Source organism: Taudactylus pleione, unplaced genomic scaffold (assembly GCF_031769625.1).
Source record: "Taudactylus pleione unplaced genomic scaffold, aTauple2 ptg000174l, whole genome shotgun sequence".
NCBI lineage: Eukaryota > Metazoa > Chordata > Amphibia > Anura > Myobatrachidae > Taudactylus > Taudactylus pleione.
In genome coordinates this window covers 6999404-7143582 of record NW_028284576.1, presented here as the reverse complement: position 1 = coordinate 7143582, position 144179 = coordinate 6999404, and the positions used below count along the sequence as shown (strand labels likewise).

The 144179-nt window shown below is 47.2% G+C and overlaps 2 protein-coding genes and 4 non-coding genes across 8 annotated transcripts; 4 read left to right on the top strand and 2 right to left on the bottom strand.

Moving 5' to 3' along the window:
- The first annotated feature begins 604 nt into the window (after window positions 1–604).
- On the top strand, window positions 605–678 carry TRNAN-GUU (transfer RNA asparagine (anticodon GUU)). Its single transcript has one exon. It is a non-coding gene; the product is annotated as a tRNA-Asn (tRNA).
- A 6659-nt stretch (window positions 679–7337) lies between these two features.
- On the top strand, window positions 7338–7411 carry TRNAN-GUU (transfer RNA asparagine (anticodon GUU)). Its single transcript has one exon. It is a non-coding gene; the product is annotated as a tRNA-Asn (tRNA).
- Window positions 7412–8012: 601 nt separating this feature from the next.
- On the bottom strand, window positions 8013–8085 carry TRNAA-AGC (transfer RNA alanine (anticodon AGC)). Its single transcript has one exon. It is a non-coding gene; the product is annotated as a tRNA-Ala (tRNA).
- A 23449-nt stretch (window positions 8086–31534) lies between these two features.
- Window positions 31535–58838, top strand: TSPAN6 (tetraspanin 6). Of its 2 annotated transcripts, none has more exons than XM_088475590.1 (8): window positions 31535–31798; window positions 48397–48585; window positions 49520–49594; window positions 50156–50254; window positions 54997–55152; window positions 55748–55831; window positions 57938–58047; window positions 58167–58838. In XM_088475590.1, exons 1-7 carry the CDS (start codon window positions 31712–31714, stop codon window positions 58004–58006), a joined length of 759 nt encoding a protein of 252 aa, XP_088331716.1. In that variant the 5' UTR covers window positions 31535–31711; the 3' UTR covers window positions 58007–58047; window positions 58167–58838. The 2 variants fall into 2 exon arrangements, with proteins under 2 accessions (XP_088331716.1, XP_088331715.1); XM_088475589.1 differs by having other exon boundaries at window positions 31536–31798; window positions 57938–58033.
- Window positions 58839–87993: 29155 nt separating this feature from the next.
- Window positions 87994–98579, top strand: LOC148520788 (mid1-interacting protein 1-B-like). 2 transcript variants are annotated; one of them, XM_088475588.1, is made up of 2 exons: window positions 87994–88137; window positions 97524–98579. In XM_088475588.1, the coding sequence occupies exon 2, from the start codon at window positions 97556–97558 to the stop codon at window positions 98018–98020; it is 465 nt and encodes a 154-aa protein (XP_088331714.1). In that variant the 5' UTR covers window positions 87994–88137; window positions 97524–97555; the 3' UTR covers window positions 98021–98579. The 2 variants fall into 2 exon arrangements, with proteins under 2 accessions (XP_088331714.1, XP_088331713.1); XM_088475587.1 differs by lacking the exon at window positions 87994–88137 and adding an exon at window positions 88230–88363.
- Window positions 98580–141680: 43101 nt separating this feature from the next.
- On the bottom strand, window positions 141681–141754 carry TRNAN-GUU (transfer RNA asparagine (anticodon GUU)). Its single transcript has one exon. It is a non-coding gene; the product is annotated as a tRNA-Asn (tRNA).
- Between the last annotated feature and the right edge of the window lie 2425 nt (window positions 141755–144179).

The window sequence follows — 144179 nt, the reverse complement described above, 5'->3', positions numbered from 1 at the left end:
ATTTATTGTGAGTTATTACATTTTTTGAAACTTCACGTGTGTCTTGATCGCTGCATCTCCCTCTAGCGACAAAATGCAGCTATTCTCGCGTTAATTGGAGGGAGCGGAGCCAAATGATGAGATTCTAATGGAATCACAGAATTTTGACTCCGCCTCCTCCCAAATGACCCATGAGGCACCTTGCCGCTAGAGGCGGGGCTTAAAAATATGGAGCCTGTTCTCCAGAAACCCCCCCTGCATGCGCTAGTGATACCATTGTGTTTTCTTTATATATTATATTATATATTTATTGCGAGTTATTAAATATTTTTAAACTTCACATGTGTCTTGATTGATGTTTCTCTTTCATGACAGATTCATAATTTATATGATCAAACATGACCCCTTGGGTGTACTAGAGGCCCAGATTTGAGACAGGAATCTCTGGAGGGATATGTAGTAAATGATGCCAATAACTGCACTAAAGGAAGCATAGTATAAATCCTTCATTTCTCCAGGTGTTATAGACAAAACTACAGCTACGTTTTCCTAATAGAAATTTATACGTTTAAAGGTTGAATGTTGCCTTCTCCTGTTAGCTATAACGTGCAGGCATAGCTCACCAGTCTCTGTGGCGCAATCGGTTAGCGCGTTCGGCTGTTAACCGAAAGGTTGGTGGTTCAAGCCCACCCAGGGACGTTAATATTTTTCTCAAGGATTGTCTGTATCATACTGTACAATAATTATACAAGAATACAGTATAACTGATAACATCTGCGATAGTGATTTCTCAATACACAAACTTACACCGCAATTCACACAATGTCTATTTACTGACTCCAACATAACTTTGCAACCAGCAATCAGTCCCGAGAGCGTGACGTACTGCTGACAATTCACAGTAACGCCTAGGGCGTGATTCAGGGACGTGTGCTGACGCCATCGTGGCTGTGATTCCGTATGCAGCTATGCAAAAATATGCAAATGACGCAGACGTCGAGGAACGCATTGTGACGCTCACCAGCGGCTTTGCAAATCCCAGCATCTGCGTACATACCCCGTAGATCATTCGATTATCGTAGTTCTGAGAACTCCTATGGCTTCCCAGAATGGGCGCGACAAACGAGACATCGGAGACATTTTTATTGCTTACGGGATCGCAGACGCAGGCTGTGACGTGCCCAAATAACAGTTGCGACACGTCTGCATTTTATTCCCCGTTACCTCCCCTAAACGCTCATTGACTGTCAATCATCCTGCGATTAAAGTGGCTGCGAACCGCTACGATAATGTACCGTGACGCATGCGCAGTGCAACTTAGAAACGTACGCGGTTTACCGACAACCAATCAACTGCATAAATATCGTCAGTGGACATCTGTGAATAAGGCCCAGAGACGGGGACGGACTGCGGCGATTTTGGATGAGGCTTTCTAAATAACCATAAACATTTTTGGGGCGTTTTCTGAAGGAAATCCAGAAACAATGAAATGATATCAGGATTCATGGCTATGAGCCTCAGCAACACATTGCAGTAAATGATATATAAAAAATAAACATTGCGATGGCTGTAAAAAACAGGAAAAAAATATATTATTAGATAATGCGGATATCGATCCCGCTACCTCTCACATGCTAAGCGAGCGCGCTACCATTTGAGCTAATTCCCTTTGATGTTAAAACCATTTACACCACTTACACCAAGAGGACTGGATTATATTTAGAGATAACATCTCAAAAACATCCATTAGCCTCAAGTTTAGTGAAATCCCATTATCGTTGGTATTTAGTACCTTAATGATTTCATAAAATGTTTCCTTCTTTATCACCATTGTGTTGGAGACTTTGTGGGGCTGAGGAAACTGTCCCACATCTGGTGGCACTGTCCCAACTTACTTCCATTGTGGACAGAGATACATTGTCTTGCTTTCCTTCTCATAGGAATTTTAATGCCCAACTCCCTGTCATATTCCCTTTTATCACATTATATTTCTGATATTCCTAAGTACACCCACAAATTTATAACGCATATTTTGAGTGCTACCAAATGCCATATAGCTTTATATTGAAAAAACTCAGTTCCACCATTCTCTATCTTTATTATAAATACAATTTGGCACATCTATCATTGTGAATACATCACCAGAATTTTTCATAACACTGCAAATAAGTTCTCATATACTTGGATCCTTGGACTAACTGAAATCCCCCTATTTCAACCCTTTCATAACTGGATTGATTCGTCCCCATCATGACTAAGATATTTTCACACCCTGACAAAATTCTCAATTCACAGGGTATAATCCTGTTATTTCTTACTTTGCACAAGTTCATATTATAAAATAAAAACAGTGAAGAATTTTGGTCAGGAATGTTATTCTTCACTTGATATATTGCAGCAAATTTTGGTTCCAAAAGTTTATCTGGAGAATGCGGGCATCGATCCCGCTACCTCTCACATGCTAAGCGAGCGCTCTACCATTTGAGCTAATTCCCCCGTGCTCAGTCTGCCCATTACACGATGTGTAGCAGGAAAGTGTGTGGAGGTCAGGAAAGCCATATGGGTGAGATGGACCATTGAGAAGACATTAGAGTGTGATAATTAAGGTCACACATCTCAGGACACCAAACACGATGGGAGTGAAATAAATCACCCGGAGCGGATGTCACTATACATCAATGCTTATGCTGTTCCCCTTACAGATGGCCACACACAGGCTAATAATCGTGCAAACCAGCAAAACCAATGTCAGTGTATGCTATCACAGGATAATCGGGCAAACGCTATAAAATGGTAATCATTAACTGGTTTGGTTCCATGTCATGTTTGGTTTGGCCAACTTCTAACCAGAGGATTTAGTTAAAATTGATTAACTGTACGGAAAGCAGCCACACAATTCTGATGTCATATCTGTAGGCGGACACTGCGCGCCTACTTCTGGTGTAAAAAAAAAGAAAATAACTAAAAAAGAAAAAAATGTATGGGGATCAGCCCAATTCATAACCAGCACTGGTGTTTTCAGCCTATTACCCCCATAGGTATGCAGTAAGGATGCCGACAGTCTAATCCCAGCAAGGGTCTCATGACAGGCATCGAAATCCCGACACCTGTCATTTTACCTACGCCGGAAGCCCGATGCCCGACATCCCAATCGAAGGTAAGCTGGGCGCCTGGTGCGGACAGCCGCGGGGGGGGAGGGTTAGGTTAGGGGCTCCGAGGGGGGGGACTTATGGTTAGGCCAGGGTTATGGTTAGGCCAGGGGATGGGGGGTTAGGGTTAGCACCCAAGGGTTAGGGTTAGGCACTCCCCCCCCCGGGAGGGTTAGGTTTTGGCAGTGGGGAAGAGGGGGTTAGGTTTAGGCACATATAGGGGGGTTAGGGTTAGGCACTAGGGAGGGAGGTTAGGGTTAGGCACCCCTAAAGGAGGGTTACGTTAGGTTAGTTAGTACTTACCTTTAGCGCAGTTGGCTCTTCACTGGTGCCGTTCCTGCGGCATCGGGATGTGAACCATAAATCATACCGATCCCCCCCATATGGGGTCTCCCTGGTCTGGTAAAACCATTGATGGAAGAGAAAGGAGGTATGGGTACATACACACACATACATATAAATACACACACTTACATGTTACATACCGTACACACACACACCTACTGTATGTCACACATACATTACACACACACTTACCTTGCCGCGAGGGGCTTAAAAATATGGTGCCTGTTCTCCAGAAACCCCCCCTGCATGCGCTAGTGATACCATTGTGTTTTCTTTGATTATATATTTATTGCGAGTCATTAAATATTTTGAAACTTCACATGTGTCTTGATCGCTGCATCATAATTTATATGATCAAACATGACCCCTTGGGTGTACTAGAGGCCCAGATTTGAGACAGGAACCTTTGGAGGGATATGTAGTAAATGATGCCAATAACTGCACTAAAGGAAGCATAGTATAAATCCTTCATGTCTCCAGGTGTTATAGACAAAACTACAGCTACGTTTTCCTAATAGAAGTTAATAGGTTCAAAGGTTGAATGTTGCCTTCTCCTGTTAGCTATAACGTGCAAACACAACTCACCAGTCTCTGTGGTGCAATCGGTTAGCGCATTTGGCTGTTAACCGAAATGTTGCTGGTTCAAGCCCACCCAGGGACATTAATCTTTTTCTCAAGGATTGTCTGTATCATACTGTACAATAATTATACAAGAATACAGTATAACTGATAACATCTGCGATAGTGATTTCTCAATACACAAACTTACACTGCATTTCACACGATGTCTATTTACTGACTCCGCATAACTTGGAAACCAGCAATCAGTCCCGAGAGCGTGACGTACTGCTGACAATTCACAGTAACGCCTAGGGAGTGATTCAGAGACTTGTGCTGACGCCATCGCGGCTGTGATCCCGGATGCAGCTATGCAAAAATATGCAAATGACGCAGACGTCGAGGAACGCATTGTGACGCTCACCAGCGGCTTTGCAAATCCCAGCATCTGCGTACATCCCCCGTAGATCATTCGATTATCGTAGTTCTGAGAACCCCTATGGCTTCCCAGAATGGGCGCGACAAACGAGACATCGGAGACATTTTTATTGCTTACGGGATCGCAGACGCAGGTTGTGACGTGCCCAAATAACAGTTGCGACACATCTGCATTTTATTCCCCGTTACCTCCCCTAAACGCTCATTGACTGTCAGTTATCCTGCGATTAAAAAGTGGCTGCGAACCGCTACGATAATGTACCGTGACGCATGCGCAGTGCAACTTAGAAGCTTATGCGGTTTACCAACAACCAATCAACTGCATAAATATCATCAGTGGACATCTGTGAATAAGGCCCAGAGACGGGGACTGACTGCGGCGATTTGGATGAGTCTTTCTAAATAAACATTTGGTCAGGTTTTTCTGAACGAAATCTTAAAACAATTAAATGATATCAGGATTCATGGCTATGAGCCTCAGCAACACATTGCAGTAAATTAAAAAAATAAATAAATAAACATTGCAGTAAATAATAATAAAAAAAAAATAAACATTGCAGTAAACAAAAATAAATAAATAAATGAACATTGCAGTAAATAAAAAAAAATAAATGAACATTGCAGTAAATAATAAAAAATAAAAAAATAAACATTGCAGTAAACAAAAATAAATAAATAAATGAACATTGCAGTAAATAAAAAAAAAATAAAAAAATAAACATTGCTTGCAAAACATTGTGATGGCTGTAAAAACAGGGGGAAAAAAGTATAACTGGAGAATGCGGACATCGATCCCGCTACCTCTCGCATGCTAAGCGAGCGCTCTACCATTTGAGCTAATTCCCCTGTACTCAAGCTTGCCATTCCACGATGTGAAGCTGGAAAGTGTCTGGAGGTCAGGAAAGCCATGTGGGTGAGATAAAGCTTTGAGAAGACATCAGCGTGTGATAAGCAGGGTCACACATCTCAGGACACCCAATACTGACCTAGCCGAGAAATATGGGAGTCAAATAAATCACCCAGAGCGGATGTCACTATACAGCAATGCTTATGCTGCTCCCCTTACAGAAAACATGTCTACTTGCATCACTGGCTGTTAGTCTATAAGATGCAATGTAAGGAACACAGCAGGCTGATACATGGCATGGTAAATTAGTCAGTAATAAGTGCTGGTTTCTTTGCAGGTAATTGCAGAAAGTCAGTGGTATGCAGAGGACAAGCAAATCCAAAACACCACCAAATGATCGCAGACTAGGCTCATAGCAAGTCCGATAAACGGAATCGGTATGAGATCCCGGCACTCGGGATGCCTGCTGTCAATTTACCGACAGTGACATCACAATGCTCAGGATCCTGACAAGGGTGCGGTAAGTATGTTAACTGTCCCCCCTTCTTCCTCTAAACCTCTGTTCCTACATCATAACACTAACCCCCCCCACCCCCCACCTTAACCCACCGTTAGTTCCTAAACCTAACCCTCCCCCCTTAGTGCCTAAATCTAACCCTCCCCCCTTAGTGCCTAAATCTAACCCTCCCCCCTTAGTGCCTAAATCTAACCCTCCCCCCTTAGTGCCTAAATCTAACCCTCCCCCCTTAGTGCCTAAATCTAACCCTCCTCCCTTAGTGCCTAAACCTGACATAAAATATTGCAGGATCACAGTTAGGTGGGTGAGGGATCTGCAGATATATCTGTAGATGATGGTGATTCATTTAGACTGAACGACCATCATCTTCCTGGCAGCCGTGGGTCCCTCTGCCCGGGGGTCCGCCCCCCTCCCCGTGGCTGCATGTGACTGACCGCCCGTACACACTTGCCGATGGGCAGATATATCTGCCATCGCCTGTGCAGCAGAGGCGATGTGATATGTCTATGAATGACGTAATTCACAGACATATCGCTGGTACACACTGACCGACAGGTGCACGATATATTGACCGATCAATTGATCGGCCAATATATCTGTCAGTGTGTACCCAGCTTTAGAGTCTTGGTGGAGCTGTGCAGCGTTCAATAAGTGTTCTCTAGATCCCCCCTTCCCAGACACTTTCCAGTTTCAAACCATTAAACTATTAAAAACCTGCAGAGGGGAATTAGCTCAAATGGTAGAGCGCTCGCTTAGCATGTGAGAGGTAGCGGGATCGATGCCCGCATTCTCCAGATAAACTTTTTTAAAAATGTATTTACAGCCATCACAATGATTTGCAAGTCATATTTCTTTGAATCCTGCTGGAATATAACACTGAGGTTAATATGAATGACCACTGCAAAACTCACCCCATATACAACTTCAAAGTCCTATTGGTAAAATGTACTCTTTGATCTAGAAAAGTCTCAAACACGACCTGCAGGGGGTGCTAGAGCTCCAGTTTTAAGACAGAAACCTCTGGAGATAAATGCAAGAAAATGACGCTAATAACCGCACTAAAGGAATAATAGCAAAACCATACACCCTTCATTTCTCCAGGTATTATAGACGAACTTTATAACAGTTTAGGGCAGTGGTTCACAATCTTTGTTGAATCACGGCGCCCTAGTGCATTGCTTTCACGGCACCCCTAAGCCAAAAGTCTGGTATTGGGAAATTCAGAAAAAAATGCAGTGAAGTAGTAAAGTGAAGTAAATTGCGCTCCCCTGTCATCCTTAGGTTTGGTTATATAGTGCTGGACAGGTTTGTGCACATATTTACATTACATTGACCATAAAGAATTTGATTTGGTGCTGGACCACCAACCTGAGGCACCCCTGCAAGTGTTCCGAGGCACCCCAGGGTGTTGCAGTGCACAGTCTGGGAACCACCGGTTTAGGGGCTGAGTGTTGAAGTGTTTCCTTCCCTTGTCAGCTATAGAAAGCACAAAAACTGACCACAGGTCTCTGTGGCGCAATCGGTTAGCGCGTTCGGCTGTTAACCGAAAGGTTGGTGGTTCAAGCCCACCCAGGGACGTCAACATTTTTCTTTTCCTCTGGCTGCAGCATTGTCTTTAGCATACTGTACATCAGGCGTGTCAAACTCGCGGCCCAAATGCATATATGATGCGGCCGCGATCAGCTGCGATCGGACAGTGTTTACTGTATTTAAAACTGTAAACGTTGATCTCCGAAGCGATCAGAGACTAAAGAAGCAATTACACAAACATTCAGTATATCTGACAACATCTACCATAATCTTCATTAATGATTCCGCAATACACAAACTTACACTGTAATTCACAAGATGTCTGTTTACTGACTCTGCATTACTTGACAACCAGCAATCAGTTCTGAGAATAACAGTAACGCCTTACCAGAAGGAGGAATAAATATCCGTCAGCGTCGGGGACTGACTGGGGGGACTTGGATTCTTGCGTCAAACTTTGTAAATAACCAAAAACACTAGTTCGGCTTTTCCGAAGGAAATCTGAAGACAATTAAATATGGTGGCCAAGATTCAAGATTATAAGCCGCAGCATAATATTGCAGTAGATATAAAAATGAAAACAACCAAGCAAACATATTGCTTGCAAAATACTGTGATGGCTGTAAAAACAGAATAAAAAAAAAATATTTGGAGAATGCGGGCATCGATCCCGCTACCTCTCGCATGCTAAGCGAGCGCTCTACCATTTGAGCTAATTCCCCCGTGCTCACACTGCCCGTTACACAATGTGAAGCTGGAAAGTGTCTGGAAGGTCAGGAAATCCCTATGGGTGAGATGAAGCATTGAGAAGACATCAGCGTGTGATAATCAGGGTCACACGTCTCAGGACACCAAACTTCATGATCGTTTAGTTGGTCAAACAGTCGTTCAGTTGGTCTGTTCTGATGATATAGTTGGCAGTGTATGGCCAGGTACAGTATGTCACAATATGGTTGTATATTTACTAAAGTGTGGGTTTAGAAAAGTGGAGATGTTGCCTATAGCAACCAATAAGATTCTAGCTATTATTGTCTAGAAGGTACTGGATAAATGATAAGTAGAATCTGATTGGTTGCTATGGGTAACATCTCCACTTCTATAAACCCGCATGTTAGTAAATATACCCCTATGTATTTTTCGGACTAACAGTGTTCACATGCTACAAAGTGAAAAAACAATAACAGAATGTGTGTTTTCCCTTTAAGATAAAAAGAACCACAGGACAAGTCGCTGCTTGGGAGGAATGTAAAAACCATACAGGGGAGAGTTGCTACCAGTGGAAAAGGTGGATTGTGATGCTAAAGGCTATTTAGGGTATGTGTGTAACTACAGGGGGAAGAGGGGCATTGCTACATGGTGGGGAATGTGTTTGTATGGAAAGGGTTATTCTGTTGCTATGGGGAGTGGGATGTGTTACCATGTGGGAGAAGGGAAATTTGTTCTACAGAGGTGATGGAAGTAGATTGTGTTGCTACAGTAATGAGTGATGCAAAATGTCAAACCGATGAGGGGCATGGTGAGAGACCACACCCACCACATCAGATAGTTACTCCCCAGCAAATTCAGAAGCCACCACTATCATTCCTCTGATGAAATCTGTCTCCAATGAAACGCGTCAGGAATTATAAAGATCTCATATCAGGCACTCAATTATACCACTTTTACACCTAAATTCCGGGTCTGACCCAGAGTTGGAACATGGTTCCAATCTGGATCAGACCCGGAATTTAGCCGGCACTGACCCAGGACATTCCAAGTCAGCGCCGTTCAAACTGGATCTGTATAGACCCGGCTTTTCCGGTGTTGAAGTGGACGCTTGGAGATGATGTCACCTCCAAGCGCCACTGAAGCTGGACCAATCGGCTGGCATGCGGCGCGCTCCAGGTCATCATGACCCGGAGTGCAGCGTTCACACTGCAGGGTTTCACGGGTTACTCCCGTGTTAAGCCCTGCAAGTTACCTGGGTTGGATTGCCGGTCACTCGACCCGGCGATCCAACCCTCTCCCCTTTTACACCAAGGAGCTACCCGGGTTAACCCTGCAATAACCCGGGTTTTAGCTCCGGTGTAAAAGGGGTATAACAGTACTCAGGGAATAAACAGGTGTCCAGACACTGCTCCATATAAATATCAGACATGAGGCAACACTGAGATTGATCTATCGATTTGCCATCCATTCCACCTCCCTCCGTGTCCTGCATGTTTATATGGCTAACCCTATCCTAAGGACTTCATAACTCCAACTAACACTCTGTTATAATAAATAATAGTGCAATATATGATTTGTTATTAAGTGTATTAATTTAATACACTACATACATTTGTTATAACTCTTTGGATTCCCAAACGCCGCTGTTACAGATCACATTTTAGGGGTATCTATGCTTGAGCACAGGTGGTTTAATTAGTAAAACAGTCAATTTGATTTAACCACCTGGACCCAAGCATGGATATCCTTAAAACCTGGAGTGTAATGGCAGAGTTTGGGAACCTCTAGTCTATAGATACTAAATAAGAGTATTTGCCAAGCGCAGCCAGTTTCTCCATATTGTTACAGCTAATCATTTGGGGATACAGATGGCAAAGCAGGATTATGTCCAGATTATATCCAGTTCAATTCAATGCAACATAACATACATTAGTACATAGCAGAGGGTTATTTCTCTATTTTGGATTGTTCTTTACAGTTGTGAATAGACAATAATAAACCAAGAGAGTATCACATCAGACAGAAGAGTAAATAGGGAGAACAATCATTTTGGCCCAGCAATCAGATTGACCTGTGATTGGTAACTGTACTCAGACAGGCCGTCACACTGAGCAGAGACATGGAGAGGGGTTGATTAGAGCAATAGAGATTACATTGGTAACAGGTTAAGACCCCCATACATCAGAGATTGATTGCAGCAATTCTGCTATCGATTGAAATAGGGAAAGATTTTTATACACAATCGATTGCAAATTACACGATTGCTGCAATCAATCTCTGATGTATGGGGGACTTGTTAAGTATTTGCACCATAAATCCCATCATTGCTGGAGGCCTTCAGGGTGTCGCCCCAATCAGATAACAATACTGGAGCCTACTAATCAAAGGGAACCGCTGTCAGGAAAATCCATTAACAACCCAAAGGAGGACAGTGTTTATATTCACACTGCAAATAGGCTTTGTATACAGACCTGTGCGCATGGGATCGCTCTCTCTCCATAGGTAAAGAAAAAAAAAATAACAGTTTGTAAAACACAGAAACAAAGAGAATCATAAGTTTTTAGAAACTTTCTTTTTATTCTATTGAAAATATTTGTGAAATAATTGCAGTATGAGGAAATAGATAACGTACAGATAGACAGACAATTTTGTTTATTGAAATAAATAAATAGATAGAGCATTTCTCAATATGATTATCTACTGTGATCGCCAATAACAATAATGCTGGGTATACACTGGCCGATCAATTGATCGGTCAATATATCTGCTGCCTGTCGGCCAGTGTGTACAGACGATATGTCTGTGAAGCACGTCGGTCACAGACATATCGCATTGGCTGCGCTGCTCAGCCGATGGAGAGATATGTCTGTCAATAGGCATGTGTGTACGGGCGGTCTGCACACGTACAGCGGCAGCCGCGGGGAGGGAGCAGCCCCGACCCACCTCCCTGCTAATGGGATCCGCGGCTGCCGGATAGATGATGGCCATTCAGTGTGTATGAACGACCATCATCTAAGGATATATCTGCAGATATAACTTTCAGCAGAGCCTCCAACTATACCGATTTCACCGGTACGGTACCGTTTTTTAATGATTTGTACCGGCAAAACAGGGGCTGTACCGATTGTACCGGAGGAGTACAATCTCCTGACTTCTATAGCAGCGTTGCTGAGTGACAGGTAGCTCCGTCCTCCGTAGTTCTTGGCAGTAGGCACCGACACTGACATAATTACCAACCAGGGCCAGCTGCCTCCAGTCTTCAGTACCCGTGGACACGCCCCCTTTATATATGACCACACCCCCTTTGAAAGTGGCCACGCCCCTGTACCGGTTTTCAGCTGAGAGATGTTGGAGGGTATGCTTTCACATGTGTACCCACCTTAAGATGATTGCGGCGTTACAAGTGTCCTTCTTAAATAGGCTTCGCAAGCGAGCTGTCAGCGGACTAAAGGTGTGTACACACCTAGCAGATATATCTGCAGATGATGGTCGTTCATACACACTGAACGACCATCATCTTCCCGGCAGCCGAGGGTCCCGCTGGCCGGGGACGTGTCCGCCCCCCTTCACGCGGCTGCACTGCATGTGTTGTACACACTTGCCGATGGACAGATATGTCTGCAGATCAGGCTTGCCTACCCTCCCGAGTTGGTCGGGAGCCTCTCCCGACCCCCTGTAAAGGCAGGCAAGCCCCCCGGCTGCCGCCTGACCCCGTTAATTACCGAAACCCCGCAGCGGAGGGGGCCAGTGACGCGATTCGCACAGAATCGCGTCATCGTGGCCCCGCCCCCTGCTTCACAATGCCAATATTTTTGGCATTGTGAAGAGGGGGCGGAGCTACGATGAAGCAATCATAACCCGGCCACGCCCCCCCCGCTGTGCTCAGACATTCAGCTCCCTCCTGGAAGGAGGGAGCTGAACGTAGGCAAGTATGCTGCAGATATATCTGTTCATCAGCTCTGCAGCACAGCCGACGTGATGTCAGTGAACAACATCGTTTACAGACATATCGCTGGTACAGACTGGCAGACAGACAGCAATATACTGGAAGATGATGGTCATTCAGAACACAGGGGCAAAACTCCCGTTAGTGTGGACTGCTGTCTGGGAGCCGCCCCCATACGCCAGCAGCATGCCAATCATACTGCTGCTTTTGGTGCGCGGCGAGTGACATCGCATCCCCAGATCCGCACATGAGCAGTGCGGTTCCTGTGCATGCGCATATCCACAACCATTGGTCAACTGCGCAAATAATGGGGATAGCGTCCACTTCTGAATTAGCCCCATAGCTATACAGTAAATAAAGCCATGCCTAATGGCCTGTAGAAAGCAGGCCAACTATTAAACAGATTAAGGGCCACATTCAGAGGTGCACACAGTTGGTGTTGCAGCAGCGATAATATGCAAGTACTAATTTCAGTCTCCCCCTTGTGTACTAGCGTGTGCTGGAATGTGCATGCCCTGAGATGCCCGCTTAGAATGCTGGTGCACACTACCACACCACCATCGGTGCACCATCGACACTTGCATCAGCCTATGGCAGGCGCGGTGGCTCTGTCTGAACATGGCCTCTGTTCACTAACGCGCCCACAGGACAAATTTGTGTTCTCTTCAGGCCTCCTCCTAGTCACCAGCCAGGAACACCCATGGTTTTCTCTCGCCAGTGTTGATACCAGCGGCCCCATATGCAGCAACGTATTTGTACGTACACACAGGGTAACACATGAGTTGTAGGGATCTGCAGATGATTTTGCGCGTGCGCAGTAGCAAATAATTGTTGAACTACATGAACATCGGCATTGTCAGGGGCGCTACTACGGGGAAAGGGAGGGGGAGGCAGGGGGCACGTGCCCCAGGTTACGGATTTGAGGGGATGCCAAGACGTGGGAAACCCGTGATGAGTCAGAATTCCGTGGTGGGAGTAGGCTTCAGAGGTTGAGACAGGGCCAGATTAAGGGGGCACAGGGGGCGAGTACCATCAGGCCCTCCTCTCTCCTAGGGCCCGCCCCACTGGAGCTCTCGCGGTCCATCTTTAGCTGATGTCTAGTCCGGTGATTGTGACTGGGCTATGTGTCTGCGCCGCTGGACTAATACAGCAACGCATAGGGGAATCGCCTAGCACAATAAAGTTTTATTCCCCTTATCTGCACAGTGCTCGTGACGTCATGTAGCTAAAGAACAGTGGGTCTCATTCAGACCCAGTCGCAAGCGCTGAGCGCTTGCAACCGGGTCTACGTTAAGGCCCTGCGCATGCACAGCGGCCGCACTGCGCGTGCGCAAGCCCCGGAGCTCACTACAAAAGGGGCGGCTGTCGATGTTGGTCGACAGTTCGCCCCGTTTTGTAGGCGGGGCGGGGGGGTGGCTAAACAAACGGAGGCGTTCCGTGCCGTTTTGTGGGCGGCCGCACTATCAGCAGTGATGTCAGTGGGGAGCTTCCTTCTCGATCAGAGCAGGATGCTCCCTGGGGCTTGCAGTTGCCGAGACCCAACCTTAGAGTCTCGTCGCAAGCCCCGATGGTCGCGATGGTCTTGACCATCGCGACCATCAACCTGGTCGGTCACTAAAGCTGTGGGTGGTAACCCACAGCTTAGCTAGCGACCAGGAGGCCGCACTAGAAAAGTAAAGCGGCCGCCCTCATTCAGAGCGAGCGCTCGCTTCTTGCGACCGCCTCTGAATGAGGGCCAGAGTCTATAGTTATGGCCGGGAGGGGAAGCCAACTTACTGCCTTGCTTCGGCTGACTAAAAACAGTAGTTGCAGCCCTGGCATTGTGCACAGTTAGCATAACCCTTTGAATCAGGCCCTAAGTGGATGAGCTTCAGAGATCTCTCCTCAGCAGCTGGTGAATGGGAAGACGGTGGAAGGGGGAGGGCAGTTTAAAAGTACAGAGCGTTCTATTATCATCTGTATTACCACAGATAACATGGAAGCATGAATCAGCATTGCAGACACTGCTAAAAGGAGGTTATACCCAGGCCACTGGCCGCTCATCACTTTATGTCCTGGTCAACTTACTAGAATTCTGACTTTTGATACACAAAGATTAAAAGGACTATGGGGTATGTTCACTTTAACTGGACCCCTCATCTGCACTCAGTGAAGGCAGACATTTTATGGGCAACCTGTCATTTCACAAAGCTTGTTTCAGCCCACAAAATGGCTGCTGACACGGCATATTGGTGACACAACGTCGTCCTCCTCTCCCACCCTCCGCCATGACATAACCATTTAAATAACATGGGCTGATCCTGAGCTCTCAGAATATATACTTTCCACAAGGTAAACAAGATTAAAATAAAATGTTTATCTTAACAGATTGTATATTTCTAATGCACAATGTTTAAGCTACATACAGTATATTGTGCTGTTATTGAACCAGGGCTTCTAAATATGGCTTCTAGTGTTGGTGTTGGGAGACCCAATACAAGTTGATATCCCGCTGGTATAGTTCTCCGGATGTCCTTTCAAAAATCTGATTAGGCGTGCCGAATACATGCTGGCGGTGCTCAAATGCCCCTGGCAACCCGTTCCACGTATGGTGGCAATGCTCTCTCCTTCGCCCGTTTTGGTCAGAAGTCCTTAAACTTTCTGCAATTATAATTGGGGAACCGGTTCCATCTGATCAGTTGTTCTGGCTGTCTCACCTATCCCCCGCCCCCATTTCGAGATATAAGAAGTCCCTGTTGTGCCATTTAAATAACGCGGCTAAGTCAGTTATCCCGGTAAAGTGGCGCTCCTCCTCTCCTCCAACAGTAAGGGACTGGGTTCATAGAGTTGACCTCTACATGGAGATGGAAGATATGTTGTTTTCTATAGAAGATAACTACACAGCTTTTAAGGATACATGGTATCGTTGGCTAGATTTTAAGGACTCGTCCACCTTTAAGAACATTATTGCAGCACACCCTTCCTAAGCCTTTTAATAGTTTGAAGCACCCTCGGGGTTCAAAACTTGACTGACCCTTAGATTTAAATAGGGGGGAGCTGCTTTTCCTGTGTTTGCTTTTGTTGAGCCCGGAGTTGTATTTATTTATAATGGTGCATACACACGTAACGATTTTTTTAACGATTATCGTTAATGATGTCGTTTATCATTCAATCGTTGAAAAAATCGTTCAGTTTCTGAGTTGTAACGATGAACGATTATCGTTCATGCGCGTTCCCGTTTGTAGTCCATTCTGACTGGCCAACTGAACGATTTTCATTAAGGGAAGTTCCAAAAATCGTTTGTAGTTCAAAAAATCGTTCATTACACTTTAAAAACTCTGATAGATAATCTGACAGAAAATCGTTCATAAAATTGTTGGTAACAAAACCGTTGTGTGTGTATAAACCTTAATTATTTCTTTATTTTATTTTCATATTTTATAATCATTTTGGTTTGTTTTATTTGTTTTTGTGTTATATTTTACTTGTATGTAACTGGCGAAATGTATGTGATCTCTATGTTTGTTTCCTATTATAAGCAAATGAATCAATAAAAAACAATTTGCACTAAAAAATTAATTCAAAAATTGTGTTAGTAAATGTGTGATTTTGCCCCAGGAACACAACATCGATGTGGATTGATTTTAAATCGATCAAAATCGTCCTTTAGTAAATACTATTACTACTCTGCTCTTGTCAGGAGAAGGGCTCCAATAAGAGACCATCAGCGGGGGCCAACGGAGAGGGATCCTCTTCGTAAAAATTTGCAAAATAGTAGTTTATAGCCAATTTGTCCTGAAACCGAACTATAGGGTTCTCTAATTCAGATGCTAGAAATGTGACACTCACGAGAAGGAAGAGAAGAATGTAATATGTGGTTAAACTTCGATGTTTCAATATTCCAAAGCAAAGGTAAAAACTATCTTACATTTATCATACATTTATTAGTAGTACAGGGATAGTGGTATGTCAATGCTTGTTCCCTTTGGGAATAGACTCACCTGGGTACAGGTATACACATTGCTCAAATGGTTTCTTTATACATCCACATACTCGTGGTCATAACTTCATGCAGGTAAGTGAACACCATCTTAGCCAAACAGGAACAGTTTCCATTAAATTTATTCCAAAAATAAAATAAAATAACACAGCAGTATGAAGTCCCTCACATAGGCCCTGAAAAGTGCATGAATTCACCCCCAAAAACCGATCCCCCTCACCCGGAATGAGTAAGGATAAGTCAGTCCATAAGATGACCAAAATGTACAAGTGAATCCCAAAGTCTCATGAATAGTTCTTACATGCCAGTCTGACGCTGCTCCCACTAATGCATTCATTGTGACAGGGGGAGGTCACTGCTATTCTTCCTCTAAGTGCTTCAATCACATCAAATTAATGAAATGGCAGTGGGCAATCTACCAAACTCTCACTGTAGCATCCTGTAATGTTCTATAATGCCTTGTAATGCCCCGTAACATCCAATAATGTGCCATAGAGCCCTATATTGCCCTGTAACATCCTATAACACCCTATAATGTCCTGTAACATTCTCTAACATGTTAGAACTGCCTATAACGCCCTGTAACATCCTATAACGTGCTATAATGCCCTGTAGCATCCTATAATACCCTGTAACACCCTATATCATCTTATAATACGCTATAATGCCCTGTAACATCCTATAACGTGCTATAATGCCCTATAACGCCCTGTAGCATCCTATAATACGCTATAATGCCCTGTAACATCCTATAACATGCTATAATGCCCTATAACATCCAATAATGCCCTGTAGCATCCTATAATACGCTATAATGCCCTGTAACATCCTATAACATGCTATAATGCCCTATAACATCCAATAATGCCCTGTAGCATCCTATAATATGCTATAATGCCCTGTAACTTCCTACAACGCCGAATAGCGCCCTGTAATGTCATATAACAAGCGTTCCCTGAAAACTCACCTCTTCAGACAAGCTTATCAGATTCCAGAACCGACCACATAACCTTCATAGCTTCCATGTCTTATTACATCCCCTCTCACAGTCCACACATAACCTCACATATTGTCTTTCTGTCACATACTCCTGACATTTTGCCGACATTCCTGTGTGACTGGATCATGCAGCCACCAAGAAACTCTGCATTCTGGCCGGACCACGATGCAATATATATAGCACCTATCCTTGTGTATCAAAGCCTATTTCCCTATAGATTGTAAGCTTGCGAGCAGGGCCCTCTTACCTCTATGTCTGTCTGTTATTACCCTGTTTTGTTCGATCAATGTTTCCAATTGTAAAGCGCAACGGAATATGCTGCGCTATATAAGAAACTGTTAATAAATAAAAAATGATAAATAACATGCTATAACGCCCTAGAAAGCATTGTAATCTTTGTAATGTTCTATAACGTAATGTAACGTCCTATAACGCCATGTTATGATCCTATAATGCCTGCCTTGTAATGTCCCATAATGTCTTATAATGCCTTGTAATATCCTATAACGCCCTCTGATTAACATGGTACAATGCCCTATTACGCAATGTAATGGCCTGTATTGTACTATAAAGCCCTGTAATGTGCTGTAACACCCTATAACATGCTGTATTTATTTATTATTTATTACCAGTCATTTATATAGCGCACATATTCCGCAGTGCTTTACAGAGAATATTTGCCCATTAATGTCCAATAACACCCTGTAACATACTCTAATGCCCTGTTATGCTGTAACACCATAAAACACACTATAATTTGCTGTAAGATCCTATAACACCCTATAACATATTATAATGCCCTGTGACACCCTATAACACACTATAATGTGCTGTAACATCCTATAACGCCCTGTAACATATTATAATGCCCTGTGACACCCTATAACACACTATAATGTGCTGTAACATCCTATGACGCCCTGTTATGCTGTAACACCATAAAACACACTATAATTTGCTGTAACATCCTATAACACCCTATAATGTGCTGTAACATTCTATAAGGTGCTGTAACATCCTATAACGACCGGTAACATATTATAATGCCCTGTGACACCCTATAACACACTATAATGTGCTGTAACATCCTATGACGCCCTGTTGTGCTGTAACACCATAAAACACACTATAATTTGCTGTAAGATCCTATAACACCCTATAATGTGCTGTAACATTCTATAAGGTGCTGTAACATCCTATAACATTCTATAATGTGCTGTAACATTCTATAACATTCTATAAGGTGCTGTAACATTCTATAACATCCTATAATGTGCTGTAACATTCTATAAGGTGCTGTAACATCCTATAACGACCGGTAACATATTATAATGCCCTGTGACACCCTATAACACACTATAATGTGCTGTAACATCCTATGACGCCCTGTTATGCTGTAACACCATAAAACACACTATAATTTGCTGTAACATCCTATAACACCCTATAATGTGCTGTAACATTCTATAAGGTGCTGTAACATCCTATAACGCCCTGTAACACCCTATAATGTGCTGTAACATTCTATAATGTGCTAAAACATCCTATAACGCCCTGTAACATATTATAATGCCCTGTGACACCCTATAACACACTATAATGTGCTGTAACATCCTATAACGCCCTGTAACATATTATAATGCCCTGTGACACCCTATAACACACTATAATGTGCTGTAACATCCTATGACGCCCTGTTGTGCTGTAACACCATAAAACACACTATAATTTGCTGTAAGATCCTATAACACCCTATAATGTGCTGTAACATTCTATAACATTCTATAAGGTGCTGTAACATTCTATAACATCCTATAATGTGCTGTAACATTCTATAAGGTGCTGTAACATCCTATAACGACCGGTAACATATTATAATGCCCTGTGACACCCTATAACACACTATAATGTGCTGTAACATCCTATGACGCCCTGTTATGCTGTAACACCATAAAACACACTATAATTTGCTGTAAGATCCTATAACACCCTATAACATATTATAATGCCCTGTGACACCCTATAACACACTATAATGTGCTGTAACATCCTATAACGCCCTGTAACATATTATAATGCCCTGTGACACCCTATAACACACTATAATGTGCTGTAACATCCTATGACGCCCTGTTATGCTGTAACACCATAAAACACACTATAATTTGCTGTAACATCCTATAACACCCTATAATGTGCTGTAACATTCTATAAGGTGCTGTAACATCCTATAACGACCGGTAACATATTATAATGCCCTGTGACACCCTATAACACACTATAATGTGCTGTAACATCCTATGACGCCCTGTTGTGCTGTAACACCATAAAACACACTATAATTTGCTGTAAGATCCTATAACACCCTATAATGTGCTGTAACATTCTATAAGGTGCTGTAACATCCTATAACATTCTATAATGTGCTGTAACATTCTATAACATTCTATAAGGTGCTGTAACATTCTATAACATCCTATAATGTGCTGTAACATTCTATAAGGTGCTGTAACATCCTATAACGACCGGTAACATATTATAATGCCCTGTGACACCCTATAACACACTATAATGTGCTGTAACATCCTATGACGCCCTGTTATGCTGTAACACCATAAAACACACTATAATTTGCTGTAACATCCTATAACACCCTATAATGTGCTGTAACATTCTATAAGGTGCTGTAACATCCTATAACGCCCTGTAACACCCTATAATGTGCTGTAACATTCTATAATGTGCTAAAACATCCTATAACGCCCTGTAACATATTATAATGCCCTGTGACACCCTATAACACACTATAATGTGCTGTAACATCCTATAACGCCCTGTAACATATTATAATGCCCTGTGACACCCTATAACACACTATAATGTGCTGTAACATCCTATGACGCCCTGTTGTGCTGTAACACCATAAAACACACTATAATTTGCTGTAAGATCCTATAACACCCTATAATGTGCTGTAACATTCTATAACATTCTATAAGGTGCTGTAACATTCTATAACATCCTATAATGTGCTGTAACATTCTATAAGGTGCTGTAACATCCTATAACGACCGGTAACATATTATAATGCCCTGTGACACCCTATAACACACTATAATGTGCTGTAACATCCTATGACGCCCTGTTATGCTGTAACACCATAAAACACACTATAATTTGCTGTAACATCCTATAACACCCTATAATGTGCTGTAACATTCTATAAGGTGCTGTAACATCCTATAACGCCCTGTAACACCCTATAATGTGCTGTAACATTCTATAATGTGCTAAAACATCCTATAACGCCCTGTAACATATTATAATGCCCTGTGACACCCTATAACACACTATAATGTGCTGTAACATCCTATAACGCCCTGTAACATATTATAATGCCCTGTGACACCCTATAACACACTATAATGTGCTGTAACATCCTATGACGCCCTGTTGTGCTGTAACACCATAAAACACACTATAATTTGCTGTAAGATCCTATAACACCCTATAATGTGCTGTAACATTCTATAAGGTGCTGTAACATCCTATAACGACCGGTAACATATTATAATGCCCTGTGACACCCTATAACACACTATAATGTGCTGTAACATCCTATAACGCCCTGTAACATATTATAATGCCCTGTGACACCCTATAACACACTATAATGTGCTGTAACATCCTATGACGCCCTGTTATGCTGTAACACCATAAAACACACTATAATTTGCTGTAACATCCTATAACACCCTATAATGTGCTGTAACATTCTATAAGGTGCTGTAACATCCTATAACGACCGGTAACATATTATAATGCCCTGTGACACCCTATAACACACTATAATGTGCTGTAACATCCTATGACGCCCTGTTGTGCTGTAACACCATAAAACACACTATAATTTGCTGTAAGATCCTATAACACCCTATAATGTGCTGTAACATTCTATAAGGTGCTGTAACATCCTATAACATTCTATAATGTGCTGTAACATTCTATAACATTCTATAAGGTGCTGTAACATTCTATAACATCCTATAATGTGCTGTAACATTCTATAAGGTGCTGTAACATCCTATAACGACCGGTAACATATTATAATGCCCTGTGACACCCTATAACACACTATAATGTGCTGTAACATCCTATGACGCCCTGTTATGCTGTAACACCATAAAACACACTATAATTTGCTGTAACATCCTATAACACCCTATAATGTGCTGTAACATTCTATAAGGTGCTGTAACATCCTATAACGCCCTGTAACACCCTATAATGTGCTGTAACATTCTATAATGTGCTAAAACATCCTATAACGCCCTGTAACATATTATAATGCCCTGTGACACCCTATAACACACTATAATGTGCTGTAACATCCTATAACGCCCTGTAACATATTATAATGCCCTGTGACACCCTATAACACACTATAATGTGCTGTAACATCCTATGACGCCCTGTTGTGCTGTAACACCATAAAACACACTATAATTTGCTGTAAGATCCTATAACACCCTATAATGTGCTGTAACATTCTATAACATTCTATAAGGTGCTGTAACATTCTATAACATCCTATAATGTGCTGTAACATTCTATAAGGTGCTGTAACATCCTATAACGACCGGTAACATATTATAATGCCCTGTGACACCCTATAACACACTATAATGTGCTGTAACATCCTATGACGCCCTGTTATGCTGTAACACCATAAAACACACTATAATTTGCTGTAACATCCTATAACACCCTATAATGTGCTGTAACATTCTATAAGGTGCTGTAACATCCTATAACGCCCTGTAACACCCTATAATGTGCTGTAACATTCTATAATGTGCTAAAACATCCTATAACGCCCTGTAACATATTATAATGCCCTGTGACACCCTATAACACACTATAATGTGCTGTAACATCCTATAACGCCCTGTAACATATTATAATGCCCTGTGACACCCTATAACACACTATAATGTGCTGTAACATCCTATGACGCCCTGTTGTGCTGTAACACCATAAAACACACTATAATTTGCTGTAAGATCCTATAACACCCTATAATGTGCTGTAACATTCTATAAGGTGCTGTAACATCCTATAACGACCGGTAACATATTATAATGCCCTGTGACACCCTATAACACACTATAATGTGCTGTAACATCCTATGACGCCCTGTTATGCTGTAACACCATAAAACACACTATAATTTGCTGTAAGATCCTATAACACCCTATAATGTGCTGTAACATTCTATAACATCCTATAATGTGCTGTAACATTCTATAAGGTGCTGTAACATCCTATAACGACCGGTAACATATTATAATGCCCTGTGACACCCTATAACACACTATAATGTGCTGTAACATCCTATGACGCCCTGTTATGCTGTAACACCATAAAACACACTATAATTTGCTGTAACATCCTATAACACCCTATAATGTGCTGTAACATTCTATAAGGTGCTGTAACATCCTATAACGCCCTGTAACACCCTATAATGTGCTGTAACATTCTATAATGTGCTAAAACATCCTATAACGCCCTGTAACATATTATAATGCCCTGTGACACCCTATAACACACTATAATGTGCTGTAACATCCTATAACGCCCTGTAACATATTATAATGCCCTGTGACACCCTATAACACACTATAATGTGCTGTAACATCCTATGACGCCCTGTTGTGCTGTAACACCATAAAACACACTATAATTTGCTGTAAGATCCTATAACACCCTATAATGTGCTGTAACATTCTATAAGGTGCTGTAACATCCTATAACGACCGGTAACATATTATAATGCCCTGTGACACCCTATAACACACTATAATGTGCTGTAACATCCTATGACGCCCTGTTATGCTGTAACACCATAAAACACACTATAATTTGCTGTAACATCCTATAACACCCTATAATGTGCTGTAACATTCTATAAGGTGCTGTAACATCCTATAACGCCCTGTAACACCCTATAATGTGCTGTAACATTCTATAATGTGCTAAAACATCCTATAACGCCCTGTAACATATTATAATGCCCTGTGACACCCTATAACACACTATAATGTGCTGTAACATCCTATAACGCCCTGTAACATATTATAATGCCCTGTGACACCCTATAACACACTATAATGTGCTGTAACATCCTATGACGCCCTGTTGTGCTGTAACACCATAAAACACACTATAATTTGCTGTAAGATCCTATAACACCCTATAATGTGCTGTAACATTCTATAAGGTGCTGTAACATCCTATAACGACCGGTAACATATTATAATGCCCTGTGACACCCTATAACACACTATAATGTGCTGTAACATCCTATGACGCCCTGTTATGCTGTAACACCATAAAACACACTATAATTTGCTGTAACATCCTATAACACCCTATAATGTGCTGTAACATTCTATAAGGTGCTGTAACATCCTATAACGCCCTGTAACACCCTATAATGTGCTGTAACATTCTATAATGTGCTAAAACATCCTATAACGCCCTGTAACATATTATAATGCCCTGTGACACCCTATAACACACTATAATGTGCTGTAACATCCTATAACGCCCTGTAACATATTATAATGCCCTGTGACACCCTATAACACACTATAATGTGCTGTAACATCCTATGACGCCCTGTTGTGCTGTAACACCATAAAACACACTATAATTTGCTGTAAGATCCTATAACACCCTATAATGTGCTGTAACATTCTATAAGGTGCTGTAACATCCTATAACGACCGGTAACATATTATAATGCCCTGTGACACCCTATAACACACTATAATGTGCTGTAACATCCTATGACGCCCTGTTATGCTGTAACACCATAAAACACACTATAATTTGCTGTAACATCCTATAACACCCTATAATGTGCTGTAACATTCTATAAGGTGCTGTAACATCCTATAACGCCCTGTAACACCCTATAATGTGCTGTAACATTCTATAATGTGCTAAAACATCCTATAACGCCCTGTAACATATTATAATGCCCTGTGACACCCTATAACACACTATAATGTGCTGTAACATCCTATAACGCCCTGTAACATATTATAATGCCCTGTGACACCCTATAACACACTATAATGTGCTGTAACATCCTATGACGCCCTGTTGTGCTGTAACACCATAAAACACACTATAATTTGCTGTAAGATCCTATAACACCCTATAATGTGCTGTAACATTCTATAAGGTGCTGTAACATCCTATAACGACCGGTAACATATTATAATGCCCTGTGACACCCTATAACACACTATAATGTGCTGTAACATCCTATGACGCCCTGTTATGCTGTAACACCATAAAACACACTATAATTTGCTGTAACATCCTATAACACCCTATAATGTGCTGTAACATTCTATAAGGTGCTGTAACATCCTATAACGCCCTGTAACACCCTATAATGTGCTGTAACATTCTATAATGTGCTAAAACATCCTATAACGCCCTGTAACATATTATAATGCCCTGTGACACCCTATAACACACTATAATGTGCTGTAACATCCTATAACGCCCTGTAACATATTATAATGCCCTGTGACACCCTATAACACACTATAATGTGCTGTAACATCCTATGACGCCCTGTTGTGCTGTAACACCATAAAACACACTATAATTTGCTGTAACATCCTATAACACCCTATAATGTGCTGTAACATTCTATAAGGTGCTGTAATATCCTATAACACCCTATAATGTGCTGTAACACCCTATAATGTGCTGTAACATCCTATAACACCCTATAATGTGCTGTAACATTCTATAAGGTGCTGTAACATCCTATAACACCCTATAATGTGCTGTAACATTCTATAAGGTGCTGTAACATCCTATAACACCCTATAATGTGCTGTAACACCCTATAATGTGCTGTAACATCCTATAACACCCTATAATGTGCTGTAACATTCTATAAGGTGCTGTAACATCCTATAACGCCCTGTAATGTGCTGTAACATCCTATAACGCCCTGTAATGTGCTGTAACATTCTATAAGGTGCTGTAACATCCTATAACGCCCTGTAATGTGCTGTAACATTCTATAAGGTGCTGTAACATCCTATAACGCCCTGTAATGTGCTGTAACATTCTATAAGGTGCTGTAACATCCTATAATGTGCTGTAACATTCTATAATGTGCTGTAACATCCTATAAAGGTGCTGTAACATTCTATAATGTGCTGTAACATCCTATAAAGGTGCTGTAACATCCTATATCACCCTATAACGCCCTGTAATGTGCTGTAACATTCTATAAGGAAATCAATATACAAGAAAAAACTGAAGAAAATAGCGCTTCCTAGGTGATCTGAAGTGTGAAGAGAGACTGCTGCCAAACAGAAGAATTTGTGCAATTACTTCAAAAGCTAATAGGAACAAAATTGGCTACGCTCAATTAATCACACTTAATATGTATATTATAAACCATGCTTGAGTATAAAATGTAAAAATATTTTAATCAGACAATCTCATACAAATATATAGTTTTCGGTACCTATGTGGAACATATATTTGTTCCTACTATAAAATTACAAATATACATATACAAAACATATAATCAGTATCAGAAAAAAGGGAGGTTTGATAGATGTAATCAATTTTCCTGGTTAGGTTGTTATCAGGTAAAAAACAAATATATCTCTTATATATAGATAAGTTGTTTCTGTGGCAATTATAAAGTTAAGGCAACGGTTTAGGCAACGGTTGCCTTAAGTGTGATTAACTGAGCGCAGCCAATAACATTCTATAACACCCTATAATGTGCTGTAACATCCTATAATGTGCTGTAACATCCTATAATGTGTTGTAACATCCTATAACACCCTATAATGTGCTGTAACATTCTATAAGGTGCTGTAACATCCTATAACGCCCTGTAACACCCTATAATGTGCTGTAACATTGTATAATGTGCTTTAACATCCTATAACACCCTATAATGTGCTGTAACACCCTATAATGTGCTGTAACATCCTATAATGTGCTGTAACATCCTATAATGTGCTGTAACATTCTATAAGGTGCTGTAACATTCTATAAGGTGCTGTAACATCCTATAACGCCCTGTAACACCCTATAATGTGCTGTAACATCCTATAACACCCTATAATGTGCTGTAACATCCTATAATGTGCTGTAACATCCTATAACACCCTATAATGTGCTGTAACATTCTATAAGGTGCTGTAACATCCTATAACGCCCTATAATGTGCTGTAACATTGTATAATGTGCTGTAACATTCTATAAGGTGCTGTAACATCCTATAACACCCTATAATGTGCTGTAACATTCTATAAGGTGCTGTAACATCCTATAACGCCCTGTAACACCCTATAATGTGCTGTAACATTCTATAAGGTGCTGTAATATCTTATAAAGCCCTATAACACCCTTTAATGTGCTGTAACATTCTATAAGATGCTGTAGCATCCTACAACACCCTGTAACACCCTATAATGTGCTGTAGCATCCTATAACACCCTATAATGTGCTGTAACATTCTATAAGGTGCTGTAACATCCTATAACGCCCTGTAACACCCTATAATGTGCTGTAACATTGTATAATGTGCTGTAACATTCTATAAGGTGCTGTAACATCCTATAACACCCTATAATGTGCTGTAACATCCTATAACGCCCTGTAACACCCTATAATGTGCTGTAATATCTTATAAAGCCCTATAACACCCTTTAATGTGCTGTAACATTCTATAAGATGCTGTAGCATCCTACAACACCCTGTAACACCCTATAATGTGCTGTAGCATCCTGTAACACCCTATAATGTGCTATAACATTCTATAATGTGCTGTAACATCCTATAAAGCCCTGTAACACCCTATAACACACGATAATGTGCTGTAACATTCTATAAAGTGCTGTAAAATCCTATAAAGCCCTATGTGCTGTAACATCCTATATTGCCCTGTAACAGCCTATAATGTGCTATAACATTCTATAATGTGCTGTAACATCCTATAAAGCCCTGTAACACCCTATAACACACGATAATGTGCTGTAACATTCTATAAAGTGCTGTAAAATCCTATAAAGCCCTGTAACACCCTATAATGTGCTGTAACATCCGATAACGCCCTGTAACACCCTATAATGTACTGTAACATCCTATAATGTGCTGTAACATCCTATAACGCCCTATTATGTACTTTAACATTCTATAAGGTGCTGTAACATCCTATAACGCCCTGTAACATTCTATAAGGTGCTGTAACATCCTATAATGTGCTGTAACATCCTATAACGCCCTATTATGTGCTTTAACATTCTATAAGGTGCTGTAACATCCTATAACGCCCTGTAACACCCTATAATGTGCTGTAACATTGTATAATGTGCTTTAACATCCTATAACACCCTATAATGTGCTGTAACACCCTATAATGTGCTGTAACATCCTATAATGTGCTGTAACATCCTATAATGTGCTGTAACATCCTATAATGTGCTGTAACATTCTATAAGGTGCTGTAACATTCTATAAGGTGCTGTAACATCCTATAACGCCCTGTAACACCCTATAATGTGCTGTAACATCCTATAACACCCTATAATGTGCTGTAACATCCTATAATGTGCTGTAACATCCTATAACACCCTATAATGTGCTGTAACATTCTATAAGGTGCTGTAACATCCTATAACGCCCTGTAACACCCTATAATGTGCTGTAACATTGTATAATGTGCTGTAACATTCTATAAGGTGCTGTAACATCCTATAACACCCTATAATGTGCTGTAACATTCTATAAGGTGCTGTAACATCCTATAACGCCCTGTAACACCCTATAATGTGCTGTAACATTCTATAAGGTGCTGTAATATCTTATAAAGCCCTATAACACCCTTTAATGTGCTGTAACATTCTATAAGATGCTGTAGCATCCTACAACACCCTGTAACACCCTATAATGTGCTGTAGCATCCTATAACACCCTATAATGTGCTGTAACATTCTATAAGGTGCTGTAACATCCTATAACGCCCTGTAACACCCTATAATGTGCTGTAACATTGTATAATGTGCTGTAACATTCTATAAGGTGCTGTAACATCCTATAACACCCTATAATGTGCTGTAACATCCTATAACGCCCTGTAACACCCTATAATGTGCTGTAACATTCTATAAGGTGCTGTAATATCTTATAAAGCCCTATAACACCCTTTAATGTGCTGTAACATTCTATAAGATGCTGTAGCATCCTACAACACCCTGTAACACCCTATAATGTGCTGTAGCATCCTGTAACACCCTATAATGTGCTATAACATTCTATAATGTGCTGTAACATCCTATAAAGCCCTGTAACACCCTATAACACACGATAATGTGCTGTAACATTCTATAAAGTGCTGTAAAATCCTATAAAGCCCTATGTGCTGTAACATCCTATATTGCCCTGTAACAGCCTATAATGTGCTATAACATTCTATAATGTGCTGTAACATCCTATAAAGCCCTGTAACACCCTATAACACACGATAATGTGCTGTAACATTCTATAAAGTGCTGTAAAATCCTATAAAGCCCTGTAACACCCTATAATGTGCTGTAACATCCGATAACGCCCTGTAACACCCTATAATGTACTGTAACATCCTATAATGTGCTGTAACATCCTATAACGCCCTATTATGTACTTTAACATTCTATAAGGTGCTGTAACATCCTATAACGCCCTGTAACATTCTATAAGGTGCTGTAACATCCTATAATGTGCTGTAACATCCTATAACGCCCTATTATGTGCTTTAACATTCTATAAGGTGCTGTAACATCCTATAACGCCCTATAACACCCTATAATGTGCTGTAACATTCTATAAAGTGCTGTAACATCCTATAAAGCCCTGTAATGTGCTGTAACACCATATAATACACTATAATGTGCTGTAACATCCTATAAAGTCCTGTAACACCCTATAATGTGCTGTAACATCCTATATCGCCCTGTAACAGCCTATAATGTGCTATAAAATTCTATAATGTGCTGTAACATCCTATAAAGCCCTGTAACACCCTATAACACACGATAATGTGCTGTAACATTCTATAAAGTGCTGTAAAATCCTATAAAGCCCTGTAACACCCTATAATGTGCTGTAACATCCTATAACGCCCTGTAACACCCTATAATGTGCTGTAACATTCTATAAGGTGCTGTAACATCCTATAATGTGCTGTAACATCCTATAACGCCCTATTATGTGCTTTAACATTCTATAAGGTGCTGTAACATCCTATAACGCCCTGTAACACCGTATAATGTGCTGTAACATTCTATAAAGTGCTGTAACATCCTATAAAGCCCTGTAATGTGCTACCATATAATACACTATAATGTGCTGTAACACCCTATAATGTGCTGTAACACCATATAATACACTACAAGGTGCTGTAACATCCTATAAAGCCCTGCAATGTGCTGTAACACCATATAATACACTATAATGTGCTTTAACACCCTATAATGTGCTGTAACACCCTATAATGTGCTGTAACACCATATAATACACTATAATGTACTGTAACATCCTATAAGCCCTGTAACACCTTATAACGCCCTGAGATCTATCCTGTTATCTGCCCAACTCTATTCCTGAGCAACAATCTTTTAACAAACTGTGTAAGAAATACATGAAAAACAAATTTATACAGTATCAGAAAAACAAATACCAACACATTAAGGTAAGAATGTCACTTTGGGGGCCAATACACTGCGATCTCTCCAAAAATTTTGCAAAATGGGTCGTCACCATTGCTCAAACTTTCCCGCCACATAAATTCACACAGGTACGAATCCAACATGCTCCTATGAGTGCCCCAATGGGTTTTGTTCTTAAATTTAACCATTCCCCAAATAGATTCCGCTGTTTGCTTGTGGGCGCCTATGTTTGGATTCACAAAGTTCAGTGAATGGTTATACCTGCAAATGTAAATAATCTTCATCAGATAGGCAGCTGTACGCTCGCCAGGTCAAATATATTGTTTAATAATATGTATTAAAATACGTCTCTCAAGGAAGCTCAGAGACTCTGCCCTGACCAGCTGCCACTCACTTCCAACTGTCACCGGCCTCACCCACCGACACTGCTTCATGTTACCTACTCAGGAAGAATAGTGGCGTACGCATGCACGCGGCATCCATTCTTGTATCCCAGGGGCCGGCAGTGTCCAACATCCCGACCACTTCGTCCCGCAGATGGAACAGCGGAGCAGTGCCTGAAAAACGGGACTGTCCCGCTGAAATCGGGAATGTCTGGGAGGACTGTGGCCTCTATGGGGTGCTGCCCCTGTTTGACCGCACTGGTCGAACATGCCTCGAGCCGGCCCTGAGTAGCGGGCAGGTAACAGGAAATATCAAACACCCTATAACACCCAGTAACACCCTATTAGGTGCTGCAACACTCTACAATGCACTGTAACACCTTATAACGCACTGCAATATCCTATATGGTGCTGTAACACCCTATACCACCATGTAACACCCTATAAGGTACTGTAACACCCTATACCGCCATGTAACACCCTATAAGGTACTGTAACACCCTATAACGCCATGTAACACCCTATAAGGTACTGTAACACCCTATACCGTCATGTAACACCCTATACTGCATTGTCTGTACTGTTAATTGTTGTCTTGTGTGCTCATTTGTTTCTGTACTTTGTAAGGCGCTGCGGAACCGTTGTGGCGCCATATAAATAAAGGATAATAATACTGCCATGTAACACCCTATAAGGGACTGTAACACCCTATACCGCCATGTAACACCCTACAGTGCCATGTAACACCCTATAAGGGACTGTAACACCCTATACCGCCATGTAACACCCTACAGTGCCATGTAACACCCTATAAGGGACTGTAACACCCTATACCGCCATGTAACACCCTACAGTGCCATGTAACACCCTATAAGGGACTGTAACACCCTATACCGCCATGTAACACCCTACAGTGCCATGTAACACCCTATAAGGGACTGTAACACCCTATACCGCCATGTAACACCCTACAGTGCCATGTAACACCCTATAAGGGACTGTAACACCCTATACCGCCATGTAACACCCTACAGTGCCATGTAACACCCTATACCGCCATGTAACACCCTACAGTGCCAGTGCTATGCCCGGGAGAGGCGCCGGCAGCCGCGCACACAGCGCTGTGTAACCCCGTCTCCCTGTCACAGCTGTAACTGGACGCAGGTTGCCCTCAGAGTGTTGATGACCCGGAGAGAGGCGGAGCCCAGTGTTATCCGCAGCAGCAGCCGCCGCGTCTGTGCCTTCGGGTGTTTCCGGAGACTGATCGATAATCTTCGTAACAGCCGCGTTCCCCGGACGGCAATCTCATCTGCTCGTGTCAGTTATCTCCGCGATATCTCCGGCCGCTTGTTGTGATACACAGCACTATCCCGACATCGCCCGATCATCGTCACACAGCGATCGGTCACCGCTCTTTGGATTCGGGTAACGCACGAGCCCCTTCGGCTGTTTCCGGCAGAGGCTCGGTATTTTCCGGCAGAGACTCGGCTGTTTCCGGCAGAGACTCGGCTGTTTCCGCCCGGGGAATCGCAGAGCCGCCTGGCTGGCAGAGGATCGGTGCAGCGATGGCGTCCCCGTCCCGCAGGCTGCAGACAAAGCCAGTTATCACTTGTCTAAAGAGCGTCCTGCTCATCTACACCTTCATCTTCTGGGTGAGAGGGGCGGGTGCTCCGGGGCGTATAATAATGTAACCTTAGGGATTGCAGTGTAACAATGGAGGTCGGTGTAACTGTGGTGGCTGCAGTGTAACAATGTCAGTGGTGGGGTCGGTGTAACAATGTAACAGTGTTGTCTGCAGTGTAACAGTGGGGGTTGGTGCGTGTAGCAATGTAACAGTGGTGGCTGCAGTGTAACAGTGGTGGCTGCAGTGTAACAGTGGTGGCTGCAGTGTAGCAATGTAACAGTGGTGGCTGCAGTGTAACAGTGGTGGCTGCAGTGTAACAGTGGTGGCTGCAGTGTAGCAATGTAACAGTGGTGGCTGCAGTGTAGCAATGTAACAGTGGTGGCTGCAGTGTAACAGTGGGGGTCGGTGTAGCAATGTAACAGTGGTGGCTGCAGTGTAACAGTGGTGGCTGCAGTGTAACAGTGGTGGCTGCAGTGTAACAGTGGTGGCTGCGGTGTAACAGTGGTGGCTGCAATGTAACAGTGGTGGCTGCAGTGTAACAGTGGTGGCTGCAGTGTAGCAATGTAACAGTGGTGGCTGCAGTGTAGCAATGTAACAGTGGTGGCTGCAGTGTAACAGTGGTGGCTGCAGTGTAGCAATGTAACAGTGGTGGCTGCGGTGTAGCAATGTAACAGTGGTGTCTGCAGTTTAACATCGGGGATTGGTGTAACAGTGGGGTTTGGTGCATGTAGCAATGTAACAGTGGTGGCTGCAGTGTAACATTGGGGGGCGGTGTAACAATGTAACAGTTGATGCTGCAGTGTAACAGTGGGGGTCGGTGTAGCAATGTAACAGTGGGGGTTGGTGCGTGTAACAGTGGGGGTCGGTGTAGCAATGTAACAGTGGGGGTTGGTGCGTGTAACAGTGGAGGCTGCAGTGTAACATTGGGGGGCGGTGTAGCAATGTGACAGTGGGGGTCGGTGCGTGTAACAGTGGTGGCTGCAGTGTAACAGTGGGGGTTGGTGCGTGTAGCAATGTAACAGTGGAGGCTGCAGTGTAACATTGGGGGGCGTTGTAACAGTGGTGGCTGCAGTGTAACAGTGGGGATTGGTGCGTGTAGCAATGTGACAGTGGGGGTCGGTGTAGCAATGTAACAGTGGGGGTTGGTGCATGTAACAGTGGAGGCTGCAGTGTAACATTGGGGGGCGGTGTAGCAATGTGACAGTGGGGGTCGGTGTAGCAATGTAACAGTGGTGGCTGCAGTGTAACATTGGGGGTTGGTGCGTGTAGCAATGTGACAGTGGGGGGCGGTGTAGCAATGTGACAGTGGGGGTTGATGCGTGTAGCAATGTAACAGTTGAGGCTGCAGTGTAACAGTGGGGGTCGGTGTAACAATGTAACAGTGGTGACTGCAGTGTAACAGTGGGGGTCGGTGTAACTGTGGTGGCTGCAGTGTAACAATGTCAGTGGTGGGGTCGGTGTAACAATGTAACAGTGTTGTCTGCAGTGTAACAGTGGGGGTTGGTGCGTGTAGCAATGTAACAGTGGTGGCTGCAGTGTAGCAGTGGTGGCTGCAGTGTAACAGTGGTGGCTGCAGTGTAGCAATGTAACAGTGGTGGCTGCAGTGTAACAGTGGTGGCTGCAGTGTAGCAATGTAACAGTGGTGTCTGCAGTTTAACATCGGGGATTGGTGTAACAGTGGTGGCTGCAGTGTAACAGTGGTGGCTGCAGTGTAACAGTGGTGGCTGCAGTGTAACAGTGGTGGCTGCAGTGTAACAGTGGTGGCTGCAGTGTAACAGTGGTGGCTGCAGTGTAGCAATGTAACAGTGGTGGCTGCAGTGTAACAGTGGTGGCTGCAGTGTAACAGTGGTGGCTGCAGTGTAGCAATGTAACAGTGGTGGCTGCAGTGTAACAGTGGGGGTCGGTGTAGCAATGTAACAGTGGTGGCTGCAGTGTAGCAATGTAACAGTGGTGGCTGCAGTGTAACAGTGGTGGCTGCAGTGTAACAGTGGTGGCTGCAGTGTAACAGTGGTGGCTGCAGTGTAACAGTGGTGGCTGCAATGTAACAGTGGTGGCTGCAGTGTAGCAATGTAACAGTGGTGGCTGCAGTGTAGCAATGTAACAGTGGTGGCTGCAGTGTAACAGTGGTGGCTGCAGTGTAGCAATGTAACAGTGGTGGCTGCGGTGTAGCAATGTAACAGTGGTGTCTGCAGTTTAACATCGGGGATTGGTGTAACAGTGGGGTTTGGTGCATGTAGCAATGTAACAGTGGTGGCTGCAGTGTAACATTGGGGGGCGGTGTAACAATGTAACAGTTGATGCTGCAGTGTAACAGTGGGGGTCGGTGTAGCAATGTAACAGTGGGGGTTGGTGCGTGTAACAGTGGGGGTCGGTGTAGCAATGTAACAGTGGGGGTTGGTGCGTGTAACAGTGGAGGCTGCAGTGTAACATTGGGGGGCGGTGTAGCAATGTGACAGTGGGGGTCGGTGCGTGTAACAGTGGTGGCTGCAGTGTAACAGTGGGGGTTGGTGCGTGTAGCAATGTAACAGTGGAGGCTGCAGTGTAACATTGGGGGGCGTTGTAACAGTGGTGGCTGCAGTGTAACAGTGGGGATTGGTGCGTGTAGCAATGTGACAGTGGGGGTCGGTGTAGCAATGTAACAGTGGGGGTTGGTGCATGTAACAGTGGAGGCTGCAGTGTAACATTGGGGGGCGGTGTAGCAATGTGACAGTGGGGGTCGGTGTAGCAATGTAACAGTGGTGGCTGCAGTGTAACATTGGGGGTTGGTGCGTGTAGCAATGTGACAGTGGGGGGCGGTGTAGCAATGTGACAGTGGGGGTTGATGCGTGTAGCAATGTAACAGTTGAGGCTGCAGTGTAACAGTGGGGGTCGGTGTAACAATGTAACAGTGGTGACTGCAGTGTAACAGTGGGGGTCGGTGTAACAATGTAACAGTGGTGGCTGCAGTGTAACATTGGGGGTCGGTGTAGCAATGTAACAGTGGGGGTTGGTGCGTGTAACATATAACAGTTGAGGCTGCAGTGTAACAGTGGGGGTTGGTGCGTGTAGCAATGTAACAGTGGAGGCTGCAGTGTAACAGTGGGGGTTGGTGCGTGTAGCAATGTAACAGTGGAGGCTGCAGTGTAACAGTGGGGGTCGGTGTAGCAATGTAACAGTGGGGGTTGGTGCGTGTAACAATGTAACAGTGGTGGCTGCAATGTGACAGTGAGGGTTGGTGCGTGTAGCAATGTAACAGTGGAGGCTGCAGTGTAACATTGGGGGGCGGTGTAGCAATGTGACAGTGGTGGTTGCAGTGTAACAGTGGAGGCTGCAGTGTAACATTGAGGGGCTGTGTAGCAATGTGACAGTGGGGGTTGGTGCGTGTAGTAATGTAACAGTGGTGGCTGCAGTGTAACAGTGGGGGTTGGTGCGTGTAGCAATGTAACAGTTGAGGCTGCAGTGTAACAGTGGGGGTCGGTGTAGCAATGTAACAGTGGAGGCTGCAGTGTAACAGTGGGGGTCGGTGTAGCAATGTAACAGTGGAGGCTGCAGTGTAACAGTGGGGGTCGGTGTAGCAATGTAACAGTGGTGGCTGCAGTGTAACAGTGGGGGTCGGTGTAGCAATGTAACAGTGGGGGTTGGTGCGTGTAACAATGTAACAGTGGAGGCTGCAGTGTAACAGTGGGGGTCGGTGTAGCAATGTGACTGGGGGCTGGCGGGTAACACTGTGACAGTGGGGGCTGGTGGGTGACATTGGGAGCTGCCGAGTATCATAACAGGGATTGTGGTGGCTGCAGTGTAACAGTGGGGGTTGGTGCGTGTAGCAATGTAACAGTGGAGGCTGCAGTGTAAAATTGTGGGGCGGTGTAGCAGTGTAACAGTGGAGGATGCAGTGTAGCAATGTAACAGTGGTGGCTGCAGTGTAACAGTGGTGGCTGCAGTGTAACGGTGGGGGTCTGTGTAGCAATGTAACAGTGGAGGCTGCAGTGTAACATTGGGGGGCGGTGTAGCAATGTAACATTGGGGGTTGGTGCATGTAGCAATGTAACAGTGGTAGCTGCAGTGTAATGATGTAACAGTGGGGGTTTATGTGATAATGTGACAGTGGGGGCTGGCGGGTAACACTGTGACTGTGGGGGTTTCAGCGTATAGCAATGTAACAGTGGGGGTTGGTGCATGTAGCAATGTAACAGTGGGGGTCGGTGTAGCAATGTAACATTGGGGGTTGGTGTAGCAATGTAACATTGGGGGTCGGTGTAACAGTGGTGGCTGCAGTGTAACAGTGGGGGTTGGTGCGTGTAGCAATGTAACAGTTGAGGCTGCAGTGTAACAGTGGGGGTCGGTGTAACAATGTAACAGTGGTGGCTGCAGTGTAGCAGTGGGGGTCGGTGTAACAATGTAACAGTGGAGGCTGCAGTGTAACGGGGGTCGGTGTAACAATGTAACAGTGGAGGCTGCAGTGTAACATTGGGGGTCGGTGTAGCAATGTAACAGTGGGGGTTGGTGCGTGTAACATATAACAGTTGATGCTGCAGTGTAACAGTGGGGGTTGGTGCGTGTAACATTGTAACAGTGGAGGCTGCAGTGTAACATTGGGGGCGGTGTAGCAATGTGACAGTGGGAGTCGGTGCGTGTAACAGTGGTGGCCGCAGTGTAACAGTGGCGGTTGGTGCGTGTAGCAATGTAACAGTGGTGGCTGCAGTGTAACATTGGGGGTTGGTGCGTGTAGCAATGTGACAGTGGGGGTCGGTGTAACAATGTAACAGTGGTGGCTGCAGTGTAACAGTGGAGGCTGCAGTGTAACATTGGGGGTCGGTGTAGCAATGTAACAGTGGAGGCTGCAGTGTAACATTGGGGGTCGGTGTAGCAATGTAACAGTGGGGTTTGGTGCGTGTAACATATAACAGTTGAGGCTGCAGTGTAACAGTGGGGGTCGGTGTAACAATGTAACAGTGGTGGCTGCAGTGTAACAGTGGGGGTCGGTGTAACAATGTAACAGTGGTGGCTGCAATGTAACAGTGGTGGCTGCAGTGTAACAGTTGAGGCTGCAGTGTAACAGTGGGGGTCGGTGTAACAATGTAACAGTGGTGGCTGCAGTGTAACAGTGGTGGCTGCAGTGTAACAGTGGAGGCTGCAGTGTAACATTGGGGGTCGGTGAAGCAATGTAACAGTGGGGGTTGGTGCGTGTAGCAGTGTAACAGTGGGGGTTGGTGCGTGTAGCAATGTAACAGTGGAGGCTGCAGTGTAACAGTGGGGGTCGGTGTAGCAATGTAACAGTGGGGGTAGGTGCGTGTAACAGTGGTGGCTGCAGTGTAACAGTGGGGGTTGGTGCGTGTAGCAATGTAACAGTGGGGGGTCGGTGTAGCAATGTAACAGTGGTGGCTGCAGTGTAACATTGGGGGTTGGTGCGTGTAACAATGTAACGGTGGAGGCTGCAGTGTAACATTGGGGGGCATTGTAACAATGTAACAGTGGTGGCTGCAGTGTAACATTGGGGGTTGGTGCGTGTAGCAATGTGACAGTGGGGGTCGGTGTAGCAATGTGACAGTGGTGGCTGCAGTGTAACATTGGGGGGCTGTGTTGCAATGTGACAGTGGGGGTTGGTGCGTGTAGCAATGTAACAGTTGAGGCTGCAGTGTAACAGTGGGGGTCGGTGTAGCAATGTAACAGTGGAGGCTGCAGTGTAACAGTGGGGGTCGGTGTAGCAATGTAACAGTGGAGGCTGCAGTGTAACAGTGGGGGTCGGTGTAGCAATGTAACAGTGGTGGCTGCAGTGTAACAGTGGGGGTCGGTGTTGCAATGTAACAGTGGTGGCTGCAGTGTAACAGTGGGGGTCTGTGTAGCAATGTAACAGTGGAGGCTGCAGTGTAACATTGGGGGGCGGTGTAGCAATGTAACATTGGGGGCTGGTGCATGTAGCAATGTAACAGTGGTAGCTGCAGTGTAATGATGTAACAGTGGGGGTTTATGTGACAATGTGACAGTGGGGGCTGGCGGGTAACACTGTGACAGTGGGGGTTTCAGCGTATAGCAATGTAACAGTGGGGGTTGGTGCATGTAGCAATGTAACAGTGGAGGTCGGTGTAGCAATGTAACATTGGGGGTCGGTGTAACAGTGGTGGCTGCAGTGTAACAGTGGTGGTTGGTGCGTGTAGCAATGTAACAGTTGAGGCTGCAGTGTAACAGTGGGGGTCGGTGTAACAATGTAACAGTGGTGGCTGCAGTGTAACATTTGGGGCCGGTGTAGCAATGTAACAGTGGGGGTTGGTGCGTGTAACATATAACAGTTGATGCTGCAGTGTAACAGTGGGGGTTGGTGCGTGTAACAGTGGTGGCTGCAGTGTAACAGTGGGGGTCGGTGTAGCAATGTAACAGTGGGGGTTGGTGCGTGTAACAATGTAACAGTGGAGGCTGCAGTGGAACAGTGGGGGTCCGTGTAGCAATGTGACAGTGGTGGCTGCAGTGTAATGATGTGACAGTGGGGGTTTATGTGACAATGTAACAGTGGGGGTCGGTGTAGCAATGTGACTGGGGGCTGGCGGGTAACACTGTGACAGTGGGGGCTGGTGGGTGACATTGGGAGCTGCCGTGTATCATAACAGGGATTGTAGTGTAACAGTGAGGGTTGCGTATAACAATGTGATAGTAGGGATTGCAATGTAACAATACAACAGAAGGGATTTCAGTGTGTCAGTGGGGACTGCAGTGTAATAATGTGTCAGTGGGGACTGCAGTGTAGCAATGTGACAGTGGGGACTGCAGTGTAATAATGTGACAGTGGGGACTGCAGTGTAATAATGTGTCAGTGGGGACTGCAGTGTAATAATGTGTCAGTGGGGACTGCAGTGTAATAATGTGTCAGTGGGGACTGCAGTGTAGCAATGTGTCAGTGGGGACTGCAGTGTAGCAATGTGTCAGTGGGGACTGCAGTGTAGCAATGTGACAGTGGGGACTGCAGTGTAATAATGTGACAGTGGGGACTGCAGTGTAATAATGTGTCAGTGGGGACTGCAGTGTAATAATGTGTCAGTGGGGACTGCAGTGTAATAATGTGTCAGTGGGGACTGCAGTGTAATAATGTAGCTTGGCCTGTAGGGAGGGGTGAGCCAGAGAGCAGTTCCGGCACCATAACTGCCCATGGTGGAGCTTGGATCGGCCCCTGTGGCCAGTGAGCGCTGCTGTTGTGTTTCTTGGAGCATCCTTATGAAGCTCTGATCACGCATGCGGGCAGCCCTACACTTTCTCTAGCCTGCAGACCCAAACCCCACCCTCTCATGCATGTTACGGGCGCAGGGCTGGCACAGGGCGGTCGTTAGCCCTTCTTAAGCTGTGAATGTAACTGTAGGGATTGCAGTATAACAATGTAACTGTGTAGGGCTGGAGGCAGTGCATTGCCCCTTTCTGCTGAGACTGAAGTGTCAAACTCATGGCCATCCAGCTGCTGTGGGACTACATATCCCAGCATGCCCTGCCATAGTTTTAGCATGCCCTAATAGCAAAACTGTAGCAGTGCATGCTGGGATGTGTAGTTCCACTGCAGCTGGAGGGCCGCAAGTTTGACACCACTGGTTTAAGGTATGCTGGAACTAGTAGTTCCCTGGTTACTGCAGTGCTAGTATTTGCTGTGGCTCATCAGATATTTTGATGGATAAATGCTGCGTATTCCTCTCATTTGTTAAAGTTAGTATATAATGCCACTTTCAGACAGAAAAACAAACAAAATTCCGGCACTTGCGTGCCAGGTCGTTTTGCCGGTCCCAGCCTAAACCCCCCTTCAGACAGAAAGGTACTAATGACAAGTGTCGAACGAACACCCAACGCCTGTCATTAGACCTACGCTGTGAGCCCGACGCCCGGCATACCGAACGAAGGTAAGCCGGGCACGGACAGCCGCGGGGGGGGTTAGGGTTAGGCACCCCCCCCCCGGAGGGTTAGGTGTAGGGTAGGAGGGGGGGTTAGGTTTAGGCTAGAGGAAGGGGGGGGGGGGTTAGGCACCCTTGGGGGGAGGTTAGGGACCCCCTGGGAGACTTAGGTTTAGGTTGCGGAGACGGGGGGGTTAGGTTTAGGCACTAGGGGGGAGGCTAGGGTTAGACACCCCTAAGGGAGGGGTAGGGGGGGAAATAGGGTTAGTTATACTTACCTTATTAGCGATCGGGATCTTATCCCCTGCCGGGCCTCCGCTGTCGGGATTAGAATACATACTACACCCGACAGAAGAGCAAATTACCAGGTTCTACCTGGTCATTTGATGATTAACACGGGTATTTCTTCTGTCTGAAAGGGTCATCCCAGGTCTAAATTCCCGGTTCTCCGACCCTGGTAAAAACCTGGGTCGAAGTCCCGGGAATTTCAATCCGGGTTGTCCCCTTCAGACAGAAAAAGGACCCGTGTTAATCAGCAAATTACCGGGTAGAAATGTTTGACCCGGTAATTTGGTTTTCTCTCTGAAAGGGGTATTAGTGGCAGGGCTATAAGGAGGGATAACATATAGATACATAAGACCTGCCACTGGAGGTAAATTAATGTTGGCTCGTGCGGTGAGCTGCTCCTGTAATGTGTAATGCTTGTAATACATGTCTGAGTAGGGATTACTCATCCCTACGTGTGGGTGGTCACACAGAATGACATTATGAGACTGTCCGGGTTCATCCAATTACAAAAAGTGTTTTGTGAAACCTTTATAATATCACAAACTAATTAGACCCCAAGTTCTCTATAACCCATAAAGGGCTGCTTATTTATATGTGTGAGCTACATACAGGATCTCTGAGTCACGTATCCAGGCATGAGGGAATGCAAATAAATACATACACGCCAAAAGAGGCAGCAGGGCGTCACATACCCGAGCCTTTCACATACCCGCACTGTGTACTAGGATGTGTGTGATACACAACAGACTGTTCCCCAAGCCGAGATGTCCTGCAGGATTTATCTCCATTTATCTGCATAAAATAATAACCTATTAATAGGATCAGGTGCAAGAAAAAAAAATTGTGTGTGTGTATATATATACACACACACATCACACACATCAGCTGCTCCCTATTAAACAACTCTGCATTGTTACAATAGACATATATACAAATAGAATGATTAATAAATAATTCAAAGAGAGTGCATATATCATAAACAATGTATACAAATGTATTTGTTAATTAAAAAAAATGTACTGTGAAAAAACATTAATAATAATTATTCTTATTATTATTTATTAAAACCCTCTGAGGAAACAGCCGTCGGTAGTGGCTGAGAAACCGGTTAGGGTGTCCTTATTTTTCCCTCTGGGACCCAACTTTAAAGACTGCAAAAGACTTTTTCTGGCTGCCGGTTGGAACAAGGAGAACTGGTGCACTCCCTACTGCCAGTGCCAGATCCCGGCTACATCTGCAGTTACTAAGGATGGCCGCGCTCTCCCTCACGAATGCCGCTTTGCCGGCCCCCAGCTGGGGTAAGAGATCAGCCGGCCCCCAGCTGGGGTAAGAGATCAGCCGGCCATATAGTCACACAGTCTCTATCCAACGGGATGTAGTTAGCAGACGGGATGCCGCCAGACTAAATCCCGAAGTCGCAAGCCCACACACGGGGTTTAAGATAGGTGTCGAAATACCGACAGACGCCATCCCGAACGAGGTAAGTTGGGACATCTGTCAGCCGCGGGTGGAGTGTTAGGTTTAGGCAGCATAGCGGGGTTAGGCTTTGGGGGTGGAGGTTAGGTTTAGGTACCCCTAGGGGGCGGCTTAGGATTAAGCACCACTGGGGAGGTGGGGTTAGGGTTAAGCACGAAGGGGGGAGACTTTAGGCACTAACTGGGAGGGTTAGTATACTTGCCCGACCCATGACGGGATACTGACCATCGGGATGTCGCTGTCTGTATTTTGACAGGAGGCATCCCTACTGCCGGTATGTCATACCCATTCCGTATCCAACTACAGGGAAGGTGGAGCATAGCGCTGGCTGGACTATTATATTGAGTCCGGATAACGTAAAGGACCGTGCACAAAGATATACTGGGTGAGATTTGGCACTACTGATTAACAGTCTTCAAAACGGGGTGTATTGATGTCCCGCACTCCTCCAAGGGATTACTAAATAGAGAAACAATATTTCCCATGTAGTAGTGACTATTCTATATGACTAATATCAGATCTCTGCTGGGACTCCAGTCTTCTCAGAGGGTATTTAAGAATAATAATTGTGTTTTTCACTTTACATTTTTATATGGTTTTTATTAACAAACATGTATACATTGTTTATGATATGTTATGCACTGTCTTTGAATGATTAATTTACCATTCTATTTGTATATACATTTATTTACATAGCACCAGTATAGTATCTTGCACTTTACAATTGGGATACGGTATTAAAAGAACTGGGAAGCAACAGACAGAGAGGTAAGAGGTCCCTGCTTGCAGGCCTAAGGTGGGTACACATTAGACAAATATGTCACCTAATCCGGATTGGGCCGACATATCATCGACATTGGCAAATGTGTACCCACTACGTCGGACCATGCGCCCTCCTGCAGGTTGTCTATCGGGGGTTGTTCCGTCGGCCGATGGAACAACCCAGATGCCGACACTGGCATAGTGGATGGAGCCGGTGCCCGATTTATGATCGTGTAATGTGTGCCCGCCGCCCGATATGTCGGCCGTCGCGTCGCTGGGTACACACATTGGTAAAGTGTGTACTCAGCTTAACACTCTATAGGGAATAGGCATTTGATGCAGGAGGATAAATGCTACATATTGTAAATGCCTCACAAATTCCAAAACACTATTAACTAGAGTTGTGCGGTTCCGTTTTTAAGAAAACGGAACGCACAAAAAATTAGAGTCCTTGAGTCGAGCCAAGACCCAGTTCGGAATCACTTTAGGGTACTGACCAAGTCCTGACTCGTTCGGAATTCAGATTTAAAAAACTGATCGCGCAGACTTTTGGATTGTAGTTCGGTCCCTCCCTCGTGATTTCAGGTGCTGTGAGGTGGTCAAAATTGACTGGAAATTAATGTTGTTGATGTTAATAGTAGGGATGTGCAGGCTCGGATTTGCATGCCGAGTTTGGATTTTTCCCTCCAAAAATCGGGTCTCAGAGGCAAAATGTCATCTTTCACGGACAAACGTCATCTTTCATGGACAAACATCATCTTGCATGGACTTTTGTCCAGGAATGATGATGTTTGTCCATGAAAGATGACGTTTTGCCTCTTTCTGAGACCCGATTATTGGAGGGAAAATCGGCATGCAAATTCAACCTATCCAAGCCTGCACATCCCTAGTTAATAGTAGAGGAACAAAAAAAAGGGCCAAGTTAAGTGATTTTTAGCTGTTTTCGGAGACTTTTAAAGAAAAATCGGAAACCAAAATGAACCAAAATTAACTTTGTGGGTGGTTCTGCCAAAACCAAAACTCTGGGTCCGCGCACAGCTCAAGTATTAATGTCACCTATGTTTTTGTTTTTTTATACTCATGCTTAACTGTTAAAAATAAAATAGAAATAGCCCCATAATATGTAGTAAAGATGAGGCCTGGTCACACTGGAGTGACAATTACTGCTATAGTGTAATTCAGCACATGCCAGATGTTGGTTTGTTAGTTTAAGGCTTTGTTTGAACGCTAAGCAGATGATATCTTCACTCCTAGAATTGTCTGTATGATCTGTGACCAGGGGCATCCTATAGATCTGTCTATAGTACGTGCCTCTGTTGTCAGACGCTGGTCATGCAAACCGACTTCTGACCATAGAACGCCGGACTGCGCATCGCTACGTATAAGCGCCCTGCAGCTGAGCCCCAGCACAGATATTCAGTTATAGCATTCAGCACCTTATAACCTCAGTAGCACTGTATAAGGGATCGGCTGCATTTTAATCATTACTCTGTCTGATCAGCCCATATGCCCCAATTGTAGGATGCTCCCGCATATGCTGGCTCTATATAAATGCTGGTAAATAATCACACCAGATCTAATTGGGATCTTGTCCTTTGTTTTTAGTACTGGACAAAAACTCACAAACGCCTCTAACCTGAGTGATCGGCCTTTTTTATTTTATATGTATATATTAAACAATTGATCTCTTGACAAGAATCCGCACAGGCAGCAGAATCTGCTCAGCTTGGTCATTATGTGTTTTAGCTATTTATTTGATTGTCCTGTAAACTTTGGCTTATTCGTATGTCCTGTGTGTCTGTAGTAATCTTGTTATTGCTCAGTACATACTGTAGGCGACTATTGTAGGTCAGAGTGTTAATGAAACCTCGCTATCTAAGGGCAACATTTTAAACTAAATACAATATTCTAGTGTTTTATGTTTCTGTCATGCAGACACCTAGACAAGACCCTATGGCGCTGATTATGTTATGAGCCTCAATACAATATGTCTAGGGAATAGTGTTGGCGTGAGGCTGTGCTGGTGGGAGTAGGGTTGGTGTGAGGATGTGCTGGTGGGAGTAGGGTTGGCGTGAGGGTGTGCTGGTGGGAGTAGGGTTGGCGTGAGGCTGTGCTGGTGGGAGTAGGGTTGGTGTGAGGCTGTGCTGGTGGGAGTAGGGTTGGCGTGAGGGTGTGCTGGTGGGAGTAGGGTTGCTGTGAGGGTGTGCTGGTGGGAGTAGGATTGGCGTGAGGGTGTGCTGGTGGGAGTAGGGTTGGTGTGAGGGTGTGCTGGTGGGAGTAGGGTTGGCGTGAGGGTGTGCCGGTGGGAGTAGGGTTGGCGTGAGGCTGTGCCGGTGGGAGTCGGGTTGGCGTGAGGGTGTGCCGGTGGGAGTCGGGTTGGCGTGAGGGTGTGCCAGTGGGAGTAGGGTTGGCGTGAGGCTGTGCTGGTGGGAGTAGGGTAGGAGTAGGATAGTTGGAGTTAGGTACTAGATGCCAGCGCTTGAGATCCCGGCGGTCACAATCCAGATGCCAGCATCCTGACAGGGTTAGAATACTGACAGCTGTTGGTCAGTATCCTTACCCTCCCCCCCCTCTCCCTAACCCTCAACTGTAGTGCCTAACCCTAACCCTCCTCCCCCTAGTGAATAACTCTAACCCTCCCCCTAAGCACAGTACTTACCGTCAGGATGCAGACGCCAGGGTACTGTCAGGATTCCGGGGCCGGCATTCTAAGCTCCGGCATCCCAACTGTCGGGATTATGACCGGATCCTGAATAGTTGATGTAGGATACCGGTGACGCAGGGGGAGTAGAGAAAGATCTAACAAGGAACAGGATTTTCAAAAGTGTGTAAAGACTTGAAGCTGGGGAAGGGGATGCTGGGCATGGTATGGAGTCAGCAGCACGGGTGTGAGAGGCGGATATTGGAGATGGGGGGTGAGAGGCGGATATTGGAGTTGGGGTGCGTCAGAGGTTTATATTAGTGCAGGTGATGCATGTAGATGGTGTACATTGCTTGTGTGAAGTAGATGCCTATGAGCATTTTGCTCTACGTGGGTCAGTCTGGGGGGGGGGGGGGTAATAATTGGCACAGTAATACCTGGCATTCTTCCTTTGTGATTCCCCCTCTTGTCAGTGTGAACTAATTGTATGACAGTAGATAACGGCTGTTTTTCTCTTTTGTGCTTGCCCGGGACACTATCAGATGGGTAAGTGCTGTACCGGTCATTGTACTTTACTTTTCCTGTATATTATCCCTGACTACCCCGGACTATTGCCTTTGCTATGTGTACATAAGTGTCCAATTGTCATTATTTAAGGGTGTTTGATTTTTTTGTTTGTTTGCTTTTAAATCAAAATATTGTTTACTAATTACTGAATTGTGTTACAGGTTATAAACCAATGAGTAACTGACAAATAAACCAAATATAAAACAGGATAGGCAAATCCAGTCCCTCTGACATAGGTCTCGTGTTTGTATTATCGCCATACAGGTTGAGGCTCCTATATCCAAATATTCCGAAATATGGAATATATCGAAATACGGAATTATTTTTGCATGACTGAGATAATGAAACCTTTGATTTTTGATGGGTCAATGTACACAAACTTTGTCTAAGGCACAAATTATTAAAAATATTGTATACAATTACCTTCAGGCTGTGTGTATAAGGTATATGAAACATAAATGAATTTCATGTATGTACACAAACTTTGCTTGAACCACAAAATTATTGAAAATATTGTATAAAATGACCTGCAGGCTGTGTGTATAAGGTATATATAACACTTAAATGCATTCTGTGTGTATATTGGGGTCCTATTTCAAAGATATTTCATTATGAAATGCATATATTCCAAAATACGGAATATTCCATTATCGAAAATATCCTTGTTCCCTAGCATTTTGGATATGGGAGACTCAACCTGTATTACTGAAGAGCTCGGAGCCCATCTATAATCATATGAGGGGTTTATTGGATGTTTTGATACGTTTGCAGACGAGTGTCGTTATACCCTGTTATCAGCTTGTCACCTGTACCAGGGATTGGCAACCTGTGGCGCTCCAGCTGCTGTGGAACTACACCTCCCAGCATGCCCTGCCACAGTTATGCTTTAAGGACATGCTAAAACTGTGACAGGGCATCCTGGGATGTGTAGTTCCCCAGCAGCTGGAGTAACACAGGTTGGTTGCCTACCCCTTATACAATTGCAGTAATGGTCCGGCTAAGCTGCGGACTGCCCAAGCTGGTTCCCAGCACTGTAAGAGGACGGGGGATGATAAAACGGGTACAGTATTATACGTACATGCTTCCTTATCTCAGGCAGATTGTGACCGTCCAAAGACTTTCCTATAAACAGCATGAACGTTGGAGCAATGCAATAAATCATCTATTATTGGCGTTCCTGGCCGCCTGCGGGTAAATGGGCCAATCTGATTCTGCCAAGAATGAATTAGAGTTCAAAACAGAGTGATATTGACCAGGATACCTGGCAGCTATAAATATTTGTGCCTGGCGAAGGGGGGCATAGTCCACTGGCCCCGCTGGTCATATCCTGGCAGAGCGTCAGAGAGGATGATAATGGGGGGGTGCTGGGAATTAGCAGCGATATTGCGATGAGGAGTAATCTGTTATACTGGGGATCCTGAGCTGATCACTCAGCGTGTGCATTATGGTGCGTACACACGGTCAGATCTGTCAGATGAACGATTTTACCAACGATATGAACGATTTCAGACCGTATTAAAATGAATGACATCGTCACAATCTGACTGCAAACACAGACGATGTCCGATATCTGACATGCGGGAACGCGCATGGTTCATCGTTGCAGTCGCACGTGTCAGATTTTCTTTCAGATATGAACGTATGAGCGATTTTTTAAAATCGTTATTCATATCTGACAACAAATCTGACCGTGTGTAGGCACCATTAGTGTGCGTTAGATCTGTCCTAACCAAGGTTACAGAGTGTATTGTAATTACTATTACAGACAATCTGTTATAATGTTGTGTGATCGGAGTGACCTTTGGAATGTAAAGTGGTTATACAGCTGATTTCATGCAAACCTTGCAGCAGTCTTATCCTATGATGTATTTTAATATATAATACATACATACATACATACATACATACATACATACATACATACATACATATACAATTGCAAGTTTCCTAAGAAGCAAACAGGAGACCAGCACACCACCGTAATAATAAATGGAACATTTTTTTAGCGAATGAATTTCATTATAACAGCATCATCTTCAATAAGAAAAAAACATGTTCAATGGTGACATTTGTAGCAAAGGCATGTATACATAGCAACATCTCTGTGACACCGTGCATACGGGCAGGGGCTATTGCTATATACGATGCACGGTGTCACAGGGCTGTTGTTAAGTATACCCTTGATGAAGTCCCAGGAGGAACCGCGGTGGGAGTGGCTATACTTTGCCTCATGAACTTTTGACAAACAACTTCTTTTCCACTTACTCAGATAAGCTGCTATTTATTTCAACATCATTTTTATTGTATTTAAATACTGACAGCTGTAGAAACTTTCTCTTGATTTTATCCATATGTTCTTACCTTTTTGAAAAAACCGACCAACTTTTTTGTATTCCTTATTAACTGTTTTTAAATTTTTATTTTTTAATTTTATATTTTTTTTTTACTATGTGTCTCTGAATAAATTGTCTAATATTTTTTATATATTTATTGGCACCAGCACTTTATTTTATTTTTTAGGAGTCCACTCAGGTTACACTTAGATCATTTGTGCACTTTAGCAAACTAGTCGCTCTGCAGTCAATCAATTTCATATATATATATATCTTTTGAATATTACATCATACACGTGAGAGCCGAATAGCCAATAAGATCTGAACATAACTGGGTAAAACCAAACTGCTTATCTCTCTCTATCTCGGCCAATCACTGTATAGTATACCAATTCTTTAATATAATTTTTTTCAAACAAGTTTATATGTTCTTACGTAAAATGCTTCGCTCGTGCCCCAGCCGCAGATGACGGTACTGTCCGGGGCAGGAGACATGTTCTCTGCAGTTGTTTTTTTTTTTGTAACAAACATTGTGGTTGTCTAAGCCCCTCCCCTTGAGGTTTCCATCTGCTGTTAGTGAGAGAATCTCCTGCACTGGAGCCCAGAAGCCAGAAATGATGGAGAAACCTTTGGACCTTTTATTTATCATTTTTATTTTCTGTTTGTTGCTGCGTTACTGGTGTAATTATAGTGTTATTATCGCCCTCTCACCCCCTAGATCACAGGTGTCATACTGCTGACAGTGGGTGTCTGGGGGAAAGTCAGCTTGGACGTCTACTTTTCCCTACTCAACGAAAATGCCACCAACGTGCCCTACGTACTGATCGGCACTGGCGCAGTCATCATCCTCCTGGGCACCTTCGGCTGCTTCGCCACCTGTCGGGCGAGCACCTGGATGCTGAAGCTGGTGAGGATGCACAAACGTGAAATCTCCTAATACTCTTGGTATACGGATATCAAATGCGCTTAATGTAGAATTGTTGTGATTTATACATTCTGCAAGAGCACCGTCGTGGTCTGGTACCATTTCCTATGTAGTGTTCATTCTAGCACCCTGCACCCATGCAATTCCTCTTACCTGCCTGGGGTGTCACTGTCTGCTCTGGTGCTTCTAGCACACTCAGCTAATGCAACAAACTGCTGAGCAGGGCCGGCTCCAGGGGTAGCCGCGTCTTGTGCCGGCGTGGCCTAAGTACCATAGGCCATGCCCCTAAGTGAATTTTTTTTTGGGGGGGGGGCATTCCCGCACGGCACACCTCCAGTGTAACGTCAGGCTGGGGGGACAGCCCAGCACTCCGTCACTAGCTGGGCTTCCCCCCGTCCGCGCGCAGCATCCGTTCAGCTACTCCGGGGTTCGGCACCCAACCTCCCGATTTGACCACCCGCGGGGCACTTTTGTCCCACGGGTGGAACAGTGGGAGAGACAGTGCTGTCCAGCTGAAGTTGGGAGGGTTGCGCCCTCTATGGGGTGGCACCCCTGTTCGACCGCTCTGGTCGAACACCCCAAGAGCCGGCCCTGCTGCTGAGATACAGAACAGAGTGTGCTAGAAGTACCAGAGCAGAGATCGACACCCCAGGCAGGACAGAGGAGCTGCACAGGGTGTGACAGGTGCAGGGTGCTAGAATGAACACTACTTTGTCTGTATTTATCTACGCCTCCTATTTTGTGTCCTTACCCCTCTTCCATAAAGTATGCGATGATCCCGGCCGTACCAGCCAATGTCATGGTGACCTTGTGTAATGTATCTGGCTGCACTAGCCGTCCGCTGGGTTTTACTCCTCACTACAAGCCAAGTTCACCTTAATAATGCATTTATTCTTTGTGTATCTCTCTCTCTAAGTACGCCATGTTCCTGTCCCTGATATTCCTGATTGAACTGGTCGCTGCCATTGTCGGTCTGGTTTTCAGGCACGAGGTGAGAACCCATCCTCTAATCACCTGGCTTATTATCTGCATATATCGTACTGATTGCCGCCTGCCCTGAGGTTTATAATGGGCTTTAATGGATCAGATCCTGAAGGCAAACTGCGTTAGTTATGTCTGAGTTTTGTTATCACAAAAAAAAACCTGCATAAATGACAATAGTTATTTCTTTACACCAGATGTTTTTAGTTTTCAGTCTGACCTGATTGGCACAATGAGCTAAGTGTGTAAATATAAGCTCCAGCCTACCTGGTAACCTTGGTTAGATACATTCTCTAGCACCGTGTATCGGACACCAAGGACAATGAAAACGTCTCCTTAGGGGGAGGGGGCCGGTATGCAGTGACCCGAGTTCTCTATATCACACTAATGCATTATCAGCCCAAATCATCACCGTGGATAATGTTTACACTTGTGATTTAAGAGCTAGTTCCCTCAGTCAGGTGGTATTAGGGCAATGAGGGGTATGCAGGTGATATCTAGATACAGAGAAGGTTAGACTACACCGTATTCCTAAACAGAAGCAATCACCATATTCTCCTTCTCCTGCCAGATTAAGAACAGCTTTGAGAAAGGTTACATGCAAGCGTTGAACCAGTATAACGCCACCGGGGAGCCCAGGAGCCATGCAGTGGACACCATTCAGAGGACTGTGAGTAGCTTGGAGCGCTCGGATTGATCGATCACTTACACATATGTAACGGCTGAATGTTATGTATTATCGCTGGGTGTAAGCTATTGTTAGGCGCTGCAGAACCCTTGTGACGCCATATAAAAGTCGCTAAGTGGAATGCATTGACTGACGTCAGTCTAAAGTGTCAGCACACGGAACAATGTCATCATTCCTGGCCCTACATATAACATAGCACAGGGGTAGGCGATGTGCGGCCCTCCAGCTGCTGCGGAACTACACATCCCAGCATGCCACTGATTTGCTATTAGAATCCTTAGAAAACTCTGACAGGGCATGCTGGGATGTGTAGTGACACAGGTTGCAAACCCCTGGCATAGCACAGCATCCCCATTACTTTATTTGAATTGAAGAGCTGGCTCTGTGCTTTACGCGCAGCAGGGAACGCTCTACATCAGTTGCAGATGTTTTATTTGTCAGGAAACAGTGTGTTTTTGAGTTTTCAACAATCTATTTCAGGCAGGAGGCTTATTGCGGTAATAGCATGCAGTGATTTTATTGAGGCAAGATCATTCTTCAGTGGAATCTCCTTTTTCTACTGGAGTAATTGTCCCATTAGTAGGGATTATAACCTGTTATTTTCTCTTGGCAACGGGCAGCATAACTGATGACCTCACTATAAACCATCACTTTGCATTCCGGAACTTGGTAAATCCGACGGCATCGAATCCCATTATTATTATTATTAATATTATCCTTTATATAAGGCCACAAGTGTTCCGCAGCGCCTTACATAGAACTAATAAGTGAACAAGAAATAAGTAAGTTACAGTACATTACAGTGCAGGACAAGGACACGAATTATATACATTGCTGCAATAGCGATTATAGCACTCACAATAAGCAGCCGGGAATTACCAGTCACGTGTTAGGTGCCCTGATGGGGAGTAAGGAGTAGAAGAAAATGTAAAGAGAAGCACATGATGGAAGAGGTCCCTGCTCGTGAGAGCTTACATTCTAAGGGGAGGGGCAGACAGACAGGCATGACACAGAAGGGGAGGGGCAGACAGACAGGCATGACACAGAAGGGGAGGGCAGACAGACAGGCATGACACAGAAGGGGAGGGGCAGACAGACAGGCATGACACAGAAGGGGAGGGGCAGACAGACAGGCGTGACACAGAAGGGGAGGGGCAGACAGACAGGCGTGACACAGAAGGGGAGGGGCAGACAGACAGGCGTGACACAGAAGGGGAGGGGCAGACAGACAGGCGTGACACAGAAGGGGAGGGGCAGACAGACAGGCGTGACACAGAAGGGGAGGGGCAGACTGACAGGCGTGACACAGAAGGGGAGGAGCAGACAGACAGGCGTGACACAGAAGGGGAAACCATATGGGGTTAGCAATGCTGGAAGAAATGAAGGGTCCGCAGCAGATGTTGGAGATATTTGCTGGGATCCCTCCATAATACATCTGGGGGATATTTCATATGTGTAGGTTCCCCTAATAATAGATAAACCCACTACTCCAAACCCTTTGATGTTCATACTTTCAGTAAGCAGATCGGATTTCCCATGGTTGTAAATTTACCAAAGTTGACTTGTAAAAAAAATATCGGGGGGGTTGGGGGGAAATCTATAATGATAATGCCACGTCGCCACCTGGAGATGGCGTTAAACAGGATTGTGGTAAACAGGGCCCTTAAACATGAGCTTATGTAAATGATCGTATATGAGGCCTGATTCAGTAAGGATGGCTATTGCGATCGCAGCTCTGTAATTACACGCAGGTCTACTGCGAAATATGCTAATGACTGCTATCACACTGCCAGCATAGAGCCGCCCACTACCTCCCCCTCCCCCTACCACTATCTCACATCTGTAATACCTCGTAGTCCTTCACTAACATTGGTAACATTGAGTACCATCTGTCCCTCACACAGCATTACAGCGGCCCTGACCTGTCTCAGAAATTGCTAACCTCGTTGCACGCAGTACGTACTGAAGCTGCGTATTCAATCGCAATGGCTAATTTTATGCACGCCCATGCAAAGGCGTTCCAACGGACAGACACGCCTGCGTTTCGCCGACCACCCTCCCGTCACCACCCCCCAAACGCTCACTGCCTGTCAATCACACTGCAATGGCTCTGCATGATCTGCTTGATCGCAGTTTGATTGCAGTGGTGCCATCACACATGCGCACTGCGATGCATGCGCGGTACGCAACAATCGGCCGTCTGCATACACTTTAGCAATAACAATCTTTGCATACGCGCATGCAGGGGGTGTTTCCGAGTACCTAGAAACCACCCCTGGCCGCCGCTCCATTGCTGCCCGGCTGAATTATTTATTTTTTTTCTAAACAGAAGGAGCAGCCGCCAGCCGGGCCCGGAGTTCAGTGTACAACTGGCTGGGGCTTGGCTGCTGGCTGAACGTAGGGGGAGCTGCAGCGGCAGCTCGTAGCTCCTCCCAGGCAGTTCCGATTGGGCACTGTGAGAGGCGCCTGAGAAGCTGAGCTGCCGCCGGGCGCTGACTATTCCCGGCGCTCTCTCCTGGAGCCGCAGGTGAAGGGGGGAGTGGGTGCCAGGGGGTAGGGGTTGCCGGCGGGGGGGGTCTATATTAAACGATGCAGTAATTGTTTGCCTGCTTTCATGTTTGTAAGTGAAAGGATTGTGTGTTGTGTGTCTGTGTCAGTGTGTGTGTTTGTGTAGTCTGTGTGTGTAGTCTTTGTGTCTATCAGTGTGTCAGTGTGTGTGTCTGTAGTCTGTGTCAGTTTGTGTGTGTAGTCTTTGAGTGCCCTATCAGTGTATCTGTATCAGTGTGTGTGTGTGTGTGTGTGTGTGTGTAGTCTGTATCAGTGTGTGTGTATGTGTGTAGTCTGTATCAGTGTGTGTGTGTGTAGTCTGTATCAGTGTGTGTGTGTAGTCTGTATCAGTGTGTGTGTAGTCTTTGTGTGTCTGTCAGTGTGTGTGTGTGTGTGTGTAGTCTTTGTGTGTCTGTCAGTGTGTGTGTGTGTGTAGTCTTTGTGTGTCTGTCAGTGTGTGTGTAGCCTTTGTGTGTCTGTCAGTGTGTGTGTGTGTGTAGTCTGTATCAGTGTGTGTGTATGTGTGTGTAGTCTGTATCAGTGTATGTGTGTGTAGTCTGTATCAGTGTATGTGTGTGTAGTCTGTATCAGTGTGTGTGTGTGTAGTCTGTATCAGTGTGTGTGTGTAGTCTGTATCAGTGTGTGTGTAGTCTTTGTGTGTCAGTGTGTGTGTGTAGTCTTTGTGTCTCAGTGTGTGTGTGTGTGTGTAGTCTTTGTGTGTCAGTGTGTGTGTGTAGTCTTTGTGTCTCAGTGTGTGTGTGTGTGTGTAGTCTTTGTGTCTCAGTGTGTGTGTGTGTGTGTAGTCTTTGTGTCTCAGTGTGTGTGTGTAGTCTTTGTGTCTCAGTGTGTGTGTGTGTAGTCTTTGTGTGTGTGTCTGTCAGTGTGTGTGTAGCCTTTGTGTGTCTGTCAGTGTGTGTGTGTGTGTAGTCTGTGTGTCTGTCAGTGTGTGTGTGTGTAGTCTGTGTGTCTGTCAGTGTGTGTGTGTGTGTGTAGTCTGTGTGTCTGTCAGTGTGTGTGTGTGTGTGTGTGTGTGTAGTCTGTGTGTCTGTCAGTGTGTGTGTGTGTGTGTAGTCTGTGTGTCAGTGTGTGTGTGTGTGTGTAGTCTGTGTGTCTGTCAGTGTGTGTGTGTGTGTGTGTGTGTGTAGTCTGTGTGTCTGTCAGTGTGTGTGTGTGTGTGTAGTCTGTGTGTCAGTGTGTGTGTGTGTAGTCTTTGAGTGTCTATCAATGTGTGTAGTCTTTGTGAGTGTGTCTGTCAGTGTGTGTGTAATGCTGAACAGTCCATCAAATATATATATATATTATATAACACACACACTTGAAACAACAAGTGCTGCTGCTTGCTTACATCTGGTTTTATATCAAATCGGCAAAGTTGGACATGTGGGAGTGTCGGGCTAGTGGTGTGTGTGTGTATGTGTGTGTGTGTGTGTGTGTGTGTGTGTGTATATATATATATATATATATATATATATATATATATATATATATATATATATAGATTTTTTTCAATTGGCTCTGTATTCGGAAATTGGAAACCCCCCTTTCAAAATCTTGCGTTTGCCACTGCCTTGCTGAATCAGCCCCATAGCTCAGTGTTGCAACAGTGATATAGTGAAAAGGTTTTCGTACATAAATTGAGCAACAGCGCCACCATGTGGTCTAAAAGGAGTTACAGTAAGCACCTTCTGAATTTATTGTTACAGTTGAATTTATATTTTTCTCATGTATGTTCATATATCTGCATGTGTACATTTGGGCAGAGATAAATATCTGACACCTTAACGATTTATTTTTATTTTTTAAATATATATATTTATTTATTTATTTAATACTTTATCCAAAAATGCATACGACCCATAACCTGACCGATTATGAATAATTTGGTTTACCCCCCAGACTGATTACACTATTTATTGCTACGTGACTGGGTTTTAGGTGATCACATGATGCTCACATCCAATCACGGCCTGCCTTCTATGGCCAGGAACAGCCGCGGTTTCAGTCTCTCTTGTCTGATAATGATGGAGTGATCGGCTGGTGTTAGTCCCTTTAAAAGCTTCTGCATCTTCTGTATTGGCTGGTGGGTCATGCTGAAATATGTAGTCCGGCCATCCCTCCCCTCCAGTTTGAAAGCCTTCGCCTGGTATTGGGAATAATGTGTCTTCTGTGCTGTACAGTTGAAGTGCTGCGGAGTGAAGTCCTACACTGACTGGGGCCCGACCGCGTACTATAAAACCAGCGGGATCCCGCAGAGCTGCTGCGCGCACCCGGGGAACTGTTCGGACACGGCCATGAAGGACATGGTGAAGGCCAAGGATGTAGTGTACACAGAAGTAAGTCATGGCTGCAGCTGATTGCCGGGATGCTTACGTATCTCTGCTCTCCCTTGTGGCCGCTGTGCAGCGTCGCTCCTGTCCGTGAGTCAGGCGGGATTTCACATTGGCTGTAGTGTCGTCACTCAGCCAATCAGGAGCTACCAGGAAGTGCGCCAACGCCACAAGAGATAAGATATATATATATATATATATATATATATATATGAGAAAGAGATCATTTAATTATTTTTTTTTAATAGTTTGTTATAATCTCTATTGACATCCGAAATGTAAACATTTTATTTTTTTCCAATAAGTGCTGCTTTGTACATCCTAATATGGTTTTGCTCTGTGCGACTCTCATTTAAGACTCGAAGCCTTTAACGATGATATATATTTGTTTTTCATTTTGTTTTTTTATGGGTTTTCTAAATCTAAGCATCTAAAAGTTTGAAGCAAAAAAAAAAAAAACTATTTCCGTGTAGATAACAAAAAATTCTCCAATCCTTTAGGGTAAGATGTCCTGTAAGAACACGTTAGCATTACTTGGGATGAGCTGTTTGTGCCATTCCGGCCGGCCGGTGTCTGATCTCTTCTGTGTGTTCTGTTGCAGGGCTGTATCTCCAAGGTGACCTACGTCATGGAGTCCCGGATGGGAGTTGTGGCCGGGATTTCCTTCGGAATCGCGTGTTTCCAGGTGGGGAATTGTTTCTGTGGTGTTTATGCCAGATTCTGGTAAATATCGTATGAATGGCGATTCTACTTCAGTAAAGATTGAAGGATAGTAATATAGACTCATTAAATGACACCCGGCGCTGGCCGCATTTAGCGATACACATGGGGTCGTGGCTCCACGATGTCAGATTTTCCCAGTGAATGGAGAGGCTCATGAATATTGGATATATTACATCAGCTCCGCTCTGTATAGATTATCAATATTCTGACGTGTATATATATATCTGTAAAAGTTACTATATCATGGCAGCGATAGGACTTAGACCCTGCACATACGTATATTTTTATCAATCTATAAATGGTGATACAATTGCTAATTCTCTATATACAGTGCATTCGGAAAGTATTCACAGCGCTTCACTTTTTCCACATTTTGTTATGTTACAGCCTTATTCCAAAATGGAATAAATTAACTTTTGGCCTCAAAATTCTACACACAATACCCCATAATGACAACATGTAAAAAGTTTTTTTTTTTTTTTTTTTAGATTTTTTCAAATTTAATTAAAAAAAAACACACTAAGAAATCACATGTACATAAGTATTCACAGCCTTTGCCATGAAGGTCAAAATTGAACTCGGGTGCATCCTGTTTCCACTGATCATCCATGAGATGTTCCTACAGCTTAACTGGAGTCCACCTGTGGTAAATTCGGTTGATTGGACATGATTTTGAAAGACATACACCTGTCTATATAAGGTCCCACACTTGACAGTGCATGTCAGAGCACAAACCAAGGATAAGTCCAAGGAATTGTCTGTAGACCTCCGAGATAGGATTATCTCGAGGCACAAGGGTACAAGGGAGGGGTACAGAAAAATATCTGCTGCTTTGAAGGTCCTAATGAGCACAGTGGCCTCCATCATCCATAAATGGAAGAAGTTCGGAACCACCAGGACTCTTCCTAGAGTTGGCCAGCCATCTAAACTGAGCGATCGAGGTAGAAGGGCCCTAGTCAGGGAGGTGACCAAGAACCCGATGGTCACTCTGTCAGAGCTACAGCATTCCTCTGTGGAGAGATCAGAACCTTCCAGAAGGACATCCATCTCTGCAGCAATCCACCAATCAGGCCTGTATGGTAGAGTGGCCAGACGGAAGCCACTCCTTAGTAAAAAGCACATGGCAGCCCGCCTGGAGTTTGCCAAAATGCACCTGAAGGACTCTCAGACCATGATGAGACAAAGATTGAACTCTTTGGCGTGAATTCCAGGCGTTCTGTTTGGAGGAAACCAGGCACCGCTCATCACCAGGCCAATACCATCCCTACAGTGAAGAATGGTGGTGGCAGCATCATGCTGTGGGGATGTTTTTCAGCAGCAGGAACTGGGAGACTAGTCAGGATAAAGGGAAAGATAAATGCAGCAATGTACAGAGACATCCTGGATGAAAACCTGCTCCAGAGCGCTCTTGACCTCAGACTGGGGCGACGGTTCATCTTTCAGCAGGACCCTAACCACACAGCCAAGATATCAAAGGAGTGGCTTCAGGACAACTCTGTGAATGTCCTTGAGTGGCCCAGCCAGAGCCCAGACTTGAATCCAATTGAACATCTCTGGAGAGATCTGAAAATGGCTGTGCACCGACGCTTCCCATCCAACCTGACAGAGCTTGAAAGGTGCTGCGAAGAGGAATGGGCGAAACTGCCCAAAGCTAGGTGTGCCAAGTTTGTGGCATCATATTCAAAAAGACTTGAGGCTGTAATTGCTGCCAAAGGTGCATCAACGAAGTATTGAGTAAAGGTTGTGAATACTTATGTACTTGTGATTTCTTAGTTTTTTATTTTAAATTACATTTTCAAAAATTGCAAAAATACTTTTTACACGTTGTCATTATGAGGTCTTGTGTGTAGAATTCTGAGGACAAAAATGAATTTATTCCACTTTGGAATAAGGCTGTAACATAACAAAATGTGGAAAAAGTGAAGCATTGTGAATACTTTCCGGATGCACTGTATATAAAAAAATTATATTTATTTAGTTCATAAAGCTGTAATAACAAATTAGATAATGGTATAAATAACTTTGTTTTATTTATTAATACATCCCCATGTTATTATTTTGTTTGTAGCTGGTGGGGATGTTCCTGTCCTGCTGTCTGTCTCGTTACATCACAAACAACCAGTATGAGATGGTGTAATTGGTACCTGGCCGTGGAGGAGTAAAGGTACGGAATACCCGGTATGTCTCTGTGATGCCGTGCCATCGCCAGAGAACGATTTGTCCGTCTCATGAAAGCTTCAGATACTGACTGCACCTCATATGTAATAATCTAATGTATTCTTTGTTTTTCATTTTAGGGAATTCTGGTTGTGTGGTCCCTCGGATTCTGTTCTCGTTCCTCGCCTGGTTATTTAGGAGAGGCTTTTCTTTAGCTTTACCTATTACCTCGTTTGTTGATGGGCGACTCTTATTCCTGCCCTAATCTTTTAGCATCAAGACTATTTTTTTAAAGGATGTTTAAAATTTATATGAAATATTGTGTTTTTATAATCACAGATAAAGAGGCTATAAAGCCCTGATAGGCGGCCTGCGTCTCTACAAAGGCTGGCAGGGCATGCTGGGACATGTGGTTCCTTAACTGTTAGTGACCGTTTCTGTTGGATTCAGCCTCATATAAAAAATATGTATTGTAGTTAGTACACGTTCCCCAGATTTACAGTCTGTGCTCCTGTTTTTCTGCTGTTGGGTTACGTATGCAATAGGAGCACATTGTGGTAGAAGATTTGGGCATTTATTGTGCCCTCATTGTAGCAGAGGTTTCTTTGGTAAAATGCTGATATCGGCACAGTGCAAAAGTGTCCAAGACACACAATACAAACACTATCCGGATTACATGTAAACTACATTCAAGGGGACCCCATTACATAGAGCTCATTTTAAGCTGTGATGTTTCAACGAGGGATGTGCTGGCTCGGATTTGTTCGAATTTTCCCGCCAAATTCTGATTTATTTTTTTCCCCGCCAAAAATCGTGTCTCAGAAAGAGGCAAAACGTCATCTTTCATGGACAAACCTCATCTTGCATGGCCTTTTGTCCAGGAATGATGATGTTTGTCCATGAAAGATGACGTTTTGCCTCTTTCTGAGACCCGATTTTTGGCGGGAAAAAAAAAATTTGGCGGGAAAATTCGAACTAATCCGAGCCAGCACATCCCTAATTTCAACCACTTTTCCAGTGGTAATAAAACACTAAAAAACTAGACATTTGTGCTTCTGAAGCTGTAACACACACACACACACACACACTTTCTTAGCAGCAATTTATGTTCCTGCTCCTATCAACACTACTTAGGGGTCTATGTACTAAGCCGTGGATGGAGATATAAAGTACCAACCATTCAGCTCTTAACAGTCACTTTACAGGCTGTGTTTTAAAAATGACAGGAGCTGATTGGTTGGTACTTTATCTCCATCCACTTTAGCTCTCTCCAAGGCTTAGTAAATAGACCACTTAATCCTAAAGAGAGAGGTGAGAGTTCAGTCGTCCCACGATTGTGGCCGCGCCAGAGTCTCTTTTGGCGATTTTGTCTAGTGACAGCCCCTGCCTCACACTACAACTCCCAGCACTATACCTCTGAATGGGAAGAAGTATAATAATAATTACATGTTGTGCATAAGTAACGCATTAATCGATTACACGAGACATGGGTCATGTGTCTGGGCGATCCAGGAATGACGGGACGCCTACGCCGGCCGCCAATGTGTGGCCTGGACCAAACTTATGAGAGTGCAGCTCTTCTCCATAGGTTATCATGTAATAACACTGTAATATCAGAATTGGAGGGAAGGGGGGCTGGTTTGAATATTGTTACCCTGAGCGGTCCCATCATTCAGCGTCAGTCTGACTTCTACACTGTAAATGGCTGAACACCTCATGCTTCTGTTTAGCGATCCTGAACAGCAGACAACTGCTGGACAATCGCTCAGAAAAGCTGCAGCCGTACAATCGCCTGTGTGCTGCAACGTACTGTACCTCAGAGCTGGTCGGGTGCAGTGTACATAGCTGTGTCTGTGGATAAGGGCTACAGTAGTGTTGTACACGACGCAGTACTACATTGTTTTATATCTCTTACATAGATCAGTAGAACGTGGATGGAAACCATACAATAAGCTTTAGTAAGTCACTTTGTCATTTAATCAGCCAATCACCGTTTTAAAGTGCGCTGACATAAAGTGCTCCGTTATCAAGGACCCCTAACCTCAAAAATAAATGTTATACTTAATCGTACAATGCCTGTCTTATAGGTCTTCCCAATTATTCACCCTCCCCACCACCACCAAAAAAAATAAAATACTCTCTGGGGCAAATAAAGCATACTCCAAGTACTCCCTAGGGCAGTGTTGGCTAACCTTGACACTCCAGCTGTTGTGGAACTATATATCCCAGCATGCCCTGCCACAGTTTTAGCATGCCCTAATAGCAAAACTGTAGCAGTGCATACTGGGTTATGTAGTTCCATAACAGCTGGAGTGTCAAGGTTAGCCAACACTGCCCTAGGGCAAAATAAAGTATACACCATTTTTAGAAGGCAGTGACAGCCTTTCACCGAGAATATTGCATAGCCATTTATTAAAATTGGTATGATTCACCGCCCGGCCTAAGCCCGGCAGATGAAATACCGACGCTGGAAGGCCGGCAGTGCTGAAGATCCTGGCTGAGGTAAGTAACACCCCTAACCCTCCTCTCCCCCCCCCCCTAACCCTCCCTTAGGGGTGTCTAAACCTAACCCTCCCGAGGGGGGCGCCTAAACCTAACCGCCCCCCTGGTGGTGCCTGACCCTAACACACACCCCCTCTTCCCCTAGCCTAAACCTAGCCCTCCAAGGGGGGGGGCTAACCCTAAGTCCCCCCCCCCCCCCCGGGAGTCCCTAATACTAACACTCAGCGTGGGGCTGATGATAGGTCTTCTGTATTTAGACGCCAATCATTAGTCCCGTGACGGGATTTCACAGTCGGGAAGCCGGCGATCGCCATTTCGACCTCCAGCTTCCAAACTACATCCCTTTTATTAATAGCCCTACGAGCCAAATACAAAGGGACTTCATGCTTTGAATTAAGTTATGTTACTGGTCCTAGTTGCATACTAACCATATGTTTTGGGTGCTTACACAGTAATGAGTGGTTCACGTCTTTAGAAACAAATAAAATGTGGTAAAAATTTAAATATTGTGAAGCAATTTGGTTCCTGTTTTCCCTGACATCACGCTAGCTCAGCAAACAGGGCAGGCTAAACCAGTCTAATATATTATTTTACTATCGTTTCTGTTGTTTCCATTTCCTATTGATGTGACTAGGATAAAGGAATAATGCCGGACGCCAGGCAGCTAAGCAAGCGATACGCGTGTGGCACTGGGTGTGAATGTATGTAGCAGAATCATACATGCTCTCCCATCATAGTATTTCCGTTGCGTATGCCTCTAGCCCATAACTTAATGGGTGTTACCCCTATATTGTGAATGTCTAAGCCCAAACTGCAGGGCTCTGTAGTGTTAATTCTAGCACCCTTCGTCTGTCACAACCCGTGCAGTTCCTCTTTTCCCGTCTGGGGTGTCACTCTCTGCTCTGGTGCTTCTATCACACTCTGGTCTGTATCTCAGCGGTTTGTTGAATCAGCTGTTTGTGTGCTAGAAGCACCAGTGCAGAGAGCGACACCTCAGGCAGGAAAGAGGAACTGCACGGGTTGTGACAGGTGCAGGGTGCTAGAATGAACACTCATTTGGGCTGCAGTGGCTTTAGCCTACCTGTGGCGGAGCAGAGTGTGGAAGCGAGATTCATTCAGTACTGCAGTGGAGATGACCTTGGCACGTCCCGCATCGTTCCAGGGCTGCCGTATAACATTGAGAGTTACTTTATTAGAACTATATTCCATCATTCCTTTATAAGCGTAGCAAGAAAAATATAAATTTCAGTAGGACTTAAATTCTTTCGGTGAATAACCCTTGTGCAGATCATTGCTAGCAGATGTATCTTGTACTTATTTGTTTTACAATAACTTTTTGTTTTTATGGCTGCTTAGATTTTGGCCGCTGCAAAAAAATAAAATAAAAATTATATAATTTTTTTTTTTTTTTTTTTTGTGACTTCTTTTGTTTTTAAGTTTTATTGTGTGAACATGTATTTTTCTTTTTATAAAACTGAAAAGAAATACACAGTTTACTTAGGCGTGCATTAATCTTCCTACGACTAGCACGTCAAATTGATTATCAGTATTATATGCTGCTGTAATGTGAGACTTTCTTATCATGTTAAGGATAATCTTGAAAATGTTTGTCTTTCATATGCAATAAAGTTGTAATTTCTTCTACTCTGTTTGTTTTATGGTGATATTTATAAACCGGTAAACCTACAGAAGATATTCTCTCTCCCCTCCTCCTCCTCCTCGATATGTCTGTTGAATTCAACACTGTGGAAGACCCTCTCCTTCTCCACACTCTCCAATCCATCGGCCTCCGTGACTCTGTCCTTTCTTTGTTCACCTCCTTTCTCACCAACCTCTCCTTTTCTGTCTCCACATCACCTTCTCTTCTTCTACCTGTTGGTGTTCTCTAAGGGTTCTCTGCCCCTCCTCTTCTCCCTCTATACCTCCTCCCTTGGAAACCTCATCAGCTCCTTTGGCCTTTCACACCATCTATAAGTTGATGACACACAAATCTCTTTTCCTTCATCCTCTCAGGTGTTTCCAATTCCTTGCCTAGTCCCAGTGCTTTCGAAAGCTTAACATGGCCAAGACCTTATTGTTTTCGCCTCTTCAAGGGTCCTTTCCTCTCAAACCTTCTGCCCTCATCTATTGATAACATCACCCTCTCTTCTGTCACCAAAAATCCGCTGCCTCTGTGTCATCCCCGACTCTCTACTGTCTCCTTTAATCCCCACCTTTGGTCCATCTATCAATCTTACCGCTTCCAGCTCGGGAGCGTCACTAGAATCCAATCCCAAAGAAGTAAGTAAAGAACCCCCAATGCCACCAAAACTTTCAGGCATGCTCTCGTCATTTCCTGCTTAGACTACTGTAAGATCTTTAGTCTCCCTCTGTCTCGCCTCTCCCTAATTCTCAGCACTGCTGCTGGTCTCATTTTTCCTCTCACGCCCTAAGGTGTCCGCCTCTGCTGCCTGCTTCAGGGGCTCCTAATCCTGTGTAGAGTCCAGTTCAAACTACTCACCATCATGTACAAAGACTTAAACCACTTAGTCCCTCCCTACGTCTCTGACCTCCTCTCTGTGCACTCTCTATTCCACGCGCTCCGCTTCTCCTTTGACCAACGCCTCTCCTCCACCCTGGTCCCTTCCTCTCATGCTCATGTCCAAGATGTCACTGAAGGTGACCCCATCGTATGTAACTCACTCCCTCACCCAGTCAGACTCTCATCCAGTCTCCCCAGCTTTAAATGTGCCCTCAAAACTTTTTATCAAAGTGTTCCAGCCCTCCTGATAATTTTTCACAATTCTCCTCTACCCTTCCACCATATACCATTCCCAGTTCTACCTCCACCTGTTCACCCCTTCCCCTTAGTATGTAAGCATTTACAGGCAGGGCCCTCCTCCCCAGCACCCTCTATGTCACCAGTGCTCCTCTCCATTGTGTATCATTCTCCTCAGTGACTCTGGCGCTGTCCGCTCACCCATACGTTGGGTACAGGATCAGGGTACTGAATTGACTCCCAACCATGACCCGCCACTGTATGTTCCTTGCAGCTACAGTGAGTTGCCCTATCCTTGCCCCTGTCCTGCTCAATCTGTAGTGTAATATTCACAAAGGTAGGTTTATTCTGCGCTTTGCTGAGATTTCTATTCGGGTTCTGTTTTAAACTTGTATAGAAATCTTAAAATTCCTATGGGAGTCCTATTATTTCCATATTGCATTGAATACTTCTATTTCGTGATCAGAGTATCTGTCTAAATATGATTAATAGGCCTTTATAGTAGGATCTAACTGTGTTGATATCACTATTCTTATACAATGGACACACATGCTTTATGAAAAATATGCATAATTCAGTATTACGTAACCGTTTTGCAAAGGCAGCCTCAGTTTATAGTAATATCATTGGCAATGTCAATGTACTGCCAGCCGGGAGTGCCTATAACTAGGTGGGTATAAGATGGGAAGTGGTCAGGAGTTTACTGAGAGCAGCGTCCCACGTCTCTGTAATGATTCCTTCTGCTGGTTTCAGAGAGTCCTTCCAGTTCTGTTCATCCCACGCTCTCTACTGGGTCCTCGGAAGTGCTGGTCAGAGCCGTAACTAGACTTTTTGGTGCCCTGTGCCAGAAATAGCAATTGGCGCCCCCCTCTTTTTTCAAAGGGTCATGATGCACCCAAAAAAGGGGAATTGCCTCATAGGGAAGAGATATGGGAGGCCAGGAGATGCTGGGGATGAAGTAAGAGGAAATTATAAGTGAGAATGATAATAAACAGAAATTTGACAGACCCAAACAGCGCCACCTGCCCTGTGGTGCCCTGTGCCATGGCACCGGCCGCACTACCCTAGCTACGGCCCTGGTGCTGGTAGGAAGTCATTAGGAACTTTTCCAGTCCCCGACTCCTGGTAACAACCCCGGCACCTGTACTCCAATGTGTGGGGATGCAACACCAGCGTGGTACTGTGGTGTCCTTAGCGTGTGCGAGACTAAGGGAAATTACGTTTTCAGACCATTCATCAAAAAGGTAATGCAGGAAATATCACAGATATCTCCTACTTACCTTCCTCTCCCGGAATATCCCGCTTTCCCCATACACTAGTATCACAGATATCCCTCTGCTTACCTTCCTCTCCCGGAATATCCCGCTGTCCCCATACACTAGTATCACAGATATCCCTCTGCTTACCTTCCTCTGCCGGAATATCCCGCTGTCCCCATACACTAGTATCACAGATATCTCCTGCTTACCTTTCTCTCCCGGAATGGCCCACTGTTCCCATACACTAGTATCACAGATATCTCCTGCTTACCTTCCTCTCCCGGAATGGCCCGCTGTCCCCATACACTAGTATCACAGATATATCCTGCTTACTTTCCTCTGCCGGAATGGCCCACTGTTCCCATACACTAGTTTCACAGATATCTCCTGCTTACCTTCCTCTCCTGGAATGGCCCACTGTTCCCATACACTAGTTTCACAGATATCTCCTGCTTACCTTCCTCTCCCGGAATGGCCCGCTGTCCCCATACACTAGTATCACAGATATATCCTGCTTACTTTCCTCTGCCGGAATGGCCCACTGTTCCCATACACTAGTTTCACAGATATCTCCTGCTTACCTTCCTCTCCTGGAATGGCCCGCTGTCCCCATACATTAGTATCACAGATATCTCCTGCTTACCTTTCTCTCACTGAATGGCCCGCTGTCCCCATACACTAGTATCACAGATATCTCCTGCTTACCTTCCTCTCCCGGAATGGCCCACTGTCCCCATACACTAGTATCACAGATATCTCCTCCTTACCTTCCTCTCCTGGAATGGCCCGCTGTCCCCATACACTGGTATCACAGATATCTCCTGCTTACCTTTCTCTCCCGCAATGGCCCGCTGTCCCCATACACTAGTATGGGGACAGGAATTCATCAAGCTCCGCAAATACAATATTTTCATAGCTTGACTGTAGGAACGTTCGCCATCTTCAGGGAGTGAGAGGGCATGACGTGGCATAGGTGGGGGGTGTGCCAGCATGATCGTGTCATCGTGGCCATGCTCCCCGCTATACAATATTGGGGCATTGTAAAGTGGGGGCGTAGCTACGATGACGCAATTCAGCACGAATCTCATTAACGTCCGTTGGTCCCATCCACTTAACTCAGGGCAGTGGTGGTGCCATTTGGATTTGGAAGGTGGGCACTGCGGGATACTTGTTTGACTTCATGGGCGGCTAGAAGCAGCACCTGATTTTCGGGAACCTCCTGGCTGTTCCGGGAGGGCAGGCAAGTGTACCTTGAAAGGAATCCCGGTTGCCATGGCGATGTCTTTGCTCTGAGTTAGGACATGGAGGCTCTTAACTCTCTCATTGCTGGTGTCTGTGCCTTTATAGTGGAATTTAAACAGCAGTCAGTATGTATTTTTAATTTCTTTAATGATCCTACATTGGGCCCGATTCATCAAGGATTGCTGAAGCGTACGCAGACGGGCAATTGTTGCGTACTGCATATGTGTACGAATCGCAATGCGTGTGCGCAAAGGCACCACTGCGATCACAGACCACGCAGAGCCATCGCAGAGTGATTGACAGGCAGTGAGCATTTGGGGGTGGTGACGGAGAGACGCAGGTGTGCCTGACCGTTTGAACGCCGTTGCATGGGCGTGCATAAATTAGCCATTGCGATGGCATACGCAGCTTGTGTGCTCACAGCGTGCAACGAAGTTAGTAATTCTTAGTAAGGTCAGGGCTGCTGTAATTCTGCATGAGGCGCCGATGGTACTCAATGTTACCGATGTTAGTGGAGGATTGCAAGGTATTACGGATGTGAGATGGCGGTAGTGGGAGGCAGTGGCCGTCTCCATGCTGGCAGTGCGACGGCATTGCGAGTGCATTCAAAGCGCATATTTTCGCAGTAGGCCGATCCTTGATGAATGAGGCCCATTGTTATTAATGAGATCTGCATGGTGCTCTGGTTGTTTATAAGTTGATACTGTCTTAATAAATCCTAAATTTGCTTTCTGTAAATGAATATTATATAATGAAATGAGCGCACCAATCCAATGGTGCTGCAGGAAGTGCTTGGGTGGCCACTTACACCCTATAAACTACAATCAGTACAGTACTTGCAATTCCCGCAGGGAGGGTCACAATCACTCTCACTACACCATACAGGAGCAGCCAGTGGTGGTGGCATGAAGAACCACCATCTTCTGGACCATCTATAAGGCTTCCGAGGTCTCCTTTAGAACCACAGGTGACTTTGGTTCAATCACAAAGGTCCCATGGGCGATGTAGCCCTCCTTCTGCCCAGGCATTCGGCGTCCTCCAAACCATGTGATCTCCCTCGTGAAAACTGAATACCGACTGCAGTCCTAGGGAGGAACAACTTCTTCAAAGTTTCCCCATTGCAGAGAAAACACATACAGGAATTTTGGCAATCGTTTGAAAAGGAGCAGCGTAGGAATCCATTCCGAGGAAACTTTCTCATTTATTAACTTTTCCTGAATCTGACTTTTACTCCAGAGGAGCGCGGGAATTGCAAGTACTGTACTGATTGCTTTCTGTAAATGTCTGAGTCATTGACTCTTTATTTCTACTTTGACATCTAAGGATCCCAACGTGCTCATACTGTTCTCATATCTGCAACTAATAGTCCCCTCCAACACATTTCCAAGGACATTTATCTTCACCTCGTTAGTAGTGATTGTAGAGGAACGTGGTAGTGATTGCAGAAGTGCTGCTGTTCTATTGATTCCCAGGGTGTGTGATTCTGACTGTTTGCTCACCCACACGTTAGCTACAGGATCACAATACTGAATTGATACCCACTCAGAGCCGGCCCTAGGCATAGGCAAACTAAGCAAGTGCCTAGGGCATTTGGAATGCCATGGGGCATCTAAGCCTGCCTGGGGCTGGTGGTTGAGGGAGATTTGGGGCAGGCACTGAGGCATGGCATGCTTCCCGCAAGCACCTTATCACTTTTTACTCTGTCTCCTAACACTGCTTAGTAAATAGACCCCAAAGTCGCGCAGTTACATCCTCCAGCCCCGGGCATGCCCGCATCATGTCCGGACTCGCGCTGCCTATGCGCAGTCTGGATTGTCAACTGTACAGTCAGGAAACCAGGGGGTTTCTCTTCACTTTCCGGAGTAGTGGGACTCTCGACCTTAGAGCGGGAGGGTAGGCAAGTGTGATATTATGGTCTTTAGTACAACTTGGCATCACCCTTGTTAGACAGGATCAACCGATCAATTATTTTGTAGGGAAGCAGACCCCTAAAAGGTGTGCACTCGTTTCTATATGTTTTGCTTCGGAGAATCCTTTTCACTTTTATGAGAGTCATTTAGGACGAAACTGTGTCAGGATTTCTAGATGATGTGCAACTACTGGACTTTCAGGACTGCCTGGTTCATTTGCCCCTTGGATGGCAGCAGGTGGAATTGGATTGGAATCCTACCTACCTGTATCCAGTTATTGTGTCAGATAAGCCCAAAATCTATTTATTTTTACGAGTCAGTTACTTTTATCTTCAATAAAGAGCCTGTTAGAACAGTATTATGCTACGTGTTATATCTTTGTTTAACAGGTCCTTGTTAATATCAATGCTGAAGAAGATTTCTGGTGGGTCATAGAGTGAGTTTCATCTCACATGCTGCCCATACACCTGCACGATTTCGGGCCGATTGCCCGATTTTCGATGAGTCATATGATGGATCTTGTGAAAATCGTGTATTTTTTTTAGTAAGATAAGATCCGATGCGCGCTCCCGCAGCTCCTATAATCGGATCGTATGATCAGATGTGCAGCCCATATGTTGCATCGTATCATGTGCAAATCGTGCCGTGTATTTTGTGCATGCGATGCATCGGGCGTCCGTTCAAGTAATTTCAATGACTGTTTCCCTGATGAGCGCGTGAGGCACAGGATCGATTATACGACAGATCCCCCCTGGGATGCGAAGAGAAATCCGACCAAAGTGCAGGGTGCGCGGCTGTTTTTCTGTATAGTGCGGCGCTAACAGCCGCGCGCCTGGCACTTTGGTCAGAGAATGCCGGTTACCGAGCCTTAACACCCTTGTTAAGACGCGATAACCGGCATTCTCTGACCACACCGCGCACTGAATTGAATAGCTCCGGGAGCTCATTCCCGGCGCTATTCAATTCGCGTTGAATTGAATCGCCCCCACAGTGATTAAAATTTCCATAAGCTGAATGGTGATTTGAGTGAAATAGTAATCGGGCCGCTCTTAGGCCCTCATTTATTAATGATCGCTATTGCAATGTGATCGGAGCATGACATTACCGCCCTTGATCGTATTGCAATATGCAATCATAGCTCCCGGATGTATCATCCGGCACATGCAGGGAGAGGGGCTCCAAAAGGAGACTATCCCTGCAATGTGCTCGGACATCTGTCCCGGCTGCTGCACATGCACAACCGCCATTGCCGGGGAGGGTTCAGCTGGCTAATTATATGCGGTGTGGCCCATAGGCTACAGCGGCTTATGCCATCCTCAGATGGCGTTACCTGCTGGGGCCAATATCTGTAATGCATCGCATTTCGGATGTTGGTAAATTTGACAGCATTGCTCCCCCATACAAACCTAGGGGGGGGGGGGACGCAGCTGCCTGCAGGAATGGAGGGATCACAGCAGGTACAGAGATACCTGCTGCAATCCATCCTTCATACATCCGGGGGGGGGGAGGGGGGGGTGTAATCAGCAAAGTGCAATGGTGCATACACACGGGACGACCATCAGCGATAACTATATCGCTGAATGATCTCCCGGGTGTGCTGGATGATTGATATCGATCATCCAGCACACCAACAACCCACCAACGACAGCCAGAGACCGCAATCAATGATCGCGGGTCCCTGAATGCACGGTCGATGGACGATGTCTTTATTGTCTATACGTGCCCGCGCATCGCAGGTCGTTGGTGGGATGGAGGCACTGAAAAATGCAAGATATGAATGGTAACGATACGATCAATATCATTATCGTTCATATCGTGCATTTTAATCGTACCGTGTGTACGCACCATAAATCATCAATGCTGTGTGCTTATAAATGCTTATCACGCTCTGCTTCCCTATACGGGTGCAGTGATACCGGGAGTCCTTCGTCGTCCAAGGAGATGGATCCAATTATCATGTATAAAGTGCAAAGTAATATGTTGGCTCAACAATTGTTAATAATAATAATAATATAACACATATATAGGTGATCAAAGTACTCTCCTCTAATGTTATGTAACTGTATACTGTAAGATGATATTATATGCTTTATGGTATAATAATTTAGCCCCCAAAACATCTTTAAAGCTGGGTACACACTATATGATGTATTGTACAATATATCCTTCTGACGCGGATCGGAACGATATAACATACACATCATATAGTCTGTATGCCCGATCCATCGTTCACGACATCATCCCATCTGCTGTTCTGCACGGCACCCGGGACGATGTAATGAATAACGCGGAGCTGTTACATGCGGCATGTAATGAGATATAGCGCCATCGTACACCAGATCGTGCAGTCTGCACGGCGCGCGTGATGTATCATTACATCACATCATTACAGCCATGGGTCACACCATGGTTTAGGTATATCCTTTTTTTTTATATTAAAATCATGTCCAGGGTAAGAACACTGCTGCCTGAGGCCTTTCTGTACATCTTCTCTAAACTGAAAATAACAATTATTTCACTACCTTTAGATTGTAAGCTGCTGACAACAAGGCTGTGTCCTGTTCGTCTGTGACAGTAAGGCGCTGTACGCGCTACGTCAGTCCTGTATATAAATAACAGGTCATTGTTAATAATTTCCCATAACCCCCCTGCAGTACAGGCAGTAATAATTGCACTGTAATCCTTCCTGACGTCAGTGTGGCCTCACGTGTGGAATGTTTTGTGTTACACTAATGGTACATTCCCGTATAACACATGTACTGGCAGACTCAGGCCTGACCTAAAATGTCTCGGGGATATTTTTAGGTTCTGGATGAGATTCTTGGGATCACCAGTAGAGGGAGCTCAGCAATAAGCAGTGAGCATTGCCTGGTTGAACATTACAGGTACATACTCACAGGCTAGTTACATTGTAACAGAGGGTTCTCTTTCCCGCTATTTCATCTTCGCTTTAAAAAGCTTTAAATATAATGAAACACTAGAATCTGGCAATCATAAAGAAAACAGACCTACAACCATCTATTTTGTATATATAATGATTAGCGCTTCACTCTGCCCCCCCCCCTCCAAACCTCTGTTCCCCCCCCAAACGAACGCACACACACATTGGTTGCCGTTACATACAGAATCCATTAGAAAAACTTATAGTAACAAAGAGTCTCATCTACACTCGTTACCACTCTCATACACGACTCCCCTCGGCCTCCAACCCTTAAGGTGTTCAACGAAATATACACAAGCCTATCAAATTTCCATATCATCATGGTGACCTCCCTGGAATAATAGTAGCGAAGAGACAAGTACAGCCACTAGTAGGGCAATATTTCTATGCAAGCTTACTGTGACATAAAGAATAAAATATATATACAGGAAAGGAGCATCTATTGGTGCTGAAGTTGCCGTATAATATCTGTCTTTAGACATTGTGTGTGGTAAGAAGGAGAGCTCAGTCCCTACTGAGAGCAGCAGGAAAAGCTTCAGTCACACACAGGTCAAGAAGTCTTATCTGGTGCGTTTCATATACCACCGATACTTCATCAGGAAGGTTTATATATCACACACATCTGAAATCCAGCACTAGCACTAATAATAATGTCCTGTGTTGGCTATTGTTGATTATACTTCAATTGTTCACAAATTTTTCCTTGTATTAAAATAAGTTCACCCCATATTCATGTTATACTGTAAAGCCAGACCCTACAGCCAGAGTGACTGTGGGTCTGATTCAGATTTGGGAATAGAGTAAGATAGAGCAAGTAACTGTGCACCTACACAAACCATGTTCCAATGGAAGGGATGCAAATACATAAAAAAATGTTTGCATGTTGGGTAAATACTGGCTGCTTTTGCATGTAGCCCACAAATGCTGGACAGCTTAATTGTTACACTGCAATTTAGATTTCAGTTTGGACACGCCCATCCCAAATCTAAATCTCTCTTCTCATTTTATTTCTGCCCCACCTGCTGTGCAGCATAAGTTTAGCTTTTTGGCACTGTGGAGTGCCTTGATGTCCGGAGTGATGTTTCACCATCTGGGCATTGGTCAGTTTCACTTATACAGAACAGTGTCTAACCCTAACCCTCCCCATAGTGCCTAATCCTAACCCTTCCCCTAATGTCTAACCCTAACCCTCCCCCTAGTGTCTAACCCTAACCCTCCCCCTAGTGCCTAATCCTAACCCTCCACCTAACCCTCCCCCTAGTGCCTAACCCAAACCCTCCCCCTAGTGCCTAACCCTATCCCTCCCCCTAGTGTCTAACCCTCCCCCTAGTGCCTAACCCTCCACCTAACCCTCCCCCTAGTGCCTAACCCTAACCCTCCCCCTAGTGCCTAACCCTAACCCTCCCCCTAGTGCCTAATCCTAACCCTCCACCTAACCCTAATCCTAGTGCCTAATCCTAACCCTCCACCTAACCCTCCCCCTAGTGCCTAACCCTAACCCTCCACCTAACCCTCCTCCTAGTGCCTAATCCTAACCCTCCACCTAACCCTCCCCCTAGTGCCTAACCCTCCACCTAGTGCCTGACCCTAACCCTCTACCTAGTGCCTAACCCTAACCCTCCACCTAACCCTCTCCCTAGTGCCTAAGCCTGACCCTCCCCCTAACCATACTGCTTACCGTCGAGATGTCAGCACTGGGATTGTGACTGGCGTCGGGATTCCGGCGCCGGCATTGTGATCGCCGTCGGGGATTTCATCTACCTGCCATCGTAACACATCGCATTGCATGATTTGTTGCCGGAAGCCCTTAAACCACCATTTGTTGTTGTACTTCCGACGTCCATCCTTAAATTGGCGCATTGTGTTTTAGTGGCTGCCATGTTGGGGTGGGGGTGAAGTTTCACACAGTGGGCAGGATGTACTAACCTTGCGAAGTACATCCCGCCTTGCCTCGCATTGCAACTGATCGCATATGTCCTATTATATGTGATCTGTACAGCAAAGGACAGCTCTTCCGATAAGAGATGTCCTTTGCGATGTGCGCTGTGCCATGGACTTCTGGGTTTATGCTCCGGATGTCCATCTGCACATGCGCAGAGTGACGCAGCGGCCGCGGGGCATGCTGGATCCCTCATAGCAGCGCGATGTGGTAGAAGCCCATAGGCTTCTATAGGGTAATGCCAGCAAAAGCTGGCGTTACCCTCCGCATCGGAGACCCGGCGGCCAGCTGATAATACATAAGAAAAATGCGGTAAAACCCCGAAAACGGGGTTTTTACCGCGTTTTCCGTTTAGTACATCCCGCCCAGTCAATGAATTTACGAAAATCTGCAATTTCAATTATGTAATTCAATGGCGGCAGTTTGACCACTATAACATGAAGCAGGGTCGTTAAGACATCCATGGGGCCGGGTACTGGGGGAGCATGGACAATCCTGGGAGGTGTGGCCACGACCACTTTGACAAAAGAAAATCTACGTACCGGTGCAAAGGTGGAAATTTGCCCCCACCCCCCTCAGCAGCTGGCCTGGCCCCCTGCCAGGTCCCTTCAACAGGTAATCAGTACCCGCTCCCCTTATAGGCACCACTATAATGAAACACCATCTGGCTAGTCCTAAATGCAGAGCCGTGCAAGCTATATACAATGCTGAGCCCTGTATAACAGGCGCTAGTATACAGGGCATATCCCCTTTCTGGCGGCGATTATACAAAACGGCGCATTTCCTGTAGCTATGTCACTCATGTTGTGGCTAGTGAAGAAAGCAGGACCCCATTATGTGTCTTATAGGGAAGATATAGCTAATTAATCCCCTTCCCCCACCATGCTGGCAGTTACAGGGTGAGCTGGGTCCTGGAGCTTCCTCATTAGGCAGAACCTTCTTTGGCTGATGACTCCATATCCTGTCCTGCAGTGACTGCCAGAGTTTCCAGCAGAACAGGAAATGGCGTGCTATCAGCCAATCATTGCACAGCAGCCTGACGACGATCCAGGACCCGGCAACCGCTGTGTAGTTGTGGGCACCATAATTGTATATATTAAAAAACTTATGACAGGGGTTGTAAAGAGATGATAGGGGCCTTAACGGACTACGGGCCTTATTCAGCAAGGAACGCAGTTGCTAATACGCACGCCATCGGTCGATTGTTGCGTTCTGCACATGCGTACGCAGGATTGCGATCGCAGAGATCATGCAGACCCATCGCAGAGTGATTGACAGGATGTACCGTTCGAGGGTGGTGTGTGTGGGGGGGGGGGGGTCGGGGAAACGCAGGCGTGCCAGTGCGTTTGAACGTCCTCATCAGTCTTACCTCAATAATAAGCAGAGAATGTAGTGTATAAATGATAAAGCTATTGCAGGTTTGCAGTCACATTGTATAAACAGCAGCTAAAAGTAATGGGTACAAATTACTTTACCCATTTTTATTATATTAAACAAATATTTTATAGCAAATAGATTAGGAATAATGGGACATGAAAGAGCGTTCTGACTTGGGACGACCCCTGCTATTCAGGGACAGCACAGAGGGCCTCACCGATTACTGGGCACCTTTGTCCAGATTGCGCTGTACGCCGCCAACGCTGACAGCTGTGTTTATTAGGATGGGCTGGGGGTGCCGTCATCAGCGAGTGCGTACACACTTGCCAATGCTGGCAACAAGGGAGCGACGGCGGGTGTCATGCTGAATTCGGCAGCATGGCATCGTTAGCTACATACTCAGTGACCCGCGGAAGCACGTGTCGGCATCATGCGTACACACTGGAAGATATGAACGATTTGACGCGCCCATTCTCAGAATCGGCCCAAATCGCTCAAGATATCGTCTAGTGCAGGCCTGGCCAACCTGTGGCTCTCTAGCTGTTGTGAAATTACAAGTCCCAGCATGCCTTGCCACAGTTTTGCTATTAGGGAATGCTAAAACTTTGGCAAGGCATGCCGGGACTTGTAGTTTCACAACAGCTAGAGAGCCACAGGTTGGCCAGGCCTGGTCTAGTGCGTAGTGTAAGTGTGCGGATGCATTTTTGCATTTACAATAATAAACGTGATTCCGGAGATGAAAGAGCAGAACAAAGTTTGAGCAATATTGTACCATGATTCCGTCCATCTCCAGCGGTTGGGAGGGGCGTAACAGCTGGATATTAGGCTGTTACTAAGGGTTACACCAGGAGTGAGCCCAGGTCAGGAACACCTATGAGCGTGTGGGTAAAGTAGACTGAGAAGCGTACCATAACATTGGCGTGCATCCAATATGTAAATAAGCCCCACAGCATTTAGTATTACTTATTGATGGAAACTTTTCAGTGCTTGCTCATGTATTGTATTTTACAGTAATTCCCATATAAATTGCCATGAGAGATGTATGTAGCCATGATCATTGCGTCTTATAACCAATGCAGGGAAATCGCACTGATGATCACATTTCAATATATAGATGCAATCGGTATGATTCACCGCATGGCCGGCGGTTCAAATCCCGGCAGCGGCAGCCCGACAGAGGAGGAAATCCCGATCGTCTTAAAGGTAAGTGTAAACTAACCAAATTTTACCCCCTAACCCTCCTTAGGGGTGCCTAACCCTAACCTCCCCCCCTGTGCCTAACCCTAATCCCCCCTCTAAGTGCCTAAACCTAACCCCCCCTTCCCTGCCGCCTAAACCTAAGTCCTCCGGTGGGGTGCCTGACCCTGTCCCCCCACGGGGGTACCTAACCCCAACCCTCCCTCCCCCTAGCCTAACCCTAACCTCCCGGGGGGGTGCCTAACCCTAACCTCCCCCCCATGGGTGCCTAACCCTAACCCCCTCTTCCCCTAGCCTAACCCTAACCTCCCGGGGTGGGGGTACCTAACCCTAAGTCCCCCCCTGGAGCCCTAAAACCTAACCCTCCCCACCCATGGCTGTCCGCGCCCAGCATCCCTTCGATCGGGATGCCGGGCGTCAGTCTCCCGGCGTCGGTAAAATGACAGGCGTCTAGATTTAGACACCTGTGATTTAACCCTCGCTGGGTTTAAGTAGTCTGGAAGCCGGCGGTCGGCATTGCGTTGGCCGGCTTCCTAAATATATTCCACAGTATATATCTCTTTTTTTATATAGTATATAACAGCTACAGGGGTAAGGGGCAATCAGGGAGAGTTGGCAAGTACTGTATGTCCCAGGTGTCCTGAGCTATTTTTACATTTTTATTTTTATTATTAAGCAATTGACACCCACATATTTTATACTGCTGCATGGTCACAGCACCAGGACAGTTGAAATAAACGGAATTATCCTGAGTAATTAGTGTTACTGTTGCTTGTACCATTTACGTGTGCACTGCTGGAAGGAGGATGAATGTGCTGATCTTGGCCGCGATACCAGTTTGCTCCGGAGCCCATCTGTACATTGCTGAAATAGCAAAGCGGTCTGGCACTATTCCGGGTGTAACAGGCCGCACAGTGAGGACCACTTATTGTGCTAATGGTGCCCGGTGCCCATGACAACTATGATAACGCAGTATTATGGGGGATACTGAATGGGTCTATTCTTGCCCTTGCCCTGAGAATAGCCCAGGCTTCTCTCTGTGCTGCAAACAATGCATCCAGCAGCGTACGGTCACTGTATATAGAACCGACTCGTATCTGGCTGTTTACTTTGTCCTTGGTGCCAGATTACACAGCAGCTTCCAACAAAGGGCTTTAGCAGAGCAAATAGTTATAACTATGATAATCCTGCGGGGGGACAGAGGCTCTGGCACTGCAGCTCAGTGTAACCCCGTGGTATTTATACGTACAAGGCGGTGGTGCTGTACTGCAGGCCACTCCTGCCCCATCATTGCCAGCCCTTCCCAGCACTCTGCCGTGTATAGCCTGCATGTGTCGGGCACGCTGGTTCTGCCGCTCCTGGTGAATCGGCGACACGAACCATGGCCGTCTGAGTACCGCCTGTCTCTTTTATACGCCAGCAGTGAAGCTTGGATTGCAGCCATTACGTCTCTATTAAAACAAACGGAGCGCAGCACCCAGGAATGTAAATATTTAATCCTGCGATAGACAGAACAGCCAGAAACTGCAAGTCTGCCCTTAGCAATAGAGCAGTGTATGTAGGTCCCGTACAATAAAGAGCTCAAAATGTTGACTAACAGCGCACTAAGGCACAAACGCTCTTTTTGCGCTAAAAATTAGCCCCCAACCCCGCCCCAGCCGCACACTGCGCCGCAAGACCCGTATCAAAATGTTGGGGAGGGCCTGGACCCCCAGCATGCTCAGGAGTGGCCCCTGTGAGGGTAACGACATTGTTGGGCCCGCATTCCCACAGGGGCCTGTAACCCCTGCTCTGGTGGTAACTCTGTCACTGCCTCCCCACCCCAGTAGAGGGCTCAGGTCTAGTAGACCCTCCATTCTTATCTAGGACACCAATTATGATCATTCTGGGGCAAACACAGCTGCCCAAATACTCTGCACCTATCAACGTCTGCAGCCAGGGGGGTGAGTCTGCAGCCAGGGGGGTGAGTCTGCAGCCAGGGGGGTGAGTCTGCAGCCAGGGGGGTGAGTCTGCAGCCAGGGGGGTGAGAGTCTGCAGCCAGGGGGGTGAGAGTCTGCAGCCAGGGGGGTGAGAGTCTGCAGCCAGGGGGGTGAGTCTACAGCCAGGGGGGTGAGTCTGCAGCCAGGGGGGTGAGTCTGCAGCCAGGGGGGTGAGTCTACAGCCAGGGGGGTGAGTCTACAGGAGATGGTTCTGGTAACTAAAGTTACTTTTTCTCGGTTTGGTAAAACATAAATAATGGGGGTAAATCACGAACCAACCACTGAATTCAAATATAAGAGACTCCTGGTGCAAATGTTCTTCGTTCATTAGGCACATTTATGTTCATGTATTCAGTCCTGCTGCACAGATCAGATTAAGGGGGCAATCCAAATAGCTGCGAGGGGCACAAATAGGGAAAGCCCGGCAGAGGTGAAGATCCCGACTGCGCTAAAGGTAAGTATAAACTAACCTAACCCCCTAACCCTAACCTCCCCCCCAAGTGCCTAACCCTAACCCTCCTCTAAGTGCCTAACCCTAACCCTCCTCTAAGTGCCTAACCCTAACCCTCCTCTAAGTGCCTAACCCTAACCCTCCTCTAAGTGCCTAACCCTAACCCTCCCAGGGGGCTGCCTAACCCTAAGTCCCCCCCGGGAGCCCCTAACCTAACCCTCCCTCCCACGTGGCTGTCCGTGCCCGACGCCCGGCTTACCTTCGATCTGGATGCCGGGCTCCCAGCGTAGGAAAAATGACAGGCGTCAGGATTTCGACACCTGTCATTAGACCCTTGCCGGGATTAGACAGTCGGGATTTAGACCGTTGGCTTCCCGACTGCATACCGAATAGGGTGCGGATTGCTGTTGCCACGGCGTTCAAAGCCAGCAACAACACTGCATCTCGAACCCCTCGTGGCCCTTTTTCAGGCTGAACTATTGGACTGCGCACAGTTTTGAGCGAGTTCAGACTGCCGTCGAGTGCGGCCCTTATTGCAATAACTCGCACCCGCGAGTGCACTGCTTATAATTGGATTGACCCCTATAAGCTGTTACACTGACATATATAGCTGATACACAATATAATAATAATACAAAATTATGAATAAAGAACAAAAACTCCAAAATAAATCCCAAATATTTATTTTCTTATGAAAAAACTTTGGATTGTGCGTTACTGCATTAGTGCCAAATCTGCCGCCAGTGGATTATTAGTTAACGCCACATCTGCTTTAACATAACGTCACAAGCTGCATATCAGGACGGCGGGAGAGGATACCAGTGGGAGACCCCATTGCACAACCCGGCTTTCATCTGCATAATGTAAGGATATGGGGATGGGTTTAACACTGAAGCTTTGTGCAGTAATTGGATGCTTGCAAGATAGGGACAGACTGCGACATTTCCCGCCTCTGTGCATCCCAGCATGAGAGAGCATGGCGTCATTGTGCTGGGCGGGGCTGGAAAGGGCGGGGCTGGGTGGCGGTGGGTGGGGCTGGGAAGGGCGGGGCTGGGCAGTGGTAGTCTGGGCTGGGCGGTGGTGGTGGGTGGGGCTGGGAAGGGCGGGGCTGGGTGGCAGTGGGTGGGGCTGGGCTCGGTTGTGGTGGCAGGGCTGCGCTGGGTGGTGGTAGTCTGGGCTGGGAGTGCTCTCATTTCTTGTATTCTGATTCCTAATTCTGCAATATACACACAATGCATGGAGTGTACAACACAGCTCACTCCGAAAGGCCAGAGTGATTTATATACTTAAACACACATAACTGTCCCCATTTTGGAGGCCCAGTGTCTCCATTATACCCACACTGCTCCCTTTTGGTCTAACCTACAGGTCATTTCCAACAGTCTCCATTTGCTCCCATAAAAATACCCATAGGCCTCCTAAATGTATACCGGCGAGTCCCTGTATGGTTTGTCTATGTTTTAGGTGCCTAATTATGAAGCCTCTATTACCTAAAAGTAATCTGGAAATGGCAGAGATATCTCCTGCATTAGGCTAGCTGACGGCAGATCGCAGACCCCCATTATTCTTAGGGGCCTATTTATCAACAATCGCATTAGCAATGCGATCTGGGCGCCCGTGACCGAATTGCAAGATGTGATCACAGCGCCAGCATGTATCAAATAACCACCGGAAATGTCAGGGGCTCCGAAAGCAGCCTGAGGTGCGCAGGGTGAAGACACCATGTATGCGCGACGCCATTGCCATGGTTATTTTTGCAATGAGTGGCCCATAGGCTACAGCATCACAACGCCATCTCTAGATGGCGTTCGCTATGGGGGCCAAGCTCCGGTCAGCTGTCAGGAATGGAGGGACAGCAGCTACCGTAATACATTGCAGGGATGCTAAATATTTGCGGATATCTCTCGAAAATCACAGTTTTTTGGGGAATATGCCGCAAATAGTTAATAATAAATGGGCCCCTTCATGGTTACCGCTTCCTGGATCTATATACAGTATGATTTTCAGAGGATAAGGCCATCTGCAGATGGTGTTATATGCTTTGTCCCTATGGAGGTGTTAATGCAGCCTCTGGGCCTGATTCAGACCCGGTCGCAAGCGCTGAGCGCTCGCAACCGGGTCGACGGTGGCCCACTGGGCATGCGCACGATGGAGCCGGCTCTGTCGTGGGCATGCGCGAGACCCGGATATCGTCGGGCGCTCCGTCACTCCGGGTCTCGCAACAAAGGGGGCAAGCTGTCGATGGTGAGTGACAGCTCGTCCCCTTTGGTAGGCGGGCCGGGGGTGTGGCCGGCCAAACGGAGGCGTTCCCATGAGAACGCCTACCGTTTGGGGGCGGCCCCACTGACATCACAAGTGATGTCAGTGGAGAGCTTCTGGCTCAATTTGAGACGAAAGCTCTCTGGGGCTTGTGGCCACGAGACCCTACCACAAGGGTCTCGTCGCAAGCCCGATGGTTGCGATGGTCTTGACCATCGCAACCATCATCATGGCCGCTCGCAATAGTTGTGGGTGGGCACCCACAGCTATGCGAGCGGCCAGGAGGCCGCTCCAAAAAAAAAAAAGCCCAGCCCTGATTCAGAGCGAGCGGTCTGTCAGAGCGTCCGGCTCTGAATCATGGCCTCTGTCCACTAATTCGGCCATTTGCACAAAATGGCGCAGTGCATGCTCAGTGTCAGTAATGGCAGGGAGGTGATTGCGATTTCTATAACTTCGCTGTTTAGCTCATCACCGGCACAGCCGATATTTAAGATGCTGCCCAGCAGAGGATTTGTAATAGATACCAATGAAAAATAATTCCTTATAGTCCTTGTAATATGCCAACATAAGGATTGGTATTTAATGGGGCCCATTTTTTAATAGGCGTCTTGTGGTACTTTAAATAACACATAAGAGGGTCTTATTCACTAAGCCTTGGAGAGAGATAAAATGGGGAAGATAAGTCCCAGGCAATCAGCTCCTAACTGTCAGTTTACAGGCTGTGGCACCCATTTATCAACGATGTATAACCGCTTTAGTGCTCGCTAAAGGGGTTATGCCAGGTTTCTGGATTTAACAAACAGATGGCGGGAGTGATGCAGGCCCCATTGCCGGTAATGGAGACCCAGCGGTGCCTTTCCGTATCATGCACATGCGTAGATGGACCGTCGTGCATGCGCATAACACCGGAGCCCCATCGCTGGCAACGTTGGATTACCAGCAGACCAGCAGAGGACCGCGCTGGAGGGGTAAATATTGTTAAATACCAGTACATTTTTAATTTGTATCACAGTGATACTAAACGAAAAACTTCACTGGTGTTTAATATCGTTGATAAATAGGGGCCTTTGTTTGAAGGATGACAGTTAGGAGCTGATTGGCTGGGACTTATCCTTTCCCATTTTTTCTCTCTCCGTATTCAATTTGAAAGACCTTCTGCCTAGGCGGAAAGTCAATGCAATGTACTAGGCGGAAAAGTTTGTCCTATGAATAGGAGGCGGAAAAAAGTGCAGAATTGGGGTTTTGGGGTGCAATGTTGCGGGAACCCCCGTGCAGCCTTCAGACAGTCCCCCAAAGGTAACCTGTGTCAACATTTAAAAAAAAAAAAAACACTTAAGAACACCCCAAAAAAATTACTTTAAATTTGGGGGCGAAAAAAAACAATGTTGGGGGACAAAGGTAAAAACTAGACACCAGGGTTCCCCAAGTGTTTTTATGATTACAGGTGTTTGCGGCGGGTGTATTTTTCACGTTTTTTTCAACTTAACTTTAGCAACTTTTAAATATGCTGACCCCCATTTTCATGTACCCCAAATTTGCTCGGATAAGTTATTTTCAGCAAAAAAATCCTCCTGAATACTATTCTGCATCACGTATACAAAAACGCTATTTAGCAGCAATTGAGCCAGTTTAAAAACACCAAATACCTTCAGCAAGCCAAATCGGGGGGTACCATAGTGAACCCCCATCTCAGAGCATCTTTTGGGGGGTGTCAGGCTGATTTCCCCAAATCTGACAGTACTTTCCGCCTGTTCAAGTTTCGCCGGGTCCCGTTTTCGCGTACTTTCAAATTGAATATGGGGTAAAGCCGGCACGTGCGCGATACTTTTTCGCCTACAAAACATGCGATGTAGGCGAAAAGTCTGGGAGGCGGAAAAGTATCGCGGGTCCGCTCAAATTGAATGCGGCTCTTAAGCTGGGCACATACTATGCAATTTTCTGTCAGATATCTGTCCAATCTGGCTGGTTGGAATGAAAACCTGGTAATGTATAGGAGCAAATGACAATCGTCTATTTGCTCACAAACACTGGAAAATTGCCAAAAATGGTTGTTCAGACAAATTGGTTAAAACACACAAATGTAACCAATTTTTTTTGTCCTTTTTTCAGTGTTTAAAACTATATGATCGATTGTCATTTGCTCCCATACATTACCAGGTTTTCATTCCATCCAGCCAGATTGGACAGATGTCTGACAGAAAATTGTATAGTGGATGCCCAGCTTTAGTAAATAGACCAACGATCGGATTCAATTATGTGCGGTTACTGCCAGGCGGGTCCCGTCGGCTTCCGTGCGTTAACTGCAGGTCACAGCCTATGGAGGTGCGAGCATAATCTACATAGCAAAATGGCAGCTTGCTTTTACCATCAATCATAAAACATAGCGATTTGTGTCATAGTGTATGAGAAAGTCAGTCGACGTAATTTTTAATTATGGGAGAACAGATCCCAGCAGGAACCAGGGACTTAAGCTCCTGCAGTTTTACTACTTACGGGGGAGGGGAGGTAAGCTGGGGGGAGGTCTCTACTTGCAGACCCTCCTTGGCTGTTTGAAATAAACGGTGAGAGCAATTTCAAATATGTTCCTACCTTTATAGTCATATATAGCATTTTCCCCATGTACAAAATAGCTGTTATTTTAATAGTACATTTTTTTTTTTAATGAATACTTTAAAATATATATATATTGGGATTTACTTTTTTGCAGGTAAACTCATGTTTGCTCTAGTGTGGAAAACCATCCAGTCCTCATCCTCCTATTGTGTCTGAACAATATGTATGTACGAAACATGCCCAGAGGTGTTTATTACTTATTATATGCAAATTAGAATATTAAAGCAAGTAACTTCTGGTTGCTCAGGTAAAAAGCACCTAACAACAGAATAAGTTGCACAATGTCTCCTTATTGCTCCTCATATCTGTGGTAATACATGTGCAGGGGATTTGCTTGCTGCGAGGCTTCATGCTTAGCTGAATAGTGCTGGAATTTTGCCATTATTATCTTTATAGTGAGCTGATCTGCAGAATGGGACCTGTGATTGCAGGAAGACCAGGGGAACAGATCAACCTCCTGTTATTAACCACTGCACCACCAGAGGGCAGAGCATAGGGGACCCTAATGAGCCTCATGCTATTATCCACTGCACCCCCAGAGGGCAGAGCATAGGGGACCCTAATCAGCCTCACGCTATTATCCACTGCACCCCCAGAGAGCAGAGCATAGGGGACCCTAATCAGCCTCATGCTATTAACTACTGCACCCCCAGAGGGCAGTGCATAGGGGACCCTAATCAGCCTCATGCTATTATCCACTGCTCCACCAGAGGGCAGTGCATAGGGGACCCTAATCAGCCTCATGCTATTATCCACTGCTCCACCAGAGGGCAGAGCATAGTAGACCCTAATCAGCCTCATGCTATTATCCACTGCACCACCAGAGGGCAGAGCATAGGGGACCCTAATCAGCCTCATGCTATTAACTACTGCACCCCCAGAGGGCAGAGCATAGGGGAACATAATCAGCCTCATGCTATTATATCCACTGCACCACCAGAGGGAAGAGCATAGGGGACCCTAATCAGCCTCATGCTATTAACCACTGCATCCCCAGAGGGCAGAGCATAGGGGACCCTAATCAGCCTCATGCTATTAACCACTGCAACCCCACAGGGCAGAGCATAGGGGACCCTAATCAGCCTCATGCTATTAACCACTGCAACCCCACAGGGCAGAGCATAGGGGACCCTAATCAGCCTCATGCTATTAACCACTGCACCCCCAGAGGGCAGAGCATAGGGGACCCTAATCAGCCTCATGCTATTAACCACTGCACCCCCAGAGGGCAGAGCATAGGGGACCCTAATCAGCCTCATGCTATTAACCACTGCACCCCCAGAGGGCAGAGCATAGGGGACCCTAATCAGCCTCATGCTATTAACCACTGCACCCCCAGAGGGCAGAGCATAGGGGACCCTAATCAGCCTCATGCTATTAACCACTGCACCCCCAGAGGGCAGAGCATAGGGGACCCTAATCAGCCTCATGCTATTATCCACTGCTCCACCAGAGGGCAGAGCATAGTAGACCCTAATCAGCCTCATGCTATTATCCACTGCACCACCAGAGGGCAGAGCATAGGGGACCCTAATCAGCCTCATGCAATTATCCACTGCACCACCAGAGGGCAGAGCATAGGGGACCCTAATCAGCCTCATGTTATTATCCACTGCACCACCAGAGGGCAGAGCATAGTGGACCCTAATCAGCCTCATGCTATTATCCACTGCACCACCAGAGGGCAGAGCATAGGGGACCCTAATCAGCCTCATGCTATTATCCACTGCACCACCAGAGGGCAGAGCATAGGGGACCCTAATCAGCCTCATGCTATTATCCACTGCACCCCCAGAGGGCAGAGCATAGGGGACCCTAATCAGCCTCATGCTATTATCCACTGCACCCCCAGAGGGCAGAGCATAGGGGACCCTAATCAGCCTCATGCTATTAACCACTGCACCCCCAGAGGGTAGAGCATAGGGGACCCTAATCAGCCTCATGCTATTAACCACTGCAACCCCACAGGGCAGAGCATAGGGGACCCTAATCAGCCTCATGCTTTTAACCACTGCACCCCCAGAGGGAAGAGCATAGGGGAACATAATCAGCCTCATGCTATTATCCACTGCACCACCAGAGGGAAGAGCATAGGGGACCCTAATCAGCCTCATGCTATTAACCACTGCACATCCAGAGGGCAGAGCATAGGGGACCCTAATCAGCCTCATGCTATTAACCACTGCACCCCCAGAGGGCAGAGCATAGGGGAACATAATCAGCCTCATGCTATTAACCACTGCACCCCCAGAGGGCAGAGCATAGGGGACCCTAATCAGCCTCATGCTATTAACCACTGCAACCCCACAGGGCAGAGCATAGGGGACCCTAATCAGCCTCATGCTATTAACCACTGCACCCCCAGAGGGCAGAGCATAGGGGACCCTAATCAGCCTCATGCTATTAACCACTGCACCCCCAGAGGGCAGAGCATAGGGGACCCTAATCAGCCTCATGCTATTAACCACTGCACCCCCAGAGGGCAGAGCATAGGGGACCCTAATCAGCCTCATGCTATTAACCACTGCACCCCCAGAGGGCAGAGCATAGGGGACCCTAATCAGCCTCATGCTATTAACCACTGCACCCCCAGAGGGCAGAGCATAGGGGACCCTAATCAGCCTCATGCTATTATCCACTGCTCCACCAGAGGGCAGAGCATAGTAGACCCTAATCAGCCTCATGCTATTATCCACTGCACCACCAGAGGGCAGAGCATAGGGGACCCTAATCAGCCTCATGCAATTATCCACTGCACCACCAGAGGGCAGAGCATAGGGGACCCTAATCAGCCTCATGTTATTATCCACTGCACCACCAGAGGGCAGAGCATAGTGGACCCTAATCAGCCTCATGCTATTATCCACTGCACCACCAGAGGGCAGAGCATAGGGGACCCTAATCAGCCTCATGCTATTATCCACTGCACCACCAGAGGGCAGAGCATAGGGGACCCTAATCAGCCTCATGCTATTATCCACTGCACCCCCAGAGGGCAGAGCATAGGGGACCCTAATCAGCCTCATGCTATTATCCACTGCACCCCCAGAGGGCAGAGCATAGGGGACCCTAATCAGCCTCATGCTATTAACCACTGCACCCCCAGAGGGTAGAGCATAGGGGACCCTAATCAGCCTCATGCTATTAACCACTGCAACCCCACAGGGCAGAGCATAGGGGACCCTAATCAGCCTCATGCTTTTAACCACTGCACCCCCAGAGGGAAGAGCATAGGGGAACATAATCAGCCTCATGCTATTATCCACTGCACCACCAGAGGGAAGAGCATAGGGGACCCTAATCAGCCTCATGCTATTAACCACTGCACATCCAGAGGGCAGAGCATAGGGGACCCTAATCAGCCTCATGCTATTAACCACTGCACCCCCAGAGGGCAGAGCATAGGGGAACATAATCAGCCTCATGCTATTATCCACTGCACCATCAGAGGGCAGAGCATAGGGGACCCTAATCAGCCTCATCCTATTAACCACTGCGCCCCCAGAGGGCAGAGCATAGGGGACCCTAATCAGCCTCATGCTATTAACCACTGCAACCCCACAGGGCAGAGCATAGGGGACCCTAATCAGCCTCATGCTATTAACCACTGCACCCCCAGAGGGCAGAGCATAGGGGACCCTAATCAGCCTCATGCTATTAACCACTGCACCCCCAGAGGGCAGAGGATAGGAGACCCTAATCAGCCTCATGCTATTAACCACTGCATCCCAAGAGGGCAGAGCATAGGGGACCCTAATCAGCCTCATGCTATTAACCACTGCAACCCCACAGGGCAGAGCATAGGGGACCCTAATCAGCCTCTTGCTATTAACCACTGCACCCCCAGAGGGAAGAGCATAGGGGAACATAATCAGCCTCATGCTATTATCCACTGCACCACCAGAGGGAAGAGCATAGCTGACCCTAATCAGCCTCATGCTATTAACCACTGCACATCCAGAGGGAAGAGCATAGGGGACCCTAATCAGCCTCATGCTATTAACCACTGCACCCCCAGAGGGCAGAGGATAGGGGACCCTAATCAGCCTCATGCTATTAACCACTGCATCCCAAGAGGGCAGAGCATAGGGGACCCTAATCAGCCTCATGCTATTAACCACTGCAACCCCACAGGGCAGAGCATAGGGGACCCTAATCAGCCTCATTCTATTAACCACTGCAACCCCACAGGGCAGAGCATAGGGGACCCTAATCAGCCTCATGCTATTAACCACTGCGCCCCCAGAGGGCAGAGGATAGGGGACCCTAATCAGCCTCATGCTATTAACCACTGCGCCCCCAGAGGGCAGAGCATAGGGGACCCTAATCAGCCTCATGCTATTAACCACTGCGCCCCCAGGGGGCAGAGCATAGGGGACCCTAATCAGCCTCATGCTATTAACCACTGCGCCCCCAGAGGGCAGAGCATAGGGGACCCTAATCAGCCTCATGCTATTAGCCACTGCAACCCCACAGGGCAGAGCATAGGGGACCCTAATCAGCCTCATGCTATTAACCACTGCACCCCCAGAGGGCAGAGGATAGGGAACCCTAATCAGCCTCATGCTATTATCCACTGCACCCCCAGAGGGCAGAGCATAGGGGACCCTAATCAGCCTCATGCTATTAACCACTGCACCCCCAGAGGGCAGAGCATAGGGGACCCTAATCAGCCTCATTCTATTAACCACTGCAACCCCACAGGGATGAGCATAGGGGACCCTAATCAGCCTCATGCTATTAACCACTGCACGCCCAGGGGGCAGAGCATAGGGGCAAAGCCGTAACTAGACTTTTTGGTGCCCTGTGCTAGAAAGAACATTGGCGCCCCCCTCATTTTTCAAAGGGACATAATGCACCCAAAAAAAGGCCATGGCTTCATGGGGAAGGCCCAAGGAAGAGATAGGAGAGGCCAGGAGATGTTGGGGATGAAATAAGAGGAAGCTACAAGCAAGAATGATAATAAACAGAAATTTGACAGGCCCAAACAGCGCCAACTGACCTGTGGTGCCCTGTGCCATGGCACCGGCCGCACTACCCTAGCTACGGCCCTGCATAGGGGACCCTAATCAGCCTCATGCTATTATCCACTGCACCCCCAGAGGGTAGAGCATAGGGGACCCTAATCAGCCTCATGCTATTAACCACTGCAACCCCACAGGGCAGAGCATAGGGGACCCTAATCAGCCTCATGCTATTAACCACTGCACCCCCAGAGGGAAGAGCATAGGGGAACATAATCAGCCTCATGCTATTATCCACTGCACCACCAGAGGGAAGAGCATAGCTGACCCTAATCAGCCTCATGCTATTAACCACTGCACATCCAGAGGGAAGAGCATAGGGGACCCTAATCAGCCTCATGCTATTATCCACTGCACCCCCAGAGGGCAGAGCATAGGGGACCCTAATCAGCCTCATGCTATTATCCACTGCGCCCCCAGAGGGCAGAGCAGCATAGGGGACCTGTGACAGGAGGAGGTAGAGCAGAAACAAAGTGGAGAGATAAGGCAGGCTCATGCTATTAACCACTGCGCCCCCAGAGGGCAGAGCTTAGCGGACCCTGGGACCGGTTTTTCGAGGAAAAACAGAAACCTGAGCTAAAAAACCAGATCATCCCCATTCTATTAACCGAGCATAGGGGACCTGGCCTCTGGCAGCAGCAGCAGGCTGGCACTGAAGGGGTAAGTGAGGAGGGTGAGGGTAGGGCCCATCTCCTGCCGTGCCCAATAGCAGATGAGGCTGTGTCTGGGTAACTTTCTCCTTAAATAGATCATCAGCAGCAGCCGGAGGGAGGAGCAGCCGCTCACAGGTGCCCAGTGCTCGGAAGGGAAGTGGGGACTGTGCATTAGTGTTGCTGCTATTGCAAAGGCTGCTGGAGCCGCACAGGGGAAGGATGCACGTCTCATGGTAACCACAGAGGGGCGAATGGTGTAACATGGCGGGGGGAGTGGTGTGTATTGTGTCCTAGGGAGGGGAGAGAGAGGGGTGCATTGTGTCCTGGGAGGGGAGAGAGAGGGGTGCATTGTGTCCTAGGGAGGGGAGAGAGAGGGGTGCATTGTGTCCTAGGGAGGGGAGAGAGAGGGGTGCATTGTGTCCTGGGAGGGGAGAGAGAGGGGTGCATTGTGTCCTAGGGAGGGGAGAGAGAGGGGTGCATTGTGTCCTAGGGAGGGGAGAGAGAGGGGTGCATTGTGTCCTAGGGAGGGGAGAGAGAGGGGTGCATTGTGTCCTAGGGAGGGGAGAGAGAGAGGGGTGCATTGTGTCCTAGGGAGGGGAGAGAGAGGGGTGCATTGTGTCCTAGGGAGGGGAGAGAGAGGGGTGCATTGTGTCCTAGGGAGGGGAGAGAGAGGGGTGCATTGTGTCCTAGGGAGGGGAGAGAGAGGGGTGCATTGTGTCCTAGGGAGGGGAGAGAGAGGGGTGCATTGTGTCCTAGGGAGGGGAGAGAGAGGGGTGCATTGTGTCCTAGGGAGGGGAGAGAGAGGGGTGCATTGTGTCCTAGGGAGGGGTGCTTTGTGTCCTAGGGAGGGGAGAGAGAGGGGTGCATTGTGTCCTAGGGAGGGGAGAGAGAGGGGTGCATTGTGTCCTAGGGAGGGGAGAGAGAGGGGTGCATTGTGTCCTAGGGAGGGGAGAGAGAGGGGTGCATTGTGTCCTAGGGAGGGGAGAGAGAGGGGTGCATTGTGTCCTAGGGAGGGGAGAGAGAGGGGTGCATTGTGTCCTAGGGAGGGGAGAGAGAGGGGTGCATTGTGTCCTGGGAGGGGGGAGAGAGGGGTGCATTGTGTTCTAGGGAGGGGTGCTTTGTGTCCTGGGAGGGGAGAGAGAGGGGTGCATTGTGTCCTAGAGAGGGGTGCATTGTGTCCTAGGGAGGGGAGAGAGAGGGGTGCATTGTGTCCTAGGGAGGGGAGAGAGAGGGGTGCATTGTGTCCTGGGAGGGGGGAGAGAGCGGTGCATTGTGTTCTAGGGAGGGGTGCTTTGTGTCCTAGGGAGGGGAGAGAGAGGGGTGCATTGTGTCCTAGGGAGGGGAGAGAGAGGGGTGCATTGTGTCCTAGGGAGGGGAGAGAGAGGGGTGCATTGTGTCCTAGGGAGGGGAGAGAGAGGGGTGCATTGTGTCCTAGGGAGGGGAGAGAGAGGGGTGCATTGTGTCCTAGGGAGGGGAGAGAGAGGGGTGCATTGTGTCCTGGGAGGGGGGAGAGAGGGGTGCATTGTGTTCTAGGGAGGGGTGCTTTGTGTCCTGGGAGGGGAGAGAGAGGGGTGCATTGTGTCCTAGGGAGGGATGCATTGTGTCCTAGGGAGGGGAGAGAGAGGGGTGCATTGTGTCCTAGGGAGGGGAGAGAGAGGGGTGCATTGTGTCCTAGGGAGGGGAGAGAGAGGGGTGCATTGTGTTCTAGGGAGGGGTGCTTTGTGTCCTGGGAGGGGAGAGAGAGGGGTGCATTGTGTCCTAGGGAGGGATGCATTGTGTCCTAGGGAGGGGAGAGAGAGGGGTGCATTGTGTCCTGGGAGGGGAGAGAGAGGGGTGCATTGTGTCCTGGGAGGGGAGAGAGAGGGGTGCATTGTGTCCTAGGGAGGGGAGAGAGAGGGGTGCATTGTGTCCTAGGGAGGGGAGAGAGAGGGGTGCATTGTGTCCTAGGGAGGGGAGAGAGAGGGGTGCATTGTGTCCTGGGAGGGGGGAGAGAGGGGTGCATTGTGTTCTAGGGAGGGGTGCTTTGTGTCCTGGGAGGGGAGAGAGAGGGGTGCATTGTGTCCTAGGGAGGGATGCATTGTGTCCTAGGGAGGGGAGAGAGAGGGGTGCATTGTGTCCTGGGAGGGGAGAGAGAGGGGTGCATTGTGTCCTAGGAAGGGGAGAGAGAGGGGTGCATTGTGTCCTAGGAAGGGGAGAGAGAGGGGTGCATTGTGTCCTAGGAAGGGGAGAGAGAGGGGTGCATTGTGTCCTAGGAAGGGGAGAGAGAGGGGTGCATTGTGTCCTCGGAGGGGAGAGAGAGGGGTGCATTGTGTCCTGGGAGGGGAGAGAGAGGGGTGCATTATGTCCTGGGAGAGGGGTGCATTGTGTCCTGGGAGAGGGGTGCATTATGTCCTAGGGAAGGGTGCATTGTGTCCTGGGAGAGGAGAGAGGGGTGTATGGTGTACTGGGAGGGGTGTATGGTGTACTTCTGGGGCAATAAACTTCTATGTATTTTCAAACAGAGGTCTGATCTTAAAACATCAGAGTTTAGCTGATCTAGCCTATATCTCAGGCCGGGTACACATCTCACATCGTTTAGAGACATTGTCACAGTGATGTTATGCTGGATACTGTGTAGTAACTTGATTCCATAGATCAGTTCCTGGGCTGTGTGTGTTTGGGAAGTGTTTGTGCAAATCATCAGTAGCAGCAGCCTGTTATTGTCACCCCAGTCAGGATATAGAGCAGGTCCTCAAGGTACACTAACAGTCCTGGTTTTACTGATATCCATGCTTAAGCACAGATGTTTAATCAAAAAATAACTGAGGTACAAATTAAGTCACCTGTGCTCAAGTAGGGCTATCCTTTAAAACCTGGACTGTTAGTGTGCCTTGAGGACTGTGGTTGGGAAACCCCGATAATGAGTATATAATGTATTGCTATAATCAGCCAGTGAGCGGGAGCTGCAGGGTGTATCACTGTTACACGTTCTGTTAGTTATAGTGGTAAAACAACTTCCTCCTGTGTGGTAGTAGCTGGCATAGCATGCTGGGACATGTAGTTCCACAACAGCAGGATAACCAAGCCTGCCGCAGAAACTTCCTTTGTTACATTACAATGTGGCTGGTAACAGCTGGGCTGGAGTTATATTCCTGTCTGCAATGTCCTGGATGCTGTTACTATTTATCTGACTTAAGGGGCCTATCCATTAGCAGATGGTTTTCTGAAAGACCAAAGATATCTATTGAATATTCCGGTGGCTGTGCTGAAAGATATCTGTCATGTACATGACAGATTTTGTCAAAAGACGAACGATATCGCATTACATCATTCAGGGAGTGGATTTTTTTCTCTGTGGCTGCTGCTAATATCTTTTGTCGTTTACCGCATATAAACTGCCAGATATTTCTAATATCTGGCAGCGATATGCGATAATTGACCAACATGTTGGAGAGATGAAAGATTCAATTTATCGGCCGCGGGAGTGCGCATCTGTCATCGTTCAGGGCCTATCCATAGCAGAATAAACATTGAACGATATATCGTTCAGTCGTTCAATTTATCTGCTAATGGATAGGCCCCTTTAGGCTTTTTTTATTTCTCTGTTAACCACTAGATAACTGTTAAGCTGGGTACACTCTGACAGATAATATCGGCCAGTATATCTGCTGCCTGTCGGCCAGTGTGTGCCAGCGATATATCTGTGAACGACGTTGTTTAGACATATCGCGTCTGATGTGCTGCAGAGCCGATGGCAGATATATCTATATACCGCCTGTACACATGCAGCAGAGACCACACAGCGACAGAGGGGACAAATCTTGTATATAAAATTAATTGGTCTGTCTGGTTATGCTTACGGACACCCCTGCACCGATCTGGGATGAAGCCATTACTCGATCTGCAGATATATTTGTATAGTGTGTACCCAGCATAAGTCTGCCAACACCATCCAGGAAGATTGCAGGACCTCCAGCTGTAGCCCCAATGCTCTGTGGTGGAGGTTGGTGGGATAGTCTGCAGTGATGATTACTCCGTGTGCACACTAACACTATAGATAAAATCTCCTCTCCCCAGCTGCTCCTACACCAGGTACACGATTCCCTTGTCCAACTAGTCTGACGGCCTATTCTCTGTTTGAAGACACCAGAGCAACCGTTGTGTGTGACTGTCTTTGTGTGTGTGTGTGCGCGCGACTCGGATCTGTCTCTGCTGCTGGGTGGCGTTTCTCTGTCCTATAGAGTTAGTGTGCTGGGAGTGACACAGGTGGTGACATTGATAAATAGCAACTGGTGTACTAAATATATGAATGAAGTTTGTTTCTTTGAATATCTTCCACAGAACTCAAGGTGAAACTGTCAAATCTTATATACTTATTTAGAATCGAAAATGTAATCTATTAGACCACATAGCGACAGAGGGCCAAATCTTATATATAAATTAATTGGTCTGTTTGTCTGTCAAGCTATGCTTTCGGACACCCCTGCACCCGATTAGGAGGAAGCCAACGTGAGGAGGTCCAGTTGGATCCTGTCCAGGTTTTAGGGGGGTTAGGGTCCCGGTCGGACCTCCCGTTGGTGTATGCTGGGCAGAACTTTGACCCGGAGAGCCTGTTCTGAGCCTTTCACTGGATGGATTTGGACGAAGACTTCAGAGTAGTAGCATTGGATCCCAGAAGACCTATACTAGGCCAAATGTTCCCAAACGCTGTCCTCAAGGCTCCCCAACAGTTCAGGTTTTAGAGAGATCCATGGTTGACCACAGGTGACTTAATTAGTACCTCAATTGGAATGGAATAATCGGAAACCCACAGTGCGCTCGGCATTAGCCCCCTTACACAGTACCACAGACAACCCACCAAGTTTTGATATAACACTTTAAAATAAATTTATACTGTGGGAATAATGGCGCTAGGCGGGCATAAAAAAAATACAATTACAAACTCTAATCTATATAATCTGTGTCCTACAATCGGGTATCACATACTCTTATGTACGGTTCCAGCAGAGATAATTCATCACATGATCTGGAATGATAGTTCTCCTCCCTTGAATTTTTCTCCTGGAACATTTTTTTTCAGATCATATAACCGGAAAAAAAGACCAGATACTCATGGTGTAGTAAGTCTTTATATCATATCTTTTATAGTCGTACACATAAAATCACTTGTGTAACACTGAAAAGTAACATATCCCAACTCACAGGAAATAATATATTGTGTATGTAAAGGTTTCTTTCCCAGATCCTTCCTTCACCAAATGGGGCTATGCACCCTTCAGAGTACATAGTGTATATCGACGTACCCCACTTACAGAACTCCTTCTCTGTAGACTCCTATAAAAGTTTCTTTTAGGGATATCCGTTCAGTCTCATCTGGTTCCTTCCTCCCACCAATAGTCATAGGGGAAACAGGCAAAACTGACTGTGATCAGGACAACATTCAGACAAAGGCACAGGAGTGTTGTGTGGAGATGTATCACACCAATAACCTTTGCCTTCAATGATCATCATTCAATGTCCTTTTCACCCTGTGATCAGACCCAGAGGACATTGAATGATGATCATTGAAGGCAAATCTTATTGGTTTGGGGATTCTATGTGTACGACTATAAAAGATATTTATGAATTAAAGACCTACTACACCATGAGTCTCTCTCTGGTCTCTTTTTTTTTCGTTATATGATCTGAGAGAGAGGTTCCAGGAGAAAAATTCAAGGCAGGAGAACTCTTCTATCATTCTCGATTTGCATCATCGCGGCCCTCCCCTCCGCTATACGGTGTCGATATTAAAGCCACTGTAAGGTGGGGGGTGGGGCAACAATCACCTGATTCGGTGCAAATCATGTCTGCCCCCCCCCTCTCCACTTTTGCTCAGTAAGTGGGCGGCCACTACTGGGGGGGATGCAGGAAGGTGTCAGCTGGCAACTGTAGACTTACCTACTCCTCCGGGCGGCCGGGAGAGTCCCCTGATTTTTGGGAGCCACAAAAATAGAAAGTAATCATGTACATATATAAAGTACACAATGACAAACCATACTGGGGGATAAACTAAATATTCAAGAAGTCCTCTTATTGCTCTAAGTCTCATAGCCAGTGCTCCGAGGTTGGCTGACAGATGGATCATTGACACAAGTGGGAGTGCACTGGTGGGAAAGGATCATGCCGGGAGATGACAAGAGTTAGCAGGGCCCTGCTTGTGAGAGCTTACAGACTACGGGAGACTGGGGTATAACTGGGTCATGAGCTGGGCGGAGATGAGGAGGGAGGGCAGATACATGGGAGCCATGAGTGAGGAGAGCTGATAGACTTTGTCAAACAGGTTAGTTTTAAGCAAGGTCAGCAAAGAGACCACCTACTATATTGTGCTAGCAGCGGCCGCTGGTCTAACCAGCCTCAGTTCAGCTAATAGTTTACAGGCTATAACATTTACCCCCGGAGTCTGCTGTTGTGTGGTGAGGCCAAAGGATTAATGGGTGATTGTGTGTATTAATGAGTGATGGCAAGGTTAGTGTGTGTTTGTGGGGGGGGGGGGGGGGGTGCTAACATGTTGGGGCACTGATGTGTGGCAAAATGTATTGAGGGTGCAGCTAAGTAACAGAATTTGGGGGACTGATGTGTGGTGTAATGGGGTTCAGCTGTGTGGCATATTTTTGGGAGGCAGTGTCATAATTCTGAATTGGAGGCACAGCTGTGTGACTGGTTTGGGGCACATATACAGTCAGGTGCATAAATATTGGGACATTGAAAGAATTTTCATATTTTGGCCTCTATTCACCACCACAATGGCTTTGAAATGAAACAGACAAGATGTACTTTAACTGCAGACTTTCAGATTTAATTTGAGGGTAATTACATCCAAATCAGGTGAACGGTGTAGGAATTACAACGGTTTCTATATGTGCCTCCCACCCACAGCTTATGCGAGCGTCCATGATGATGGTCGCGATGGTCAAGACCATCGCGACCATCGGGTTTGCGACGAGACCCTGCGGTAGGGTCTCTGGCCCTCATTCAGAGCCGCTCGTTAGCGGCAGTACGCTCGTTCCGAGCGATGTTCGCACATCTGCGCATGCGTACGGTTTTTAGTACGCTTGCGCGAACCAGTCAGTGCGGCCGAAAATCGTTTGTACGCTATATAGCGAGTGCCTGCTATTTTGAGTGACAGAATGAGGCGTATGTGGGTGGTAACAGGGGAAGGTGCTTGAAAACGGGGGAGTGGAATTCGAACGCAGGCGTGCTTAAAGGTCACAACGGGCGTTTTAAGGGTGTGCATAATTAATCCAGCAGCGTCATTGACCACGTCACTTGGTTTTTTTAAACTCAGAACTGCTCGCAAAATAGCGGTTGAAAAAACCAACCACAAGAATAGCGAGCAGTTCATACGCTGTACGATGTACTCGATTAATCTAATAAATAGCGGACATGACGTATGGTGCGAGCGTCCAGGGGGTGTTTTTATCAAATAAACGAGCGTATGTTTTGCTCGCTCGTTCAGACTTAGAGGTGTGAACAGACTGCAATGTGCGAACGGATCATTTGAATAGCCACCCCTTGTTTTTGAACGAACGACCGCAAATAGCGAACGGCTCTGAATGAGGGCCTCTGACCGCAAGCCCTGGAGTGATTTTGGCTCTATCAGAGCCAAAATCACTCCCACTGACATCACTAGTGATGTCAGTGGGGCCGGACCCAGACGGTAGGCGTTCCCATGGGAATGCCTCCGTCTGGCAGCCACGCCCACCAAAGGGCGTGCTGTCACTCACCATCGACAGCACGCCCCCTTTGGTGCGAGACCCATAACGACTGCTACCCCGTCCTTATTTGGGTCTCGCGCATGCGCACGACTGAGCTCCCTCCGTCGTGCGCATGCGCACTAAGGCACCATCGACCTAAATCAGAATCAGGCCCTGAATGCGATGAGGGGTAGGAGGATTGGGAGGAGATGTTTTAAATGTAATGAATTTGAGGTAAAGAGTCAGAATTTCTCCAATGCTCTTCCACAGTGCGGGAACATCTAAGGTGTTAACAGAGCTAACAATACCTGTCCGGCCAGTATTTGGGGATGAGACGTTGCCTCACCTGATTATCAGGCTCCTTTACCAGCCACAGGTCATACTGCAGGTCGCAGCACTGAAACTTTCTCTTCTTGTAGTAGGTAATTATCCATAGAACAGCGCCCTCTAGTGTAACGTGATCGCTGAATCACCATTACCCTGTTGCTTATAGGTGGGTAATGGCTGACCCCACACAAATATAATACAAATAAAGGCTTCTCTACAGTTTGGTTGAGTCTCTGTTGTTTCACAGAGTTGTGGTGGTTCCGGGACCATATTACACTAGAGGTACAATTGGTGACTTAGAGGAAGGCTGTCTCCCTTTTATGTCGCTAAGGGGTAGTGTGATAGATTATTTTTCAAGAGCAGTTCATCCTTATTCTGAGGATATTGATCATCTTCTAAACATAGGAGTTTGTGTTGTGTCCAATTACCAGGTGCCTATACGATCTGTTTATTGATGCATGGTAGAGTGCCTAATCAATCGGTAGGCTAATCGCACTGCAGCTTAGAGCACTGATCAGGACGGCCTGGCGCTATAATTAAGGCTCTCTAAAATATATATACCTTTTTTTTTTTTCTTGTTGCTCGTAGCAGCTATTGATCTTATAAGCTTCCATTGCATTATAAGCCGTATCTCACCCAGGCGGTGGGATCTGGCCGTGAAGTTCTGATCTAGCTGAATAGCACAAACTTATTCTAATTAACCCTAAAACTTAAAACGATGGAACCCCAAAACTTCTTCACTGTACAGCATTCACCAGGGTGCCATGTTTGTTCTGTATATAGGAACCAAAGATGCCTGCCATTGTGACTCCTAATGTAAACAGCGGGGTCCAGTTAATTCCTACTGGGGTCCCAGGTATACCAAGAGGTTCGTGGCAGTGATACAAACACGCTCAGACTTGATAATTAGATCATGTATTAAGTCATTAGTTACTGCAGTATTTTGGTTGCTAACTCTGTAGAATAGTAGATACATTGTTGTGTTAAACATATCCGATCTTATCCGGAATATCCGAGAGTCAGCCGACCATCCATAATTAATTCACAAGTAGTAGAAGAATCAAAGTCTGATCAGCATTAAATAGCTTACGTTTTATTTAAATGTATAATTTTTTTTTTCTACTATAGTTTCCCTCTTATGCGCAATGATTTATTTAAGTTTTTTATTTTAAGTCATATTTTTTGCTTTTTGTTTTTATGTTCCTTAGCGTCTCCTGTCAGTTTACATTTCCGTATTTTGTTATCCTAGAATTAAACAAATATATCGGTTCAGAATCGCTGTGGAGGGGGGTAAAGATCCTTTTCTGTCTTATTTTAACTGCTTTATTAACACCACTTTTTTTTTTTTCCCCAGAAGACTGATCAGAAAGGGGAAAACGCGTCAGCATGGAAGTGTCGGAGTATAGTCCTCACCGCCAGTCCTTGCTGGACGCCATCCATCGCTTCAACACTGCCACGACAATCATGGATGAGACCATCATGGTACCCAGCATGTTGCAGGACATAACTCCTGCCAAAGAGGAGCACGAAGACCATGTCATGTCTAAGGAGGTTCTAGAGCACAACAATAATCTCTACGATTCCTATGTTCTCCTGAAGTCTCTAAGACACGACATGAAGTGGGGGATAAACCAGGAACATGAAACACGGGTAGAGCACTGCCAAGACAAAGGGTCCCCAGAGGAAGATACGGGTGATCTTGTAGACCAATTCCAGCACCACTTAAGAGGTCTACTCTCTGTCCTGACGAAGCTGACCAAGAAGGCCAATCTCTTGACCAACTGTTACAAGAAGGAGATCGAGGTTGGGCAATCAAATGCTAGACCATATTCTAATAACATTTACTATTGAGGAACACAGCCACCCTTGCTCCTTCTTGACTTGCTCCTGGAGGACACACCTAGGCCATCTGCACACGTCCATGGAATTCTTTTTTACATTGACGCTTACAGTTCCAATTTTGTATTAATTAGAGTAAAATCCATTATGACTGTGTCCAAAGTTGCCTGCTACCCTGAAACCAAAGAGGTCCAAATTAATTTCTTAGATGGCTACCAAGATGTTGTAGACAAAATGACTTAATGGGGCAGCTTCTGACGACGGCGGCAGTGACCGTATGATTGTACTATGTAAAGCTTGATAAAAATAGTAGGTTTCTGGTAAACCTTTTTTACTTGATAGTGTCAGCTGTTGACCCCCCTCCCCCCATCACGAGCTGGCAGTATGTAGCTCAGCCAGTTTGTGTTTTTCTTTCTCTCACAATTATGTGTCCTAATGGCATTTAAACAGAATACTGCCGCTATCTAGAAAAACAAATGCCGGTGATGTGGGTGACCTTGTGTATGAACGTGTGTATTTTGTTACTTGATCGAGAGTCTTTGAATAATGAAATGTAGCCTGTTCAAGCGTTCTTTCCTTGTGTGCGTACTTTGTCGTAAGAAGCGTCTTCCATGTCTATGTGCTATGATGCTGTGGGGTCACTGTACTTTTCCTGTGGGGTCGCGGGACTATTTTAAAGAGAATAGATTGGTGAACACCCTTATTGTTACCAGGTGCAAACTGGGGACTGCTCTCACCTCTGACTAATGGGATCAATGGACACTGAGTGGCATCTAAATCTTGTTACTCCAACATTCCGGGGACAAGCAGGTTCTCTTTCTGAGGAACCAGCCGCAGTCTAGTGTGTAGAAGATTTTATTTTTTTGTGTCCAGGCTGGAATACCATCTGTCCCAGCGTCTGTCATTAAAAGGATTGCACCCATAACCACTTAAATTCATGACTCTGGCTCATCTTTAGTACTTCGGTCCTCACTGCACTCCGCCATGCTTGCAATGCAGTTACATGCATCTCTTGACACTCAATCACTCCCCGAGATTTTCTATTGTGTGAGAATTCTAACACCTCACTAAGAGCTATGGGTGGTATTATAGGATTGTGGGGAACAGAATGCAAATAATGGCACCTCTGTATGATGAGCTGTGCGCGAAAACAGAAAAGACATGGGGGGGCCATTCAATTCAACGCAAATTGAATAGCGCTGGGAGCGAGTTCCCGGAGCTATTCAATTTTTAGTGCACTGTGTGGTCGGAGAATGCCAGCCATCGCGCCTTAACAAGTGTGTTAAGGCGTGGTAACCGGCATTCTCTGACCAAAGTGCCGGGCGCGCGGCTGTTGGCGCTGCGCTATGCAGAAAAGCAGCCGCGCACCCGGCACTTTGGTCGGCTTTCTCTTCACGTCCCCAGGGTGGTGCGAGAAGAAATTCTTAGCACGCCCAAACAGCGCGGTGTATTGAATGGGTTCGGGAGTTCGTCCCCGTCGCTAATCAATAGCGCATTAAATTGAATTCCCCCCCCCCCCCCCCCCAATGGAGTGCTAGTATTCCTCACTTGATGCTGTGACAATGGGCCTGCTATAGAGAAGTACGCGATTGCCGAGGATTTGCTAAAATATGCTTATGGTACAGACACTGGGATTTGTATTGAGACGCCCAAAGGTATAGTGGCAAATCCCCCACCCCCCCCCCCCCCAAAAAAAAGGTCCCCAACTGTCAAGCACTCTGTGAGTAAAAATTTGCCGCTTGCGCCTATGACAGTGGACATTGATGCATGCACCGTCAGCCGATAATCGCTCAACTGCGAAAACATCAGTATAGTGTTCTCGGACTAAGGCCCAATGCTCGCTCCAAAATACAAATATTAACAAATTATTTTAGGTTTTTCAATGAGCATAAAAATACACACGGAAAAATGTTAAAGAAATTTTTATATTTTTTTTGTCAACATAGGTTCCTGGGGTTTCTATTATTACTAATAATTTGTGAATACGTTCACAGAAACTAGGCCAAGTCCAATAACAAGCCAAAAGATTTTGCGTTTATCCTTTAATTCTGCCATGACACAAATACGACAGGGGAAAAACAATGACACTAACTTTCCCAGCGGAGTGTGGCATGGGGCCGTCAGACCGGTCTTACTCCCTTGCAAATTGCCCATCTAATCTTTTTGTGTACGTGGTGGCTTCAGTGCAGTCACTAATTTACAGCCTCCATATGAAGGTGACTAAGATTCCCATGTACCTATTTTTATTGTAAGTTGATTGTTGGACTTTGGCTAGTTTTTATGTTTTTGCAAACACTTGCAATTAGGAATGGTGCCAGTCACATGGCTACACCTCCATGGTGCTGCATAAGGGAGGGTATATAATGTTGACATTTAGAATATTGACGTGCACCACGTCAACATGGACCTAATGTTCCACCCAGGGCCGTAACTAGGGGGGGGCTGAGGGGTCATGTGCACCGGGCGCCATCCTCCAGCGGCACCGGCCACATACTTCTTTGTGCCGGAGGTCTGCAGATAGAGACCTCCGGCAGTGGTGCGCGCCGGACAGGGGTCACTGAAAGTCGGCGCAAGATCCCGCCCTCCCTCCTCCCCTCGGAAGTTAGGGTAAGTGCTCAGGGGGGGGAGGAGGGGGCGGAGAGGGACGGCAGTGCTGCACAGGGCGCACTGCCGTCTAGCTACGACGCTGGTTCCACCTATGGGCTTCTGCTACTGTTACTTGTCAGACTACCAGCTGAGCAAGTGGTATAGAGGGAATAGCGTAATCAGAAGTTCATATCTGGCCACTGTGTGGGTGTGTCTAATATATGGCCCCTGATTGGAAAGGGGCACCAGCCAATCGCATCTCTTCCATTTTACTCAGCATTCTACTTGTTTGCATAGGTTCATTTTGCGGCCCATCTCCATGCTGGAACAGCGGCTCCGAGCGGGGAGGGCCTCACTAACCGGAGGGGCTACTGACCAACGAGTCTGATGTACAAATGTCAACCCTCTTAACAGGCGTGACTAGTGCCACAGCAACCAAGGTGTTAATAATACTTCCCTATGCTCCTGGAACGGCCAGTAGGCTCCTGAAAATCAGGTGGCACTCTCAGCCGTCCAATTAAAAGTGGGCAAGTCTCCTGGCCGCCACTGACATACGCTCGGTCCCCTCGCACGCAAACCCTCACAGCACGGGAGCAGTTAATGCAATTCGCTCTGAATCTAGTCATCATGGCCCCACCCCCTGCTTCATGATGGCGGTAATCTCTGCGCTGTGCAGCCATGAAGATGCAATTGTCTCGTTCTGTCCCTAATGTTGGGTAATGCCCCCGTGCTGTGCCAACCTCCTGGAGGGAGCAGACAGAATTTTTGCAAGTATGGTGGTAATACAGTTTTCATGTATCCAAAATACACAGGGCGGGATGTACTAAACAGAAAAATGCAGTAAACCCCCAGAAATGCAGTTTTCCCGCATTTATCATATGTACTAAGCACTGGAATGTGATACATTCCGGTGCATCATCGCGGTGGGTAACGCCACCTTCAGGTGCTGTTACCCAATAGAAGTCTGTGCTTCTTTCTGGGACGCCCCCTGAGAGGGATTCAATTGAATCCCTCCCATCTCCCCCCTCGGCGCGCTTCCTTATGCGCAGAAGGACGCCAGGTACATGCCGCGGTATGTAGCCGATAAGAGGCGGGATTTACCGCATTGCAGATGCGATGCTTAGTACATCCCACCAGATGAGAGAACAAATTGTCTGATTGCAGCCAGGGCTATTAATGCAGCTGACAAAACATTACTTTAAGACATTTCTGCAAAATTTTATTTTTCTTGATAATTCCTAATTCAGATCTAGATGTAAATCTTGTTGGCGGTGCCCAATGCTACCTATACTGTCTGTGTACAGACCTGGCGTCCCTTTACATACAGATCTGCTGGAGCCTGTTGTTGTGCTCTGTGCAGAGGAAGTAATGTACAGGCCGGATCCACGCCCAGCAACAGTTGTATCTTCGCACTAACAGTGACTCGCTGCTCAGGAAGCCGGTAACATGAGGCCTTTCCTGGTAACGCCCATCTGGTCTGTTGGCCAAGTGTTTCCCTTCTCTTATCAGCTGCGGCCACTTGGCTTGTTTACAGTTTTCTACACTTCTCATGTTCTTCTTGCCATGGACCTTTCTGCATTTAGTTGTCTTAAGATTCTTGGGTTGCACCCAGGACTTTCTTATCTCTTTCAAAAAAATTTTTTTATTTTATTTTTATCTTTTAGAATACCATGGAAGATAATGAATATTTAAGTAACATAGCTAAAGTTCTTCATATGCACTCAAAGCCGAGCCAGATTAACAATGGGGTGGATGGAAGTACTGCTCCAGGCCTCCACATAAAAATAGGCCCATCATCATGTCAGCATGACACAGTCGGCCAAAAATCATAAGCAAAAAAATAAAAATTTGGTATTTTTCTCACAAAAGCAATATTTTTATTTTTACGCCTTTAGGGAGACATTGAGGCTGATAGTGTAGGGGATGCTCTAGCCCAGTCGTTCCTAAACTGTGCGTCGTTGCACCCTGGGGTGCCTCGGGACACTTGCAGGGGTGCCTCAGGTTGGGGGTCCAGCACTATATCAAATTATTTATGGTCAATGTAATGTAAATATGTGAACAAACAGAAGTGCAAACCAGTCCCCCACCACATAACTGACCCTAAGGATGACAGGTAGCACAATTTACTTCACTTTACTATATTACTACATGTTTTTTTCTGAATTTCTCAATAACAAACTTAAACTTAGGGGTGCTGAGAAAACAATGCTGATACTCTAGGGTGCCGTGATTCCAAAAAAGTTTGGGAACCGTTGCTCTAACCACAAGCGTGCGTGTCACCTATGCACAATGCAGGTAGCCATTTTGTGGAAACCATAGTTACGACAATGCAGCTCTTCGGTTGTGTAAGACAAGATGGCCGCCACAGCCTATAATACCAAAGTGGAAGATAATGAAGTCTGTTTTTTTCAGAATAGCCGTTCAGAAGCCGCTGTGTTTATAAAGTAATGCTCTAGTATAATATCCATGTAAGGCATAGTCACGCTGCATTGTACAGCTGGTTTTATGTGATACTGAAGAAAAATCTGCTGAAATAGCATCTACAAATTTGGTTTAATAAATAGAATCAATGGCGAGGGAGAGCTGCTCTGCAGGTAGCCGAAGAAACATCAGTGTTGCCATTAGCAACCAATATGATTTGACTTTGTATTTTTTATACCATACTTGAAAAATGCAAACAAATGTGTGGCTGCTATGGGCAACACCATTTTTTTTCTAGTTACCAGTAGAGCAGTTTCTTGTAAATGTCGGCTAGAGCCGTACACGTGCGATTCCTGAGATTGCTTATGATGTATTCTTTAGCAATCAGAAGTGATAAGCGCACATGAACTGTGGGAAATCAATCAAAGCTTGGAGAGAGATAAAGTACCAACCAATCGGCTCCTAAAGCCAGTGACTGGGGCATGATTGGCCCACTGGAGAAATGAAGTGGTAGGGTCCCATGCCTAAGGCGTGTGGTCAGCCATTACAACCGCTTGGCTAACCATTCGGTGAATCTTGGTGTTTCTATGAAAGCTCACCAAACACCCATGTTTATCAGTGGTCCTGCTCCACCAGGTAACTGACCCTCTAATAGTGTAACCGTGTATAATTTGAGTGCACAGTCTGGAATCTGACACCTAGAGGAATGGATGTGGCCCTCAGACAGTGGAGCCCACCAGGGGTTTCCCCTGTACCCCTGTGGGCCAGTCCAACCCTGTCTAAAGCTGGGTTCACACTGACAGATATATTGCTCGTTCCGTTGAACAGGTGATATATCTGTAGTACATCAGTAGGTGTGTACAGACGAGACATCGTTCAGACATATCGCATCTCTCCATACCTGCCTACTCTCCCACAACAAGTCTACATGCACTCTTCATGCGTGAAGATTTCCTAAAAGGCTCTCGAAAAAAGGGTGAAGCTCCTGGTCGTCCGAAAAAGTGGGCAAGTATCTCAGAGCTGGCCATCACATGCCCCCAGCCTTCTACTTACAGGGGGCGGGTGACAGGCAGCTTACTGGGTAAAGTAGGCGGTCTAGGATTCACGCTGAATCATGTCATAGCCACGCCCCCCGCTGTACAATGCCGGTAATTCTGCATTGTATAGCGTTTTTAGGAAATCTTCACGCATGAAGAGTGCATGTAGACTTCACACGGATAGGGCCCTTCTCAAACCTGAACCTATTCCCCCAGAGCCACGAGGCAGAAATGCTAACCACTGTGCCAGCATGTTGCCCAATGGCACGAGTTGTGTTCCTGACTTTTTTTTTTTTCTTGTCTAAAAATTTATATTGTTTTATTACTTGGCTAATTGCTGTCTGACATCTATATAATATTCCTGCGAAGTCTGTCCTGGGTCAGAGCGGCGCACGCCCTCCCTTCTCTCCCCACTAATCACGTGACACAGCGAGAATGGGAGCTGTCCTCAGTCCAAAAAACTTTATTTATAAAAATTCAAGACTCCAAAAACAATAAAATCACAGGGGCACACTTCAGGGAATGTTTTTTATTGCCCCTTCTATATTATTTGTCTCTGGTCCCCTTGTTGCGATTTTATCATAACGTTCCAGGAAATCTTCTAGATCCTTGGTGATCTAGAAGTCAAAGAGCAAAATGGCGGCTGATGTAAGCCCCTTTATCTGGCTAATATCACATCCAACATGCTAGTTAAACATAATAGGACTTTTTTTTTTTTTTTTTTTAAATGTAAGTGAAGCACAGAATTAAAGTAAATCTATCATATCTGTAGTGTTGCATAAAGTTTGTTGTTTAATTGCGCTGCACCTCTCCTTCCTATGACATCAGGCTATAGTATAGCGAGTGCACTTTGACCTTTACCGTCACAGAGACCATACGGATTGCTTACCATTGTTGGAAACTGATAAAAAGCCGCAGGAGGTGAAAGTGTCACAGCTTGGTCTGTTTACAATGGAGGAAACCTATTTTACAGCTTGATAACATCAGACTGGAGCTTAAGAAGCAAAGATTATTGGATTTAAGAAGAAATAATGTTGTCATTACTGTAATAATTGGTTGAGTCCTGTATAAATTATGGCCATTTATGCAACTAAGTGCCTGTGCACACGCGTGTTCTCACTGAGCAATAGTGCTCATGGCTTTGGGTAATGGGGCAGTTAGCATAGATATGGTGACAAGGGTCAAGTATTTCTGCATTTATTCCCAATGGTGAAAATATGGGCTTGCAGAAAGGGCTGTATTTACCAAATAGGCACATGATGAGGATAGCACTGAGCGGGGCGATGGATAGAACCATTTTTACGGTTGTTGTTTTTTTTTTCAGCATGGTTGAACGACGACAACAAAATGCCGACTGTATTGACCATCCGTGCCATGCAGCGTTATGGGGGCCCGTCAAATAGAAGTGGGCTTTTTGAGCTTATACAGCAATATACAGGTCTAAAGTAGCCTAATTGTCCGTCCTCCTAATCACAGCGTTGACTGTATGATCGGAACAACCACACGGACACCTCCTGCATAAATAAATGGTTATTGCACATAAATAATACACTTCCCCGCTGTCCTCATTCCAAAAAAGTTTATTTAAAAAAATTTCAAAACTCCAAAAACAATAAAATCACAGGGGCGCACTTCAGGGAATGTTCTTTATCGCCCCATCTATATACTTTGTCTCCGGACCCCTTGTTGCGATTTTATCATAACGTTCCAGGAAATCTTCTAGATCCAGAAATCTAGTCTAGAAATCTTCTAGATCCTTGGTGATCTAGAAGTCAAAGTCTTTGCTTTGCAGATAATGTTCTGCTTTGCTCAAATCCTGGCCAACATGTACTTCACCTATTGTTTGTCTGTCTAAACTATAGGGACTTTGGGCCTACGTCTGGGCAGTAGTCATGTGTTTAAAACCAAGTTGTGCGCGGCCCTATTGGCGAAGGCGCCCTCTGTTTGAATGGGCAAATATGAATTTTACTATAAGGCGCCCCTAAAAGCACATAACACAATCTTTCCCTAGTTTTTTTTTTACAAAATCCTAATTTTCCGTAGAGGGTGCAGCAGGTTACCTCACAAATCCTCCCCACCATAGGGCGATTTTTTTTCTCATAATTTTAGACAAGATAAAATAGATTACAGTCGGATAACGATGGGACTGCCTCAGTGGTTACATTACTTTCCTGGTGTATAAAACAACATTCTTGCAGCCCTTATCCTCTTGCCATGTACCTGCTAATATGTGTAAAGGCCCCCATACAGCAGAGATTCCAGCAATCGTGCAATTTGCAATCGATTGTGTATAAAAATCTTTCCCTTTTTCAATCGATTGATTGCAGCAATCGTGCAATTTGCAATTTCTTATGTATGGGGGCCTTTAGGCAGAGGTTCCCAAACGCAGTCCTCAAGGCTCCCCAGCAGTTCAGGTTTTAGAGATATCCATGGTTGAGCACAGGTGGTTAAATCAAATTGACTAAGGTACTGCTTAAATCACCTGTGCTCAACCATGGATATCTCTAAAACCTGAACTGTTGGGGAGCCTTGAGGACCGTGATTGGGAACCTCTGGTGTAAGGAATTGTACTTAACTACATAGTCGTCTGCAAATACCTTTTGAGCTGCAGAGGACGAGTCCCACTCGTCATCTGCTGCGAAGAGGCAGAAAAGAAAAAAAAGAAAAGAAAATCACCTTCCCTACCGTCTTGGATAATCAGCAGGAACTCGCCGACAGCTGGGGAGACGTCAACCTTTTTGTAAATAAAAAAATAAGGGGCTGACGTTTGTTATGTCCTTGTATCTCCCCCGGAATTACACCCACACAACTGTGATTACCAGACAATATTACCTGGGCTAGGGAAATAATTTTTTTTCCCATATATGGGCTGCAGAGTATTCTGTGCCCAATCACCCCCCATAATGACAACTGCACATGTGAGGCAGCCCACATTGGGAGGGGGGATTCCCCTTTGAAGTGACGTGGCCCTTTGTAGCCATTGTTCGGTGACCACCGGACATTATCACACTGCACCACAAAGATGATAACATGTTCCATAGATGGGAGCGGGGCACATTCGGGGCAGATGTACTAAGCTCTGGAAAGTGATAAATTGGAGAGTGATAAATGACCAACCAATCAGCTCCTGTCATTTTTTCAAAGACAGCCTGTAACATGACAGTTAGGAGCTGAGTGGTTGGTCGTTTATCACTCTGCACTTTGTCACTTTCCAGCGCTTAATACTTCTGCCCCATTGGTCCCCAATCGACCCCATACTGATAAGCCTTGTTTGGTTGCCATCTTATTCCTACACATTGTAGGAGTTGAAATTGAGTTTGTGAAAAGTAGCAAAAAGGAAAAAAAAAAAAACCATTAACATTCTGTTATGAAAACCTACATTTTATAGGGGTATAGTTATAGAAGACAATAGCTAGAATCTGACTGGTTGCTATGGGTAACATCTCCACTTCTAAAAAACTCTCACTTTAGTAAATATGACCCCCTGCTGTTTGCAAATTAAAGGTGGATTAATGCCAAAGCGAGAAATGAAAATAATTGGGGCAAAATGATGATTAGTATTTTCTGAAAGCGACAGGGTTTAATTTATGCAGAAAACAACAGCCATATTGACCTTGTAATGAGACGAGCGCAAGCGTTGAAATATGGACTTGGGACCGGACAGCGAAAACCCTCAGCGGTGAATTAGTTAAATATATTCCACAGACCATATAGAAGCCCACATCATGGCTATATAATTGGCTCGTCCGGCTCTTCCCATGGGTTCCCCGGGTGCCAGGAAGACAAGACTGACTCATTTTATTGTCTTTGGAACTGACCTTTAGTCAGGACACATATGGCTCTGGAATATACATTAGGTCCTAGAACATTTGGGGGTCTAGTTACTAAGCAGTGTTAGGAGACAGAGTGAAAAGTGATAAGGTGCCAGCCAATCAGCTCCCAATTGTCATCTCACAGGCTGTGTTTGAAAAATTACAGTTGGGAGCTGATTGGCTGGCACCTTATCACTTTTCACTCTGACTCCTAACACTGCTTAGTAAATATGTACTTGGTTAACTACCCTCCTTGTAACCTAACCAGGGCCATATGGGGAATCCTTCTATGGGGACAGAGGGCCTGACTGTATGCTACTGCATTTGCAGCTGCGATTGAGCTTGCAATTTATGTGCGACAGTATGCTAATGCCCGCTAACAGACTCCCGGAGATAGAGGGCCTGATACAGCAAGGATCGCAAGTGCTAAGGCGCATACAGTCGGCCGATGTTTGCTTTCTGCACACGCTTAAGCATAGCAGTGCGCGTGCGCATGCGGCACACTGCGAACGGGAAAGCGATTGCAGAGATCACGCAGATTCATTGTAAAGTGATTGACAGGAAGTGCCGTTTGTGGGTGGTTACGGGGAGAGGTCAGCCGAACGCAGGCGTGCCAGTGCGTTTCAACGCCGTTACAGGGGCGTGCATAAATTAGCCACAGCGTCGGCATACGTTGCCTGAGTGTTCACTGCGTACAGGAAGGTTAGCAATTTATAAGCGAGGGCTGACCTGCCTTAATTGTGTGATTGGCTCCGATGGTACTCGATGTTACCGATGTTTTGGCTGGATTACAAGGTATTACGGATGTGCGAGAGGGGAAGGGGGCATCTGTATGTTGTCCATGCGAGTGCTTTGCAATTGCAAACATTAGCATACTCTCGCAGCAGACCCGCGTACGCACTAGCTGCCGTGATTGCATCAGCAATCCTTGCTGAATCAGGCCCAGTGTGCGACAGACTGAGCGAATGTTGCCGCTTCCCCTATATGCGCTGTGTACAGATTCTCCAGGGGTCGGGAACACACCACCATCAACACTAGTCCTGGGCTGCACAGATTCCGGGACAACTTTCTGTTTAAAAATGGCCTCTGTGACTGTGGTTCTGCGATTGGGAACGTAGCCGTGTTCGCAGACTCACCCCTGGAACTCACATAACACACCCAAGTTCTGTCCTCCTATTGCAAACACTTCCGGCCACCTCCCCCGACTCCACCCAGGAAGACGCAATTTCTTTGTCAGACTATGGCCTCTCTGGCTACGGCTGTGCATCCGAGAACGCAGCCGCTATCACTGACACGCCTGCGACCAATGGCGTCCCTCCCCGTTGTGACACCAGGTGCTGATAGGAGTGTAGTGCCCGCGGCGAATCCGTGTGCCAGCAAGAAGGGGGAGGGGCCTTGCGGGCAGGGGACGTGTCCTCGGGGCCCAAACCCCCATTTTTGTCACTCCGGGGGTCTTAGAGATGCGGACTGCCCCCCGGGGACAGTCTATGTGCAGGCATGTGTTCCCCGCACACCCTACACCCATTATAGATACGCCCCTGCAATCTGGGGATATCAGTGATGACCCCCCCCCCCCCACGCCACCGTTCGGTGTTGCTGACATTGGCAAGAGTGTATGCACTTGCCGATGCCGGCACCTCTGCCGGGCCCGCCACAGCCGACATCGCTCCGGGGCTTAAGGGTGAATTACAAGCATTGCTCCAAGAGGTAACTCTAACCAGAACCTTTGTGTTCTTTCTTTATCTTGCAAGCGACACATAAGAGCTAACTTTTGATTGGTGGCTGCGGTGTGAGTGTAGGTTTGCGCCTCTGACCAATATTAGCAAATTAACCCCACCAATACTAGAACATGAGGGGCGAGGAATATTTTTAAGCGGAGACATTGCATGATCTTCTGGGCTCATATTTGTATCCACATCCTTTTCAGCAGCAACTTTTCTCTGTTTGACAGCCGAGATGTTGTTCTGTCCCGGAGATTGTGCGGCAGCACCGCGTATAAAAGTTCTCATGGGAATATCAAGTCTGAGAAACGACAATAGATGTAAAAATAGTGACCAATCACAGAGCAGGAGAACTTTTATCCTTTCAGAGAGGAAGACATTTATGTTGCTGTGCGGCATCGCCCCCTGCTGGTAGAAGTAAGATTTACATAAATAGTATAGAAAATGGTCATTTTGGATTTATTATTAACAGTTATACAGTGTCAGCCAGTGATGTGCGGTCAGGTGAGGCAGAGACTTTCCTGTCATACTTCAGTATACAATACAGTACAGTATACAATACAGTTTTGACTATAAGAGTTATAAGAAAAATGTATAGAAAATATTATAAATATCTTTGTATTCTAATCATTTTTATAGTCAAAACTCTGGAGTAAAATGTGTATGGCAGGTGAGGCACTGCCTCCCCTGTCTACCTTTTCCGCACATCCCTGATCAAAACTCCACACATTGCCAGCACTATATACTGTTGCACCTTTGTATAATGCCCACATGAGACCTCGGGTTCATATATGTATGTGTAAATCTGTCTCTGATACCAGCCAGTGCCTCCCCAGCCATTTACCTCACCGCACGTCACTGCCAGTGCCTCCCCAGCCATTTACCTCACCGCACGTCACTGCCAGTGCCTCCCCAGCCATTTATCTCACCGCACGTCACTGCCAGTGCCTCCCCAGCCATTTATCTCACCGCACGTCACTGCCAGTGCCTCCCCAGACATTTACCTCACCGCACGTCACTGCCAGTGCCTCCCCAGCCATTTACCTCACCGCACGTCACTGCCAGTGCCTCCCCAGCCATTTACCTCACCGCACGTCACTGCCAGTGCCTCCCCAGCCATTTACCTCACCGCACGTCACTGCCAGTGCCTCCCCAGCCATTTACCTCACTGCACGTCACTGGCGCCAGCATATTCTTTTGCATTTTTTATTTGGGTACAAAACAGTAATAACACAAGACTGGTTAATAACCGGACACAGCGGTAAGGGGGCCGTGCTCGCAAGCTTACAATCGGCAGGGCCGTAACCAGGGCTGTGTGCGAGAGGGGCTGCCGCCCAGGGCGCTGAGCTAATCTAGATTAACTTGATTACATTTGAGGACTTGGGAGCGGCAATTTTTTTTCTTGCCCCAGGCGCCAACATTTCAAGGTAAGCTCTGATCCAAGGGTCCCTTTGTTGTGTCTGTACCTGATGAGTCTACGTATATCCGGCAACTGGTGAGATTTTATGAAACAAGAGCGTACTCTGGGTGATGATACTCCGCAGTCACTCAGGCAGCAATCCTGGGCCTCTGAGACAAGTGTAAGGGCTAAGGGGTCTATTTACTAAGCCTTGGATGGGGATCACGTGGACGGGGATAAAGTACCAGCCAACCAGCTCCTGTCATTTTTCAAACACAGCCTGTGACATGGCAGTTAGGAGCTGATTGGCGGGTACTTTATCTCTATTCACTTTATCTCCATCCGAGGGCCGTATTCAATTTGAAGCGAGAAGCCGTTTTTGGCGAAAACTTTTCGCCGATGACATCATTTTCGCCTGTTAGGGTTTTACTCCGTATTCCATTTGAAAGACTTTCCACCTAGACGGAAAGTCAATGCAATGTAATAGGCGGAAAAGTTTCGCCTATGAATAGCAGGCAGAAAAAAGTGCAGAATTGGGGTTCTGGGGTGCAATGTTGCGGGAACCCCCCTGCAGCCTTCAGATAGTCCCCCAAAGGTAACCTGTGTCAATTTAAAAAAAAAAAAAAAACACTTAAGGACACCCCAAAAAATCACTTTGAATTTGGGGGCGAAAAAAAAATATGTTGGGGGACAAAGTTAAAAACTAGCGAACTTGACTCTGGGGGGGTCCCCAAGTATGCCCCAAGTGTTTTTTTGATTGCAGGGGCTTGCGGCAGGTGGATTTTTCACGATTTTTTTCATCTTAACTTTAGCAACTTTTAAATATGCTGACCCCCATTTTCATGTACCCCAAATTTGCTGGGATCAGTTATTTTCTGGAAAAAATCCTCCTGAATACTATTCTGCACCACGTATAGAAAAACGCTATTTAGCAGCTATTTAAAAACACCAAATACCTTCAGCAAGCCAAATCGGGGGGTATCATAGTGAACCCCCATCTCAGAGCATCTTTTGGGGGGTTTCAGGCTGATTTCCCCAAATCTGACAGTACTTTCCGCCTGTTCAAGTTTCGCCGGGTCCCGTTTTCGCGTACTTCCATATTGAATACGGAGTTTATCGCGCACGGCCGCAATACTTTTCCGCCTACAATAGACGCGATGTAGGCGAATAGTCTGGGAGGCAGAAAAGTATCGCGGATCCGCTCTAATTGAATACATCTCCAAGGCTTAATAAATAGACTCCCAAAATTTACTAAGCTGCAGGTTTTCAAAGCCGCTAATTGGAGTCTTTTTTTTCTGCAGGATTTGAAAACTATAATGATATTATATGCAAAACACACTTGAACGTTTATGCTGTAATAAATATATAGCGTGCACACTGTCTATGTATACAAAAACGTCAGCCTAAACCTTCTCTTGGCGTGAGCTTCTCTAATCTTTTTCATTGTCATCCATGGCTTCAATTAGGATAGTCCCCATATGCCAGAGATTTAAAAAAGAAAAATCATGTTACGTGCAGCTTCCTATGGACTTACTGACAATGACCCTCGCCTTTGTCCAATGATAGAAGAGCATTGTAGAAGTAATTATTTCCCAGTAAACGATCCATTATGCACCAAGCAGTAGAGTTGTAAGATAATGATGTAGCAATCACAATCCTACCTTAGAGCTGCACATCCACTTGCCGATTTCTATGAGTGATTGAACGATAACGATATCGTTATCGTTCAATCGCTCATGATTAGTGTATGAATCGGGCACAATAATGTCAGAAACGACCAGCGATGTGCGCTCCCGCTGGTCGTTTCTGACATCAATCATCGCCCGAACATGCTGGTCAACCTGACGATAACGTCAGGTTGACCATGTTCGGGGATGATTGATTTGCCTACACTGAGTGACTGATCGTTCAGTGTAGGCACAGCACAGAATGTCGTAATCGTGCAGTCGTTTCAAAGTCTGCTAGTGGATGTGCCCCTTAGAGACCTACAGCCTACAGTATAAAGGACTGGAGCAATCTTTCAACAGTTTTGCCTTATAGGCAACATCGGAGATTATTTTTTCCCCCCGGTAGACCAACGTCTGGAGGATTTCCTTTCCGTTTGTTACTTTTAGGCCTCGCTGGATACTTTTCCCTCCGACGAGGCTGTAAGCTAAACTGGGATTGCTCAAAATTGGGTTTCTTACTGGTGGGGAGGCGCGGGTCTTTATTGTAGTGATAGTGTGCAAACTGTACAGTACTGTGACCCATCCTCCCCCCCACCTTCTCCACTGCTGAGGAATCTCCATAGCTTATATTTCTTCTGCTCCGAGAGTTAGAGCCGCCCTAACTGGCAAAGGAAAAGTCCCAGATTCTGGAGGATCATCACCGGCACAGGCAGACATAGCTGCTGGAGAGTGGGTCTCAGGCCGGAGATGGTGGGGTTGGCAAAAGAACATATTGTGGGGTGGAATAAACAGAGGACCAGTCACATCAATTTATTGGGAGGATGAAAAGCTGCTTTATTCCTCTCTGCAAGGTGACCGTACAGTGCGAGGTGACCATACAGTGCAGGGTGACCGTACAGTGCGAGGTGACCGTACAGTGCAAGGTGACCATACAGTGCAGGCTGACCGTACAGTGCGAGGTGACCGTACAGTTCGAGGTGACCATACAGTGCAGGGTGACCGTACAGTGCGAGGTGACCGTACAGTGCAAGGTGACCATACAGTGCAGGGTGACCATACAGTGCAAGGTGACCATACAGTGCAGGGTGACCATACCGCACAAGGTGACCGTACAGTGCGAGGTGACCATACAGTGCAAGGTGACCGTACAGTGCGAGGTGACAGTACAGTGCAGGGTGACCATACAGTGCAAGGTGACCATACAGTGCAAGGTATCAGTACAGTGCGAGGTGACCATACAGTGCAGGATGACCATACAGTGCAAGGTGACAGTACAGTGCGAGGTAACCATACAGTGCAGGGTGACCATACAGTGTGAGCTGACCATACAGTGCAGGATGACCATACAGTGCAGGGTGACCATACAGTGCAAGGTGACCATACAGTGCAGGGTTACCATACAGTGCAAGGTGACAGTACAGTGCGAGGTGACCATACAGTGCAAGGTGACAGTACAGTGCGAGGTGACCATACAGTGCAAGGTGAAAGTACATTGCGAGGTGACCATACAGTGCAAGGTGACCATACAGTGCGAGGTGACCATACAGTGCAAGGTGATAGTACAGTGCGGGGTGACAGTACAGTGCAGGGTGAAAGTACAGTGCGAGGTGACTGTACAGTGCGAGGTGACAGTACAGTGCGAGGTGACCATACAGTGCGAGGTGACAGTACAGTGCGAGGTGACCGTACAGTGCGAGGTGACAGTACAGTGCGAGGTGACAGTACAGTGCGAGGTGACCGTACAGTGCGAGGTGACCGTACAGTGCAAGGTGACAGTACAGTACAAGGTGACAGTACAGTGCGAGGTGACCATACAGTGCAGGGTGACCGTACAGTGCGAGGTGACCGTACAGTGCAAGGTGACCATACAGTGCAGGGTGACCATACAGTGCAGGGTGACCATACCGCACGAGGTGACCGTACAGTGCGAGGTGACCATACAGTGCAAGGTGACCAAACAGTGCGAGGTGACAGTACAGTGCAGGGTGACCATACAGTGCAAGGTGACCATACAGTGCAAGGTATCAGTACAGTGCGAGGTTACCATACAGTGCAGGATGACCATATAGTGCAAGGTGACAGTACAGTGCGAGGTAACCATACAGTGCAGGGTGACCATACAGTGTGAGCTGACCATACAGTGCAGGATGACCATACAGTGCAGGGTGACCATACAGTGCAAGGTGACCATACAGTGCAGGGTTACCATACAGTGCAAGGTGACAGTACAGTGCGAGATGACCATACAGTGCAAGGTGACAGTACAGTGCGAGGTGACCATACAGTGCAAGGTGAAAGTACATTGCGAGGTGACCATACAGTGCAAGGTGACCATACAGTGCGAGGTGACCATACAGTGCAAGGTGATAGTACAGTGCGGGGTGACAGTACAGTGCAGGGTGAAAGTACAGTGCGAGGTGACTGTACAGTGCGAGGTGACAGTACAGTGCGAGGTGACCATACAGTGCGAGGTGACAGTACAGTGCGAGGTGACCGTACAGTGCGAGGTGACAGTACAGTGCGAGGTGACCGTACAGTGCGAGGTGACCGTACAGTGCAAGGTGACAGTACAGTACAAGGTGACAGTACAGTGCGAGGTGACCATACAGTGCAGGGTGACCGTACAGTGCGAGGTGACCGTACAGTGCAAGGTGACCATACAGTGCAGGGTGACCATACAGTGCAGGGTGACCATACCGCACGAGGTGACCGTACAGTGCGAGGTGACCATACAGTGCAAGGTGACCAAACAGTGCGAGGTGACAGTACAGTGCAGGGTGACCATACAGTGCAAGGTGACCATACAGTGCAAGGTATCAGTACAGTGCGAGGTTACCATACAGTGCAGGATGACCATATAGTGCAAGGTGACAGTACAGTGCGAGGTAACCATACAGTGCAGGGTGACCATACAGTGTGAGCTGACCATACAGTGCAGGATGACCATACAGTGCAGGGTGACCATACAGTGCAAGGTGACCATACAGTGCAGGGTTACCATACAGTGCAAGGTGACAGTACAGTGCGAGGTGACCATACAGTGCAAGGTGACAGTACAGTGCGAGGTGACCATACAGTGCAAGGTGAAAGTACATTGCGAGGTGACCATACAGTGCAAGGTGACCATACAGTGCGAGGTGACCATACAGTGCAAGGTGATAGTACAGTGCGGGGTGACAGTACAGTGCAGGGTGAAAGTACAGTGCGAGGTGACTGTACAGTGCAAGGTGACAGTACAGTGCGAGGTGACCATACAGTGCGAGGTGACAGTACAGTGCGAGGTGACCATACAGTGCAAGGTGACAGTACAGTGCGAGGTGACCATACAGTGCAAGGTGACCGTACAGTGCGAGGTGACACTACAGTGCGAGGTGACCATACAGTGCGAGGTGACTGTACAGTGCGAGGTGACAGTACAGTGCGAGGTGACAATACAGTGCGAGGTGACAGTACAGTACGAGGTGACAGTACAGTGCGAGGTGACTGTACAGTGCGAGGTGACAGTACAGTGCGAGGTGACCGTACAGTGCGAGGTGACAGTACAGTGCGAGGTGACCGTACAGTGCGAGGTGACCATACAGTGCGAGGTGACAGTACAGTGCGAGGTGACCATACAGTGCGAGGTGACAGTACAGTGCGAGGTGACCGTACAGTGCGAGGTGACCGTACAGTGCAGGGTGACCATACCGCACGAGGTGACCATACAGTGCGAGGTGACAGTACAGTGCGAGGTGACAATACAGTGCGAGGTGACAGTACAGAGCGAGGTTACTGTACAGTGCGAGGTGACCGTACAGTGCGAGGTGACAGTACAGTGCGAGGTGACCGTACAGTGCGAGGTGACAGTACAGTGCGAGGTGACCGTACAGTGCGAGGTGACCGTACAGTGCGAGGTGACAGTACAGTGCGAGGTGACCGTACAGTGCGAGGTGAGAGTACAGTGCGAGGTGACCGTACAGTGCGAGGTGACAGTACAGTGCGAGGTGACCGTACAGTGCGAGGTGACCGTACAGTGCGAGGTGACCATACAGTGCAAGGTGACAGTACAGTACAAGGTGACAGTACAGTGCGAGGTGACCATACAGTGCAGGGTGACCGTACAGTGTGAGGTGACCGTTACAGTGCAAGGTGACCATACAGTGCAGGGTGACCATACAGTGCAGGGTGACCATACCGCACGAGGTGACCGTACAGTGCGAGGTGACCATACAGTGCAAGGTGACCGTACAGTACGAGGTGACAGTACAGTGCAGGGTGACCATACAGTGCAAGGTGACCATACAGTGCAAGGTATCAGTACAGTGCGAGGTGACCATACAGTGCAGGATGACCATACAGTGCAAGGTGACAGTACAGTGTGAGGTAACCATACAGTGCAGGGTGACCATACAGTGTGAGCTGACCATACAGTGCAGGATGACCATACAGTGCAGGGTGACCATACAGTGCAAGGTGACCATACAGTGCAGGGTTACCATACAGTGCAAGGTGACAGTACAGTGCGAGGTGACCATACAGTGCAAGGTGACAGTACAGTGCGAGGTGACCATACAGTGCAAGGTGAAAGTACATTGCGAGGTGACCATACAGTGCAAGGTGACCATACAGTGCGAGGTGACCATACAGTGCAAGGTGATAGTACAGTGCGGGGTGACAGTACAGTGCAGGGTGAAAGTACAGTGCGAGGTGACTGTACAGTGCAAGGTGACAGTACAGTGCGAGGTGACCATACAGTGCGAGGTGACAGTACAGTGCGAGGTGACCATACAGTGCAAGGTGACAGTACAGTGCGAGGTGACCATACAGTGCAAGGTGACCGTACAGTGCGAGGTGACACTACAGTGCGAGGTGACCATACAGTGCGAGGTGACTGTACAGTGCGAGGTGACAGTACAGTGCGAGGTGACAGTACAGTGCGAGGTGACAGTACAGTGCAAGGTGACAGTACAGTACGAGGTGACAGTACAGTGCGAGGTGACTGTACAGTGCGAGGTGACAGTACAGTGCGAGGTGACCGTACAGTGCGAGGTGACCGTACAGTGCGAGGTGACAGTACAGTGCGAGGTGACAGTACAGTGCGAGGTGACCGTACAGTGCGAGGTGACCGTACAGTGCGAGGTGACAGTACAGTGCGAGGTGACCATACAGTGCGAGGTGACCGTACAGTGCGAGGTGACCGTACAGTGCGAGGTGACAGTACAGTGCGAGGTGACCGTACAGTGCGAGGTGACAGTACAGTGTGAGGTGACCGTACAGTGCGAGGTGACCATACAGTGCAAGGTGACAGTACAGTACGAGGTGACAGTACAGTGCGAGGTGACCATACAGTGCAGGGTGACCGTACAGTGCGAGGTGACCGTACAGTGCGAGGTGACCATACAGTGCAGGGTGACCATACAGTGCAAGGTGACCATACAGTGCAGGGTGACCATACCGCACGAGGTGACCATACAGTGCAAGGTGACCGTACAGTGCGAGGTGACAGTACAGTGCAGGGTGACCATACAGTGCAAGGTGACCATACAGTGCAAGGTATCAGTACAGTGCGAGGTGACCATACAGTGCAGGATGACCATACAGTGCAAGGTGACAGTACAGTGCGAGGTAACCATACAGTGCAGGGTGACCATACAGTGTGAGCTGACCATACAGTGCAGGATGACCATACAGTGCAGGGTGACCATACAGTGCAAGGTGACCATACAGTGCAGGGTGACCATACAGTGCAAGGTGACAGTACAGTGCGAGGTGACCATACAGTGCAAGGTGACAGTACAGTGCGAGGTGACCATACAGTGCAAGGTGAAAGTACATTGCGAGGTGACCATACAGTGCGAGGTGACCATACAGTGCAAGGTGATAGTACAGTGCGGGGTGACAGTACAGTGCCGGGTGAAAGTACAGTGCGAGGTGACTGTACAGTGCGAGGTGACAGTACAGTGCGAGGCGACCATACAGTGCGAGGTGACAATACAGTGCGAGGTGACAGTACAGTACGAGGTGACAGTACAGTGCGAGGTGACTGTACAGTGCGAGGTGACAGTACAGTGCGAGGTGACCGTACAGTGCAAGGTGACTGTACAGTGCGAGGTGACAGTACAGTGCGAGGTGACCATACAGTGCAGGATGACCATACAGTGCAGGGTGACCATACAGTGCAAGGTGACCATACAGTGCAGGGTTACCATACAGTGCAAGGTGACAGTACAGTGCGAGGTGACCATACAGTGCAAGGTGACAGTACAGTGCGAGGTGACCATACAGTGCAAGGTGAAAGTACATTGCGAGGTGACCATACAGTGCAAGGTGACCATACAGTGCGAGGTGACCATACAGTGCAAGGTGATAGTACAGTGCGGGGTGACAGTACAGTGCAGGGTGAAAGTACAGTGCGAGGTGACTGTACAGTGCAAGGTGACAGTACAGTGCGAGGTGACCATACAGTGCGAGGTGACAGTACAGTGCGAGGTGACCATACAGTGCAAGGTGACAGTACAGTGCGAGGTGACCATACAGTGCAAGGTGACCGTACAGTGCGAGGTGACACTACAGTGCGAGGTGACCATACAGTGCGAGGTGACTGTACAGTGCGAGGTGACAGTACAGTGCGAGGTGACAATACAGTGCGAGGTGACAGTACAGTACGAGGTGACAGTACAGTGCGAGGTGACTGTACAGTGCGAGGTGACAGTACAGTGCGAGGTGACCGTACAGTGCGAGGTGACAGTACAGTGCGAGGTGACCGTACAGTGCGAGGTGACCATACAGTGCGAGGTGACAGTACAGTGCGAGGTGACCATACAGTGCGAGGTGACCGTACAGTGCGAGGTGACCGTACAGTGCAGGGTGACCATACCGCACGAGGTGACCATACAGTGCGAGGTGACAGTACAGTGCGAGGTGACAATACAGTGCGAGGTGACAGTACAGTGCGAGGTGACCGTACAGTGCGAGGTGACCGTACAGTGCGAGGTGACAGTACAGTGCGAGGTGACCGTACAGTGCGAGGTGACAGTACAGTGCGAGGTGACCGTACAGTGCGAGGTGACCGTACAGTGCGAGGTGACAGTACAGTGCGAGGTGACCGTACAGTGCGAGGTGAGAGTACAGTGCGAGGTGACCGTACAGTGCGAGGTGACAGTACAGTGCGAGGTGACCGTACAGTGCGAGGTGACCGTACAGTGCGAGGTGACCATACAGTGCAAGGTGACAGTACAGTACAAGGTGACAGTACAGTGCGAGGTGACCATACAGTGCAGGGTGACCGTACAGTGTGAGGTGACCGTACAGTGCAAGGTGACCATACAGTGCAGGGTGACCATACAGTGCAGGGTGACCATACCGCACGAGGTGACCGTACAGTGCGAGGTGACCATACAGTGCAAGGTGACCGTACAGTACGAGGTGACAGTACAGTGCAGGGTGACCATACAGTGCAAGGTGACCATACAGTGCAAGGTATCAGTACAGTGCGAGGTGACCATACAGTGCAGGATGACCATACAGTGCAAGGTGACAGTACAGTGCGAGGTAACCATACAGTGCAGGGTGACCATACAGTGTGAGCTGACCATACAGTGCAGGATGACCATACAGTGCAGGGTGACCATACAGTGCAAGGTGACCATACAGTGCAGGGGTACCATACAGTGCAAGGTGACAGTACAGTGCGAGGTGACCATACAGTGCAAGGTGACAGTACAGTGCGAGGTGACCATACAGTGCAAGGTGAAAGTACATTGCGAGGTGACCATACAGTGCAAGGTGACCATACAGTGCGAGGTGACCATACAGTGCAAGGTGATAGTACAGTGCGGGGTGACAGTACAGTGCAGGGTGAAAGTACAGTGCGAGGTGACTGTACAGTGCAAGGTGACAGTACAGTGCGAGGTGACCATACAGTGCGAGGTGACAGTACAGTGCGAGGTGACCATACAGTGCAAGGTGACAGTACAGTACGAGGTGACAGTACAGTGCGAGGTGACCATACAGTGCAGGGTGACCGTACAGTGCGAGGTGACCGTACAGTGCGAGGTGACCATACAGTGCAGGGTGACCATACAGTGCAAGGTGACCATACAGTGCAGGGTGACCATACCGCACGAGGTGACCATACAGTGCAAGGTGACCGTACAGTGCGAGGTGACAGTACAGTGCAGGGTGACCATACAGTGCAAGGTGACCATACAGTGCAAGGTATCAGTACAGTGCGAGGTGACCATACAGTGCAGGATGACCATACAGTGCAAGGTGACAGTACAGTGCGAGGTAACCATACAGTGCAGGGTGACCATACAGTGTGAGCTGACCATACAGTGCAGGATGACCATACAGTGCAGGGTGACCATACAGTGCAAGGTGACCATACAGTGCAGGGTGACCATACAGTGCAAGGTGACAGTACAGTGCGAGGTGACCATACAGTGCAAGGTGACAGTACAGTGCGAGGTGACCATACAGTGCAAGGTGAAAGTACATTGCGAGGTGACCATACAGTGCAAGGTGACCATACAGTGCGAGGTGACCATACAGTGCAAGGTGATAGTACAGTGCGGGGTGACAGTACAGTGCCGGGTGAAAGTACAGTGCGAGGTGACTGTACAGTGCGAGGTGACAGTACAGTGCGAGGCGACCATACAGTGCGAGGTGACAATACAGTGCGAGGTGACAGTACAGTACGAGGTGACAGTACAGTGCGAGGTGACTGTACAGTGCGAGGTGACAGTACAGTGCGAGGTGACCGTACAGTGCAAGGTGACTGTACAGTGCGAGGTGACAGTACAGTGCGAGGTGACCATACAGTGCGAGGTGACAGTACAGTGCGAGGTGACCATACAGTGCAAGGTGACAGTACAGTGCGAGGTGACCATACAGTGCGAGGTGACTGTACAGTGCGAGGTGACAGTACAGTGCGAGGCGACCATATAGTGCGAGGTGACAATACAGTGCGAGCTGACCGTACAGTGCAAGGTGACCGTACAGTGCAGGGTGACCGTACAGTGCAAGGTGACCAAGCAGTGCAGGGTGACCAAACCGCACGAGGTGACCGTACAGTGCGAGGTGACCGTACAGTGCGAGGTGACCATACAGTGCAAGGTGACCGTACAGTGCGAGGTGACAGTACAGTGCAGGGTGACCATACAGTGCAAGGTGACCATACAGTGCAAGGTATCAGTACAGTGCGAGGTGACCATACAGTGCAGGATGACCATACAGTGCAAGGTGACAGTACAGTGCGAGGTAACCATACAGTGCAGGGTGACCATACAGTGTGAGCTGACCATACAGTGCAGGATGACCATACAGTGCAGGGTGACCATACAGTGCAGGGTTACCATACAGTGCAAGGTGACAGTACAGTGCGAGGTGACCATACAGTGCAAGGTGACAGTACAGTGCGAGGTGACCATATAGTGCAAGGTGAAAGTACATTGCGAGGTGACCATACAGTGCAAGGTGACCATACAGTGCGAGGTGACCATACAGTGCAAGGTGATAGTACAGTGCGGGGTGACAGTACAGTGCAGGGTGAAAGTACAGTGCGAGGTGACTGTACAGTGCAAGGTGACAGTACAGTGCGAGGTGACAGTACAGTGCGAGGTGACCATACAGTGCAAGGTGACAGTACAGTGCGAGGTGACCATACAGTGCAAGGTGACCGTACAGTGCGAGGTGACACTACAGTGCGAGGTGACCATACAGTGCGAGGTGACTGTACAGTGCGAGGTGACAGTACAGTGCGAGGTGACAGTACAGTGCGAGGTGACAGTACAGTGCGAGGTGACTGTACAGTGCGAGGTGACAGTACAGTGCGAGGTGACCGTACAGTGCGAGGTGACAGTACAGTGCGAGGTGACAGTACAGTGCGAGGTGACCGTACAGTGCGAGGTGACCGTACAGTGCGAGGTGACAGTACAGTGCGAGGTGACCATACAGTGCGAGGTGACAGTACAGTGCGAGGTGACCGTACAGTGCGAGGTGACCGTACAGTGCGAGGTGACAGTACAGTGCGAGGTGACCGTACAGTGCGAGGTGACCATACAGTGCAAGGTGACAGTACAGTACGAGGTGACAGTACAGTGCGAGGTGACCATACAGTGCAGGGTGACCGTACAGTGCGAGGTGACCGTACAGTGCAAGGTGACCATACAGTGCAGGGTGACCATACAGTGCAAGGTGACCATACAGTGCAGGGTGACCATACCGCACGAGGTGACCATACAGTGCAAGGTGACCGTACAGTGCGAGGTGACAGTATAGTGCAGGGTGACCATACAGTGCAAGGTGACCATACAGTGCAAGGTATCAGTACAGTGCGAGGTGACCATACAGTGCAGGATGACCATACAGTGCAAGGTGACAGTACAGTGCGAGGTAACCATACAGTGCAGGGTGACCATACAGTGTGAGCTGACCATACAGTGCAGGATGACCATACAGTGCAGGGTGACCATACAGTGCAAGGTGACCATACAGTGCAGGGTGACCATACAGTGCAAGGTGACAGTACAGTGCGAGGTGACCATACAGTGCAAGGTGACAGTACAGTGCGAGTTGACCATACAGTGCAAGGTGAAAGTACATTGCGAGGTGACCATACAGTGCAAGGTGACCATACAGTGCGAGGTGACCATACAGTGCAAGGTGATAGTACAGTGCGGGGTGACAGTACAGTGCCGGGTGAAAGTACAGTGCGAGGTGACTATACAGTGCGAGGTGACAGTACAGTGCGAGGCGACCATACAGTGCGAGGTGACAATACAGTGCAAGGTGACAGTACAGTACGAGGTGACAGTACAGTGCGAGGTGACTGTACAGTGCGAGGTGACAGTACAGTGCGAGGTGACCGTACAGTGCAAGGTGACTGTACAGTGCGAGGTGACAGTACAGTGCGAGGTGACCATACAGTGCGAGGTGACAGTACAGTGTGAGGTGACCATACAGTGCAAGGTGACAGTACAGTGCGAGGTGACCATACAGTGCGAGGTGACTGTACACTGCGAGGTGACAGTACAGTGCGAGGCGACCATACAGTGCGAGGTGACAATACAGTGCAAGGTGACAGTACAGTACGAGGTGACAGTACAGTGCGAGGTGACTGTACAGTGCGAGGTGACAGTACAGTGCGAGGTGACAGTACAGTGCGAGGTGACAGTACAGTGCGAGGTGACCATACAGTGCGAGGTGACAGTACAGTGCAGGGTGACCATACAGTGCAAGGTGACCATACAGTGCAAGGTATCAGTACAGTGCGAGGTGACCATACAGTGCAGGATGACCATACAGTGCAAGGTGACAGTACAGTGCGAGGTAACCATACAGTGCAGGGTGACCATACAGTGTGAGCTGACCATACAGTGCAGGATGACCATACAGTGCAGGGTGACCATACAGTGCAAGGTGACCATACAGTGCAGGGTTACCATACAGTGCAAGGTGACAGTACAGTGCGAGGTGACCATACAGTGCAAGGTGACAGTACAGTGCGAGGTGACCATACAGTGCAAGGTGAAAGTACATTGCGAGGTGACCATACAGTGCAAGGTGACCATACAGTGCGAGGTGACCATACAGTGCAAGGTGATAGTACAGTGCGGGGTGACAGTACAGTGCAGGGTGAAAGTACAGTGCGAGGTGACTGTACAGTGCAAGGTGACAGTACAGTGCGAGGTGACCATACAGTGCGAGGTGACAGTACAGTGCGAGGTGACCATACAGTGCAAGGTGACAGTACAGTGCGAGGTGACCATACAGTGCAAGGTGACCGTACAGTGCGAGGTGACACTACAGTGCGAGGTGACCATACAGTGCGAGGTGACTGTACAGTGCGAGGTGACAGTACAGTGCGAGGTGACAGTACAGTGCGAGGTGACAATACAGTGCAAGGTGACAGTACAGTACGAGGTGACAGTACAGTGCGAGGTGACAGTACAGTGCGAGGTGATAGTACAGTGCGAGGTGACAATACAGTGCAAGGTGACAGTACAGTACGAGGTGACAGTACAGTGCGAGGTGACCGTACAGTGCGAGGTGACCGTACAGTGCGAGGTGACCGTACAGTGCGAGGTGACCGTACAGTGCGAGGTGACCGTACAGTGCGAGGTGACAGTACAGTGCGAGGTGACCATACAGTGCGAGGTGACCGTACAGTGCGAGGTGACCGTACAGTGCGAGGTGACCGTACAGTGCGAGGTGACAGTACAGTGCGAGGTGACCGTACAGTGCGAGGTGACAGTACAGTGCGAGGTGACCGTACAGTGCGAGGTGACAGTACAGTACGAGGTGACAGTACAGTGCGAGGTGACCATACAGTGCAGGGTGACCGTACAGTGCGAGGTGACCGTACAGTGCGAGGTGACCATACAGTGCAGGGTGACCATACAGTGCAAGGTGACCATACAGTGCAGGGTGACCATACCGCACGAGGTGACCATACAGTGCAAGGTGACCGTACAGTGCGAGGTGACAGTACAGTGCAGGGTGACCATACAGTGCAAGGTGACCATACAGTGCAAGGTATCAGTACAGTGCGAGGTGACCATACAGTGCAGGATGACCATACAGTGCAAGGTGACAGTACAGTGCGAGGTAACCATACAGTGCAGGGTGACCATACAGTGTGAGCTGACCATACAGTGCAGGATGACCATACAGTGCAGGGTGACCATACAGTGCAAGGTGACCATACAGTGCAAGGTGACCATACAGTGCAGGGTGACCATACAGTGCAAGGTGACAGTACAGTGCGAGGTGACCATACAGTGCAAGGTGACAGTACAGTGCGAGGTGACCATACAGTGCAAGGTGAAAGTACATTGCGAGGTGACCATACAGTGCAAGGTGACCATACAGTGCGAGTTGACCATACAGTGCAAGGTGATAGTACAGTGCGGGGTGACAGTACAGTGCCGGGTGAAAGTACAGTGCGAGGTGACTGTACAGTGCGAGGTGACAGTACAGTGCGAGTCGACCATACAGTGCGAGGTGACAATACAGTGCGAGGTGACAGTACAGTATGAGGTGACAGTACAGTGCGAGGTGACTGTACAGTGCGAGGTGACAGTACAGTGCGAGGTGACCGTACAGTGCAAGGTGACTGTACAGTGCGAGGTGACAGTACAGTGCGAGGTGACCATACAGTGCGAGGTGACAGTACAGTGCGAGGTGACCATACAGTGCAAGGTGACAGTACAGTGCGAGGTGACCATACAGTGCGAGGTGACTGTACAGTGCGAGGTGACAGTACAGTGCGAGGCGACCATACAGTGCGAGGTGACAATACAGTGCGAGGTGACCGTACAGTGCAAGGTGACCGTACAGTGCAGGGTGACCGTACAGTGCAAGGTGACCATACAGTGCAGGGTGACCATACCGCACGAGGTGACCGCACAGTGCGAGGTGACCGTACAGTGCGAGGTGACCATACAGTGCAAGGTGACCGTACAGTGCGAGGTGACAGTACAGTGCAGGGTGACCATACAGTGCAAGGTGACCATACAGTGCAAGGTATCAGTACAGTGCGAGGTGACCATACAGTGCAGGATGACCATACAGTGCAAGGTGACAGTACAGTGCGAGGTAACCATACAGTGCAGGGTGACCATACAGTGTGAGCTGACCATACAGTGCAGGATGACCATACAGTGCAGGGTGACCATACAGTGCAGGGTTACCATACAGTGCAAGGTGACAGTACAGTGCGAGGTGACCATACAGTGCAAGGTGACAGTACAGTGCGAGGTGACCATATAGTGCAAGGTGAAAGTACATTGCGAGGTGACCATACAGTGCAAGGTGACCATACAGTGCGAGGTGACCATACAGTGCAAGGTGATAGTACAGTGCGGGGTGACAGTACAGTGCAGGGTGAAAGTACAGTGCGAGGTGACTGTACAGTGCAAGGTGACAGTACAGTGCGAGGTGACCATACAGTGCGAGGTGACAGTACAGTGCGAGGTGACCATACAGTGCAAGGTGACAGTACAGTGCGAGGTGACCATACAGTGCAAGGTGACCGTACAGTGCGAGGTGACACTACAGTGCGAGGTGACCATACAGTGCGAGGTGACTGTACAGTGCGAGGTGACAGTACAGTGCGAGGTGACAGTACAGTGCGAGGTGACAGTACAGTGCGAGGTGACCGTACAGTGCGAGGTGACAGTACAGTGCGAGGTGACAGTACAGTGCGAGGTGACCGTACAGTGCGAGGTGACCGTACAGTGCGATGTGACAGTACAGTGCGAGGTGACCATACAGTGCGAGGTGACCGTACAGTGCGAGGTGACCGTACAGTGCGAGGTGACAGTACAGTGCGAGGTGACCGTACAGTGCGAGGTGACCATACAGTGCAAGGTGACAGTACAGTACGAGGTGACAGTACAGTGCGAGGTGACCATACAGTGCAGGGTGACCGTACAGTGCGAGGTGACCGTACAGTGCAAGGTGACCATACAGTGCAGGGTGACCATACAGTGCAAGGTGACCATACAGTGCAGGGTGACCATACCGCACGAGGTGACCATACAGTGCAAGGTGACCGTACAGTGCGAGGTGACAGTACAGTGCAGGGTGACCATACAGTGCAAGGTATCAGTACAGTGCGAGGTGACCATACAGTGCAAGGTGACAGTACAGTGCGAGGTAACCATACAGTGCAGGGTGACCATACAGTGTGAGCTGACCATACAGTGCAGGATGACCATACAGTGCAGGGTGACCATACAGTGCAAGATGACCATACAGTGCAGGGTGACCATACAGTGCAAGGTGACAGTACAGTGCGAGGTGACCATACAGTGCAAGGTGACAGTACAGTGCGAGGTGACCATACAGTGCAAGGTGAAAGTACATTGCGAGGTGACCATACAGTGCAAGGTGACCATACAGTGCGAGGTGACCATACAGTGCAAGGTGATAGTACAGTGCGGGGTGACAGTACAGTGCCGGGTGAAAGTACAGTGCGAGGTGACTGTACAGTGCGAGGTGACAGTACAGTGCGAGGCGACCATACAGTGCGAGGTGACAATACAGTGCAAGGTGACAGTACAGTACGAGGTGACAGTACAGTGCGAGGTGACTGTACAGTGCGAGGTGACAGTACAGTGCGAGGTGACCGTACAGTGCAAGGTGACTGTACAGTGCGAGGTGACAGTACAGTGCGAGGTGACAGTACAGTGCGAGGTGACAGTACAGTGTGAGGTGACCATACAGTGCAAGGTGACAGTACAGTGCGAGGTGACCATACAGTGCGAGGTGACTGTACAGTGCGAGGTGACAGTACAGTGCGAGGCGACCATACAGTGCGAGGTGACAATACAGTGCAAGGTGACAGTACAGTACGAGGTGACAGTACAGTGCGAGGTGACTGTACAGTGCGAGGTGACAGTACAGTGCGAGGTGACCGTACAGTGCGAGGTGACAGTACAGTGCGAGGTGACAGTACAGTGCGAGGTGACCGTACAGTGCAAGGTGACAGTACAGTGCGAGGTGACAGTACAGTGCGAGGTGACCATACAGTGCGAGGTGACCGTACAGTGCGAGGTGACCGTACAGTGCGAGGTGACAGTACAGTGCGAGGTGACCGTACAGTGCGAGGTGACCGTACAGTGCGAGGTGACCGTACAGTGCAAGGTGACAGTACAGTACGAGGTGACAGTACAGTGCGAGGTGACCATATAGTGCAGGGTGACCGTACAGTGCGAGGTGACCGTACAGTGCGAGGTGACCGTACAGTGCAGGGTGACCATACAGTGCAAGGTGACCATACAGTGCAGGGTGACCATACCGCACGAGGTGACCGTACAGTGCGAGGTGACCGTAAAGTGCGAGGTGACCATACAGTGCAAGGTGACCGTACAGTGCGAGGTGACAGTACAGTGCAGGGTGACCATACAGTGCAAGGTGACCATACAGTGCAAGGTATCAGTACAGTGCGAGGTGACCATACAGTGCAGGATGACCATACAGTGCAAGGTGACAGTACAGTGCGAGGTAACCATACAGTGCAGGGTGACCATACAGTGTGAGCTGACCATACAGTGCAGGATGACCATACAGTGCAGGGTGACTATACAGTGCAAGGTGACCATACAGTGCAGGGTTACCATACAGTGCAAGGTGACCGTACAGTGCGAGGTGACCATACAGTGCAAGGTGACAGTACAGTGCGAGGTGACCGTACAGTGCGAGGTAACCGTACAGTGCAAGGTGACAGTACAGTGCGAGGTGACCGTACAGTGCAAGGTGACAGTACAGTGCGAGGTGACCGTACAGTGCAAGGTGACAGTACAGTGCGAGGTGACAGTACAGTACGAGGTGACAGTACAGTGCGAGGTGACTGTACAGTGCGAGGTGACAGTACAGTGCGAGGTGACAGTACAGTGCAAGGTGACAGTACAGTGCGAGGTGACCATACAGTGCGAGGTGACAGTACAGTGTGAGGTGACCGTACAGTGCGAGGTGACAGTACAGTGCGAGGTGACCGTACAGTGCGAGGTGACCGTACAGTGCGAGGTGACAGTACAGTGCGAGGTGACCGTACAGTGCGAGGTGACAGTACAGTGTGAGGTGACCGTACAGTGCGAGGTGGCCGTACAGTGCAAGGTGACCGTACAGTGCGAGGTGACCTCTGGCTCAATGTATGAAGCATTGATAACTTTTTTCTGGGTTATTCGCTTCTCGATATGTGTGAATAAATCAGGGATTTCTCCAGCGGTAACTGATTGTACAATAACGCCCCCATCATAGCCAGCTATGGCGGCAAAGTGTTTTGTTAACTTATCAAGGAACGAAAACCTCAGCTTCATCTTGGACGGCTCGACGCCTCATTGGCTCTGGACCTAACGTGTAAGCGCGACACTTTGGAAAAAAGTGACACTGAATGATGTCACCAGGAGCCATGTGCCTTAGGAACGCGCTCTGACAAGTACATAGTGCATCAGTCCAGCATATACTGATGCGATACAGAGGAACACGGGTCCGTTACCGCGGAGCCTCTCCAGCGACTGTACTCCTCATATAATCCAGCGCTATCACACCCAGTATCGCTGCGATAAGCGGGAATACAGGATGTGTCTTAGCGCCCAGATAGCTCAGCCGGTGATATATTTCCCTGCTGGTGCCTGGATTGTGTCTCATTATGCCTATAGGAAAAGGGAGCTCTCCCGTCCTTCCTCTCACCAGCAGTCACAGATGTACAGAGGTTACTTCACTTAATGGCACCTCACAAAGAACCTGAGTGACCACAGCTGAATTCCGAGAAGCCCATGACAGACCTGTCTTCCAGTTACCTATATAGACCAACCCCCATCCTAACATCATAGCTCAGGAATGGGGCTCATCAAATCCCTCACACTCCATTCCAGGAAGACCTGAGCAGGCAGATCCAGTTCTCATCCGCCCAGGGGCCCCTTGTCTGCTTCATTATACAAATTCCCTTTACCGGACCCTTCCCACAGAATAACGACATGAAAAACACAGGTAGACTACAAGTTAGGCTGGATATACACCGTACATTTATATATCAGCCAGACGGACCATTTTCCCGGTGATACGTGCTGCTAACAGCGTTGCCGCATTTGCTGTGATACAGCTGCAGCTCCGGGGCGCAGTATCGGGGAAGCCGCGGCCTGATTGACAGGCTGCGGGCGTTTGTGGTCGGGGAGGCTGGCTATGACAGGAGAATGTCACACCGCAGCACCCGGCTCCTGTCACTGCAGAGGAGCCAGCATTTTGGTGTCAGCCCCTCCGAGGGTTCGGCTTGCAACCCCCGCCTGATGCCACAGTGTCGCAAATATTTGAATGATAAATAGGCCCCTAAGGGAGCTGCTAAATTGTGAAATATACCAAGCCGCAATGTTTACTCCGAGTAAAACATGAAAACATGACCGGCAGGAAAGAGAAGTCACATGATTGTCCCTATTTACACGCAAAGCTGCAATTACCCAGGAAACATCCATTGTTATGGAAGTGAAGACTTGTGCACACAGTCTTTGAATCAGAGCTGGCCTTCTTGTTTTTTAGAGCAGCCTCCTGGCCGCTCGCATAGCTGTGGGTGACCACCCGGAGCTATAGCGAGCGACCAGGAAGATGGTCGCGATGGTCTTGCGATGAGACCCTTGTGGTAGGGTCGCGTTGCCGCAAGCCCCAGAGAGATTTCGGCTCTCACAGAGCCGAAATCTCTCCCACTGACATCACTCGTGATGTCAGTGGGGCCGCCTCTGTTTGGGAACGCCTCTGTTTGGGCAGCCACTCCCCCAGCCCGCCCACCAAAGGGGGCGTGCTGTCACTCAACATCGACAGCACGCCCCCTTTGGTACGAGACCCGGAGCGACGGTTTGCCCGTCGCTATCCGGGTCTCGCGCATGCGCACGACGGAGCCGGCTCCGTCGTGCGCATGCGCACTGGGCCACCATCGACCCGCTTGTGAGCGCATAGGGCTCGCAAGCAGGTCTGAATCAGGCTCACAGTGCAACAAATGGTGAGTACCAGCCAGACGGGAAGCAGGAGTGGGCAAACGCCGCTTTACATCAAGTTTAGCAAGTTTTGGAAATGGCTTCAAATCTTAAAGAAAATATTTACTCAGCTTGTAGGAAAAGTTATTTTTGGTAACAATGTTATATAAGGAATAAAAGTGCGTACACACGTAACGATTTTTGGATCGATTTATCGTTATCGACATCGTTATCGTTAAGTCATTCAAAAAATAGTCCAGTTTCAGGGCCAAAACGATGAACGATAACTACCAATGTGCGCTCCCGTTTGTAGTTATCGTTCATCGCCCATTCTGACTGTCCTACATGATGATTTCGTTAGTGAAATCGTTCATACTTTACAGAACCAACGATGGCCATTCACTGTATGCATGCTAACGATATCGTTCATCGTTGATGAAATCGTTGACAAAATCGTTCATTTCATTATACAAAATCATTCGTTTTTTCAAGGGAAAATCGGAAGGGAATTTGTTAACGAAAATCGTTGCATACACAAATCGTTACGTGTGTACGCACCTTAAGACATGAGTGCGCAGAATATTTTCTGCAGATACAGCATAGCGATTTCATAGACATCCATTCATACGCAGTGGCCAGCATGGGATTACAGGCAGAGGCCGAATGCCAAGGTGTAGCAGAGTGTTATCTATCACACAGGTGACCGGAGTTTGGTTGGCGCCGTCAGGCCTTGTGCCCACAGACGCTACAATCGGGAGCTCAAAGCTGCGTCTAACCCTTCAAGCATATCGCCAAAATGCTCCCTAGCTCCAGGGTTCCAAAAAGTAATGTAAGCGAATGTACTCGTACACACTGGTGCTTTCTGGCAGTGACGTGTGGTGAGATAAATGGCTGGGGAGGCAATGGCAGTGAGGTGCGGTGAGATAAATGGCTGGGGAGGCACTGGCAGTGATGTGCGGTGAGGTAAATGGCTGGGGAGGCACTGGCAGTGATGTGCGGTGAGGTAAATGGCCGGGGAGGCACTGCCAGTGACGTGCGGTGAGGTAAATGGCCGGGGAGGCACTGGCAGTGACGTGCGGTTCGGTAAATGGCCGGGGAGGCACTGGCAGTGATGTGCGGTGAGGTAAATGGCCGGGGAGGCACTGCCAGTGACGTGCGGTGAGGTAAATGGCCGGGGAGGCACTGGCAGTGACGTGTGGTGAGATAAATGGCTGGGGAGGCACTGGCTACTATTAGAGCCAGATTTACACATACATATATGAGCCTGAGGGTTCGTGTGGGCATTATATTGTTGTGTTTTGATCAGGGATGTGCGGAAATGGTAGACAGGGGAGGCAGTGCCTCACCTCCCATACACTTTATACTCCAGAGTTTTGCCTATAAAAATTATTAGAATAATACAAAGAAGATATTTATAATATTTTCTTTACATTTTTCTTATAACTTTTATAGCAAAACTATGGTGTAAAATGAAGTGTGACAGGAAAGTCTCTGCCTCACCTGACCGCACATCCCTGGCTGGCGCTGTATAAGATATGGTGCGTACACACGGTCAGATTTAACAGGACGATATTGATAAATCGTTATCAATCATATGATCCTGTTTTTGGGCCATTTCAACCCCCAAGCGATGGTCGATGCGCAGGCACGGATGGTCGATATCGACCATCGCCCGTGCATGCAGGCCAACCTGGTAGAAATCGACCAGGTTAGCCTGGTTACTATAGGGACCCGCAAAATTTATAATATTTCCTTCACATTTTTCTTATAATATTTATTATTTATGGTCAAAACTCTGGAGTATACGGAAGTATGAGAGGAAAGGCTCTGCCTCACCTGCCCGCTCATCACTGCTTTCTGGCTGTGCGTCACTTCTAACATTGGGACCTGATTCAGCACGGATGGCTATTGCGATTGCAGCTCTGTAATCTCCCGGAGATCTGCTGCGAAAATATGTTAATGAATGCAATCGCAAAGCCAGCATAGAGACGCCGACTACCGCTATCTCACATCCGTAATACCTTGCAGTCCTGCGTATACATCGGGAACATCGAGTCACATCTGACCCTCACACACATTTACAGCAGGTCTGACCTGCCGCATAAACTGCAAGTCTTGTTGCACGCAGTGAGTACTACTTGCCCATGCTACGGCGTTCACACGGACAGACGCGCCTGCATTTCTCTGCCCACTCCCCCGTCACCACCCCCAAACGCTCACAGCCTGTCACTCACTCTGCGATGGCTTTGATTCTGCTTGAGTGATCGCAATGCTAACTCATGCATGCGCAGTACGCACACGCATTACGCACCATCGATCGATCTGCGTACACTGTTGCAGTTGCCATCAATGCTGAATCAGGCCCGCTGTCCGTAACATTTATGAGCGCTAACTTCCCACACAATATGATGGGAGTTCTGACTAAGCGTTTACTAAAAAGCCTATTCAAGGGACCATTATACATGCAGAAATAGCAGCTTCTGTATGTTTTTAAGTAACGGATGCATTCGCCATCAATGTAGGAGATATGCAAATGTGGCATGTGGTCCCCTGCACTAACATGGGGAAGAAAATGTATCAGGCTCCAAAAACGGAACATTGCCAGAGCTTAACTGCGGGAACTAACAACATCTTCAGATGACGATAACCCGGGGAGCCGCGTTCCTTCCTCTGAGACGCGGGTCCGGATTGCAAAGAGGGATTCATGTGATTTTCCCCAGGCTGGGAAGAAGGAAATCTACTGTTCACCCAGCATAGGAGAGTAAAGCTGGGCATCCACTATACCAGAGGTTCTCAAACTCGGTCCTCAGGACCCCACACAGGTCACATTTTCCAGATCACCCAGCAGGAGCGCAGGTGCATTCATTACTGGCTGACACATTTTAAAAGATTCACAGGTGGAGCTAATTATTCCACTTGTGATTATATGAGGATATCTGGAAAACATACACTGTGTGGGGTCCTGAGGACTGAGTTTGAGAACCTGTGCACTATACAATTATCTGTCAGATATCTGGCCAATCTGGCTGGTTGGAATGAAAACCTGGTTATGTATGGGAGCAAATGACAGTCGATCATATGGTTTTAAACACTGAAAAAGGACAAAATAAATTGTTCAAATTGGTTAAATTTGTGTGTTTTAACTAGAGATGTGCGCCGGACCATTTTTGCCGGATTTGGATTTGGTTCTAATTCGTCGGCCGGCTTTGGATTTGCCAAACTGCGGTGACTGGCTTTGGATTTGGATTTTTTTACAAAAATTTACAAAAAAGCTAAAATCACATAAATTGGTCTTTTTTTTCTTCCTAGAGTATTATTAACCTCAATAACATTAATTTCCAGTCAATTTAGACCACATCACAGCTTATAATATTGTTTTCAACATTATTGGCCAAAGGTTGCAGTGAGCTGACTGGTTACTAAGCGACAAAGCAGCGGCACAACGACACAGACACCACAGTATAAAGCACATATATGACATATTGCCACACAGCAGTGGCAGAAATGAAAAGTAGTGCACCCACCCAGTGGGGTACGGCCAGCAGAGTCATAGTACTTGTTTACATAGTGGGCTACGGCCCAAGGAGTCACAGTGCACAATCTTATTCACATTACACCGCACACAGTGCCCCTGATTCACATTACACCATAAAGTAGTGTCTCTTATTTATGTTACGACACACAGTAGTGCCCCTTTTACACAATGCCCACAGTAGTGTCCCTTTTACACAATGCCCAAAGTAGTGCCCCTTTTACACAATGCCCACAGTAGTGCCCCTTTTACACAATGCCCACAGTAGTGGTGTCCCTTACACAATGCCCCCAGCAGTGGTGCCCCTATGCAGTCCCCTTAGTAGTAGGGTCCCCTATGCAGTGCCCCCAGTAGTATGCCCCCATTAGCAGGCCCCCCATTAGCATGCCCCCCAGTAGTATGCCCCCCATTAGCAGTCCCCCCAGTAGTATGCCCCCCCAGTAGTAGGCTGCCCCAGTAGCAGGCCCCCCCAGTAGTAGGCTGCCCCAATAGTAGCCCCCCCTGTAGTATGGCCCCCCCAGTAGTATGACCCCCCAGTAGAAGGCCCCCCAGTAGCAGGCCCCCCCAGTAGTAGGCTGAACCAGTAGCAGGCCCCCCCAGTAGTAGCCCACCCCCAGTAGTAGGCTCCCCCCAGTAGTATGCCCCCCCAGTATTATGCCCCCCCCAGTAGTATGGCCCCCCCAGTAGCAGGCCCCTCAGTAGTATGGCCCCCCCAGTAGCAGACCCCCCCAGTAGTATAGCCCCCCCCAGTAGCAGGCCCCTACCAGTAGTATGGCCCCCCCGCACCCCCAGTAGCAGACCCCCCCAGTAGCACCCCCGGCCCTTACACAAGTAAAAAAAAAAAAACTTACCTGTATCCCCGCTCCCGCGCCGTCCGCTCTGCTGTCACACGCTGAGGAGGGAGCCGGAAGACGGAGCTCATGTGTGAGCTCCAGTCGGCTCCCTCCGTGCAGCAGCCAATGAGAGTCTGTGTGACTCTCATTGGCTGCTGTAACAAACACACAGCTGCCGCTGGCGGCTGTGTGTTTGTTCTGTGTATGGCAGAGCGCTATCACAGCGCTCTGCCCTACACTAGAGGAGCCCTGATGTCGGATTCTCTAGCGAGAATCCGACATCAGGCGGCCGCGGGGATCCGAGTCAGGCGGTGAACACCCCGAACGGGGTTCGCGTGGACTCAGATCCCCAATGTTCGGAGCGGTTCGGATTCCACAGAATCCGAACTGCTCATCTCTAGTTTTAACCAATTTGTCTGAACAACCATTTTTGGCTATTTTCCAGTGTTTGTGAGCAAATGGACGATTGTCATTTGCTCCCATACATTACCAGGTTTTCATTCCAACCAGCCAGATTGGACAGATATCTGACAGGAAATTGTATAGTGGATGCCCAGCTTTAGATCCATGTACTGGGGAGTAACAGAACCTAAGAGCTGACATCCCAAACGTTGAAAATGGATGTTTTTGCTGCGAGCAGGGCTTTTTTTTCAAGCTTAATGAACAAGCATTGCAGTGGTATATGTGTATTTCTGCAGAGACTGGACAGCGAAGCAGCAAATTAACCCTTACCGCTCCAGCCCAAAATTGCCAGGGTGGATGAATATCACTGAGTATCGCTCGGGCGCCCCAGTAAAAGTTTTTGTCACAAATAGTGTCCGTAAAGCACCTATTGATAAATAGGCCCAACTGATAACACATAGGACAGTTGTTAAGGGGTTAAGCGGTTTTGAGAGAGTGATTTTTTAGACCAAGCTGCTAACGGTGGTGCTGTGTATCCATGTGGTCAGCAGGGGGCAGTGTTGGCGAGAGCTGGGTTTATAGTATTGCGTTCCTGCCACTTGCTCGCTGATGACACAGCTCATCTTATCCTGTGTTTATTTTCACCTCGTGCTTCCTGTTCTGAGCCAGTTCAAGGCTGGGTGTAGCACAAGAGCGGCTGATAAAAGAAGCTGTTATGTACAACAAGCCTATTATTCCAGCACGCTCCAAAGCCATTAGTTTCATTATTATTTTTCAGAGCAGAAAAAAAACTCTGCAACATAAAAAAGGAGAATGAGAATGTTGGAGCAATAAATACCCGAGTGACATCCCCCTACCGAAGGGGATCTAGCAGCAACCATATTGTCAGTCAGTGGAGTTGTTCGATTTTCCTCTGTTTTATGATATCTGGAGAAAGATTGCAAAGTATGGTTTTTGCAACATTATGTACATTTTTTTATCATTAACCAGACATTATCATATCTAGTATATAATGGGCATAAATGTCTATCTAGCACCAGCCAGTGAGAGCTGGAGGGAGGCCCCGCCCCCTCTCCCCCATCACAGCTCACACTGGCTACCTGACGTCAGCCTCTCTTCTCCTCCCAGCACTCTCCATTTGCTGGGCGCCCGCTGAGTGTGTTACCAGCGGGTGCCGGGCTCCTTCTCTCCACCCGGTGGTAGCCGTAGGATGGAGCTCACTCCTGAGCTCCTGCTTCCGGGTCCCGCAGTGCACTATGGGAGTGACGTCATGACGTCACTCCCATAGTTTTGAGGAGCGGGCGCCAGCGACGGACGGCAGCAGGCAGGGTTTAAGGTGAGTATTTTTTTTTTTGTATGTGCATGTGCGTGGGGGGGGGGGCCTACAGGGGGCTTATGACAGGGGGCTTACTACAGGGGGCTTATTAAAGGGGGTTTACTACTGGGGGCACTACAGGGGACTTACTACTGGGGGCACTACAGTGGGCTTATTACAGGGGGCACTACAAGGGGCTTACTGCTGGGGGCACTACAGGGGCCTTACTACAGGGGGCATCATATGGGGGCACTACAGGGGGCATTACAGGGGCCTTACTACTGGGGGCATCATATGCGGGCACTACAGCAGCATTACTACTGGGGGCATCATATGGGGGCACTACAGGGGCCTTACTATTGGGGGCACTACAGGGGCCTTACTATTGGGGGCACTACAGGGGCCTTACTACTGGGGGCACTGCAAAGGGGGACCACTACTGGAGGCTCAGCATAGGGGGACCATTACTGGGGGCACTACATAGGTGGCACTGCATAGGGGGACCTCTACTGAGGGCACTGCATAAGGGGACCACTACAGGGGGCACTACAAGGGTCTTACTACTGGGGGAACTACAGGGGCCTTACTACTGGAGGCATCATATGGGGGCACTACAGGGGGCATTACAGGGGCCTTACTACTGGGGGCATCATATGTGGGAACTACAGCAGCATTACTACTGGGGGCATATGGGGGCACTACAGGGGCCTTACTATTGGGGGCACTACAGGGGCCTTACTATTGGGGGCACTACAGGGGCCTTACTACTGGGGGCACTGCAAAGGGGGACCACTACTGGAGGTTCAGCATAGGGGGACCATTACTGGGGGGCACTACATAGGCAGCACTGCATAGGGGGACCTCTACTGGGGGCACTGCATAAGGGGACCACTACTGGGGGCACTACAGGGGGCTTATTACAGGGGGCACTACAAGGGACTTACTACTGGGGGCACTACAGGGGGCATTACAGGGGCCTTACTACTGGGGGCATCATATGGGGGCACTACAGGGGGCATTACAGGGGCCTTACTACTGGGGGCATCATATGGGGGAACTACAGCAGCATTACTACTGGGGGCACTACAGGGGCCTTACTATTGGGGGCACTACAGGTGCCTTACTATTGGGGGCACTACAGGGGCCTTACTATTGGGGGCACTACAGGGGCCTTACTACTGGGGGCACTGCAAAGGGGGACCACTACTGGAGGCTTAGCATAGGGGGACCATTACTGGGGGGCACTACATAGGTGGCACTGCATAGGGGGACCTCTACTGAGGGCACTGCATAGGGGGACCACTACTGGGGGCATTGTATAAAAGGAACTGCATAGGGAGGCGGCGGCAGCTGGGGCTGGCATAGGTGCTGGGGGGGTGGTACATTTTAATTTGGGGGGTGGGGCACCAACATTTATCTTGCCACCGGGCACCTGGGATGAAGTTACACCACTGATTGTATACATATAGCAGACAGCACAGAGTGTGGCATGGCAGAAAAGGAAGCAAAGATGTAGCAAAGGAGAGGTAAAGACAGACGGGTGTAAAAGGCGGAGACAGAGGGATGAATTCAATTAGCTGAGAAAAGTGACGTTTGGAGAAAGGTTTTCACTGATTTGGACTTTTTGTTTTCAACTTATCTCAATTGCAGGAGTTTCCGCCTAAGGGGAAAAAAAACAGAAGAAAAGTTTTCTCTATGTATAGGCAGGCGAATTGGAAATGCAAAATCACTATTTTGTGGTGCAAATGTTGGGATTTGGTACAGAACCCTTTGGACACCCCCCCTAATAACTAATCAGTCCAAAAAACGTTAAAACATTTTTGAGATAAACCTGCTGCAGCCTCGTGCAATCCCAAAAACACAGTCCCATCCATATAGGCCCCCAAAGTACTAGGCCCCCCACTTTTTACCCATTTTCCATAACTTATTTCATTTTTGCCCCAAAAGTGACATGTCATTTTTGTGGCAAAAATTAAAAAAGTGTTGGAAAATAGGTAAAAAGTGGGGGGCCTGGTACTTTGGGGGCCTATATGGATGGGACTGTGTTTTTGGGATTGCACGAAGCTGCAGCAGGTGTATTCTTCAGATTTTTTAAATCTTCACTTTAGAGACTTCAAAATATACTAGTACCCATTTACATGTACCCCAAATTTGACTTATTTTTCCCAAAAGAATAGTTTCTATAATTTTTAAGCACTTATGCATATAAGCACATAACAGCCAATTCTGACACTTTAATAACACAAAACACCTTTATTAGGGCTATTAGGACACTAATATATTGATTTCTAATGTAACTGCAGCTTTTTCTGGGGTACAGACTGATTTCCCCAAAATCTTAGGGACTTTTCGCCAGTTTCGCTATTCGCTGATTTAGCCTGTTTGCCTTTATTTGCATCTTTTGTAATTGAATACAGAAATAAGCGGGAGGGCGCAGGGAAAAAGTATCGCCTAAAAACAGGCGAATGCGGCGAAAATATCACGGCTCTGCTTTTCGCAGCTAATTGAATTCGGCCCAGAGACACGCTTTCTTGAATGATAGCTAGAATCTGGTTGCTATGAGAGAGAGATATTAATTCAGATTAAGGGTGGGATGGACTAGAGTCGAAAATGCAGTAAAACCCCGAAAATGCAGTTTTTTGTTTTTTTACCGCATTTCCCAAATGTACTAAGCACCGGAAATGCACTTCGTCCCGATGTGCTTCTTATCGGGACACTCCCTCCCATCACCCCATGGCCCGCGTCCTTCTGCGCAGGATTCCAGAGAGACTTCTAATGGTGGGTACACACTACACGATATGCTCCCTGAGCGATATCGTGTAGTGTTGTCCCTGGCAGGCTGTGCTCAATGTCGTTCATGACATTGAGCACAGCTGCTGAACGATATCATTAACGATATCGTTCAGCGCCGGGCTCTCTCCCCCATTCCCTGACATGCAGCAACCTGACGAGATCGTCAGGTTGGCCTGCATGTCAGCCCGATGAACGATGATGACGAACGACCCGCGGGAACGCGCGTCGTCGTCATCGTTCATCTTTTTGGGGTTAAAAATGGACGATAAAGTGGAAGACTGAACGATAATGATATCGTTATCGTTCAATCGTCCACTTTATCGCCCAGTGTGTACGCACCTTAAGTGTTAAACCCGGAAGCCCCTCTGTTCTGAGCCATCCGCAAGGACAGAACTTATCGGGAGAGTTGTCCTTTGTGATATTCTTGGTACATACCGCGGTAATGAACTGCGAATGCGATGCTTAGTACATTCCGCCCTATTTTTGTTATAAAACCCAATACAATTGCACATTATATATATATAAATAAAACACTGCAATATATCACTGAAGCAACAAAAAAAATGTTTTTAAACTTATCAGAGAAATGCTCGACTGTAACCTTCACCATTTATATATTATATACATTGATATAGTGACATCTCCTCTGTGTCACTTGGCTCCCGTATTTCTCGGCTGGGCCAGTATTGGGTGTCCTGAGATGTGTGACCCTGCTTATCACACGCTGATGTCTTCTTAAAGCTCCATCTCACCCATATGGCTTTCCTGACCATCAGATACTTTCCTGCCTCATAGTGGGAAGGGCAGAACTTACAGAGGGGAATTAGCTCAAATGGTAGAGCGCTTGCTTCGCATGTGAGAGGTAGCGGGATCGGTGCCCGCATTCTCCAGATAATTTTTTTTTTATTTTTCATCTCATTATTTTTCTTTTTTAAATCTACTGCAATATATCATTGAAGCAAAGAAATCTGACCAGGTTATGTGTTATGTTTTTTAGGTTTCTTGCAGAAGTAACAAAGAACTGCTAAGTTGTTTACTGTTTGAATTAACTTTATGTCTTCATCCAAAATGGACCCAGGTGGGGCGATTTAATTGTTTCTTTTGGGAGGCTATTTGTTTTGGGCGTCCAATAGAGCGATTCAACTGTTGCTCTGTTCGGGCACGATAGCCGCCGGCGTCGGCATTTCTGCAAAAATGTGCGATAAACCCGTGGTTAGGGAGCCCAAGCAGCAGTTTGAGCGTCCCAACCAGGACTTTAGGCGGGTTTAGCCATTTTATATGACTAAACCCGGTCTAATTGGGCGTGATGACCGCGATGATTAATGAACGCCCAGAACAATTGAATTGCAACAATGGGTGCCCATTAATTATCGCCGCCCACAAAACAATTGATTCGCCCCCGATGCGTCCCTGCATCTGCCCGCCATTTCATAATTCTTTTGGCAAAATATTACTGTAAATTGGCAGCAATTTTAGAAGCTTTCCAGACTTGTGACTTATTTTGAATTGACAAAAGCTCTTTCTAGCAATGAAAGACACTAGTTCCAAGCAAAACCATGTGCACGTGGAGTCCGGTAGCAGATGTTTAATGAAGTACAGAGTAAACTTGTGTTTTGTGTACTAAATGGGATAGATATACTGTACACAATATTATATGCTATGGGACAATTCTCTAAAGCATTCAAAAACAAAAAAAACTGCACGGCCCTGGGTGGGCTTGAACCACCAACCTTTCGGTTAACAGCCGAACGCGCTAACCAATTGCGCCACAGAGACATATAGGAAAGCACACAATGCAATTTCTTTAGTAAGGGGAGAGGCCAGTGAGAAATTATTTCTCTAAGTGGTTTCGAAGCTCAGTTGGTAAAATACAGCTGTCATTTATGGATGAAAGAGGAGGGGACCCTGGAAGGAGGGAAACGGTGATTTTCATATTAGACGTATGAGAAAGCCCTGGGACGTCCAGGAAACAGCATACAGACAAGTGGAGCTGCAAGAGAGGAAGGAGGAGGAATGGAGAGGTAAATTGGGAATCATGAGCATAGAGGTGGGCGTGGTCTCAAGGGAAGGGGGGGTGGACTTGCAGCACACTCCCGTTTCCATCACTCTGGGCGCGTGTCCAGCACTCCTGGAGATGCTGCGCCACCCCAGGCTCTCCCTGGACTGTGAAATGTCGTGCACATGCGCATGTCATGTATTCACCTGTGATGCAGTGCAAAGGCGTGATAGCGCTCCCCCCCAACCATTACCCGTGGGTGGGACGATGGGACAGTCCCTGAAAAGCAGAAATGTCCCGTCCAGAGCAGGACAGTTGGGGAGCATAGTTGAATTCATTAAAGGGAGAGAGAAGAGTACAGAGCCAGGAATGGCCCTTGGGGGATGCCAACTGATAGAATAAGTGGAAGGTAAGTAGAGTCAGGAGGGGTATTTGGAACCGTTGGGGCTAAAGCAGATGGAGTAGAGGGTTTGCAGGTATAAATAATGGTCCATTGTGTTGAATGTCATGGAGAGGTCCGGAAGGCTGAGTAAGGAGAAATGGCCCTTAGATTTGGCAGCGAGGAGTTTGTGTGTGACCGTGGTAAATGCAGGTTCAGTGGAGTTGAAGAGGCTAAAGCCAGACTGAAGTGGGGGATGAGGAAGGAGGTGAGGGAGTTGTAAAGGGCTAGAGGCAAAGGACAGGAGATTATTAGCACATGATGGCGTACTGGGAGACACATCCTGTTAGGGTTAATGTGGCTAGCAATACTAACACTAAGGGGCATAGTTATTAACAATATTTAGCAAAAATCCCCCTAAAAGAGTCATTTTTGGAGGATGAATGCAAAAATTAATATCCCCAGGAGTAAGAAGGGGGCACAGGGGATATCTGTCCCGTCATTTCCATTTGCAAAAGCAGCCCTCATATGTTTTTATTGGGGCTGCTAAAATATGAAATGTACCTAGCTTCAGTACTTTCCGCCCGCACATGCGCAGATGGACATTACCCTAAGGGAGGCAGGCAGGCATCAGTAGTTCACACAGTGCACTGGGTGATAGATACAGATGAGGCTGTCAGAAATACAATGCAGAGTCCATTTAACAAGCTGAGGTCTGGGCAGATAGCAAATAAGAGCTGGACCCATAACACTCTTAGGTCAGGAGCAGGTATCCGGCAAGGCAGAGTACAAATAACAATCCACGGTCAGAGCAGGCATCTGGTAAGACAGAGTACAAATAACAATCCACGGTCAGGGCAGGCATCCAGTAAGGCAGAGTACAAATAATAATCCACGGTCAGGGCAGGCATCCAGTAAGGCAGAGTACAAATAATAATCCACGGTCAGGGCAGGCATCCAGTAAGGCAGAGTACAAATAATAATCCACGGTCAGGGCAGGCATCCGGTAAGGCAGAGTACAAATAATAATCCACGGTCAGAGCAGGCATCCGGTAAGGCAGAGTACAAATAACAATCCACGGTCAGGGCAGGCATCCGGTAAGGCAGAGTACAAATAATAATCCACGGTCAGGGCAGGCATCCAGTAAGGCAGAGTACAAATAATAATCCACGGTCAGGGCAGGCATCCGGTAAGGCAGAGTACAAATAATAATCCACGGTCAGGGCAGGCATCCGGTAAGGCAGAGTACAAATAACAATCCACGGTCAGGGCAGGCATCCAGTAAGGCAGAGTACAAATAACAATCCACGGTCAGGGCAGGCATCCAGTAAGGCAGAGTACAAATAACAATCCATGGTCAGAGCAGGCATCCGGTAAGGCAGAGTACAAATTACAATCCATGGTCAGGGCAGACATCCGGTAAGGCAGAGTACAAATAACAATCCACGGTCAGGGCAGGCATCCGGTAAGGCAGAGTACAAATAACAATCCACGGTCAGAGCAGGCATCCGGTAAGGCAGAGTACAAATTACAATCCATGGTCAGGGCAGACATCCGGTAAGGCAGAGTACAAATAAAAATTCACAGTCAGGGCAGGCAGCAGGCAAGAGCAGAATCTAGAATAAACAATACAAGGTCAATAGTAAGTCTCGTAATAGGCTGAAATGGTTGAATGATGTCAGTGCCTACTGTCTAGAAACAGACCTCTGTATTGCGGTGCCTGCCACCAATCACACCACCAGGGGGGGAGCAGCTGCCACAGATATGCCTCCTCTGAGGTGTACATACAGGTGCTCAACAGTAATAATATGTGCATTAACACATC

What these genes read in the sequence shown, in the direction of transcription:
- TSPAN6 (XM_088475590.1), top strand. Translation starts at nt 31,712, where the DNA reads ATGGCGTCCCCGTCCCGCAGGCTGCAGACAAAGCCAGTTATCACTTGT. An exon ending in TCTACACCTTCATCTTCTGG is followed by an intron (nt 31,799 to 48,396) that starts GTGAGAGGGGCG and finishes CTCACCCCCTAG; the next exon opens with ATCACAGGTGTCATACTGCT. An exon ending in TGGACACCATTCAGAGGACT is followed by an intron (nt 50,255 to 54,996) that starts GTGAGTAGCTTG and finishes TGTGCTGTACAG; the next exon opens with TTGAAGTGCTGCGGAGTGAA.
- LOC148520788 (XM_088475588.1), top strand. Translation starts at nt 97,556, where the DNA reads ATGGAAGTGTCGGAGTATAGTCCTCACCGCCAGTCCTTGCTGGACGCC.